The 144,179-nt window shown below is 41.6% G+C and overlaps 4 protein-coding genes across 6 annotated transcripts; 2 read left to right on the plus strand and 2 right to left on the minus strand.

Moving 5' to 3' along the window:
• Positions 1-1,419: 1,419 nt before the first annotated feature.
• On the plus strand, positions 1,420-2,046 carry LOC120105107. The gene has a single exon (XM_039117242.1). The coding sequence runs from the start codon at positions 1,420-1,422 to the stop codon at positions 2,044-2,046; it is 627 nt and encodes a 208-aa protein (XP_038973170.1).
• A 21,396-nt stretch (positions 2,047-23,442) lies between these two features.
• LOC103697039 (probable magnesium transporter NIPA2) lies at positions 23,443-43,893 on the minus strand. 2 transcript variants are annotated; one of them, XM_039117257.1, is made up of 7 exons: positions 43,469-43,893; positions 43,153-43,209; positions 25,475-25,565; positions 25,237-25,397; positions 24,837-24,964; positions 24,623-24,760; positions 23,443-23,609 (listed from the first exon to the last, which is right to left on the minus strand). In XM_039117257.1, exons 1-7 carry the CDS (start codon positions 43,701-43,703, stop codon positions 23,505-23,507), a joined length of 915 nt encoding a protein of 304 aa, XP_038973185.1. In that variant the 5' UTR covers positions 43,704-43,893; the 3' UTR covers positions 23,443-23,504. The 2 variants fall into 2 exon arrangements, with proteins under 2 accessions (XP_038973185.1, XP_038973184.1); XM_039117256.1 differs by having other exon boundaries at positions 23,447-23,609; positions 25,475-25,517.
• Positions 43,894-63,461: 19,568 nt separating this feature from the next.
• LOC103697761 (nuclear transport factor 2-like) lies at positions 63,462-80,880 on the plus strand. 2 transcript variants are annotated; one of them, XM_039117258.1, is made up of 10 exons: positions 63,462-63,822; positions 63,928-64,065; positions 64,190-64,472; positions 64,580-64,824; positions 66,030-66,207; positions 66,290-66,411; positions 66,508-66,573; positions 79,116-79,182; positions 79,548-79,807; positions 80,566-80,880. In XM_039117258.1, exons 1-9 carry the CDS (start codon positions 63,766-63,768, stop codon positions 79,799-79,801), a joined length of 1,410 nt encoding a protein of 469 aa, XP_038973186.1. In that variant the 5' UTR covers positions 63,462-63,765; the 3' UTR covers positions 79,802-79,807; positions 80,566-80,880. The 2 variants fall into 2 exon arrangements, with proteins under 2 accessions (XP_038973186.1, XP_008777906.2); XM_008779684.3 differs by lacking the exon at positions 80,566-80,880 and having other exon boundaries at positions 79,548-80,243.
• A 23,875-nt stretch (positions 80,881-104,755) lies between these two features.
• LOC103707152 (ER lumen protein-retaining receptor erd-2.2) lies at positions 104,756-115,454 on the minus strand. The gene is made up of 6 exons (XM_008791535.3): positions 115,152-115,454; positions 112,324-112,523; positions 110,752-110,892; positions 110,585-110,665; positions 105,166-105,293; positions 104,756-105,055 (listed from the first exon to the last, which is right to left on the minus strand). Exons 1-6 carry the CDS (start codon positions 115,381-115,383, stop codon positions 105,010-105,012), a joined length of 828 nt encoding a protein of 275 aa, XP_008789757.1. The 5' UTR covers positions 115,384-115,454; the 3' UTR covers positions 104,756-105,009.
• Between the last annotated feature and the right edge of the window lie 28,725 nt (positions 115,455-144,179).

Below are 144,179 nucleotides of genomic sequence, written 5' to 3' on the forward strand. Positions count from 1 at the left end.
CCCTAATTTACATATTGGTGTGGTGTCATATTCTATGCATGCATATGGCAGTAGGGAGTTGTTGTGGTTCGCCTGGGGCGTAAGACCTACCTCCCGATAGCTATATATCAATGTTTCAGCATATTGACACCTGATTTGTATATTCCAGCATTATGATCTGTCGAGCATATTCATGGGTAGCATATATGATTACTTGATTATTCCATATGTGCTCCAGATGAGTTGATTGTGATTGTGGTGATATTGATGATTTACTCCATATTCTCTATATTGAGTTCATGTTCATCTTGTTATTGATCTTGAGATTTCATCTCGAGCCATGATTATATTCTGTCTCATGTGCATAGTACTCTCTACTCCACTCACTGAGTATTGATATACTCACTCTCCAGTTTGGTGTTTTTGATTGCAGGGCAGGTATTGTATAGAGAGGAGCAGGATTAGTGGTTGTCTGCTAGCTGTGCCGCTCCATAGTATAGTATAATGTAGATAGAGGTTTATACCTTTTGGTGTATTATAAACCTTCTGTTGTATATAGTGTATAGTTACAGTCATAGATCCTGTTGTGGATATGGGTTTAACCATGGATGGAATGGGAACCAGATTTTTATACAGATGAGTTATATGCCTGTGATAATGTATTGATATATATTGTCCAGGTTCATTATGTGACAGATTATGTGATTGCTGCTCTGACAAGTAGTGTTGTTGTATGTAATGAGATAATCCTGATAGGTCACCATTGGAAAGGTGATCATTTTGTGCATGCATCATGCCAAAATTTTTCAGAATTTATGGATGATTGATAGGTAGTAGGGTTCTACGTGGTGGCTGGTGGCCTTATGCCTACCCGCACCCTAGGACCGTCGCGGCGGCCCGCCGGGAACGAAGCGGGGGTCGTGACAGAGGTGGTATCAGAGCAAAGGTTAAGAAGAGTCTTGTCAGAGCAATAGGGTGAGTCAGGATTAAGTATAGGATTATACTATAGAGCATAGGATTTTTCTGTATGTTATTTTATGAGTCATTTACAATTCAGTAAAATATATTTGGGGATGAGATTTTAGAGTTCTTTTTGGCTCTACTTGAGACAAAATTTTATATCATTCAGTTTACAATCAAGATTTGTATTTTGATAGAAAGTCAATTAATCAATTCGGAGGATATTGATCAGAGTTGTGCAGCGAAAGTATAGTGGATCGAGTCAATTTAAATTGGTCAAAAATATTGACTGTGATGGGAGACTAGATTTTTCAATAATGAAGATTTGTGTTAATAAGAGAAGGTGAATATTGTAGATTCTCGAATTAATTATGATATGACTATGTGACCTCTCTGATGGTTTTTGCTATTTGGCTATGTTAAGAGATAATTTATGTAAACTCATCATAAATTCTTGACTGCTAGGTAGCCATAAGCAACATGGAGGATGAAAGAGAAATAAGGGCACCTTCCCCGGACCCTGATAGCCAATCAATTTCACAAACTACTCCATGCTCCATAGCAACCCAAGCAGATTTGGCAGGAGTGTACCAGTTAATAGCACAACTGCTTGAGCAACAGCAGCAGATGCAGTTGGCTGCCCAACCTGTACAGCCGATGGAATCCTATTACGAGAGGTTCCGTAGGCTGAATCCACCGATGTTTGATGGTGGATTCAATCCCATGATAGCTGAGACCTGGATCCGGGAAATGGAGAAGATGTATGAGTTACTCCAATTTTCCGAGGAGGTAAAAGTCAAATTAGCTACCTCTATGCTAAGGGGAAGTGCTGATTATTGGTGGACTGCTATGAAGACAGCATATGAGGTCGACGGAATGACCTGGAAAGATTTTAAGAGGATATTTTATACTAAGTACTTTTCGAACTCAGTCAGGCAAATAAAACAGAATGAGTTTTTATCACTGTCTCAGTCCGAATATATGACTGTCCTGGATTATGCCAATAGGTTCGAGGAGCTGAGTCGATTTTGCCCCCAGTTCATGGAGGACGATATGAGTAGAGCCAACCGGTTCGAACAAGGGCTTAGATACAGAATCAGGTCCTGAACATCTTTATAGATAATTTCCAGTTATAAGGATATTTTGGATAGAGCTTTGAAAGTGGAGGCTGAATTAAAAAGATCCGATAAAGAAAGGGCTGACCTGATGAGATATAGACCCGCTAGAAGTCAGAGTGGCAGGCCATGGGATTTCGGAGACACCCCAATTCAAAAGAAGCCCAGGGCCCGCACTTACTCTAGCAGATTCCATAGTGGGCCCTATATGAGGAGAGCGAGGGCATGTTATAGTTGTGGGCGGACTGGACACCTGGCACATGATTGCCTGTACAAGAGGAGGAATGAGCCCAGACCTCCTGTACTTGGTGACCAGAGGCCAAGAAGCAATGCTCGAGTTTTGCACTGACCTACCAAGATGCTAGTGCCAATGATCGGGTGGTAACAGGTATATTACCAGTCAGTTTGATTGATCCCTCTATTTTGTTCGATTCTGGCACTATGCATTCCTTTATTACAGTTAGTTTTTCTAGATAATTACACTGCATACTTGAGAAACTAGAAGAACAATTGTATGTTCCTACACCCCTATAGAAAACAGTAATTATTGACATTAGTGCAAGAATTGCATAATTCAAATAGGGGTAGGAGAGTTAGTGACAAATCTTATATAATTTGACATACAAGATTTTGACATCATTTTGAAAATAGGCCGGATGTCTCAGTACCACACTCATATTGATTGCTACAGTAAAAGAGTGATATTCTAGATATCTGAAGAACCAGGGTTCTTCTTTCAAAGCGATGCATCTGTGTAATGTAATTCATCATTACATTTAATTTCTGCCCTTAAAGTTAGGAAGGCATTAAGAAAGGAGTGTAAGACTTATTTAGTCTGTGCAATGGATACTTGAAGGGAGACCAAATTGGAGGATATTCCAGTAGTGAATGAATATCTTGATGTTTTTCCGGAAGATCTTCTTGGTTTGCCACCAAAGAGAGATTGAATTTGTAATTAATTTGACTCCCAATACCACACCAACTTTCAAAAACCCCCTATAGAATGGCTCCAGTTGAAATGAAATAATTAAAGGAGCAGTTGCAAGATCTGCTTGATAAAGGCTTCATTCGACTTAGTGTGTCACTTTGGGGGAGCTCTAGTATTGTTTATAAAGATGGAAGTTTGAGGTTATGTATTGGTTATCGAGGATTGACAAGGTAACAATAAAGAATAAATACCTTCTGGTCCGGATTGATGAATCTTGTAAGATGTATACGAATCATAAAAGTCTAAAATATCTTTTTACCTAAAAGGAACTCAATATGAGATAGAGAAGATGATTGGAATTGATAAAAATTATGCCTTGTCTATATACTACTCCTCGGAAAAAGCTAATGTTGAGGTAGATACACCGAGCTGAAAAGTTTCTGGTAGCATTGCTACTCTACTCACATCCGGAAAAAAGCTAATGTTGTGGTAGATGCAGTGATCAGAAAAGGTGTTAGTGATACAGGAAAGGTTGAGGACAATGTTTAGTAGGCAGAAGAGTACGCAGATGTCAGGAGGAGAGATGTGCAGTTTAGCACGGGGGATCATGTGTTCCTAAAAATCTCTTCTATGAAAGGGGTAATGAGGTTTGGAAAAAGAGGCAAGCTTAGTCCCCGATACATTGGCCCCTTTGAGATATTAGATAAAGTTGGCACTGTATCTTACAGATTAACATTGCCTCCAAACCTCAGCCATGTGCAACCAGTATTCCATGTATCTATGCTCCGGAAGTATGTGCCGGATCCATCCCATGTGCTACTAGTGCAGGAAGTTACAGTAGAGGAAAACCTTTCTTATGAAGAGTTTCCTGTAGCTATTCTTGATACTCAGATCAGGAAGCTGCGAAATAAGAAAATATGTATGGTGAAGGTACAAGGCACCGGCACAATGTTGAAGAATGCACTTGGGAGTCGGAGCAAAGCATGAAGAGCAAATACCCTCACCTCTTTGAGTAATCAGGTAAATTACTCTTTTAAATTCGAGGACGAATTTTATATAAGGGGGGGAGGATGTAATAACCCTAAAAAAAATATATATAAAAAGGGATAGAATAGTCCTTTAAAATTGATATAAGGGGTAAAATTGGAAGGAATCAAAACATAATGGCATAGTTGTAGATGTGTTGAAGTGGCAAGGGTAAAATTGGAAGGAGAAAAGTTAATGGCATAACAGTAGATATGTTGAAGTGTTAGGGGCAAAATGGGAATTTAATAATATTAAACAAAAGGTGAATAGTGTTTTGATGTGACTTAATTAGGGAGGGTTTGCTGTGGCTTTTGGATGGAAACCGAGAGAGAGTCACAGAGAGGGGGAGTCTCAGGCGTGAAACAAAGAGAAAGAAAAAAAAAAGAGAAGGAGAAGAAGAAAAAGAAAAAAGAAGAAGGAAGAGGGATTCGAGGTAGAAGGAAGCTCCGGTTGCACTGCGAGCTGAAGGAAAAAACGTAGGTCTCCTTCCCCTCTACGCAACGACCCAAGTTTCACAAGAAGAAAAAGGTAAATACCCATCCCTACCTGGTATTCTAAAGAATTTATGCTATAGAAAGGGTAGATGACAGTTGTAAAGGGTGTTAAAAGGGGAACAATCGGATTTCGACAAATTTTTCCGGCACTACGGAAAAATCGTGTCAAAGTCTCAACTTCGGCGAATTATTTCGGAGGTCAAACGGCCTCCGATAGTGATGCATGTTACCTTTTTGGAATCCCCTATGAGTGTAGAACATTGGGTATAAATTTCATAAAAATTGGAGTTCGAAAAGTGGATCAAAATCGGGATGAAGTGACCCACTGTCGGTCTGGGTTACTGTTCATCCGAGATAAAAAAGATGAAAAAGTGGTGTTGGGTCGACTCAAAGTAAGCCGGAGTCGACTCAGGGCTGAGTGGGGTCGACCCAAGTTTGGTAGGATCGACTCTCTCAGAAAATCCCAGAGAATGGAGATTTTCGGCTCTGTGCTGGGGGTCGACTCAGGGTAAGCTGGGGTCGATCCAAGCGGGGGTCGACTCTCAAAGTTGGGGTCAATCCAAGATTTAGTAAAATTTTGGATTAAAAGGGATTCGATCCTTTCGCACACCTTGACCCTATAGCATTGGTCCCAGGGTGTGTGTGGGATACTCTTGCATCATGATTCATGTAAATTGAGGATTAATTTAATAAGAATAAAGGGAAAAAGGAAAGGATTTAGAAAAAGGGGGAGTTGAATCAATTAAAGTTTTCTATATTTATGATTGGCACGTAAATTATGGTCCTTGATACAGACTAAATGTATTGTAAATGCATGTATCAGTTGGGCAAGAAGCTAGGGAACAAGAGGAGGAAGTCCCCTACTGCCTACCATAAAGTTCTAGAGGCGTATCAGGGTTGTGCCAGATTGACAGATGAGTGGGAGTCATGTACTTTGCACCATGAGCATCCTTATTCATTTTCATGAATGTCGCCAAGTGTGAATTGATTCTACTTGAGCATATTGATTGATATTGTAGTAGATTCTTCTATAATCTTGATTCTCCATGCTTGATTATTTTGTACATGCATTTGAGGGAACATTGAGAGGAATTACAAGGGGTAGATGAGTAGTTAAATTGGTTCCAAATTGTGAAATGACTTCTTTTGTAAATTGATTTCAGTTCCTCTATTTTAAAGACTTGTGAGTCGTAGCTTTGATTATACTCCTTTATGAGTAATTAAATTGGATCTGAATTGTGAAATGACTTCTTTTGTAAATTGATTTCATTTCCTCTTTTTCAAAGACTTGTGAGTGGTAGCCTTGATTATACTCCTTTATGAGTAGTTAAATTGGATCCGAATTGTGAAATGACTTCTTTTGTAAATTGATTTCATTTCCTCTATTTCAAAGACTTGTAGAGCCCTTCTCATGGTATATTGAGTTGCATTGTACTCCCGTGATTCCTCACTCCCAACCCTGATGTCAGTTATGATTGGGTCGTAGCCGAGTGAGTGGTAGTCTTGATTATGCTCCTTTTTAGTAGAGTATTGGGAAGGTGCATTATGGCATTTATGCATGGCTTGGCAGTATCTACAGGATACCTATAGTCGATGGGGTTGAACATCGGCCTGTGTGCACATAGTAGCCTTCTGGGTGGGCGGAGCCCAGTCCCTTCCTAGGGGGGACACGGCCCTAGGCATAGGATCGGCCGGTCCTACGACTTATATTCTGCTTGCCGCCGGGCATAGTAAGACCCCGCGAGGTGCAGTACGGCTTTCCGCGGATATAGAATTCCCGCGAGGTGCCGTTTAGTATATAGATGTGAGATGTTTCTATATATTTCTGTTCTGGATACTGGCCAGCATTTACATGATCAGTGTGGTGTCTTATCCTGCATATGCATGTGACAGTAGGCAGTTGTTGTGGTTCGCCTGGGGCGTAAGACCCACCTCCCGATAGCTGTCTAGTGATGACTTTGCATATGGACACCCTAATTTACATATTGGTGTGGTGTCATATTCTATGCATGCATATGGCAGTAGGGAGTTGTTGTGGTTCGCTTGGGGCGTAAGACCTACCTCCCGATAGCTATATATCAATGTTTCAGCATATTGACACCTGATTTGTATATTCCAGCATTATGATCTGTCGAGCATATTCATGGGTAGCATATATGATTACTTGATTATTCCATATGTGCTCCAGATGAGTTGATTGTGATTGTGGTGGTATTGATGATTTACTCCATATTCTCTATATTGAGTTCATGTTCATCTTGTTATTGATCTTGAGATTTCATATCGAGCCATGATTATATTCTGTCTCATGTGCATAGTACTCTCTACTCCACTCACTGAGTATTGATATATTCACTCCCCAGTTTGGTATTTTTGATTGCAGGGCAGGTATTGTATAGAGAGGAGCAGGATTAGTGGCTGCCTGCTAGCTGTGCCGCTCCATAGTATAGTATAATGTAGATAGAGGTTTATACCTTTTGGTGTATTATAAACCTTCTGTTATATATAGTGTATAGTTACAGTCATAGATCCTGTTATGGATATGGATTTAACCATGGATGGAATAGGAACCAGATTTTTATACAGATGAGTTATATGCCTGTGATGATGTATTGATATATATTGTCCAGGTTCATTATATGACAGATTATATGATTGCTGCTCTGACAGGTAGTGTTGTTGTATGTAATGAGATAATCCTGACAGGTTACCATTGGAAAGGTGATCATTTTGTGCATGCATCATGCCAAAAATTTTCAGAATTTATGGATGATTGATAGGTAGTAGGGTTCTTGTTGCCCAAGGTGACAAGCCAAGAGGGGGGGTGAATTGGTTTCTCTTAATTTTAACTATCTTACTTATGTTAATTGATGAGTTAGTGGAATTAAAACAAATCACAATACAAACAACAAGAAGTATAGTGGTTCGGTGCTCTCCTAAGCACCTACGTCCACTTCCCAAGTGACCCCTTGGGAATTCACTATAATCCCGCGGATTACAGTTGGATTGTTTTCCGGGCTCACAATCCAAAAACCTTTACACTTTGGTTTTCCGGGTTCACCAAAAACCTATGTTGGTTTTACGGGCTCACCAACGAACCTATGTTGGTTTTCCGGGCTCATCAACGAACCTTTACAATTGGTTTTACGGGTTCACCAATCAACCTATACCGTTGGTTTTGCGGGCTTACCAACTAACCTTTACAATGAGTTTAATAAACAAAGTAAGAAGATTTAAGCTCTTAGATGAGCAAATATAACAATATAATTTACAAAGAAGAGTTTAGAGAATAGTTATCGCTTGATGTGACTTTTCTCTTCTTTGTCAAGGATGCTTCACTCTTCAAGGGTGGATGGAGCTCTTAATGACTCTTGGAATCTGCTCAACCACTTTCTTTTGACTCTTGAATAAAGCACTTGGATGAAGAAGATTAGGGCACTTTGTCTTTCTTGTGTACTCTTTGATATTTTGCAAAAGAATGTTCTCTCTGATGAATAGTGCCACTTTAAATAATTTCCTTCATCCATTGGACAAGCCCCAATAGTTAGAATTCAAAAACTAGCCGTTACTCACTGTTGGAAGGATAAAAAGTACTTCTGCAGAACTAGCCGTTATGCTTCTGCCCGTGCTTGGGTCGACTCAACCTTTCCTTGGGTCGACCCAACTTTCACTTGGGTCGACTCAACCTTTCCTTGGGTCGACCCTCTCAGAACCACAGAAACTTGTAATTCAGCCTTCCTTCACTTGGGTCGGCTCAACATTTCTTTGGGTCGACTTAAGGTTCAGTTGGGTCGACTCAACTTTCACTTGGGTCGACCCTCTCAGGGTTTCCAGAGAACCTATTCTGTCAATGTATTCTGTCACTGCCTTTGGGTCGACCCTCTCAGTGTTTGGGTCGACTCAAGCTTGGGTCGACTCAACTTCCTCTTGGGTCGACCCTCTCAGTGTTTCCAGAGAACTGTTTTCTTGAGGCTTGAGAGGCTTGAGGTTTGGGTCGACTCATGCTTTCCTTGGGTCGACCCAACTACTGTTCATCCGTGCCATTTTTGCAGAAGTGTGCCAGATGTTTTCTTTATGAGCCGGGGTCGACCCAATCAACCTTGGGGTCGACTCAATCCACACTTTGCTGCAACTCAAGATTAGATTCATCCATATAAACAATGAAATGCATCTTTATCTTATTATACGAATATAATGAGAGTAACAGACTTATAAATGAAGTATCGAATTAACTTGTAACATACTATTGATTATTGCTTGTTAATCATCAAAATAACACTATCATCCTCAATCTCCCCCTTTTTGATGATTACAAAATATAGAGTATGAGCCTATTGATACTTATCTTAAAATCAATTTTAAAAGGGCTCAAGTTGCTGAATTTCAGCTTTTCAAATATGAGAGTGAAGTCTCCCCCTATTTCATCCAAATATTTCCAATTTGACTTTTTGAATTGCTCCCCCTTTCATTTATATTTCATTAAAGATGAAACTTCAAAAATTTGAGATAAAGCATGAGTTTCAGATTATGTATCGAGGTGTGAAAGGTATGTGCCAAATTCTGAAATTCTATGTGCCAAATTCTGAAATTCAATAGAAATTTTAGATTTGATCATTTTCATTGTTACAAATTGCTCCCCCTTAAATGTATATGCTTTCCTATTATAATTTTCAACTTGTTTGACAACTTATTTCTCTTTCTTACACAACTTATTTGTCTTTCCTTACTTCTCCCCCTTTTTGTTATCATCAAATAGGTGCATGGGAATATACACAATAATTAACAAACATTTAAACTTCATTGATCAAAATAGGAACATTTTAGTACAATTAATGCCAAAAACAAAAACAAATACAATGTTCCTCAATCAAAGTTTAAAATACATGATCAACACAAAATACATATGAGAACTAGATACATATCCTAGGCTCTAAACAGAAATACTAATATCAGCCTAGGGAGTATCTAATGGCTGTGATCTAGTCCTCATCCTCCTAGTATAAGTGGCGAGGGGAGGTCGAGCCTGATGAGACTGAGTCTGGCGTGGAGCACGGTGAGCTGGATGACTCTGTGCCGAAATCTCTAACTCAGCTGCCTGTGGCACAGATGGTCCATGAGTCTCTCTCTCTCGCCGTAGAGCTCCTATCTGCTCTCTCAGATCACTGATCTCAGCAGACATGATATCTAGTCTGCTCGTCAGCCCATTAGTGATAGTCCTCGCCTGAGCTGACATAAGCTCAGTCATCCTACTCCAGAACTCATCTGTGTCTCCCGCAGGAACAGATGACGATGGTCCAGCCTCTGAAGGTGCAGTAGGATGATCCATATGCTCCTCATCCTCAGGGATAGGGTCTCCAATATCTGGTGCATCACCCTCTGGTGCATCACCCTGAATCCCTGCTCCAGCACGAACCCACTGCCCGTTCACTTTCTCATAGCCCATGCGAATAAGTGATCGTGCAGTGTATGTATCAGTAAAAAGCAGATGCCTGGAGATCTCCCCCTCGACAGATATGTCGTGCTGTCGAAAGATCAAGGTGAGTATCATACCATAAGGCAGGGATACTCTGGAGTTGCAGATCACCTTCCTCATCTGCCTCAGTATCATAGCCGGGAGATTCAGGGGAATACCCTGAATAATATGCTCCATCACAACTAGATCTCGCTCTGAAATGAGATCAAATCTCCCGCTCTTCGGAAATAAAATCCTATCAATGATGTTGTGCAACAACCTCATCTCTGCAGAAAGAGAGCTCGCTATAACCTGCTCCGAGAAGTCGAAGTCTTCATTCTCAAGAATTAACTGCAGGGCTCTCAACTTGTTTTCTGGCTTTTCTGGAGTTGCTCCTTCGCAGGGGAGATGAAGCAACTCACTCAAACTCTCTTCGGAAACTCGAACCCTAACTCCTCGAACTTCCGATATGAGCCCTCCCATCCCAGTTTTGAGGAAGGCATAGAACTCCCGGACTAGTCCCGGGTATATCACCACATCTAGGGAGCAGAGATACTCCCATCCTTGCCTTCGGATCCATTCCTCCAAACGGAATCCTTCTTGATCCAAGAACTCGGAATGGATCCTTCTCCCCGTTGTAACCGGTCTCCCCGCAAACTTTGCAAGTTGTACTGAAGGGGAGGGAGGAGGAGGTGGCTCTACACGTGTCTCACCTTGTGGAGACACTGTAGATGGCTCCGTAGCTTCTCTTTCCGCACGTTGGATCCGTGAGACTCTCCCGGATCGCTTGGCTACGGCTCTTTTGGGTCCCATTTCTCCAAGATTGTGAAGTAATCTACTATTTGGAGATGATTGGAGGAGATTGGAGAGTGGGGAATAGGATTTTCGGAAGAGGACAAAGTGTAAACAGTGCCCTAGATAGCTCACGGGTCCCCCTTTTAACAGTGGGGTCCCGACGTTGGGTCGACTCAAGAATTTTCTTGGGTCGACTCAACGTTGGGTCGACTCTATTTTGGGTTGGGTCGACCCAAGTTCAGAAATTTTTCCTTTCTCTTCCTTTTCGCTTCTAAAAATTTTTTTTTTGCTTCCAATCCTTACAAATTCTTTCTGGGACAATGATACATGAGCAAGGAATCTATAGATGACAAGTTTGACTCATGTTTCATGGGTTTTTTAGAAATGGAAGGAATGTATCATGAGACTGCTTGCTCCCTTTTATATCTCTTCAATAAAAGGATCATATATGCCTAATTCCCTCCTTAGCGTGCAGAATCTATCTTCACTCAAGGGTTTTGTGAATATGTCAGCTAATTGTTTTTCAGTGCATATATGCTCAATACATATGTTTCCATTCTGCACATGATCCCTAATAAAATGATATCTTATTTCTATGTGTTTGGCTTTAGAATGCTAAACCGGATTTTTAGTGAGGTTGATGGCACTAGTATTATCACACTTAATAGGAATGTTATCTAGCTTAACTCCATAGTCCTCTAGTTGTTGCTTAAGCCATAGTACTTGAGCACAACAACTGCCAGCAACTATATATTCAGCTTCAGCTGTTGACAGTGCCACTGAATTCTGCTTTTTGCTAAACCATGATACTAAGTTGTTTCCTAAAAATTGACATGTTCCACTAGTGCTCTTCCTATCTAATTTGCATCCAGCAAAATCAGCATCTGAGTATGCAAGCAAATCTAGACAGGAGTATCTTGAGTACCATAATCCTATGTTCGTAGTTCCTCTTAAATACCTAAGGATTCTTTTAACAGCACTTAAATATGACTTCTTAGGATCTGATTGGTATCTAGCACATATTCCTACACTAAACACGATGTCTGGTCTACTAGCAGTAAGGTAGAGCAAGGATCCAATTAGTCCTCTATAAAGCTTAATATCAATACTCTTTTCTTTCTCATCTTTGTCTAGCTTACTAATAGGATTCATTGGAGTGCCTACTCCCTTATGATTTTCATTCCCAAACTTCTTTAGTATTTCCTTTGTATACTTAGTTTGATGAATGAAGATACCTTCTTTAGTTTGTTTGATTTGTAATCCTAGAAAGAAACTTAGTTCTCCCATCAAACTCATTTCGAATTCTCCGTGCATTAAATCAGCAAATTCTTTGCAAAGAGTATCATTTGTGGCACCAAAGATTATGTCATCTACATATATTTGTACCACTAGTAGATTTTCGTTCTTTCTTTTGAGAAACAGTGTTTTATCTACATTGCCTCTACTAAAGTCATTATTTAGTAGAAATTTACTTAATCGATCATACCAAGCCCTAGGTGCTTGCTTCAATCCATATAATGCCTTATGTAGTCTAAACACATGATTTGGCAATTCATGATTCTCAAAACCAGGAGGTTGCTCTACATATACTTCTTCCTCTATAAAACCGTTTAAGAATGCACTTTTTACATCCATTTGATACAATTTGAAATCCATGAAACATGCAAAAGCTAGAAGTAATCTAATAGCCTCTAATCTAGCTACAGGAGCAAATGTTTCATCAAAATCTATCCCTTCTTCTTGATTGTATCCCTTAGCTACAAGTCTAGCTTTATTTCTTATAACTAACCCATTTTCATCTAATTTATTTCTAAAGATCCATTTTGTTCCAATTACAGAGTTATGCTTTAGTCTTTCAGTTAATGTCCATACATTACTTCTTTTGAATTGATTTAATTCTTCTTGCATGGCATTTATCCAATTGGTATCTTTTTCAGCTTCTTCATAAGTCTTAGGTTCTAACTGTGAAACAAAAGCAAGATAATCATTTAAATTTCTAAGAGATGATCGAGTTTTTACCCCTTGAGATGGATCACCAATGATTAAGTCTTTAGGGTGCCCATATGCATACCTCCATTCCTTTGGCAAGTTTTGAGATTGTGGTGGCACGCAATCATCTCCCTTATCTTGAATTGGCACGTCATCAATATTCAACTTTTCAAAGTTAATAATTCCTGTATCATCATCAAAAATATTTTCTTTCCTAGCAGACTCACTATCAGACTCATCAAATATGATATTAACTGACTCTTCGACTACAAGAGTTCTTTTATTGAATACTCTGTATGCCCTGCTAGATGTGGAGTATCCTAAGAAGATACCTTCATCTGACTTGGCATCAAATTTACTTAAATCCTCCTTGCCATTGTTTAAAATGAAACATCTACATCCAAATACTCTAAGATATTTAGCAGTTGGTTTCTTATTCTTCCAAAGTTCATAAGGAGTTTTCTTGGTTATTGGTCGTATTAGAACCCGATTTAGAATATGGCAAGCAGTGCTTATAGCTTCAGCCCAAAAGTACTTTGAAAGATTTGACTCGCACAACATCGTGCGTGCCATTTCTGCCAATGTCCTGTTTTTCCTTTCAACAATCCCATTTTGTTGAGGCATTCTAGGTGCTGAAAATTGATGTCCGATACCGTTTTTATTACAAAATTCTTCAAAGTGTTGATTTTCAAATTCAGTTCCATGATCACTTCGAATTGCTACTAAGGTGAGCTTCTTTTCATTTATGATATAATTATAGTATTTCAAGAATTCTGAAAATGCTTCATTCTTATGTGCCAAAAAAGAAACCCATGTATATCTTGAAAAGTCATCTACAATAACTAGTCCATACTTCTTCCCTCCTAGACTCGCAGTTCTAGTAGGTCCAAATAGATCCATGTGTATGAGTTCAAAAGGCCTAGTTGTTGACACTATATTCTTTGATTTGAAAGATGATTTAGTTTGTTTTCCTAATGAGCATGGTCCACAGATTTTGTCCTTTTCAAAAATCAATTTTGCCACATCTTTTATTAATTTCTTCTTGACTAGTTTTGATATTAATTCCATACTAGCATGTCCTAGTCTACGATGCCAAAGCCAACTTGTTTCATTTTTCTTTTCTTCATTAGTAATTAAACATAATCCATTTTTCTTGCCTAAATCATGAAGATCTACCATGTAAATATTTCTTTGCCTTTGTCCTACTAGTACAATGATTATCTTTAAGATTTGTGATTATGCATACTGATGCTTCAAATGTGACTTTAAACCCTTTATCACAAAATTGACTTATGCTAAGTAGGTTATGTTTCAAATCCTTAACTAATAAGACATTTTCTATTAAAGTAGATGGAGTAATGAAAATTTTACCTTTTCCAATGATATACCCTTTTTCATTGTCTCCATAGGTTACTACTCTACCCTTCTTAGATTCCAAGGTGACAAATTGATCTACGTCACCGGTCATGTGTCTTGAACAGCCGCTATCTAGATACCATCGTTTTTCCACTTTATTAGCTGCAAGACACCCCTATAATAAAGATCAAGAAAGAGCTTTAGGTACCCAAACTATGTTGGGTCCTTTAGGGTTAGTACTTGATGTTCCTTTTGGAACCCAAACTTTCTTTAATTTAAGCTTATGATTATTACTCAATTTGTTTTGACTGGACTTTCTATAGTTACATTCATATGCTTTATGTCCTAATTTATTGCAGCAATGACAAGTAATATTTTCATTTTTAGCTTTTACAAAAATGTTCTTTAAGTATTTTTGTTTCCTATTTGTTTTATATCCTAATCCAGCCTTATTATATACAGCTTTTTGACTATCAAGAATCATATTTAATTTGGTAGAACTAAGTGTAAACTTATCTACTAAGGATTTATATTTTTCAGCATCTTCTTTTAACTTGACATTTTCAGCAATTAGATTCTTGGTTTCATTTGTGAGTTTCCTACTTAATGTTTCATAGTTATGAGATAGTTTTAACTTATCTTTGATAAGAGATTGATTTTCTTCTTTTAGAACTTTATTTTTATTGATTAGTTTTTTATGTTCTTCCATGAGTTCTAAAAATGCATCATGTAATTCATCAATAGTAAAATCACATTCAAGTTCAGATTCTACCTCATCGTCATTGGCCATATGACATATTTGGGCCGTCTCTTGATGATCTTCCTCTTCCGAACTTGACTCCTCACTTTCACTCCATTCAGCCATGAAGTTCTTCTTTTTCAGTTTTCTTGCCATCCACTTTAATTCCGGACAATCTATCTTATAATACCCGGGCTTGTTACACTCATAACAAATAGGTGATTCTTTTTCCTTTTCTTTGTCCTTACCCTTTTCTTTGCTTGAGCTACCTTTGAAGAAGGATTTCTTTTTATGAAATCTATTCTTACCTCTCATAAATTTTCTGAATTTTCTTCCAAGCATAGTCATTCCTTCTTCATCAAATTCATCATCATCATCTGAATCTTCCGACTCAGTTTGTTGTTTTGGAGTGGTTGACTCTAGGGCAATAGTCTTTCTTCTCTTGACCTCATCTTCTGAATTTTGCCTCATGGTCAACTCATGGGTCATGAGTGATCCTAGAAGTTCCTCTAATTGCAGTATATTGAGATCCTTAGCTTCCTGAATTGCAGTTACTTTGGCCTTCCAAACTCTTGGTAGAGACCTGAGAATTTTTCGCACCAATTCAGAGTTAGTATAAGACTTTCCTAAACTCTTTAGCCCATTTATAATTTCAGTAAAACGAGTAAACATATCAGTTATGGACTCAGTGGATTTCATTTTAAACAATTCATACTTATGTACTAATATGTTTATTTTTGACTCCTTAACTTGATTAGTCCCTTCATAGTCTAGTAATGATATACCACAATTCATAGTCTAAAGCTTGAATGAATATCCTCATCCTAGCTTTCCAGTATGTGTAATTTGTGCCATTAAATAGAGGAGGTCTATTTGTGGATTGCCCCTCACTCATAGAACATCCCACTTGGGTTGTCATGATCTTTAACTCTTGATTGTGAGATCAATAAGTACTATTGGAGCACCTTGCTCTGATACCACTTGTTGCCCAAGGTGACAAGCCAAGAGGGGGGGGTGAATTGGTTTCTCTTAATTTTAACTATCTTACTTATGTTAATTGATGAGTTAGTGGAATTAAAACAAATCACAATACAAACAACAAGAAGTATAGTGGTTCGGTGCTCTCCTAAGCACCTACGTCCACTCCCCAAGCGACCCCTTGGGAATTCACTATAATCCCGCGGATTACAGTTGGATTGTTTTCCGGGCTCACAATCCAAAAACCTTTACACTTTGGTTTTCCGGGTTCACCAAAAACCTATGTTGGTTTTACGGGCTCACCAACGAACCTATGTTGGTTTTCCGGGCTCACCAACGAACCTTTACAATTGATTTTACGGGTTCACCAATCAACCTATACCGTTGGTTTTGCGGGCTTACCAACTAACCTTTACAATGAGTTTAATAAACAAAGTAAGAAGATTTAAGCTCCTAGATGAGCAAATATAACAATATAATTTACAAAGAAGAGTTTAGAGAATAGTTATCGCTTGATGTGACTTCTCTCTTCTTTGTCAAGGATGCTTCACTCTTCAAGGGTGGATAGAGCTCTTAATGACTCTTGGAATCTGCTCAACCACTTTCTTTTGACTCTTGAATGAAGCACTTGGATGAAGAAGATTAGGGCACTTTGTCTTTCTTGTGTACTCTTTGATATTTTGCAAAAGGATATTCTCTCTGATGAATAGTGCCACTTTAAATAGTTTTTTTCATCCATTGGACAAGCCCCAATGGTTAGAATTCAAAAACTAGCCGTTACTCACTGTTGGAAGGACAAAAAGTACTTCTGCAGAACTAGCCGTTATGCTTCTGCCCGTGCTTGGGTCGACTCAACCTTTCCTTGGGTCGACCCAACTTTCACTTGGGTCGACTCAACCTTTCCTTGGGTCGACCCTCTCAGAACCACAGAAACTTGTAATTCAGCCTTTCTTCACTTGGGTCGACTCAACATTTCTTTGGGTCGACTCAAGGTTCAGTTGGGTCGACTCAACTTTCACTTGGGTCGACCCTCTCAGGGTTTCCAGAGAACCTATTCTGTCAATGTATTCTGTCACTGCCTTTGGGTCGACCCTCTCAGTGTTTAGGTTGACTCAAGCTTGGGTCGACTCAACTTCCTCTTGGGTCGACCCTCTCAGTATTTCCAGAGAACTGTTTTTTTGAGGCTTGAGGTTTGGGTCGACTCATGCTTTCCTTGGGTCGACCCAACTACTGTTCATCCGTGCCATTTTTGCAGAAGTGTGCCAGATGCTTTCTTTATGTGCCGGGGTCGACCCAATCAACCTTGGGGTCGACTCAATCCACACTTTGCTGCAACTCAAGGTTAGATTCATCCATATAAACAATGAAATACATCTTTATCTTATTATACGAATATAATGAGAGTAACAGACTTATAAATGAAGTATCGAATTAACTTGTAACATACTCTTGATTATTGCTTGTTAATCATCAAAATAACACTATCATCCTCAGTTCTACGTGGTGGCTGGCGGCCTTATGCCTACCCGCACCCTAGGACCGTCGCGGCGGCCCGTCGGGAACGAAGCGGGGGTCGTGACATTTGTGTTCTTCCCTGCTCCTTAAGTAGATTAGTCTATCGTCAATGAAGACTATCACGAACTGATCCAAATGTTGCCTAAAGACTCTGTTCATTAAGTCCATAAACGCAGCCGGAGCATTGGTCAGTCCAAAAGGTATAACTAGAAATTCATAATGCCCGTACCTAGTTCGAAATGCAGTTTTTGGCACATCATCAGCTTTGATCTTCAACTGATGGTAACCGGACCGCAAATCTATCTTGGAGAAGACTTAGGCACCTTACAGCTGATCAAACATGTCATCGATCCGGGGCAGAGAATATTTATTCTTTATTATTATCTTATTCAATTTTCGGTAATCGATAAATAGCCGCATACTTCCATCTTTCTTTTTCACAAACAAGACAGGAGCTCCCCATGGAGACACACTGGGCTGAATAAACTTTTTGTCCAGGAGTTCTTGTAATTGTATCTTCAATTCCCTTAGCTCAGCAGGAGCCATCCAATAAGGAGCCTTGGAGATAGGTCCCACTCCTGGTGCGAGATCGATAGTGAATTCGATCTCTCGATCAGGGGGTAATCCCAGTAATTCATCTGGGTATTTCCTGACTACTGGAATATCTTCCAGTTTGATCTCTTCTCGGGTATCCATTACATAGGCCAGATAAGTTGTACACCCCTTTCTTAGCGCCTTTCGAGCTTTCAAAGCGAAAATAAAATGCAGTGTTGAATTACCTTGAAGTGATGTGTCGCTCTGAAAGAACTCTTGTTCTCCAGGCATCCGGAATACCACTCTTTTATTGTAACAATCAATATGGGCGTAGTACTGAGACATCCACTCCATTTCCAAAATGATGTTGAAGTCTTGCATGTCAAGCTGCAAAAGATTGTCTCTAATTCTCTTTTTCCTATCTGAATTATGCAGTTTTTGTATTTAGTGTCTATAAATTCTGTTTTCTGAAAGGGTGTAGCAACATGTCATGGTTCTTCTAATTTATCATATGTGCAGTGTAATTGTCTGGAAAAACTAACTGACACGAAAGAATGCGTAAAACCAGAATCGAACTAAACAGAGGCATGAACCGAGTTGACTGGTAATATACTTGTCACCACTTGATCGCTAGCACTGGCGTCTTGACGAGTCAGTGCAAAAACTCGAGAGTTACTCCGCGGTCTCTAGTCCTCTGGTGCAGAAGGTCTGGGCTCATTCCTTTTCCGGCTCGGGCAGTTGTGCGCAATATGTCCCGTCTGCCCGCAGGTAAACCAGGCCCCAATTTTCTTCAAGCAGGTCCCACTATGGTGTTTGCCACAGCTGGGGCAACCTCGATTTTGTCTCTTCTTAATCGTAGGCCTCTTGATGCCTCCGGGCCCACTGCTCTGCCCTCCAGTCGACCTGGTCCTCTTCAAGTCATTTCTTTCTCTGTCAGACTTTATCAAGTCAGCCTCAACCTTTAAAGCTCGGTCCAACACATCTCTGTAGCTAGTGAATAGGTGGGAGGATATCCGGGACCTAATCCCGTATCTCAATCCTTGCTCAAACCGTTTTACTTTGCTTTTTTCATCCTCCATGAACTGGGGACAAAATCGTTCCAGCTCATTAGATCTATTAGCATACTCCAGAATAGACATATGATCGGACTGGATCAGCGCCAAAAATTCATTTTGCTTCATCTGGCTGACTGAGTCCGGGAAGTACTGAGTATGGAATAACCTTTTAATGTCCCTCTAGGTTATTTCATTGACGGCATAGGCCGTCTCCAAGGCCGTTCACCAAAATTCGGCATTCCCTTTTAGCATAGGGATAGCCAGTTTGACTATTACTTCATCCGAAAAATGGAGTGCTCGGAACATTTTCTCCATTTTCCTAATCCATGCTTCTGCTACCATGGGATCGGGTCCACCATCAAACATTGGTGGGTTCAGTCTATGAAATCTCTCATAGTAGGAATCTGCCAGTTGTATAACAGCCAACTGCATCTGCTACTATTGTTGGAGCAGTTGTGCCATCAACTGATATACCCCGGCCAGGTCTGCATGGCCTGCTACAGAATATGGAGAATCCTGGAAAACCGACTGATAGCTAGGCTCTGGGAGGGTGCTCTCCTATCATCATCCATAACTCTTAACGGTCACCTAGCAATCAAAAAATTTAGAGTAAGATTACAATAAACTAACATATTATGACAATCTCTATAAGTTATAACATTCTTAACTACCCATTATCCCATATTTTTACGATTATTTTCTTGTTAAACCTAGGGCTCTGATACCAAAAGATGTCACGCCCCGAACCCGGATCCGTGACACGGCCGTGTTATTGCCGACTACCGCCCACAATAGCATGAAGCCTCATACATGGGTAATAGGTAGCCAAAACAGTCAAATTTTCATATATTAAAATATTTTTGGTACAACTTGCTGGTTGTTACAAAATACAGAGCTTCTATATAGTACATGTACACAAAAGTATATATGTTTCACCCCAAAAAGAAAGAAGCCCTGTTACAAAAGAACAGTGTCTCTGACTGCTATCATTGGTGGTAATCTGAGAGAAAATATAAATGAACGGGTATGAGTTATACGGTTCAGTAAGTAATCCTGCATAATCTTATTGGATCAACTATAATGCTAAACATATTTAACGGGGTTTGAGAAGCTGACATGTACACTACCTAACAATTCATCACGATAAAACATTTATACTGAGAAAATAAATTAGTATTTTATGTCATCAAGAATTTTCATAAAAATATATATTGTAAAAACCGCACCCCCGGCATGTCGTGGTTCATACTCTCGGATGCTACTGCGAAATCGTTATCGGCCACTGGCGGGTCCAGCTCAGTTATTATCGGCCATTGGCGGGGTCGGCTCATCATTCTCAGCCACTAGCAAGGCCAGCTCAGTTGCATTCGATTAGTAGCATCTAAGAGCCCATTAATAGTACCTCTTGCAAGTAGTACCTCTTGGATGCTACGGCGAATTCATTAATGGTCACTGGCAGGGCCAGCTCAGTTTTTTATCAGCCACTGGCGGGGCCGGCTCAGTCATTCTCGGCCACTGGCAAGGCCGGCTCAGTTGCATTCAACCCGTAGTATCAAGAGCCCATAGTACCTCTTGCAAGCAGTACACATAGCTAAATGCAATTACTATATCAACTTGCTTGCATGATACTTTAAAATCAGCATAAACCTGATGCATGCATAACCATAAATTATGAGGTCAATTACTTACTTTTCATGATATGCCATACATGAAGTATGTATATGGATAATACTTAGAAAATCTTAATAACCATGATGCTCACATGATCCATATTAAGATTAAAGAACAGGCTACTTGCATGCATGATCCAACAAGATGAGGACAAATAACTTATACTTGATAATTCATGTAAGAAGACATAAACATAGCATGATCCATAAAAGATTAAGGCAAGTTACTTACAGTTACAGTAATTCTTAAGTCCAGGTGACAGATCCTTAATCACCCAAAACCACATCATAAGGATCACATTATTCTCTATTTATTTATTATACAATTTAGTTTATCTTACTATGGACTTGCTTGAATCCCATCCAAAGATCTTAGCCCAATCCAATTTACCCAATTTGAAGCCTTTGGGGTTCAATTAAAACCAAATTGAGTCTACATGGGTTAATTGGCTTTTAATGAAAGGATTGGGCCTGATTTATGATTGAATCCAGCCTTTTCTAGCCAATTTGGCCTTTTGATTTGGCCAATAGACTTAGTCTCAAGTTTAATTGGGCTTAAATTTTGGTTTAGGATCAATGTGGCTCATTTGGGCCTGAGTTTGGATCAGCCCAAGATCAATTTGGCCTTCTGTCAGTTGAATTGGACTTGAACTGGGCCTGATTTAAAATTAATTGGGTATGTTGGGACCAGTATAACATAAATGGGGCTCGGACCCAGCTCAATTGGGCTTAATTGAGTTTTGATTTAACCCAATTTGCTCAATTGGGTCCGTTCAAACTCGGCTCAGTTTAGTTAGGTTCAGAGTCAACGTCATTTGGGCTTGAATTTAGCCTATTTTATTCAATTGGGCTCAGGTTCAGGTCTTATTGGGTTTACCAAACCTATTTTCTTTTATTTGGGCCTACGGGTTTCGGATCCGAATCCGGATCCGACCCGTTAGGCCAACCCGCTTAAGGGGTCTTTCTCGGATCTTTTTTTTTTTAATAATGTTGCCACCACCTCTTCACCGAAGAAGAGGTGGGGGCTCAACTGGGGCTGGCGGCCCTGTGGCCGCGTTTGGTGCCAACTCGGCCAGACCTGGCGGCCCGTGGTCGCCCCCTGTGCCCTAGGACAGCCGCAGCTGAGGCTGCGGTGCCCTATTCATCGACAGGCTGAGTCCGGTTGGGCTCGGCCCGGATGAACACCGAGCCTGGGCCTAGGCCGGACTTGGGTCATTCTCAGGCCAGTCGACCCACGGCCTGTGAGTCTGGTCTGTGGTGGAATCCGGCGGCCTTTCCCCTGTGCAAGGGTCTTCTCCTCTCTGTTTCACTGTTGAAACAGGGGGGAGAAGTACTCCACAGAGAAATGCCCACCCCTCATACTTCATTTAAACCCTATCTACTTAAGTAAAACATATCTTACCTTGCTTCGGTTGGTTGCATCCGAGTAGTATCACCTTCACGAAATCCCTCCATCCTCTCCTAGGGCTTTAGATCTCCTTTAGCCTCCAGCTCGAGGGGTCCAGCTTCTCTGGTGCAGTACTCCAAAGGGCTAGAGATTAAGAAGGTATAGCAAATCTTAGGTTAAGAAGCTGAGGGTTTATATAATGCTGCTTAAGAAATGACCCCTTGGAGAGGTGGCATCCTCTCCTCCCCCCTTGCTCTGGGAGCCTCCAGCTGCCCCCCTTTCTCAGGCCACCTAAGTTCCTCTATTAACCGAGGATGAGAGGTGGCGAGCTCCTAATTTGCTTGGTTAAGGGCCAACAGCTGGCCTTCTCTCTACTGGCTAGCTGGGGCCCTATCATTTCTGCCCTCAGGCGTGAGGTGGCAGCCCTCCATGGGCTGCCATCCATGGGTCCAATACGACTCACTAATACCTGGCCCAAATACCCTTAAACTGGGCCTCAAAAGTATTGGGCCCAGTTAGTATTGGGCCCGGACATTACAGTTTCGATCCTAAAGGAGTTGGAACCGAACAGTTCCTTGCCCGTACTGATGCGAACCGGTGCGGTTCCCACCGGTACAAGCCCATTACCGCTACGAACCACACCGATTCGCATCGGTACTCGCAGGGAAGAAGAGGAAAGAAGAGGAAAGAAGCGGAAGAAAGAAAACGAAGAAGAAGAGAAGAGGAGAAGACTACCTATCGAAGGGGGAAAGAAGACCTCTCTTGCGGGAATTTTTGCCTACCGGGTCTCTTTCTTCCTCCCGAGCACCTCGCAGGAAAGAAGACTACCTCGCGGGGAAGAAGACCTCCCTTGCTCGCGGGAGAAGGGGGAAAGAGAAGAGAAAAGAGGAGGAGAGAGGGGAAGAAAAGAGCGGCTCGGAAAGAAGAAGAGAAGAAGAGAAGAAGAGAAGAAGAGAAAAAAAAAGAGAGAGGTCAGGGCAGCGTGCCCGTGCGTGGGGGCGTGGGCGCGAGTGGGGAAACATGTCCCTGACTCGCGCTCGCGCGCGTTCCATGCGGTGCAAACCACGCATCCACGCGGCTCGCTGCACGGGGCAACCCACGTGGGTTTTTAATTCCACAGAGTTGGCATAACGCAGACTCGTGCGCGTCTGCGCTTTTTTTTCTGAACCGGTTCGGTACTGGTTCCAACCGGTACCAGTCTCCACCAGTACGTCGGTTCAGTCAATACCGCGTACCTTGGATTTGATAAATATCCTTCTTCATATATTTGCTAACATAGACTAGATTGAGTAAGTTTAATGACTGCAACTTATGAGTAAGTTTGAAAAGCTGATATAAGATGATATACTCTTCTTTTCTTTGAGGTAAAAGGTAGCAGCAACCATCAACATTAAGATAAGATACTCTTAAATCCAACTTTTTCTAACAAAGCTCTCATGCTCTAATATAGATAACTAAAAGGAATTAGCACTAGAAAATATGAAAGGAACTAACACTTATATTGAGATAAAAACTAAATTTAAAATTTCAATCTAGCATATCACCTTGAACATGATCATGCTAGCAAAGATAGTGAAAGTAGTGAACATCACATAATAGACAGGAGAAACCACAGCAGTATTAAATGTGTCCAATGCCTGCACAATAGAAAGAAGCAATGTTATTATCAATTAATAACTTCAGAGAAAAATAACAATACATTATGACTTCATGCTTCGTATAATTCATATCATCACAAAGCACTAAGAAATCCTCTTATAGGATACAATAGATCCACACATGATCAGATAATGGCCCAGGTTTCTACATGGCACCTTGTGGGACTCACGGAACACACTATGCATCTCTCTTCTATAAAGTCTGTTAATCCTGTGCATGTGCTATGACATTCATGTGTGTACATTCTCTTTTGGAGCACAAAAGATCTCCAGTTACCTATAGGGTTTACACTTATCCTGCTTATGAAGATGACATGGTATTGTCTAAGGCAACAGCACTTTTAAAGTTTGTACATTACAGAGCTCTAATTTGGTATCTTGTAATGGAACCCAATCATCTTTCTCCATCATCACCTTAAAATTTCATAAAAAGGGAACCATTTTGCCTCTTCTCTTTATCTTGTAATGGAACCCAATCATCTTTCTCCATCATCACCTTAAAATTTCATAAAAAGGGAACCATTTTGCCTCTTCTCTAAGTAGCACATAAATGTCGAGTTTCTAAGAAGAACAGAAGTGGCAGGGTGTTGTGATGACCTTCTCTCAGACTTTTATGCATTAAGCACAAGAAGAGAGACTTGTATGCACTGAAAAAATGCAGATACTGGAAAATTGTTGCACAATGCATCCTGTAATAGAGCGCAATATAACCCACACAAATCAAAAAGTATGGAATAGAAACTAGCTGATTGTCAAAGCAACCAGGACAAGACATTGTTGGCATCATTCTCTGCCATATTACAAGAAATTCACAAGGTGTTTTAATCTCTGAAGCCTTGTAGTATTAAGTTAATTCGCTTTAGTTACAGGAATGGCCAAGTAATGTTCAGAACCTCAATAAGAATTAAAACTATTAGATTTTAAATAATCAATCTCAACCTTATATGCCTCATTATACTCATTAAACAGAATTTCGTACATATTATAATTACCTTGTTTAGGTAGTTCAACTGCAAGAGACAACATATAACTACAACAGCAGCAAAAAGCCAAGTCTGAGCATAGATAAATCGATTTGTTCCCTTAAATGTTAGCTTTATGGCAATGGCCAATGCTTTCACACTCATTACCTGTCAAAATGAACATTTGGGATTAAGAGAGCATGAAGTTTGCCTAGATTATATTCAGAAAGCTTTTTTAACATACCGTAAGAGAACCCATCAGCGAGCAAATTCCAATATATACAACCAAATGTGTATTGCCATAATGTGGAGCTAACTGGATGATCAAGAAAATAACCAAGAAAATGATCACGCAGCTGTAGGCAATGAAACCTGTAGATCAAAGATTATTAGTTGAAAACTTGAAATGACTAGAAAGACTCTTGAGTCTTGATGTTAATCACAAAATGCAACTGTATCAAGGAGATGTTTTAACTGACCATGTTTCTCCTTAAAAAAGAAAAGATATTTTAAGTTCAGTTCCTCAAAAGGGAGTTGATACCAATGTCGTCATAAAACCAAATTAATATGGATGATTCCTTGGGGGGGGGGGGGGGCGATCAAATAATTGTAACAATTTTTGTTTGTTTTTGTTGTCAATTAACCTGGTTCAGTAGCAAGGCTCCAAACTTCCTTCACTGATTCAATATCTTTCTCTTTCGGGGCATGCAATACAATAGTTGTCGAACCCACAACACAAAGAATGCAGCCGAGGATACCAAAAATGTGCAATTTTTCATCCAAAACAAAATGTGCTAGCACTGCGCTGCATGAAAGAGAGATTTAGTAATAAAATGTCATGTAATTCTCTGATTTAATTTCTGAGTGCCTCCAGTACCAGACCTGACAATAATGCTCAGAGCTCCCAAAGGAGTCACAAGTATTGCTGGAGCAAATGCATAAGCAGAAAAATTAGCTACCTCACCCCCAATCACTACAAAATAAAAGAGACAGTTAATAAAAGTAAAACTTTCAGCTAGGGAGAATGTTATGAAAGTAAGGAGTTCAAGAAGAACAAATGTTGAATGTCCAAGGTTCATTTAAGTGTTAGACACCATAAGAAAATTAACGCAAAGTAGCAATCATCATATTTCTCCACATTTTAAGTTTCTTCCGCTGACAACCTTCTCTAATCAGCCAGCACTGCAGTTGGATTTAATTGAAATACAGAAATTCTTAATGACTGATACTTTTATGATTAAAGTTTCTAAGAAATGGTAAATCACCATCATCTGTATATTTTTGGGGCAACTGCACATGAAATCTGTAAGCCGAATTAGGAAACTTGTTGGCAAAATCACCTACAACATGTGATGTGTAACTTCTTAGCAAATTGGTTGTTTGTGCTAACCCAATTGTTTAGTATTTCACAGACTAGCACTGGAGCATGTGATGCACCTCAGTGGAAGCATGGATGGCTGTGAGTTCTCATGTCATTAGAAACATTTTGATTATTCACATAACTTAAAAAATGCACTATATTAAAGGTGGTGCATTTTTCTTGCATCTCTACCTCATATTAAGAACTTAACTGATTAGTCTGTACTTACATATGGAGGTAGTGAGAGGTGGTAAAAGCAAAGGAATGTGCTATGTTTGGTCTCCAGTCATTAATTCTTTTTATCACAGGCAATACTAAATGCCTCGTGCGAACAGATTCAAGGTTTTTGGATTATCTACAGTGATTCTACCTTTTAAAAGGATGCACACCAAGTAACACATAAATACACTACACAAAAGGGTCAATGCTACAGAATAAGATTCGCCGTCTTAGTACTGGACCTCGTACCGGTGCCACACTAGCACAGTGTCAGTACACTATGGTATGAAGTTTTTTTGGCGTATCGAGTCTGTATAGCGTACCTTGCTACAGAATCTATATATGCAAAGTATAGAAATTGAAAGATGGTCAAAGAGATGAAACTTTGATATTGCCAAATTGACATATGAAGATATAGAAGCAAGGATATTAAAATATTAATGGGATTTAAGGTTGCAAAAGTCCAAAGTTCAATTTGCTAATAATTCTGCTTCAACCTCAAATTTCACTCTAGCCAAACTTGAGATTTGAGAGTTTGTAATCTCTAATGGAATTGACAAGGGGATTGAAGTTGAAATGAAGAAGAAGGAACTATACAGTCTCAAAAATTAAAGGAGTTACTGGAGGGTCGATTGATTTCAAAGATTGCAATTTGGCATTGCTTGTGTTAGCTATAAGAGATTAAATGCAAGAATGGTTAATATTAAGGACAAGGTAAAGGAGAAATGCAAAGGGGATTTGTTAATGCCTGAATAGAAGAAGGGGAAAATACAGCAACAGATATAAGAGGATTAGGCAGCAAAGCACCACTTTAATCTTTCATGTAGTCACATCAAGGACTAGAGGAGTTCTACTTTGATAGCTTGGAGTCACACCATGTAAGAAGAGGAGATCAAAAATTTTATTCTAAGAAGAAAAACTGGCCCTTATGTAAGCAGGGTTTAATAAAACACTAAGAACAAAACGTGAAAAGGGAAAGAACTTCCTCCTAAGGAGACAATGAAGGACTATTATTATGGCCCCAAGCAAGACAATATCATGAATGGATGCAGCCTAGTGGCCTAGTCGGTCCCCACTAGGCACCTGGGATCCCCATCACTAAGGCGCCTAACACTTTTGGAGGCCCTTAAAAAATTGCTGCTTGGATATGGCACCTAGCATATGCCTAGGCACTTAAGGGCAAATTAGTGGCCAAGAAGCTACTCTGATCTTAGCTGAGTAGATAAAGGCAGCTCGGTAATTTCAATTTATACAATTTAAATTATGATAAATTGTTTCCCTCCTTTTCAACTATTTTACTTCTCCCAAGAACACATTTTAAATAGAAAACATAAGATAAGTGTTAAAATAGAGGATGGTAGTTACATATCAATTACCATGTAAAAAATACAAACTTTTTTTTAAGTAAATACAATCTATAAATAATATACTAGATGGAGAGGCAAGTCTAAACACCGAACTAGCATGAGTTCATGACCATCCATCACATATTTCTCGCCTCTTAAACCAATCACTTGTACCCAATATTGTTAAGATCAGAATCGAGTCATAAATTGTAGAGTTGGCTAGATCGGATTGGATTGTGGATCATAAATTGTAAATATTTTCCTATTTCCTTCAAAATTTTCAAGTCTATGAGAACTATAAAAATTGACATATGATTCAAATATAGTAGATGAATGATGAAACTAGTTTTCACCAATAAAGCTCATATGTTGCATGTCTAATGAAACAAACATTGTTTCAGACTTTCCGGTAATTCAAGACATCTATACACTACCTTTCAGTTCAATTATCATTTTACTTATAATTTCTTAAGAAATAAACAAGAATAAGATTTTAATTTATGAATGTAAAAGTTACAAAAACTTGCCTCTCTTTAACTCCATAAACTCTAATGACAAACTTGCTAGCTTATGAGTCAAGACTTATCAGGAATGAGTAATTTAAAAAGCAATATAGTCAAATAAATATTAGGAAATGGAATAACACCTGATTTAATATCTAACTATCATAATCAAGTCAAATCTTATGATCCAAGGGATTGTGTAATTCATAATACGGATCTAGATCATATTTTTTCCTAATTGAACCTAATCCAAAGATACAATTCATATCATTTAGGGTCATTTTGATTCTGATCATACGATCCAGATTGTGAATTATAATATTTTAACAACATTACAATAATGCCTGTACCTACTGAACATCAAATACTCTTTGCATTGTTGAATGTCTGACGGATGACATGTTATAGGCACCCCATCACAGAATAATCATAAAATCTGAATGGACACATATTATTGTCCCTTGATATTAATTGTTAAAACTTCCTCTTGTGTTGTGACTGTTGTTTAATAACTTCAGAATCTATATGAAAAATTATAATTGTTTCTACTGAAATAATTACCTATAGTATTGCTTGGCTGCCTAGGCATTCTCTTTTTGTGGAGGGGGGAGGGTGCACTACCCAAAATTGCCTAGGCAGTTGATAATTGATGTAGCCTGATGTAGAATAGGACTATCAAAAATTGATTTAACTTGCAAACAAAATGTTACAACTGATTCTCTCTCTTAACTAGAGATGGCAACAAAAGAGAATAATTGGGAGGTGAAAAGGTGAAGAAAATAGAGTAGAAGAAATATCAAAATAGAGATCACTGAAGAGTGTTCTTGGCACCCCATCACTCTCTAAAACTTCTCTTGGAACAAGATTGTAGTGTGGGTCGTTCTCAGCCTTTTATAGTTCAGGTAGTTGTATTGTTGTTTTCATCATGTCTGTTCCTGCAATCTTGGCCTTTCTTTGGCTCCAAGTGATAGTGACTGTCCATGATTTCCCCCCATCAGATTTCTTGGGTGATCCCCATAGCCCAAAGCAGTATGTCAAGCGGTGGACCAATCTATGCTCAAGGAAGCATGAGGAATGTGACTTGATCAGCTCATTGCAATGCTATAGATGGGTTCTTGGAAGTTGGAATTGGCATCATGGTTTTGTGGAAAACAATGAACATTGCAGATCTTCTTCTCTGGCACCAGTGCTCCGCGATAAGACCACTAGAAGGAAGATGTCAATTAATGTGGAGTGATTGATTAAAACCCTATTTGATTTTGATGAGCTCAAAGCATTAGAGTATATATGTTGTTTACTAATGAATTCAATTGAGTTTCAGTGAAAATTTTGTCTAAGTGTCTCAAGACTTGGTTCATAATATTTTGGATAAGTTAAGAAGTCAGTTTGAACCAAAGTCTGAGACTCGAGTCGACTCCAGAGTATTACGAGTCGACTCCAAGCGTATCAGGATCACTGGCACGGGCTCGAGTCGACTCCTGACCATTACGAGTCGACTCCAACTGAGAACAGACAGACAAACAGAAAGCATCAACTCAAAATCTGTCAGCGAGTCGACTCCTGAAGTGCGCGAGTCGACTCCGATGTTTACCGAGTCGACTCCGGAGAAGTATGAGTCGACTCCAAGGAGTCACAGGCAGAAAAGTCAGAGAGCGGTTTTCGACCCTGAGATTCGAGTCGACTCCTGTGGAACGCGAGTCGACTCCGATGGTTGGCAGGTCGACTCCAAAGGTAGTGAGAGTCGACTCTCAGAGGAACACAAGGAAAAAGTCAGAGAGCAGTTTTCGGACTCTGAGATTCGAGTCGACTCCCGCATTGCACGAGTCGACTCCGAGACACCGCGACCCCAAAGAAGACAGAAGACCAATTTGCTGTCTCTGAGATTCGAGTCGACTCCAAGGCAGCGCTTCACCAAAAACACAGAAGACTAAGTTTCGGAAACTGAGAGCCGAGTCGACTCCGGAACAGTTCGAGTCGACTCCAAGACTGGACGAGCCAAAAGACAGTAGATCGAGAGTTCGGGCTCTGAGCGCCGAGTCGACTCCCAGGATTGTCGAGTCGACTCGAGTGGACCAAGTTCAAAAATAGATCCACGGACTTCATGGGATGAGCCGACTCCGAAAATGCCAAGTCAGCTCCAGAAGTTGGCGAGTCGACTCCAGGTCAAGTCGAGTCGACTCCCAGTCGAAAAGGCGACTTTAATTCAAATCCGGAACAGTTGCCGAGTCGACTCCAGAAAAGCATGAGTCGACTCCCGCTACAGCCGAGTCGACTCCTGATCGCGCGAGTCGACTCCAACCCACCAACGGACATATTGTCAGGCTGTGCAGAGTGTGCAGAACAGCAAAAAAGGTCTCTAACGGCTAGTTTCCGTGGGGGATGGCTTAAATAGCCACAGAGGACTGTAGCAAGGTAGAGAATAACTATTCCACTCAAAGTAATCAAGCTTTCACTCTCTGCAACCTGATTTTCAACGGAAAAGAGGGAAGAGCAACATTAACTGCATCCACCTACTTCTTCCCAACATTGAAAGAGATCTCCTCCTGTATTCAAGTCGATCAGACATTCAAGAGGAGACCTGAAGTTCAAGAAGCCCTACTCTACTCCAACTCTAACGTGTTTGAGGGCTTCTAACTTCTCTTTTGTTTATATTGTTATTTATCTGCTTTTGAGAAGCTCTGTTTTTCTGTTACTCCTTTTTACTTCCATCTTGTCTTTGCTTGGTTCAATCGGGGGATTGAATCAAGGGTATTGAGGTTGGTTGGTGAGCCGAGTGTAAAACCAACGTGTAAAGGTTCGATTGTGATCCCGGGAAAACAATCGGGTTGGTTCTAGTCGATGAGCCTGGAAAAACCGACCGAGTTCGTTGTGAGCTCGTAAAACAACAAGTTTGGTTGTGAGCTTGAAAAACAACCGGCTGTAATCCAAGGGGTTATAGTGAATTCCCAAGTGAGACTTGGGGAGTGGACGTAGGAGCAAGGGTTAGCTCCGAACCACTATAAAACATTGTGTTTGTGATTGTTTGTCTCTCTCTATCTCTCGCATTTCATTCACCGCACATAGAAACTAATTAATCATCTCGCAAAAGCATTAATTAGTTATCCACAAAAGTTTTAATAGCCAAATTATTTTAAAACCCAATTCACCCCCCCTCTTGGGTTGTCTATCTGGGCAACAAGTGGTATCAGAGCCTAAACTCTTCTACCCTAAGAGTCAAAGATCAAAATGACAACCCCATTTGGATCTTCCCACATTGAGGGTCAGTCCACCCAAAGACCCCCATTCTTTAATGGATCTGACTACTCATATTGGAAGGCTAGGATGAGAATATTCATCCAAGCCCAAGACTATGAGATGTGGACCATTGTAGCAAATGGGCCATACATCCCATCCATTTATGTAGAGGGGGTCACTGTACCCAAACTCGAAAAGGATTGGGATGAACACGACATGAGAAAGGCACAACTCAATTCTAAAGCAATGAATGTGCTTTACTGTGCACTAGATAGGAATGAATTCAATAGAGTCTCTACTTGCAATTCTGCAAAAGAGATTTGGGATAGACTTGAAGTGACCCATGAGGGCACGAATCAAGTCAAAGAATCCAAAATAAATATATTGGTTCATAAGTATGAACTATTTAAAATGGATTCTAATGAAACAATCACTTGCATGTTCACTAGATTCACTGACATTGTCAATGGCCTAAAAAGCCTTGGCAAAAACTATACTAACAGTGAGCTTGTCAGGAAGATTCTTCGATGTCTACCAAGGTCATGGAAAGCCAAGGTGACGGCAATCCAAGAAGCTAAGGACTTGAACAAGCTTCCACTTGAAGAGCTCCTTGGATCCCTAATGACTCACGAGCTAACCATGAAGCAACACAGCGAAGAAGAGTCCTCACATAAGAAAAAGGTAATAGCTCTTAAATCCACATCATCTAACAAAGATTTGTCCTGCAGTAGCAGCAGTGAAGAAGAAGATCATGAGGGAGATGATGATGAGGCTCTTCTTGTGCGCAAGTTCAGAAAATTCATCAACCACAAGAAGTCCTATCATCAAAGGAGAGGCCCCTCAAATTTCTATCGCAAGGATAAAGGTAAGGAAAGGGAAAATGAGGGGATTGGATGCTATGAGTGCAAGAAGCCGGGACACATCAGAGTTGAGTGTCCCTTACTTAAGAAGGGCAGCAAGTACAAGAAGAAGAAAGCCCTTGTCACCACCTTATCGGACTCCGACGCATCATCTTCATCATCGGATGAGGAACAAGAAGAAAAGGCCAATTTCTGCTTCATGGCCAAAGAAAATGAGGTAACATCCGAAACGCATCTAGATTTTACTTTTGATGAACTTTATGATGCATTTAATGAACTAATGATTGAATATAAGGCTATAAACATTAAGAATAAAGAGCTAAAACTAGCTAATCAAACTTACATACATAAATATGATAAACTAGTTAAGGATAAGGACTGTATCACCAAAGAAAATCTAGAACTTAAGACAAGCAACCAACTCTTAATTAAAAAAACTAACACCTTAAGTAAAGATAATGAAAAACTAACTAAGAAAATTTCAGAACTTAAAAATAATAAACAAATCTTAAACGAAAATCTCATAAAAGACTTGAATACTCTAAAAACAGAAAAACAAACTCTAACTAAAGAACTTGGAAAATACAAACCTTTGGTTGAGAAATTTACTTATAGTTCTGAAAAATTAAATATGATACTTAATAGTCAACGTGCAGTATTCAATAGAGCAGGTTTAGGATATAAACCTAAAAATAAGCAAAAACTTTTTAGTAACTTCTTTGTTAAAGCAGGAGAAAGTAAAACTAAGAAAATAACCTGTTTTTGTTGTGAAAAATTAGGACATAAGGCAAATGTGTGTAATTATAGAAAAGGAAAAACAAAAGGAAAAATTAAAAGGGTATGGGTTCCAAAAGGAACCAACATGACTAACCATGAAGGACCCAAGAAAACTTGGGTACCTAAGATTACATGATTTGCTTGTGTAGGAGTGTCTTGCAGCCAAGGTCAACAAAAATTGCTGGTACTTGGATAGTGGCTGCTCAAGACACATGACGGGTGACAAGGATCAATTCTTCACCCTTGAAGCTAAGAAGGGAGGTGCTGTGACTTTTGGAGACAATAACCAAGGTCACATCATTGGTATAGGTAAAGTTCAAATTACCCCTTCTACTTTTATTGATAATGTTCGATATGTTGATGGTCTTAAGCATAATTTATTAAGCATTAGTCAATTATGTGATAGAGGCTATAATGTTATGTTTAAACCATCACTATGCATCATAACAAACCCAAATGATAATAGTTTAGTTTTTAAAGGAATAAGACGTGGGAATGTGTATGTTGTAGATCTTGAGGATCTTGCCAAACACAACCCATGCTTAGTTGTTAATGAAACTAAGGACAATGATGCTAGTTGGTTATGGCACCGTAAGTTAGGTCATGTAAGCATGGACACAATATCTAAACTAGTTAAAAGAGATTCTGTGATAGGTTTGCCAAAACTAAGATTTGAAAAGAATAAAATATGTGAAGCTTGTCAATATGGCAAACAATCTAGGAACTCCTTTAAATCCATAAAATGTGTCTCTACCTCTAGACCTCTAGAATTATTACACATGGACCTATTCGGACCAACTAGAACAACAAGCCTAGGTGGAAATAAATATGGTCTAGTCATTGTAGATGATTATTCTAGATACACTTGGGTTATGTTCTTAGCACATAAAGATCAAGCTTTTTCAGTATTTAAAAAGTTTCATAAGGAAGTAACCAATGCTAGAGATACTACAGTAATAGCTATTAGAAGTGACCATGGTACCGAATTTGAAAATCATTTATTTGATGAGTTTTGTAGTAAAAAGAGAATAACTCACAATTTTTCTGCACCTAGGACACCACAACAAAATGGAGTTGTGGAGAGGAAAAATAGAACTCTAGAGGAAATGGCTAGAACTATGTTATGTGAAAGTAACCTCCCTAAGTACTTTTGGGGAGAAGCCATTAATACTTCTTGTCATATATTAAATAGAGTTTTATTGAGACCCATTATAAAGAAAACACCTTATGAACTTTGGAAAAACAGAAAACCAAAGGTAAACTACTTTCATGTTTTTGGATGTAGGTGTTTTGTTCATAATAATGGGAAAGATAATCTAGGAAAATTTGACTCAAAATCTGATGAGGCTATATTCTTGGGGTACTCTACAACTAGCAAAGCCTATAGAGTCTTTAATAAAAGAACCCTAGTTATAGAAGAATCTATACATGTTGTATTTGATGATTCTAGTGACATCTCTTCTAGCAAGAGAGTTAATTTTGATGATGATGCTGAAATTCTTGAAGAAAAGATAGATGAGATGACATTACAAGATGATAATCAAAAATTAATTGAAGGTGCATCATCAAGCCAAGAGGCTATTGTGGATCATGGACTAACTAAAGCTTGGAGGTATGCTCACGGGCATCCTAAGGAATTAATTCTAGATGATCCATCTCAACCTATTAGGACTAGGGCATCCCTTAGGAACGTAAATAATCATCTAGCCTTTGTTTCTCATTTTGAGCCCAAACACATAGAAGAAGCTGAAAAAGATGTAAATTGGATAAATGCAATGCAAGAAGAATTAAACCAATTTACTAGAAACAAAGTATGGAATCTAGTTGAAAGACCTACTGAATATTCAATTATAGGTACCAAATGGATTTATAAAAATAAACTTGATGAAAATGGTACTGTAATAAGGAATAAGGCTAGATTAGTAGCCAAGGGTTATAATCAAGAAGAAGGTATAGATTTTGATGAAACCTTTGCTCCGGTAGCTAGACTTGAAGCAATTAGACTTTTACTAGCTTTTGCATGCTCTAAGGACTTTAAGTTATTTCAAATGGATGTAAAAAGTGCATTTTTAAATGGGTATATTAATGAGGAGGTATATGTAGAACAACCTCCTGGTTTTGAAAATCATCAATGCCCTAATCATGTTTATAAATTGAACAAAGCACTTTATGGTTTAAAACAAGCACCTAGAGCATGGTATGAGAGGCTTAGCAAATTCCTATTAGAACATGAGTTCTCTAGGGGTAATGTAGATACTACATTGTTTCTAAAGAAGAAAAACAAAGATATGTTGTTAGTACAGATTTATGTTGATGATATTATTTTCGGTGCTACTAACAATCGTCTCTGCGAAGAATTTGCTAACTTGATGCAGAGTGAATTTGAGATGAGCATGATGGGAGAGCTGAATTACTTCCTTGACTTCAAATCAAACAATCTGAAGGAGGCATCTTCATCAATCAAGCCAAATACATCAAGGAGATGCTCAAGAAGTTTGATATGGAGGGAAACAAATCAATCAGCACCCCCATGAGCTCATCATGCAAATTAGACCAAGATGAATCAGGTAAATCTGTAGATCAGAAACTATATAGAGGTATGATAGGATCTTTATTGTATCTTACTGCAAGTAGACCTGATATCATGTTTAGTGTTTGCATGTGTGCTAGATATCAGGCTAATCCTAAGGAATCACATCTAATTGCAGTAAAGAGAATCTTTAAATACCTAATAGGAACAAAGAATATAGGGTTATGGTATTCTAAAGAATCTAGCCTGAACTTAATAGGATATACAGATTCAGACTTTGCTGGATGTAAACTTGATAGAAAAAGCACCAGCGGGTCATGTCAATTCCTAGGAGAAAACTTAATATCATGGTTTAGCAAGAAACAAAACTCGGTTGCATTATCTACTGCTGAAGCTGAATATGTTGCAGCCGGAAGTTGTTGTGCTCAAATCTTATGGATCAAACAACAATTAGAAGATTATGGCATTAAACAAGATAAAATACCCATTAATTGTGATAATACAAGTGCCATTAATCTAACTAAAAATCCAATTCAGCATTCAAGAACTAAACATATTGAGATAAGACATCACTTCATAAGAGATCATGTACTGAATGGTGATGTGACACTCCAATTTGTTTGTACTGATGATCAATTAGCTGACATTTTTACAAAACCCCTAAGTGAAGAGAGATTTAGTGTGCTTAGGAGGGGATTAGGAGTGATTGATCCATCCTAGTGGTAGTTTCCACTAGATTCATTGATTTTGATGATTAGATTGTGGTTAAAATAGAGTTTCTTTTCAATGATCATCAAATCAGATCATAATTTAGTGATTTTCCCTCATTCGGCACGAACATAGCATAATTTTTAGGTGCGTGCCAAAGTTCGAGACGACTCGAGTAAGTTTCAGAGTCGGCTCGTAAGGGGGAGTCGACTCGCGCTTAGTCGGTAGTCGACTCGAGGTCGATGGCAGCAGAGGTGGAGTCGACTCGCATACAGTCGGGAGTCGACTCGCGCATAAGGAGAGTCGGGGTCAATAGGCGCATAAGGAGAGTCGACTCGCGCATACTTTGGAGTCGACTCGAGGTCGAGTCGACTCGCGACTCAGAGGAGTCGACTCGCAGTCGGGATCCGACTTTTTAACCCTAGCTCCATCATTTTCAAAACATTTCTATTCTCCGCCGCCACTGTTCACAAGCCCTAGAGCCGACTCCTAGGTCGTCCCCGGTCGTCCCCAAGCTTTTTTCGTCGACTTTTCACCGTCCATTAGGGCTTTTCCTCCCATTCTAGGTCACTATGCCTCGTAAAGCCGTCGTCCGGAAGAGGCCCCAACCCGAGGCCGGTCCCGAGAGGCGCTCCAAGGCTCGGCACGATCCCGCGAGGTCACAACCTCCGGCTCGTTCCCCGTCGAGGGCGGTTCCCGCGAGGCCGTGCGCCGGAAAGGCGGTCTCCACCGGGAGATACGTCGATTTCGACTATCTCTCCCGGAAGGGCTTCACCATAGGTGAGAGATTGCGTGTCCAGGGCTTAGAGTATTTTCTTGCATTAGATCTCCCCACTTACCCTGGATTAGTTAGAGAGTTTTACGGTACCGTCCATCGGGGAGATGGGGGTATCGAGGGCACGGTAGCCGGTGTCCCTCTGTTCGTTACGGAGGATCTTATTGCCCACATCCTCCACCTTCCACAAGTAGGGGTGGCTCCCACACACCCCGAGGACAGGACTGAGGCCCTTACGGCCATACTAGGATATCCTCCTCAGTCCCCTTTAGACGAGGTATCCGCTAGCTCACTTCCTGTTGAGGTGCGGATCCTCCTGAGTATTTTGTCTAGGTCCATTTTTCCGAAGACTGGCCGCTTCGATTTTGTGTCTGAGAGGGACCTCGCCCTTATGTTTTATATTCTTCAGGACACCCCAATCAACTTCTCCAAACTCATTTATAGATATCTGTGTGAGCCCCTAGATAGACCTAGGCTCACCCTCCCCTACGGTATGATGTTCACTCTGTTGTTTAGGGAGTACGAGATTTCCATTCCTAAGGGGGAACCCTCTAAGGCGTTGCGATGGACTGATCGCATGCGTCCGGGGACCCTACACAGGATGGGGTTTCGGAAGGTAGAGGGAACATGGGTTAGGAAGTTATCCACCTCCACACATACCTCCCGACACTCTCCTAGCCCTGAGCCAGATTCTGACTATCCTGACTTTCCCTCCACTTCTGCTCCTACCACCTCAGCCGGACCTTCCTCCTCAGCTCCACCACCTATGGAGGTCCGGATCGCTCCTGAGCAGCTCCTGGAGTTGCGGCAGGAGATTGTTAGAGACCTGCGAGATGAGCTACTTCGGGAGCTCCGAGGTTCAGTGCCAGCTCCCACTCCTGCACCCACATCTTCTGAGTTGGTCCCTTCCTTGACAGCCGTGACTGACATGACGGCCCATGCACGGAAAGAGATCTACAACGTGAGGAGTTTGATTCAGGCTCAGTTCTCCAGTATGAGTGAGGTCACGGGCATCACTCGGAAGATGCGCGATGACATCCGGAAGGACATGAGCACCACTACCCAGGGGGCCGAGCGCTTGTCGAATGTGCTCATCGACATGAGCACCACTACCCAGTGAGATTCGAGTCGACTCCCGCATTGCACGAGTCGACTCCGAGACACCGCGACCCCAAAGAAGACAGAAGACCAATTTGCTGTCTCTGAGATTCGAGTCGACTCCCAGACAGCTCGAGTCGACTCCAAGGCAGCGCTTCACCAAAAACACAGAAGACTAAGTTTCGGAAACTGAGAGCCGAGTCGACTCCGGAACAGTTCGAGTCGACTCCAAGACTGGACGAGCCAAAAGACAGTAGATCGAGAGTTCGGGCTCTGAGCGCCGAGTCGACTCCCAGGATTGTCGAGTCGACTCGAGTGGACCAAGTTCAAAAATAGATCCACGGACTTCATGGGATGAGCCGACTACGAAAATGCCAAGTCAGCTCCAGAAGTTGGCGAGTCGACTCCGGGTCAAGTCGAGTCGACTCCCAGTCGAAGAGGCGACTTTAATTCAAATCCGGAACAGTTGCCGAGTCGACTCCAGAAAAGCATGAGTCGACTCCCGCTACAGCCGAGTCGACTCCTGATCGCGCGAGTCGACTCCAACCCACCAACGGACATATTGTCAGGCTGTGCAGAGTGTGCAGAACGGCAGAAAAAGGTCTCTAACGGCTAGTTTCCGTGGGGGATGGCTTAAATAGCCACAGAGGACTGTAGCAAGGTAGAGAACAACTATTCCACTCAAAGTAATCAAGCTTTCACTCTCTGCAACCTGGTTTTCAACGGAAAAGAGGGAAGAGCAACATTAACTGCATCCACCTACTTCTTCCCAACATTGAAAGAGATCTCCTCCTGCATTCAAGTCGATCAGACATTCAAGAGGAGACCCGAAGTTCAAGAAGCCCTACTCTACTCCAACTCTAACGTGTTTGAGGGCTTCTAACTTCTCTTTTGTTTATATTGTTATTTATCTGCTTTTGAGAAGCTCTGTTTTTCTGTTACTCCTTTTTACTTCCATCTTGTCTTTGCTTGGTTCAATCGGGGGATTGAATCAAGGGTATTGAGGTTGGTTGGTGAGCCGAGTGTAAAACCAACGTGTAAGGGTTCGATTGTGATCCCGGAAAAACAATCGGGTTGGTTCTAGTCGGTGAGCCTGGAAAAACCGACCGAGTTCGTTGTGAGCTCGTAAAACAACAAGTTTGGTTATGAGCTTGGAAAACAACCGGCTGTAATCCAAGGGGTTATAGTGAATTCCCAAGTGAGACTTGGGGAGTGGACGTAGGAGCAAGGGTTAGCTCCGAACCACTATAAAACATTGTGTTTGTGATTGTTTGTCTCTCTCTATCTCTCGCATTTCATTCACCGCACATAGAAACTAATTAATCATCTCGCAAAAGCATTAATTAGTTATCCACAAAAGTTTTAATAGCCAAATTATTTTAAAACCCAATTCACCCCCCCTCTTGGGTTGTCTATCTGGGCAACAATTAATGTGCAAGATATCGATTTCTCACTCTCACAAGTTTTTCTAAGGTGGATCTCTTCTTTGCCCCAGTAAGGTTCGTTATCTCAGTAATGAACCCCATATACCAGCCATCCTGGTACAATATTAATATGTTGGTACGGTAGCTGGTTTGGCGTACTTACACTCGGTATACCGTCGTACCATATGCTGATTCGTTACCGGTTATGATATGCCCGATATGCACTGGTACCGACCAGTATAGCGTACCATATAGTGATCGTTGGAGAGCTTGAAACAGAAGGAATGCTCTAGAGTGCAAGACATTGACATCTCGGATCACGAGTGCTTCATTTCATATTTTCTATTTGTAATTGGATTACTACATGCATTGTTCTAGGATAAGCCTAAGTCTCTAATGTTCTGTATGCCATTATGACCTACGTGGGGGTCTTTGGGGGTTTTTTGGCCTTCCTATACCAACAACTTGGCTTAATGAAACTAAGATGATAAGGAAGGCCAATGCTGTCATTTTCATGTGTCAAAAAAAAGTAAGAGAAAAATATAAGAATAGAGATTAGGAAGAAAAAAACCAGTAGAGAAGAAAAGATTGAGAAATTTGATGTGCAATAGAGAATAGGACTTCGAATCTACCAATAATCATCATTTCTTGTTGCCATAGAACCATAATACTTAAACAACCAAACCCTAACCAAGAACCTTAATTTTAATTCTCCAAAATGACCATAGTAGTAGTAAGCTGCTTACATTGCTTGGAGTAAGAAAGCACGGGACATGTGGATCCATATGGACACCTCAGAGAAGGTGGGGATTGGTCCATGTGTCCCCTTTTTTCTCTCTCTTTTTTTCTTTGTGGTTGGATCAATAAGTGCTATATTATTTTGACCTGAGGATGTGGTGGTGCCTTACATGGGCACATGATACATTGTTCTAAGCCCTCAATCTAGAGATTAGATGACTTAATATATACCATACAAATAAAAGAGACTCCAAATTTCCAAAATAGAAAAATAAAAACCCTAAAACAAAGGGACTAAAAATTGAAAATAAATCTGCATATCTGCAATCAAACATGCTAAAAATCTGCTAACATTGGTCGCTTTTATTGGGCATCAGATCATCTCAAGCTTAGCCTCTGTATTAAATCCATTTCAACCAGGATAGGTCTCCAAAATCTATTACCTTCCCTCAACATCATCCTTTGTGTGAGCCCTTACCACTTTGCCTTTTTATTGGTGTTGCTTTAGAATTTGACGGATGGATGATCGCTTGCTTATTGTTCAACAGGATGAAAAGTCTCCTCCTCTCCCAGTATTGTCTTATTTCTATACAAATTTTAATCGAGATAAGGCCACTCACAAATCTGCCACAAAAACCTAACCTCAATCTTCTACGAGTTCCTGGAACCTTCACCATGTTTCGCTTCATAGTACTATCTCTATGAGTCTAAATTCAGCACCAGATTCTCCATATCCCAAAGCCTAAGAATTTCCTACAGTTTAGGTATGCGGCCAGAATAAATAAATTAAAATCAGATGAGATCAACTTAAGTCTCTCCTGCTCCATTTAAACTGCAAGCACATGGCTGAATCAGATGGAGAATAGGAGTTATGTTAAGTCTAACCAATTAACCTCCTTGAAGAGCCACAACTGGTGAAATTTCCTGGAGCAGGATTTGGGAAGGACCCAAACCTTGTAAAAATCAAATTCTAGCAGAAAATACAAAAAGTTTTTGATTTGACTTTTCTAAGCTCTAGTTATGATTTTTTATTTTGGAAGGGTAAAACCCCAATTGTGAAATTAGCTGTCTAAATTAATTTTACACCAGTTGCTAGATGTGATATATAAGGCAGCTTAAAGTATATATTTATAAGCCTTGATATCAAGTCAATCTTTAACCAAACCGAAGTCCATGGAATTGATGCTCTGAAAAAGGCCCAAGTTTTGCATAATGGGCATTATGGGTTATTGAAGAAACCATCTGAAACTTTAAGAATAATGTCCTTCACGCTTTGAGGTATTTCATCCTTGTTTTCTTAAATAATAGTTTGCTTTAAAGAGAACATTCTTGTCATCCATATCTAACCTTAAAACTTCAGGAGACGATGAACTCTATGCTAAATGTCCATTGTATCCTTCAGATAATAGGGTGGGGTGGCCATGGTTCCTAAAGGTGAGAAGCATGTTGAACCAGTCCAAGATGGTATGTTCGTGGTAAAGGTTCTATAAGGTTGCCCTATGGAAAACTGAAAGCAGCTACAAGAAAACTAGTACACCTCTTATAGTCTCTTTAGGAAGGTGATGGCTACTTAACAATCACTTGTAGTACCTCAGTCTTCCTAATGTATCAAAAGATATCCATGATTAAATGTGGCATCTCACAAGTTAGAAATGGAGCAGTCTTGTGGGATGCTCAACTGGTGGCCTTCACTCATAAGGTTCTACCTAGAAAGAATACAGAGTCATGAATATGCTGAAGATGATTGCAATACAGCATATGATCAGCAGTGACAATTCATAAACTTATGTACGGTATTGAAATTTCAATATCTATTCAGGCCACAAAAGTTCCATACTTATATACTATTAAAGATACAAAGTTTAGAAGAGAACTTCAGTTTGTGTCATCTCCTATAACACAGCTTGAACTCAAACTAGAAGCGGCTAGCACCATTTAGCAAATCTGGAAGGAACTGTACAGGCACCATACATTCAATGATGAATTGTTGGGATGCAAAGGCAAAATTCATCCTTGAAAAATCAAATCATTAGCTTGCAAGTTCAATTTTGTCTAGCGGCCGAAGGAGGAAAAAAATCATTTTCTGATGATCCTCGATAAAAGAGTAAATCAAGCATTTAAATAGTCACAACGATTAAATTGCCTTAGGTCTATTCATCATCCAAACAATTTGGCACCCAAAATAAATTTATCCCAGAGGCACTAGTCTTGTGGACTCAAGTTCCACTAAGAAATGACTAGTGGTGAATTTCACATATCCTGTAAGAACATTATCTGAATTCCTAATATTTAGAAGAAACTAGGTTTTCGCACATCCCAATATCCTTTGGATAATGAAGAATAGAAATTTTGTACAGCTTGACTATCAAAAAAAAAATTCTGAAGTAATCTCTCTTTGAGAGAGCAAAAGTATCCATCGCATCAAAGGGTATGAACTATCTTAAAAGAGATACTACATCTGAAAGCAACCAATCTAAGTTATTCAGCCATATATCATCCACATAATCACCTCCAGGAACAATAACAAGGAAAGTGAACTCAAAACCATCATGCGGGTTGAGACTTAAAAAAACAAAACAAAAAAAAAAACACTAAAGACTCTTTTGTGTGACCATAATTATGAGGGCGGGCCTTGGCACAAATGTAAAGTTGCTACCTGCGTGTCATAGGTTTGAAATCTGGAAACAAATTTTTTGCTGTGTACATCTAACACTCCCCGGACCGAGTAGTGGAGGGATTCTTGTGCACGAGGACGCCCTTTTTATTTGTATAACAATAATTATATTTTGATCTCAAATTCTCACTTAGGAATGTAGGAATTTAGTTTGCAGAATCTCTTCCATAACTAATACACATAACAAAAACAACTTCACACCAAATGCACACAACAGAACAAGAAAGAAAAAGAGGATTCATAACACAACCATCTTATATTACCAAGCACCAACAAGTGTAGTGGAGAAAAATCAAGTCCAACAAAATACTTACTGGTAATCATTCCGAACCACCACAAAGGTTCATGCAGGTATGAGTGACCTCCAGATCCTGAAAAAGGAAATAACAACATAATGCAGCACAGAACAACCAAACAGAAACCTGAATCCCATCCTTCAAGCTCATAGAAACAGATCAAAAACATAAGATACTTCATAAAAATCAGATTTTTAATCTTCAGATGGTTTTACATCTCATGTCCATGCACCATAAATACAAGTTTTCATACAAATCATGACTAAATCAACAACATAAAGATGGTAAAAAGCAAAGAAACCTAAAATAAACGGCCAGAATATGAGACGGAAACCTGCTCTGACTCCAGTAACGCCGGCCTTCTTCAACCCTTGCTTCTTAAAAATAAAGCTCGAGCCAATAAAAACACTCGATGAGAGGGCCAACACCAAGCCCCGGATGTTATCGGATGACATCACCATGGTCGAAATCCAAGCTAAATACCCGAAACCCAATCCCAAGACACCAAACCCCAAAAAGAACACCAAAACTACAAAGCATCCAACCAAAACTAGCAACGCATAACTCATCTCAGTTTATTTCCACATTAAACGCCATTAAACCTCAGATTGCTCGGATTCAGAGCATTCGCAGATGCCTTCGAGAAGGTTGGAGTCGCGCGAGGGGTCGGCGGAGGGCGGCGGAGGCGACCGGAGGCGGGCTGAGGACATCGGAGCTCGGAGTCGAGGAGGAGAAGCGGACGAGGAGGATGCAACAGCATTTCGGTTACACGGGGGGCCGAATCCCGGGCATATACGGTTTAAGACGGCGGGCTCGGAGTCCCTCGGACCCCACCCTCCGTACTAAGTAAACAAAACTATTGTTATGGAGCCCAATTCAAGTACCAAACAGAGACCATGTCATATGGCAAGAAATAATTGGTTGAACTCGGATCTACAGTTACGCAAACGAATCACCTCGTGATACGTGGAATTAGTTGTTGCTATTATAGTTGGGTTCCAAATATTTCGTTTTAGTAGACGACAGCTGAGTCCCTTCCCACACCGAGAACTTCTGTCCGTTGGTTCTAAGTTTGAACGATCTGATTAGACTATACAGTGGTTTCCCGTGTATGGACTCGGATGGGGGAGGAGGGGATGGTTCTGGTGAGACCTAGGAATTGATTTGGTTACCAGGGACGAGATTTAGTAGAAGAACGAGAGAGAGAGAGAGAGAGAGAGATGGTGGATCGTTGGAGAAGGTGTTTAAGTCCCATTTGAAAAAGCTGCGGGCACAAAAAGCTTTTGAAGGTAGAGCTTTTTGAAATAGAGTTTTTATAAAAAGTTGTTTGTTGTTTGGTAACTATATTTATAAAGTGTTGTGCCATTTTAATATGTATTTGGTAAATAAACTAATAAAGTATTTTTTTTGGGTACAACGGCACCTTACCCTACTCTAGTGTAGGACCTGCCAACAGAATCAGAGACTAGAATCTAACTCAGAAACAAAGGAGGGGCCCTCCGGTGCGGCCAAAGTATCTCTCCAGAATGCTACACAGCGTAAGATGCTGTCACGACCCCCGCCCCGCTTCCGGCGGGCCGCCGCGACGGTCCTAGGGTGCGGGTAGCATAAGGCCACCAGCCACCACGTAGAACCCTACTACCTATCAATCATCAATAAATTCTGAAAAATTTTGGCATAATGCATGCACAAAATGATCACCTTTCCTATGGTGACCTGTCAGGATTATCTCAATACATACAACAACACTACCTGTCAGAGCAGCAATCACATAATCTGTCACATAATGAACCTGGATAATATATATCAATACATCATCACAGGCATATAACTCATCTGTATAAAAATCTGGTTCTCATTCCATCCATGGTCAAACCTATATCCACAACAGGATCTATGACTGTAACTATACACTACATACAACAAAAGGTTTATAATACACCAAAAGGTATAAACCTCTATCTACAGTATACTATGGAGCGGCACAGCTAGCAGACAACCACTAATCTTGCTCCTCTCTATACAATACCTGCCCTGCAATCCAAAACACTAAACTGGGAAGTGAGTATATGAATACTCAGTGAGTGGAGTAGAGAGTACTGTGCATATGAGACAGAATATAATCATGGCTCGAGATGAAATCTCAAGATCAATAACAAGATAAACATGAACTCAACATAGAGAATATGGAGTAAATCATCAATATCACCACAATCACAATCAACTCATCTAGAGCACATATGGAATAATCAAGTAATCATATATGCTACTCATGAATATGCTCGACAGATCATAATGCTGGAACATACAAATCGGGTGTCAATATGCTGAAACATTGATAAATAGCTATCGGAAGGTGGGTCTTACGCCCCAGGCAAACCATAATAACTCCCTACAATCACATGTATATGCAGAATAAGACACCACACTGATCATGTAAATACTGGCCAGTATCCAGAACAGCAATTCATAGAAAACCGTGAGACTCATCTCACATCTGAATACTAAATGGCACTTCGCGGGAATTCTACATCCGCGGAAAGCCATACTGCACCTCGCGGGGTCTTACTATGCCCGGCGGCAAGCAGAATATAAGTCGTAGGATTGGCCGATCCTACGCCTAGAGCCATGTCCCCCCTAGGAAGGGACTGGTCTCCACCCACCCAGAAGGCTACTATGTGCACACAGGCCGATGTCTAACCCCATCGACTATAGGTGTCCTGTAGATACTGCCAAGCCATGCATAATGCCATAATGCACCCTCCCAATACTCTACTAAAAAGTAACATAATCAAGACTACCGCTCACTCGACTCCGACCCAATCATAAACTAACATCAGGGTTGGGAGTGAGAGGTCAAGGGAGTGCAATGCAACTCAATATACCACAAAAAAGGGCTCTACAAGTCTTTGAAATAGAGGAAATGAAATCAATTTAAGAAGTCATTTCACAACTCGAAACCAATTTAACTACTCATAAAGGAGCATAATCAAGACAACCACTCACAAGTCTTTGAAATAGAGGAAATAAAATCAATTTACAAAAAAAGTCATTTCATAATTTGGAACCAATTTAATTACTCATCTACCCCTCGTAATTCTTCTCAATGTTCCCTCAAATGCATGTACAGAATAATCAAGCATGGAGAATAAAACATAGAGAAATCTACCACAATAATTAATCAATAAATTCAGGTAGAATCAAGTCACACTTGGCAACATTCATGAAAATGAATAAGGAATGTGCTCATGGTGCAAAGTACAAACTCCCGCTCACCTGTGAATCCGGCACAGCCCTGATACACCTCCAAAAATCTACAGTAGGCAGTAGGGGACTTCCTCCTCTTGTTTCCTAGCTTCTTGCCCAACTGATACATGCATTTACAATACATTTAGTCTTGTATCAAGTGCCATAATCTGCGTGCCAATCATAATATAGGAAACTTTAATTGATTCAACTCCCCACCTTTTCTAAATCCTTTTCTTTTTCTCTTTTTCCTATCAATAAATCTTTCCCTTATATGTATTATGATGCAAAAGCATCACATACACACACCTTAGGCCACTGCTATAGGGTCAAGGTGCGAGAAAGAGTCAAAATCCTTCTTCACTAAAAATTTCACTAAAGCGTGAGTTGACCCCAACCTCATGAGTCGACCCCGACCATAGAGCCGCAAAACTTCATTTTCTGGACTCTCAGAGAGAGTCGACCCCCAACCTCGTGAGTCGACCCCTCTGAGGCATGAGTCGACCCTCTGAGGCGTGAGTCGACCCCAATCTACCCCGAGTCGACTCCAGTTGACCTCGAGTCGATTCCGGCGCGTTTTGAGGTGACTCCCACCATTTTCTCACTTTTTTTCATCTCGGGTGAACAGTAACCCGGACCGACAGCGGGTTACTTTATCCCGATTTTGATCTACTTTCCAAACTCCAAATTTTATGAAATTTTTACCTAACATTCTACACTTATAGGGGTTTCCAGAGAGATAAATACATCACCATCGGAGGACGATTAACCCTCAAAATAATTCACCGAAGTTGGGACTTCGACACAGTTTTTTCGCAATGCCGAAAAAACTTGTCGAAATCCAATTCTTCCTCTTTTAACCACCTCTACAATCCTTATCCGACCCCTCTAGACTACATCTACCCTTTGTATAGCCTAATTTCATCAAAAGACTAGGTAGGGATGGGTATTTACCTTTTTCTCTTCGGAAAATCGAGGTCTTTGCGTAAAGGGAAAGGAGATATACGCTTTTCCCTTCAGTTGGCAGCGCAACCGAGGCTCCCTTCCCTTCTTCTTTCTTCTTCTTCTTCTTCCTCCTCTTCTTTTTCTTTCTTTTCTTCTTCTTCTTTTCCTTCTCCCGGTCACCGCCTGAGACTCCCTTTCCTCCTCTGTTTCATCCCACGGACACAGCACCAACCCATGAATTAAGTCACATCAAGCACTATTCATCCTTTGTTTAATATTATTAAATTTTCATTTTGCCCATAACATTTCAACATATCTACTGTTATGCCATTAACTTTTGATTCCTTCCAATTTTACCCTTACCACTTCAACGCATCTACAACTATGCCATTATCTTTTGATTTCTTCCAATTTTACCCCTCATATCAATTTTAAAAGACTATTCTATCCTTTTTATATATATAAAATTTTTTTGGGTTATTACATCCTCCCCCCTTATATAAAATTCGTCCTCGAATTTAAAAGAGTAAATTACATGATTACTCAAAGAGGTGAGGGCATTTGCTCTTTATACTTTGCTCCGACTATCAAGTGCATTCTTCAACATTGTGCCGGTGCCATTGGATCTTCACCATACGTATTTCCTTATTACTTAGCTTCCTGATCCGAGTATCAAAGATAGCTAGAGGAAGCTCTTCATAAGAAAGGTCTCCCTCTACTGTAACTTCCTACACTGGTAGCACATGGGATGGATCCGGCACATACTTCCGGAGCATAGATACATGAAATACTGAATGCACATGGCGAGGTTTGGAGACAGTGCTAATCTGTAAGATACATTGCCAACCTTGTCTAGTATCTCAAAGGGGCCAATGTATCGGAAACTAAGCTTGCCCCTCTTTCTAAACCTCATTACTCCTTTCATAGGAGAGATCTTTAAGAAAACATGATCCCCCATGCCAAACTGCATATCTCTCCTTCTGACATCTGCGTAGCTCTTCTGCCTACTAAACACTGTCCTCAACCTTTCCTGTATCACTAACACCTTTTCTGATCAGTGCATCTACCACAACATTAGCTTTTCTCGGATATGAGTAGAGCAGCAATACTACCAGAAGTTTTTCAACTCGGTGTATCTACCTCAACATTAGCTTTTTTCGGGGAGTAGTGTATAGACAAGGCATAATTTTTATCAATTCCAATCATCTTCCCTATCTCATATTGAGTTCCTTCTGGGACATGAGTGTGGTACTGAGACATCCAACCTATTCCCAAAATGATGCCAAAGTCTTGCATGTCAAGTTATATAAGATTTGTCGCTAACTCTCCTACCCCTATTTGAAATATGCAATTCTTGCACTAATGTCAACAATTACTATTTTCTATAGGGGTGTAGAAACATACAATAGTTCTTATGCAGTGTAATTATCTAGAAAAACTAACTGAAATAAAGGAATGCATAGTGCCAGAATCGAACAAAATAGAGGGATCAATCAAGCTGACTGGTAATATACCTATTACCACCCGGTCATTGGCACTAGCACCTTGGTGGGTCAGTGCAAAACTCGAGCATTGCTTCTTGGCCTCTGGTCACCAAGTACAGGAGGTCTGGGCTCATTCCTCCTCTTGTACGGGCAATCACGTGCTAGGTGTCCAGTCCGCCCACAACTATAACATGCCCTCGCTCTCCTCATATAGGGCCCACTATGGAATCTGCTAGAGTAAGTGCGGGCCCTAGGCTTTTTTTGAATTGAAATGCCCTTGAAATCCCATAGCCTGCCACTCTGACTTCTAGCTGATCTATATCTCATCAGGTCAGCTCTTTCTTTATCAGATCTTTTTAATTCAGCCTCCACTTTCAAAGCTCTGTCCAAAATATCCTTATAGCTGGAAATTACCTGTAAAGATGTTCGGGACCTGATCCTATATCTAAGCCCTTGTTCAAACCGGTTGGCTCTACTCATATCGTCCTCCATGAACTGGGGGCAAAATCGACTCAGCTCCTCGAACCTATTGGCATAATACAGGACAGTCATATGTTCGGACTGAGACAGCGATAAAAACTCATTCTGTTTTATTTATCTGACTGAGTCCGACAAATACTTAGCATAAAATACCCTCTTAAAATCTTTCCAAGTCATTCCGTCGACCTCATATGCTGTCTTCATAGCAGTCCACCAATAATCAGCACTCCCCCTTACCATAGAGGTAGCTAATTTGACTTTTACCTTCTCGGGAAATTGGAGTAACTCATACATCTTCTCCATTTTCCGGATCCAGGTCTCAGCTGTCATGGGATTGAATCCACCATCAAACATTGGTGGATTCAGCCTACGGAACCTCTCGTAATAGGAATCCATCGGTTGTACAGGTTGGGCAGCCAACTGCATCTGCTGCTGTTGCTCAAGCAGTTGTGCCATTAACTGGTACACTCCTGCTAGGTCTGCCTGGGTTGCTATGGAGTGTGGAGTAGTTTGTGAAATTGATTGGCTATTAGAGTCCGGGGAAGGTGCCCTTGTTTCTCTTTCATCCTCCATATTGTTTACGGCTACCTAGCAGTCAAGAATTTATAATGAGTTTACATAAATTATCTCTTAACATAGCAAAAATAGCAAAAACTATCAGAGAGATCGCATAGTCATATCATAATTAATCTGAGAATCTACAATATTCACCTTCTCTTATTAACACAAACCTTCATTATTGAAAAATCTAGTCTCCCATCACAGTCAATATTTTTGACCAATTTAAATTGACTCGATCCACTATACTTTCGGTGCACAACTCTGATCAATATTCTCCGAATTTATTAATTGACTTTCTATCAAAATACAAATCTTGATTGTAAACTGAATGATATAAAATTTTATCTCAAGTAGAGCCAAAAAAAACAACTCTTAAGTCTCATCGCCAAATATATCTTACTGAATTGTAAATGACTCATAAAATAACATAAAAAACCCTATGCTCCATAGTATAATCCTATACTTAATCCTGACTCATCCTATTGCTCTGACAGGACTCTTCTTAACCTTTGCTCTGATACCACTTCTGTCATGACCCTCGCCCCGCTTCCGGCGGGCCGCCGCGACGGTCCTAGGGTGCGGGTAGGCATAAGGCCACCAGCCACCACGTAGAATCCTACTACCTATCAATCATCAATAAATTCTGAAAAATTTTGGCATGATGCATGCACAAAATGATCATCTTTCCGATGGTGACCTGTCAGGATTATCTCAATACATACAACAACACTACCTGTCAGAGCAGCAATCACATAATCTGTCACATAATAAACCTGAATAATATATATCAATACATCATCACAGGCATATAACTCATCAGTATAAAAATCTAGTTCCCATTCCATCCATGGTCAAACCCATATCCACAACAGGATCTATGACTGTAACTATACACTACATACAACAGAAGGTTTATAATACACCAAAAGGTATAAACCTCTATCTACAGTATATTATGGAGCGGCACAGCTAGCAGGCAACCACTAATCCTGCTTCTCTCTATACAATACCTGCCTTGCAATCAAAAACACCAAACTGGAGAGTGAGTATATGAATACTCAGTGAGTGGAGTAGAGAGTACTATGCATATGAGACAGAATATAATCATGGCTCGAGATGAAATCTCAAGTTCAATAACAAGATGAACATGAACTCAACATAGAGAATATGGAGTAAATCATCAATATCACAACAATCACAATCAACTCATCTGGAGCACATATGGAATAATCAAGTAATCATATATGCTACTCATGAATATACTCGACAGATCATAATGCTGGAACATACAAATCGGGTGTCAATATGCTGAAACATTGATAAATAGCTATCGGAAGGTGAGTCTTACGCCCCAGACGAACCACAACAACTTTCTACAATCACATGCATCTGCAGAATAAGACATCACACTGATCATGTAAATGCTGGCCAGTATCCAGAACAGAAATCCATAAAAAATCGTGAGACTCTTCTCACATCTGAATACTAAATGGCATCTCGCGGAAATTCTACATCCGCGAAAAGCCATACTGCACCTCGCGGGGTCTTACTATGCCCGACGGCAAGCAGAATATAAATCGTAGGACTGACCGATCCTACGCCTAGGGCCGTGTCCTCCCAGGAAGGGACTGGGCTCCGCCCACCCAGAAGGCTACTATGTATACACAGACCGATGTCTAATCCCATCGACTATAGGTGTCCTGTAGATACTATCAAGCCATGCATAATGCCATAATGCACCCTCCCAATACTCTACTAAAAAGGAGCATAATCAAGACTACCACTCACTCGACTCCGACCCAATCATAAACTAACATCAGGGTTGGGAATGAGAGGTCAAGGGAGTACAATGCAACTTAATATACCACAAAAAAGGGCTCTACAAGTCTTTGAAATAGAGAAAATGAAATCAATTTACAAAAGAAGTCATTTCACAACTCGGAACCAATTTAACTACTCATAAAGGAGTATAATCAAAACTACCACTCACAAGTCTTTGAAATAGAGGAAATGAAATCAATTTACAAAAGAAGTCATTTCATAATTTGGAACCAATTTAATTACTCATCTATCCCTCGTAATTCCTCTCAATATTCCCTCAAATGCATGTACAGAATAATCAAGCATGGAGAACAAAACATAGAGAAATCTACCACAACAATTAATCAATAAGTTCAGGTGGAATCAAGTCACACTTGGCAACATTCATGAAAATGACTAAGGAATGTGCTCATGGTGCAAAGTATAAACTCCCACTCACCTGTCAATCCAGCACAGCCCTGATACACCTCCAAAAATCTACAGTAGGCAGTAAAGGACTTCCTCCTCTTATTCCCTAGCTTCTTGCCCAACTGATATATGCATTTACAATATATTTAGTCTTGTATCAAGGGCCATAATTTGCGTGCCAATCATAATATAGAAAACTTTAATTGATTCAACTCCCCCCTTTTCTAAATTCTTTTTTTTCTCTTTTTTCTATCAATAAATCTTTCCCTTATATGTATTATGATGCAAAAGCATCACACACATACCTTAGGCTACTGCTATAGGGTCAAGATGCGAGAAAGAGTCAAAATCCTTCTTCATTAAAAATTTCACTGAGGCGTGAGTCGACCCCAACCTCATGAGTCGATCCTGACAACAGAGCCGCAAAACTTCATTTTCTGGACTCTCAGAGAGTGTCGACCCCCAACCTCGTGAGTCGACCCCTCTGAGGCATGAGTCAACCTCAATCTGCCCGGAGTCGACTCCAGTTGACCTCGAGTCGACTCCGGCGCGTTTTGAGGCGACTCCCACCATTTTCTCACTTTTTTTCATCTTGGGTGAACAATAACCCGGACTGACAGTGGGTTACTTCATCCCGGTTTTGTTCCACTTTCCAAACTCCAAATTTTATGAAATTTTTACCTAACATTCTACACTTATAGAGGTTTCCAGAGAGATAACATGCATTACCATCAGAGACCGATTGACCCCCAAAATAATTCACCGAAGTTGAAACTTCGACACAGTTTTTCCGCAGTGCCGGAAAAACTTGTCGAAATCTAATTCTTCCTCTTTTAACTACCTCTACAACCCTTATCCGATCCCACTAGACTACATCTACCCTTTGTATAGCCTAATTTCATCAAAAGACTAGGTAGGGATGGGTATATATCTTTTTTTCTTCGAAAAATCGAGATTTTTGCGTAGAGGGAAAGGAGATCTACTCTTTTTCCTTCAGTTGGCAGCGCAACCGGAGCTCCCTTCCTTTCTTCTTTCTTCTTCTTCTTCTTCTTCTTCCTCCTCTTCTTTTCCTTTCTTTTCTTCTTCTTCTTTTCCTTCTCTCTGTCACCGCCTGAGACTCCCTTTCCTCCTCTGTTTCATCCCACGGACACAGCACCAACCCATGAATTAAGTCACATCAAGCATTATTCACCCTTTGTTTAATATTATTAAATTTCAATTTTGCCCCTAACACTTCAATATATCTACTATTATGCCATTAATTTTTAACTCCTTCCAATTTTATCCTTACCACTTCAACGCATCTACAACTATGCCATTATATTTTGATTCTTTCCAATTTTACCCCTTATATCAATTTTAAAGGACTATTCTATCCTTTTTTTATATAAAAATTTTTGGGATTATTACAGATGCAACTTAGTCTGCAGTCCTGTTCACTTCTCGGTACACGTGCACTACCTGAAAGGCATTGCAATCTCTCAGCATCAATCTGATGTCGCACAATAGGGGACTGCTATCCCCCCTTCATTCCTTCTTCTGTATCCAATCGATCATTGTGGCCGAGTTACCTCTAAGATAATGTGCTCGACCCCTAACCTCCATCTCGCACAGGAGACCCCTCCAATGCTGCCCTGAGCTCCATCCCTGTAGCTGAGAGCCCATCGATCCGTCGCCCATCAGTAGCAATCAGCTATGAGTCGTGGCCTCTAATCACAAAACCTACACCGCTCCCACCATCAACTCTTGGGCCGCTACCATCGAAATTCACCTTTAGATAGCCGGGGGGTGGGGAATCCCAAGAGATAAGAAGAAACCTTAGCATTGCAAAGTACTTTTGGTATGACAAAATAACCATAAAAAACATTGCATAGTATTATACAATAGAGCATAATAAAATATAATATATATTAATACACAAATATATAATATAGTGTAATATTATTGTAATGTAGTATATTATTATAATATAGTAATATAATATTGTATACTATATCATAATAATTTATTATAATATTAAATTATTTAACAAAATATATCAATATATTATGATATAATGTAATATAGTATTATATTTATAGTATAATACAATAATAAAGATATAAAATATTATAATTATTTGCATAAATTAATTTTTCATAATATAAAATTTTTTTTAGCTAGGTAATAAATTTGGTTAAACAATTATTAAAGAGATATTTTGTGTAATTGTTATATTTTATCATGAGTATTTTGGTAAAAAAAAAAAAGCTCCCCGACTGGGCCTAAAAGTGCTATTTTTAGCTTTCTGAAAAAACTAAAACAACTTTTCTAAATTTTTACCAAACACTCCTATTTCATCTAAAAGTTTTTTTAGAGAGTCAGAAAGTACTTTTTGGCCCTCCAAAAACTCTTCCAAACGAGCCTAAGTTTGTGCTGCTGTTAAGGAAATTTGAGACGGCCACGATGTTGGCGTTTGGAATCAAGAAGGGAGATTTTCTTGGATGGTTAGGTCTAAATTTGCAGTTCAGATGCTACCACTTGGTTCTGAGTTTGGTATCCAAGATTGAATCTAATCTATTGAAGCCACGCGCATACTTGAGCTTATGTGTATGGGCTGCTCGTATGCTGTTTTCATATGGCAATCTTAAGTTGGCATCGGAAGAGGGAATCACACAAGTTTCTTGTGAGTGTTTAGAGGCTCGTGAAAACGAGTAACAATACTTTTGGAGATAATGAAGAATAGTAGCTTGGCTTGTGCCGACTTAAACTTTGTCATAATTCCATGAAGATAAGAATATAGAGTCAAATATGCATTACTGCAATTACATTCAAGGGTCATCCAAGATGATGTTTATAACTGGATTTCTCATTTTCTTTTTTTAATGATAAGAGTGAGTGGGAGAAAAACACCTTCTCCACACATGTAACAATATTGCTAATGACATCCAGAAATTTTGAAAATTTTATTTTAAATATTTAATTCACTGATGCATTGGTCAACCAATAGAATATGTTGGAAATTATATATGGTGCCATTTTATGAATCCACAAATTAAATTGCATGAAATTTAGATTATTCTTTCAATGTCATGCACCCATGGTAAGCTATAGTTATTACCCTTCTATCTCTTCTCTATATCTATGCCTCTCTCTTATTTCTCTAATCCACTACTATATCAGCCTTTCTACAAAGTTATAGTGATATTTTAAAAATAGGATGCTGATATTTCCAAAACAATAATTATAGACTGGACATTATGATTTTTATATCAAATAGATTATTTAAATCTAAAAAGAGTTTTCATAGTAAACAAGCTAAAAAGGCACTAGATAGTCTAAATCTAATGATAAAAATGTCATGTCTTTGCTCCCAACCATCATCTTTCAATAGAGCTCCATCACCATCGATCATATTCGTTTTGTCTCCATTGACAAGATCATCATGCTTGCATACTAAAAAAACCCTAATGCAATGCAGCCCTAGCTGTAGAAGATTTCTACAACCTTTATTCTTAGGCACATAAATATCATTCACGCGACATACGTTACGCAAAAAGCATGCAAGAGCTTAATGAACTACAATCCAAATAACTACACGATGCTTTTGCCCATTTGTCTCCAGCTCTATCACCAAGCTAGGTCACATAATATAATTTTTTATAAAAAATTAAAACATAAAAAGAGAAAAAATGATGATGTGATAAAAGACCTAATCAATCTCTTTGTTCCACTTTCTTCTCAAGATCCAATGCATTTTCCACAAGCACATATTATCCCAAAAATTTTAGGAAATGACTCTCAAATCGCTACCATTCACTTTTACTTTCTTTCCCGAGCCATGAATTTTGATGCAATCTATAGCCTAAGGAGCTCCTCAAAATCTACTAATTACGATTTAGTTTGCATCTAATCTATCTCTAGCTTAAGTAAGTTAACTACTATGTTTGTTTTCGAAGTATCTCAAATCCTTTAATTAAACTATAGCCAATGAAAATATGCTGAAACTACTCTTGGGCTGAGAAGAAGAAAAAGTTATTTTCCTAGGACTTAGATGCACTGTCAAGCCAAGATTATTTTTCAATTACAATTATAGAATCTTAACATGAAAAACATAAAATAATTGAAAATAAAGCTATCCATTAGCCTGGCACCCAAATACTAGTAGGATGGTATATTTTATTTATGCATAAATTACAAAAGCCTTCCTAAGATTAGGGATAAATTAAATTTACACCTAATAGTATGAAAAACCTAAGCTTACGACCCTGAAGTTTATTTTTATTCAATACTTTAACCCATAATTTAAAAAACATTAGTCCAATAGTAAATTATGGGACCCAAGTGCCACATCATACAATTTTTTAAAATGACACAAAAACTCTCCTAAGGTTTATGTATATTACATTTATACCTTATATTTTGTAAATCTACAGTTACACCTAGTTAAATTGACAGCGTTAGCGAAACCATTTATCTATTATAAAAAGTTAAAATTATTCCTATAAGAAAATAAGAATTTTCTTTTACTTTTTCAACTCTTTGATCTCTTCGAAGATTTTTATCTTTATGAGTCTTCTCCTCTTTGAGATTGAATGGCTAAGGTTTCATTTTTGCTTTGCCACCCCACCATGAGCATCCTTTCCCAACGAGCGACTGACGATAAACTTTCTATTTGGCATCTAATGATGAGCATTCTTAATTTTCGACTAGCATTCGGCAACAAGCATCCTTTCTAACAAGATTTTGTTATCGCTTCCCCACCCACCATATCATAAAGATCAGGGATGCGGATGTATCATTTGCTGATTCTGAGTTCTACTTGTCCAATACTGTAGATAAGATTTCTTAACATTATCATTGTGGATGAAGATTTCTATGTCTATATATAGAATTATGATAGCTCTGGCGGCCTATCATCAAAAGAATTCAAATTAGTATATGTGTGATAACTCTTCTTTTTGATAGGTATTTCAGTTGTGATTCCATGACTTGGCTTCAATCATAAGCAGGTTAGCTCAAGCGATAAAACTCTTGATACTAGTTCTCTGCAACAAAAAATTTTAGAGGCATCCACTTGTCTAAGAGATCTAAATTACTTTTTTCTTGGCATATAGTTCTTTTCTGATAATTCATCAAGATCAAGCTTCAGACCTATAGCGCCTTATGGCCATTCTCCACCTTAGGTGGATGTTATATTAATTAAGACTTGTCTAGGGGATCTAAATTACTTTTTTCTTGACACATAGCTCTTTTCTGATAATTCATCAAGATCAAGCTCCAGACCCATAGCGTCTTATGGTTATTCTCCACCTTGGGCGGATGTTATATTAATTAAGGCTAGTTTAGTTATTTTCTAATTTTTTTCTCATGTGATATTTAGGTCCCATTTAAATTAACAATTTCTCATGGGATAACTAGTAACTTGTTGCAATTATCAATTTAAAGATTCAAAAGGCTAGGATCTAAATGTTAACAAATAAACTAGAAGGGGGATAACTAGTTACTTGTTGCTTCACTACCAGAAGAACCTTGATGTTGCTAAGGATTCTATCATCTAGTCGTGTTACCATTCTCTAGATCTATCAGGGGAGCATAGAATACACTACATAGATAGAGAGCACCAGAGTGTATCCAATAAAATAAGCTTTATTAATTTTTCAATGACCAAAATTGAATATAAAGGAGGGTATTTATAGGCTCTAGGTCTATTACAAAGTTAGGGACATTTGGGTACCCTTAGAGTTTGGAGAAACAAGAGAAACAACTTGTAAGCTAACTAAACTTGGCTATCTTACTGCTCTCTGTTTTCTAGAAGATATTAGCTCCCAATGCTAGTTATAGTGCCATTGGATATTCTAATAGCGAATAAAGCTACCTTGGCTTCTTAGGACTTGAAGACCATCCCAAATAAGGATTGAAACCTTCATATGGTAAGAGGCTATTATCAGAAGCTTTTTGATGGTGGCTAGTGCACTATTTATTGAATTCTGACATTGCACTATCCATTGTCAATAGATTCTTAGGTCTTGATAATTTATTTTTGGGCCTAGCTTGCTCTTAGCCTACATCATCTGGAGATCAATCAGAATAGAAATACTACTTCTATCTCCAATGATCCGTTGGAAAGAAGCGGAGATAGCCCTTCCATCTTTAGGGACCAGCCCTAAAAGTAGTATATATATTTTTTTGTCAAACTATGTTTTATCATACTTTTATACTTTTCACACATCAACATGATGAGACGTATTCATGAACCTAGGCATTAATCCTCTGAGAAATCATAATGAAAATACATATAGTTAAATCTTGTTGACTTCAGTAAAATCTTTCCATTCAAATAATATTCTTATACAACCCTTGGTACTTTACTAATGATCAAATGACTAAAACAAAAGAATTAGATTCTCACCAATAATCTAGTGTACCAATAGCAAATCTTCCTCAAACCAGTTAAGATGGGAGGAAAATAGGATAAATGAGTAAGAGAATCTCATTATAAGAATAGTTTAGGTATGGAGTCCAAGCCACCAAGAGAATAAAAGCGAGGACTATAAGAGTGAGAGACAACAATAAAAAGCTATAAGATCTCACCTTCTCTATTCAATTTAGAGTTGTATTCCATTAAACTTCTACCAGCAAAATACCCCCACTTCAAGAGAAAAAATAAAAATATACAAATAAAATAATTGGAATAATAATTAGAGTGAGGGTTTATGAAAAAAAGTCCCAATGCTAAATTAAGAGTATTTGATGCTTACCATACATAATCTGATAGCTCATTATTATAGTAATAAAGGAAGGGGAAAGGTCCAACACAACATTTTTGTATGATAATCAATAATCAAGCAAGAGAAAGAAATATGAAAAATAATATTTTTTTAACTCTTTAATAGGATATTAAGAATAATGGCATGACCATTGAAAATGACTTGGTTTTTTTTTCTCTGATTTTTGTTTGATATTTTTTTTTTGATGAATTCTAGTGAGGGGATGGCTTACTTTTTCCTATCTTGTTAATATTATACAAGCAAAATACACTTATTGTGTGGGAGGAGACTTTTTTTTTTTTAACAAAAGTACAAGTTGTTTATAGAAAGAAAGAGATTTCAATACTTGATATATGAAAAAGAAATTACCGTCAAATTAAAATAAAAAATTGCTTCCCCTCTACTAAGGACTTGTTCTTGGAAGAAGTAGGTTTAAACTTTGGTGGTGATACATTATCAATAAATTTTTTAACAAAAATAAAGTAAAAGAATAAAATTTAAATAATAGCAATATAAGTGTTATCTTGTGGTTTCGGTAGTCAAAGTAATTATTGTGAGGGTTAGATTAGAGTTCTGCATTTTGTTAATTTTAGTTAATAATATTACATCCGAATGAGATTGTATATAAGGTTGGACTAAATAGGATTATATATAGATAGATTTTATATTCAGGTTCAATTTATATGTTGTTAATCAAATTGCCATATGGTTATTTTAAATTAAGTTTTTCTATTCTATTTATTTTGTTAGGCTTGGTAGAATCTAATCCAAAACAATTTCAAATTGATTCTTTATGGAGAAGAAAGTTGCCTTTATGTAGGAGGGGAGATGATTTTTCTTCTATATTATTATATTTTTCTTTGAATTTATGATATTATCAAGGTAACTAAGTTAAAGGAAGGACATGGGTTTGAATCATATAAATGCTATTTTCTTTCTCCTATGTCCTTTTTATTTTCTCTAAAAATTAGGACAAGGTATTTATCTTCCTTGTCCATTTAAGCAGTATGGAAAAGAGATACATAGAAGAGAGAAGATAGGTAAAAGCATAACAAAAATTAAATGTTTGGACTTTGTATTGGGCCAAAATCTACTTGATCCAAAATGAAATTTTTTTTAGGTCATTAAATGAATCCCAACCCAACTCCTTTACTTCAAATAAATAAATAAATATTAAATAATCCTACTCAATCTTACCATACATTATAACTTAAAAAATATTTAAAACCAAGTTGAGCATATATGGTTCAATCAAGAATGACATCTTTCAAATTGAAAAAAAGAATTACATATAGATAATAGGAGTGCATAATGGAGGTAGCCTTTCCCCACATTACTCTAAATCCTAATAAACTTTGGCACAGATGCGATTTAAACTTGTCTCTTGTACAACTACCAAAAGACTAGAAACTTGATATTAACACCTTCGATATAACTTGGAAGTTAAAAGGTCGAAACCATGCTTTTGGTAGTTCCATTTTAATAATTGGCACTAACAAAATAACTTTTATTGGAATGAGATTTGTTGGGCAGAGAGTTCTATAATGGCAACCTAAATTGAATTTGACTCCAGCTATATTGAATATACCTCGATTTTCACCAAATAATCTGAGCCCATTACTTGTTATGGTAGAAACAATGGCAACTATCTTCTTAACTTTTTAACAGGATCTTTTTGGAATAAAATAATGCTTACACCTTTTTTCATGAAATTAGAACTAAATATGAGAGTACCGAAATAACGATACTGCATGATTATTTTTGCTACCTAAATTGAATAATTATTTTCTATATGAACATAAGTATTTAAATTTCAAAACTAATTTTCTAATTAGATAAATAAGGAAGATATCAAATTATGACTATTATTCCTGCTGCATAACAATGACTATTTAATAAAATATACTTAGATATTGCACAATATGTCTATTCTACTTTATAACTAGTTTTGAGAGTGGAGTCCATTCATGAAGCTTTGCATCCTTGCACTGCCATATAATGTGCATTTTGCAAATACCATACTCCAATTTGCAGTAATGTAGCAAGGTATCTCCAAAATTATTATAATGGACAAATCATAGCTTAAAAATGAGTTAGTACTTACTAGTCCAAATCTTATTTAGATTCAACATATGCACAACTAGACTTTACTTGTGGGTCAACATCCATGGCCTGAGATGAGCCCTTTGACCCTAACTTCTTTATTTTGCAAGGCTCATTCCTAATGGATCCAATCTAATACATCAAATCCAATTCTTACAAATCTTACCAGCTTAATCCACTAATAATTGTCAGCTTAGTTGGTTGGCATCTCTTTCCTTAAACACTTGCTCTAGAATGAGATCAGATAATCAAACCTTGGACATTATTAAAAAAATGAAAGAACAAAATTCAACCTAATGTAAATTCTTCTAACCTAAATCGAACTCTGCCTTCATGATCTAAGTTGGATCAGAACTCTAATATCTATTTTAATTTATTTAAAAATTGGATTAGAAAATCTGGCCCATACTTAATTATAGCTAAAGTACTGCCAGTACAAACCCACCTCAAAATTCAGATAGGATGGATCCAAGTTTGGTTGGATTTTTGTGTCTGATCAATTTACCCCTGGCTTTAGTCTTGTCAATCCAAACTAATTTGCTAACAGAATGGGTCCAAATCAATATAACGTTTCTCTAAAGGCGTCAAAGGGATCATCATTTTTATCTATTAATAAAAAAGAACTTTAGTAAAAGAGTAAGTATTCCAACTCCCTAATATCCAAAGGCGGAAAAGTCCACACCGACGTGGATCATCCAAGGCCAAATGCCTAAAGATACTCCTTTCCACTTTCTTCCTTGTTTCAGGTACAATGATTAGATTCATCCAAAGGGCTTATGGTTTCCTCCCGTATTGGTGACTCTCCATTCTCTCGCAGCTGATCGGTTGGCCACGAGGCATCCCGCCACCCACTCCGTGCAATAACAGCGAGATCCAACGGCTCCCATTCCCCTGATTGGTAGCCTGATTGCCAATAATTGTAAATAAGTGCACCCACAACCTGTAACGAGCCCGGAACGCAACCTAGAACTAAGGGCTCGTTTGGTTCGCGGGAAAAGAAGGGGGGAAAGTGTGGTCAACGGGAAAGTAATGAGATGCCTCTTGTTTGGTTGGAGTTTTCAAAGGAGAGAGAAGGGAAAGTTATATTCCCATGTGAATGTGATTCCCACGTTTCATGGAAAAGTCTTTCCCATGAGAAACATGGGAAAGTTACTTTCCCATGAGGCGGGAATCACTCCATTTTTACTTTTTCCCAAAAAATCCCTTCAGCATTAAAGAAGCATTAAAGAGGCATTAAAAACCTAATTTTTATTAAGGGCATAATAGAAATTATATATAACTTTCCTAGGAAAGTGGATGGCCAACCAAACATAAGCACCTTGGAAATTTGTCACTTTCCCATGGTCAACCAAACATGCCAAAAGTACTTTCTTAGGCATCCTCTTCCTAAGAATTTGTTTCCCAGGAATCATATTCCTAGGAAGGAAAATGCTTCCCGCAAACCAAACGAGCCCTAAGTGGGATCGGTTTCCTTCAATCATATCCATCGGTTCCCACTTGGATTCCACCTCTCTCTCTCTCTCTCTCTCCCATCTAAGGCTGCAAATGAGTGGTGTTGACCGGTAACCTGATTCGACCCAACCTAGTTAGACCCGACCTAACCGGTTTTGGAGGATCTGTAAGGCTGGGTAGGGTCTAAAATTGGACCTGCTTTATTTTTCGGGGTCAGATCTTGATTTATTGAATCTTGACCCGACTCGAATCCGACTCGATCTATTTTTTTTTTTTTGTCAATTTTGAATCGTTTACCAAACGACTTGATCTGACACGATCCGTACTCGAATTATCCATTTAGGTCTGCAGGGCGTGGCCATAGCCTGCCGGAGAAATCACTCTGAGGTATGTTCACTGCTTTATTAAGCTTTCAGCTCAAGCTTAGCAAGAGCCATAAGTCCATTTGCTTTCTCTTTTGAATCTCGATCATCCGAGTCCTGATTTTTTCCTAAGGGCTGCGGCTAATCTCGATCACTCTGAGACATGTTCACTGCTTTTTCTTTTGAATCTCGATCATCCGAGTCCTGATTTTTTCCTAAGGGCTGCGGCTAAGGTACATTTGGAAAAAACCCTTCTTTCTCGGATGGATCTTCTCCTTTATGCTCCTACAAAATTTTAGAGCGATTCCGCGAGTCTCTTCGCATGCATCTCCTCACACGCATCTCAAGACACGTGTGCTCCCGTTCGGCGAGTCAACGGACCACGCCCTCTCCGTGATTCCACTCCGGCTGATGGAATCGCACGTGCGCCGTCATCACAGCCTTTAGCGGACGGCAAATCGACAGCTCGCACACAAATTTCTCCGCAGCCGTCGTCACGGAATAGTTTGTGCGCACGTGCGATGCGGAGAGCCGCATTCGTACGCGTTCGCCGCTTTTCTCCCAAAGCCGAGGGAATGTGGCGATAAAAAATGCAAGCCGGTCTCGAGGGGCGGTTGCGTAACTTCCTTACTTCTTCTAGATTTTTTTTTTCAAAAAATAAAACAATAAAAGGCAGCGATTTTTTTTAAAAAGGCAAGAAAAAAACCCAGAGAATTATATAAAAGAAGAAGAGAAGGCGAGGGCCCTCACCGCCGCCCCCTCGTCTCCCGCATCTCCGGTCCTTTCCTTCCAGATCCGAAACTCCAAACCCTAGCAGAGCTCGAAGGAGGACCCAAAGGAAGAACACGAATCTTAACCCCAATCTACCTTTGATCGACCTCCGAAGGGTAAACTCAATCGATTCATCGCCTTCTCCTCGAAGCTCCTTAGCTGTGATCCGCGTCGATCACAGTGATCCGACTCGATTGGATAGCGTTCGGAGGTGTTCTGTGATCGGTGTTGAGAGTTTTGTTCTCCGACATGGCCGCCCAGCAGACGACCGCCGCCGCCGCCGGATCTTCCCCCTCGGCCCAAGTGGTAATGGGAAGTTGTTTTGGATTTTGTGTCTGGTTTTTCTATTTTGTGGTTTTTAGAATTTGGAGAAATATCGGATCTTTTTGACTGATTTGGATGTTGGATTAGGTCGGGAACGCTTTTGTTCAGCAGTATTACCATATCCTTCACCAGACGCCGGCACTGGTGCACCGGTTCTACCAGGAGAGCAGCAAGCTCGGACGGCCCGAGGACCATGGCACCATGATTTCCGTCACCTCCATGCAAGTAAGCAGCACCAAACTTTTTTTTTTTTTGGAAATTTCAGATAAAAGTGGAATCTTGATACTGAAAAATTCTGTCTTGATGGCAAATTCTTTGCTTTCCATCGATTTATTTGCATTGGCAATAGGCGATCAACGAGAAGATACTGTCTATGGACTTCCACGGAGCGGAGATCAAGACGGTTGATGCCCAAGATTCGCTCAACGGCGGGGTGCTCGTCCTTGTGACGGGTTATGTCACTGGGAAGGACAATGTTAGGAGGGACTTCACCCAGTCTTTCTTCCTGGCTCCCCAGGACAAAGGCTTCTTCGTTCTGAATGACATATTCAGGTATGTCGGAGAGGCCGAGCACCAACAGGGAAGCCAGGGTTTGGCGAATGGCGCTGGTGCCCCTCTTTCACCGGAGCAAGGTATGTTTGAACAGTAAATCTTGATTCATTTGATTTTTATAACCTTTTCATAAACATATATGGGAAATGTAGTTGGATTTATTGGTTTCTTATACTGTCACTTTCAGATTCCCCTCCACAACAGGAGCAACATGTTCCGGAGCATAACGTGCCACCACCAGAAGAGGAGGAGGAAGCCAATGAGGAGGAAGTGTCCAACCCTTTGGACAATGGGGAGGGTTCAGTTGTGGAGGAGGAGGCCCCGGTGGGTGAGGTGGTTGATGAGGCCCCAAACAGTTCTCAGGCAGTGGTGGTTGATGCAGCTTCGGCTACTATCCAAGAAGAGGCACCGAAAAAATCATATGCTTCAATTGTAGGTGTTTAGTTCGAAAAATATTCAACTTCTCTCCATTCTTAAGGACTCTTCAGAAATCATCCCGAGTCATTAAAGTTAAAGCTGACAGGTATAATATAAACTGTTAAATGGACATTAACACAATAAATACATATTGATGAGTCATTCTGACGGGGCATTGGTCCTTAACTAACATTTATGTATTCCAGCTTTCTAAATTGTAGGTCTCTGATCATGATCCCATGCACTAATCTTATTCAGAAAGATAAGTTCCATTTAGTTACTATGCTATATGTATTTGTTTTTCAAAATGCAACTCTGTGCTTGTCGCCATCTTACCAAATGAAGTTCAATCATTTCCCATGAGGAAATAAGTTTATCTCCATTTAGAAGTCTCAATAATATATAGTGGCAACAATTTAGAAGTTTATCTGTATGGAGACAGGACTAAGCACTGCTATAGACATTTGAACTAGAAGCAGTCTTTTAACATGTAAAGACAGGGTTATATTTACTGCAGCCAGGCTGGTGGGGGACATAGCCCCGGTTTGTTTCTCTATGGCTCTGTTTTATTGTAGAATAGGTTATGGTGGAGTAAATGGGTTAATTTACTCCTAATCCACTTTAATCTGGAAGAAACTACCCTGCTCTACATGGTGAAATTGTTTGCTCAGGATTAGGTGGAAAGTGTAGCACCGCCAACTTTCTCAATTGCACCGTACCCTTGGGATAAATTGGTTTTAATCTACTGTTTGGCAGGTTAAAGTGTAATAAATGGAGTGACGACCCTTTGTTCCATTTAACCCTCCTTTAACCTGCAACCAAACACATGATTGTAGATAAACCATGTGAATACCAAATTTTCTCCAGCATTTCCTATAGAAATATATTCACTGGGAATGCATGCAGCTTCTTTCCACTTGGAGTAATTTAAGCTGGAGCTATTATTTATTTATGTGGTTTTATATAGCATTTACATATTACAAGAAGAACTTGGGATACAAATGAGTGTTGTTATGGCATATGGATAATGAGTTCAGAATGCACCTTCTGTTTGACGTGTATTGTTCTTTTTAGTCTGTAAGTTGTTCATAGTTATGTGAGCATAGACCTGTCTCATAATATAATTTAGTCAACTTACTATATGGCTTAGGCATGTGCATTTCAATCTGTTTGATAATGGCTTAAAGAATTGATCTTCTTATATGTTGTAATATATGTAGGTGAAAGTCATGAAAGATAGTGCTGCTGCATTCTCAGCTCCAACATCTGCTTCTGCAAGGCCAGCACCTGCTAAACCAGAACGTCAGGCAGCCCCTGCTCCTATGCCAGCTACAGCACCTGATACTCCTGCTGTCAGTTCTAGTGCAGGTGAAGGCAGCGGTGTACAAGAGGCAGAAGGTAATAATGGTCCCATATCAACTTCAAACACACTCTTTTCGATACCATACCACAACTATCTTTTCCCTGCCCCTTTTTTCAGCTGATGGCCATTCAATATATGTAAAAAGTTTGCCGTTGAGTGCTACACCCGAGCAGCTTGAAGAGGAGTTCAAGAGGTTTGGTCATATTAAACCTGGCGGCATACAAGTTAGAAGCCATAAGGTTCATTTGTCTTTTACTTTTCTGTTTACTTGCATTTAAATGCTTTCCAATCTGCATGTTTTATAATCTAAGAACTTTTCTTCATATGGAATGTAGCTTCAAGGGTTCTGTTTTGGTTTTGTGGAGTTTGAGGAGGCTAGTGCAGTCCAAAGCGCAATAGCGGTAAATCTCCATATGTCATCAATGATCTACATGTAAATTTGCATACTAGAAAATAAATGATTGACTATTGGTGTATCTAATATATCTTGTCATTCCCTTAATTGTCATTTTTATTATTTTTCTTGCATGAATAAAGATTCAAGAGTTACTCTACTTCCTTTTTCATTCTTTCTTTATGTGCTTGGAGCTTTGGTGGTCCTTTATGGATTTTAGTAAATTGACATTTTGCATCTTTGGAGGTGCATTTCTAGTACTTTGGACAATGTGCTATTGCTTTTTCATGGCTGCAATGCTGTTTGCAGCCCTTTAACCAAATTCTGTTTTTATGTTCTTCTCTTGTATGGTTCGCTAGTTTAGACTGCTAACATGATATTATAGCCCTTCATTGTGTCTTTGCAATTCGGAAGTATTCTGTCTGCAGGATTTTTCCTAAGTTGTATGTCTCTTTGTTGTTTGTTGCATATATTGTCAGCACTTTTCTCTTTTATGCTTGTTGGACTAATCTCTCTTTATTTTTAGGTCTCCAAGTTTGTATAAGTATCATAGCATGGATGGTATACTTTATCATGAATTTGGCTTGCGTTACTACTTAGTTGATTCATCTTGTAGTGAGGCTAAACTCTTCTACAATCAAGTAAATCTAGCCCTTGTAAAACAGAATATTAAGCATTGGTTTTTGCAAAGACTACTTTATATTGTACCATATATGGTGGTTTTGGCCATTGGTAACTTGCAAGATGATCCCAAATGCATTTTATATGCTTTTCTTTGCTATAGAATTTGAGCAAGTGGACCGCTGTTTGATTAAGAGCTGTTGTCCATCAATCTGATTGCTTCCAGTGGTAGTCATATTGGCATGGATTGTGGAAGGAAGAAATCCTTGTGTTGTATATATGGAAGGATATGGTCAGTGCAAAGAATGCTGAACCAGGCCGAACCGGGCGGTTCGGCCCATACTGAGCCGACCCGATGGAAAATCGGGTCGGTTTGGCCTTTAGATTTGACCGCTTTTAGATTTGGTTCCGGCCAGTTCTGGGCCGGAACCAATTTCAAATTGGCTGGAATCGGTCCCAAACTGATCGGAACCGGTCAGAAAAGGTCCGAATCAGATCTTACCGGTGTGAACCGGCCGGTTTCGTTCGAAGTTGGTGCAAACCGGCCAGTTCGCACTGAGTTGACCCGGTTTTGAACCGGGCCCTTCCTTTTTTCCTTTGTGTGGTGTTAAAATGTTGTTGGAAAGGCCTCTTCCTTGTCGGTATGTATGTTGTACTTTAAATATATGTAATTGATTGTATTATTTTATAATTTTTACCTTACTATTTGATTTGAGGATATATCATATTGCTCCCTGTAGCATGCAGCAGTGAGATAATCATTTTATGATTTGTATCATTTTAAAATAGTAAGATGCATCATTTAGGTTATACCAAAATTATAAAAATATAAAAAAATATAAAAAATATAAAAGCATTAAATTAGACTTAAAATCATTGAAAAAGTTCAAAAAGACCGATATCTCATTCTTTTAATTTGAAATATTCCAACAAAAAAAAATTGGGTGTGCCCGTATGAAACCGGCACGTCCTATCGTACCATGTGTCTGTAGGTACTGTACCATCCCGTTTGCCGACCGGTACGGGTCTCGATACTAGTTCGGCGGACCTTGGGTCAGTGTCTACATTGAATAATGCTAGCTATATTGGATTCTTTTAATTCTCTCATGAAAGAGTGCTCATAATTTCTGCAGTCGAGCTATGTTTGGCCCATATAAATTGTTATTATTTATTTTTTAACAAAAACAAAAACAATGAAAAAACAAAAACATAAGTATTAGCAAACAATGAAAGTGAGATTCCATGATAAAATGACACCAATAAGATGACACCTCATGTAAAAGATTTGGCACAAGCTACATGTTTTGGATATCAAAGAGTTTATAACATATAAAGCAGCTTGTGGTTGTTGCATGAAAATCCACAAAAAGGGAAAACTGAAGATATTAAAGGTTAAAGTATTGATTCGTATTGGTACTTTGACTAGATAAATGATGTGCAACAACTTCGTTGATACAATACACAGCCTTCAGTTTTTTGAGTTACAATGAGCATTAGATATTGACAGGCATTTTCCTGCTCATGCTCATGTTAGATTGTATTCTATGATTTATGATGGTCTGGTACAACAGGTTGCTAGTTATTTGTAAGGATTGGAAAACTTTTCATTAGATCCACACATACACTTACAACAAAAGATCGACTAGACTAAAGGAAGAATAAAACCTTAATGTGGCAACCAATTAGGGTGCCTTTGGATGTACCATGAGAATCATAATATCTTTTGATACTTTAGGTTTTTGAAATCATTATGATTTTAGGCAACATAGTCTTGATGGTTAAATGGAATTTCACAAAAGTTCCCTCAGAACATGAAATTATAAATTTATATTTTCAGTAGAATATTGTAAGTAAATGATTTTGAGTTTTCTGATGTCTTATAACTTTTAATATTCTGGCCGAAATCATTCTTCAATTTTGACTCTAAAATATGTTCTAAGCCATTCTTTTGAATCCAATCCATTGCCCTTTTCACTCATCCTCATCACCCCCCTCCCCCCCACCAAAAAAAAAAAAACTTCTAAATGAAATAAAAAGGGAAAAATCAGAGGAAAAATACTCAATTCTTTTCCATTTTAGTGTAGCAATGAGACAGAGGCCTTAACAGGGATGTAAAAGTGAGCCAAATCAGTTTGTGGCCAATTTGGAGATCAACAGTCTCCAACATTTGCGATCAACCTCATCATCCTCCTAGCCTAGTATAGAACATGTGAGCACCTTGTAAAACACATTGTGGCTTTATCCACCATCAATAATTGCTTTATGGAGGGTCAATATGCTTCTTCTTTTTTCCATTATCATTCTTCTGTTCCTTTGGTGGAGCTCAAACATTGAGTTTTGTGGACAGATGGTGGAGGCACAAGTTTAAAATGTTTCTAGTGGGAACAGATTTCTTCTTACTTGGTTACATCAACTCCGCCAATTCCTTTTGACTTTCGACTTCTTATTGAATTATAAGTGGTGCACAAATTGTTGATTTCTACTAGGTATAAGTTTGTGGTTTATGTTGGATGATCATGATTGTCAAAGCATGATCTACAGGTTATGAGGACTTTTCAACAGGAATTTATTGACGCATTCATATATAGCATAGTTAATGGTATGATAAGTATGCTGATTTTTGGAGGACTTGATTGCGCCATTGATACCGGGTGTCATGGGTTGGAAACACGAAAATAACTTCTTTGCATGTAGGGATAACACTGTGTACATTTGACCCCTTGAGACACCATGGTGGCAGGAGTCTCATGCATGAGGATGCCCTTTTTGATGATAGGCAAGAAATCTATAAAGCATGACTTGTTGTTAATAGGGAGTTTAAGCCTTGTATATCCCATTCAATATATTAGATTTTTGTTTTGCAACTTTTATCATATTCGAGTTGGCCGTGGGTGTAAAATCCTCTTTTTTCTTCCATATATGCCTGCATGCATATGTGCATATATGCATTTTCTTCGATATACGTGCATGCATGCATGGCATGCTTAAAGAATATGTACACACATGCATGCATGCCATGCTTAATATGCAAACATACATGCGTGCATGCATGCATAAGTATATCCATAAATGCACAAAAAATAGATGTATGCTTACATAGATACTTGCATATATTGAGACAGAATTTGTGTATATGCATTTGTTGATTATAGATGATAATCAGGTCGCCCTTCAATTCAGGCCATGGAGGTAATGAGCATAGGAGCGTGAAGTTTTGTTAGAGGAAGTTCTAGAACCTGGACCTTTTTTGCCCGCCAAATCTTATTTACATGTTATTCTATAACTGAGACTTCTGGTTTGCAACCTACTAATTTGCACATGTGTACTCAACCTCAAGCATGTAATGATGCCACTTCTTTCTTGCTTAAATTGTCATATTTTAAGCAATTTCTCTTGATTTTCATGTGGGGGTCCCTATGAAGGTTCACTATCTTATGAGAATTGGGGTTAAACCTCAAGATGGAACCTATTATTAGCATGTAGCTATCCTCTGCCCTCTAAATTTTCTGGTTTACCATGTTTTGTTTGGTCCCTCTTGGGCTATTCTTATCATTTCTTACAAGTGATATATTCGTTTCATTGGAACCACCATTCTTTGGCTATTAGATTGTTCACAATGCCTTTCTTCACTTGCATCATTCAACTTCTTTAGATATTTGGTCTTCTAACACCTCCCCCCACCACCGCGCGCCACCACACCACCCCCCACCCACTCCCCCCCAGCCCCGCCCCGCACCCACCCAAGAAAGCATTAAATCCCTGCAAGGAACTTTGCTAACTAAGGTTTTAGTTTTCTCAACTTACATATGAAGCTTGTTAGAGGTTTTGGATTTAGGATTTTCATCTTCAACCTTAAACTTGATTACATCTTAGTGAATATCTATCATATATTTGAACAGTTTTTTGTCACTCAGAATGAGTTATGTCCTTCAATGCTTTTCTATATAGACTTAGTGTGGTAAATTAGTCTTGGCTTAAGGCTCATGAGACCTGTTCTTTACCTTCATTTGGCTATTGCTGTTCTTTACTCAATCTCTATACCATCTGTGAGCTACAATTACCTTTTGTCACAATTTTGGGCATCCAAAGGTGGCTTGCATTCTCCATTGTGCTCCTTGGGTTTGCTTACTTCTTCGTCTTGTTTGGTGATCATTGTTGCTTGTTTGTAGTTCACAACGCCTTCTTAGGCATGATGTGATCTCAAAGAGAAGGAATTTCTTCCTTCAATCTCCTCAAGTTGAATCTCACACCAAAGAAAATAACAAAGAATGAAACAAATTTTGTGAAAAATTAAAAGCAAGTATGTCGCTCTCTTTACTTTTTGAAAACATTGATGTACAAAAGTATGGTTCAAAGCCTCTATATGTACTAGTGATGTTCGATTCTACTAGTTTGAGTTAAATTACTCTTCCAGTTGAGAGGTCAAATTTTTCCAAAATAGAAAAAAATACAACATTTTCCAAAAATGGCTATAAAAATTGGACACCAACTCCTATCTCAACTTTGCCCTATGGTGCATTGCTAGATTGTTCATTGATTAGGAGATCTTCCCCGGTTAATGTTTACCATTGTAAGTCGAGTTTGATTTAAAATTTCAAACTCCAAATAGCTTGGAATCAAGGTTGTTTCAAGCCCAACTAGTCTATTGGTAGGTTGCCATGTCATAGATGCCATTCAATTTCAAAAGAGAAAAAAGAAAATACTAAAAACAGAAACTGTATGTGAAAGTTGTGCCTGTCAAAAGATTTGCTGTAGGAATTGATCCTAGATGTGGAAGATGTTGCTCCTAAACCCTGTCCAGAGTTACACAAAGTGGCCTGGTTAGTCCACAGTGGGTTTTGTGAATGGCTTGCATCAAGTCATTTGTAGAATTACCAATGCCGCCTCACAAATTGTGGGCATATTTTGCTTGCACCTCATATATAATTTTATTGTTATTTGACTTAGCTAGCCAATAGCTAATGCCACCTGACTTATTAAGCTTATGCTTTTGCTTTCAGCTTCCATAATTAGCCTCTTAAGTGTGCAATATCGATCTTGGATCAAGGATCCTGCCATGTGCTGCTTTGTTTATCACTTGTTCAATGCCATCTTGATGCAATTGTTACCATTTTTAGCTCACTTGCAAATTTATCCCGTTACGCTTCATTGCTTCGACTAATCAGCTGTATCAAAGCGTTATTGTGCTCCTAATTCTTTCTTAGTGGTCAATCTTCATATGCCTTCTTAGCTCTTATGAGTTCATGCATAAGCCATCTCTAGTTAAGTGCTACCTCCATGGCATCCTTTCTTCCTAGTTAGTTGTTTTTTTGTTGAATATAGACCTTGTAAAAATCTGTATTTTACATATTTTGGTTCATTTCATTATTGTAAAATATATATAAATAGGGGAAGGGGAATCTTCTTCCATCCTCCCCTCCCACTTTTGGTATGCCTTTGTCTCTCCCCCATGCTTCTCTCTCTCTTAATTTCTCTCCTCTCCCTCTCCCCCCGGCATGCATTAGATAATAGAACTTGTAATGGTTCAGTCCTCTCAGTTATGTTATATTATTTTAGATACCGACCATTATAATTGTTTTGATCTCTCTTTGCTATATTATGTTATACTAGATTATGACATGGATAGCACACGTTTTTTTTAATAAGATTGTAAATGCTAGAGGAAGGTTTTGATCTTTTGACCCTATACTTTAAAAAGAATAAAATAAAATAACAAATGTCAGAGGAAGAGCTTAAACCTTCGAACTTATGGTTAATAACCACGTGCATTGAACAACACGGAGTGAAGCTACAAAATGAACTTTGGCTGGGACGTAAGGAATGTGATTGGGAAACAAAAAGGGAAGCGCAGATGGCTAGGCACGCCTCACACGGAATATTAGAGGACATTGCATTTATTAGAATAAATATAATATTGGGCTAACCTATAATTGTTATTATACCAAGTTATTTTGTATTACAAGGCCATAAATCATATCTGATATTTGATATCTGTACTATTCCTTTTATTAAAATATTTTTTTCCAAAATTCAGTTTTTCAAATTTTATCTTTTAAAAAAGTTTGTACCATCTGAATTTATTTTTTAAAGAGGAAATAATTTCTAAGAATATTTATAGAGGTTTCAGCCCTTTGTTATATCACAAGTAATATTGGGATTAGTGTTCGCCGAACCGGTATCGAGTCATACCGGTCGGTGACCAGTATCATATAGTACCGGTACATACATTCTGCATTATGATATATTTGAACTGGGGAGAGAAAGGAGGGGGAGGGGGGGAGAGATGTCGAGGCCTTCGAACACACTTGAGAGAGAGAGAGACTGAGGCTGAGGCGTCTGACAACAGCTTTGTGAGGGGATATAGACTGAGGAGGGAGAGGGAAAGAGAGTGCTTCGAGAGCTTTAAGCCATTGATGGAGAGCTTCGAGAGCTCCAGATCTGACGACGAGGATCGAGAGAGAAGGGGGGAGAGACTCACCTGGACGAAACATCATTGTTATCATCGTTATACGCCATTGATGGGGACTGAGGGCTTCAAACAGGCTCAATGGGGACCAAGGGCTTCGAATAGGCTTGATGAGGACTAAGGGCTTCGAACAAGTCCTTTTATAAATTCCATTTTGACCGGTTGAACTATGCTGGTAATTGACCGGTCTGAATCGATGCGCCTTCAATCGGCCAGTTTGACAGTTCAACCTACCCTGATTGGGATTAAGGGAAACAATTGTTATATCATATTTTGATTTTATAACGGTTTCAGATGATATAAATTATTTGGTATTTTCATTGTTCTTTTAATAAAACATTATTTTTCAAAACTCTCCCTCCAAAAAGGTTTTTACTATCTGAAAAATTATATTTTGTTCAGCAGTGATTCTAGATAATAATGCTATCATTTTTATTTTTTTTATTTTCCATTATAATGCTATTCTAGTGGCCATTAGAGTACTTATTAGTTTAACATTTAATAGAAATATATTTGACATGTGCCTTGAAATGATTATTAATGGTTTTGTGAGGGATCTATTATAATAGAATAACACCACCATGAAAATCTTGTTTGATACCAAAAGGTGAAGGTAAGATTTGAATATTGGCATTATTTTGTTATCACGATTGCAATCAAGGTCCGTAAAACCGGTATTATGAATCACGTTAGTATGATACCAATTTAGTACGGTATAATCTCTAAGGTACAATATGCACCCTATACCGAGACAACGTCCCAATACTTTTTCTCACTCCTAGTCATGGTACTGCTTGAAACCGGCTACTACGGGTCAACACAGGGTGGTTCCACTTTGTTCAGACTGTTTTGGCTCAAATATCATTAGTGCTGCTTCCTTCGTAGGTTAGGTTAAGTTACCCGTTTAATGAAATGATTAGGTTTGGGTCTAGATTTTTGACCCGTTTGATAAATATGTCGGATTCAGGTTGATAGATTTTTAATCTGTTTTTGTATCTGACCTGACCTGCTTGCCACCCTTGACTGCAGGCCTCAGTTGCAGAGCGTTATTTGTCTCATCTTATGTTAATTGAATCATTTCACTAAAATGATGTCTATTTCAATGATTGTTCTAATGTTGCTATCAAGGATTGCTGTGCTGATACTGGAGCCCGTAGTGGTTGGCTGGCGGTATGGTTCGTTATGCTCACTTGTTGTTCTGTGTCGGGCCCTTATTGCTATGGGAGAGGAGGAAGAGGGAGGGATAGGAAGAGGAAGGGAGGGAGAAGGCCGGCAAAGTGCGGCCCCGACACGGCAAAGACGGTGGGGGAGAGGAAGAACATGATGGAGGAAAAGAGAGAAGGGGGAGGGAGAGAGATGGAGGCTGGCGGAGGACTTCGGAGTGTGGCGGAAGCCTCTGGAGTGTTGCGGAGGGCCATTGCTTTGCGCCCCTCTGGCGGCCTCCGTCGGCCGTCTGCCACCCTCCATCTCTCCCTTTCCCTCCCTCCTCTCTTTTCCTCTCTTTCCTTCTCCCTTTCTCTCCTTCGTTGGTTTCTCATTTTGAATGTTGGAACTGTTCCGGGCCACCGCCAGTATGGTTCGGTATGCTCCGAATCTAGCAGTTTGGGATGGTTCCACGTTCCTTGGTCACTATAATGAAAATAAGGATCCTCCACCAATATCCTCTCTCCTTTCTGCTTAGCCCTCCTTTCCCCTAAGGAGGGTTGAAACTTATCAGATTGATGACTTCTTGGTTCCATCATTAATGGTCAGGAGGTTTTTGTTCGTCTATAGAGTCCTTTGTGTCCCTCCCCTCCATTCTCTTCTTAGACTTCCGTGACTCTCAGTGTAATCATGTTAAGTGAGCTTGAGCTAAGCTCGATGTGCCTTTTAAGCTTAAGAGTTTGTTTCAATCTTGCTTAGAGTGACACAAGTGAAGTAGCTTGACTTGGCCATGTTCAATTCTGATGGAGCTCTAGTTGGCCTAGCTCAGTCATTCTATGGATAAATGGGTGAAGGGGCACCAATATTTGGTAAGGGAAATTGGTTTTAACCCTCAGGAGAGTTTCTTGGGTTTATTACAATAGGTAAAAATCCCTTTCAAGGATTTAGATGATCTCATTGAGGAAGGAAAGGGTTATTTTATTGAAATGAAATGGGAGCTTAATTTGGTTTGAAACATTTGTGGGGATCAAATTTTATGGTTGGCCATCAAGCCATGGGCAACTAGAGCCTTGTTTGTCCTTAAGAACTAAGTGTGTGCATTAGATTTCTGATGGAAAAATCATCCACCTAATTTCTTGAAAAATAAGAGAACTAGATGGTTTGCTAATTATTTGATCATCATTTGAGATAGGAACAGGAATCTATACCTTTTAGATGCTTCCTTCTAGTCTGTTCCACCTTTGGGTGGATTGTAGGATCAAGAGTCCATATACATGTATACTCTTTCAGCAAGTATGGATGCTTTTCTCCTAATAAGGAAAGAAAATAGAGTGTCATGGGTTAGAGTGACTGTAATACCTTCTGGATGGGTTATTACTATGTCAATTCGAGAACCTGTTTCATGAAACAACTAATTTTCTTCTTCTTAACTGGAGCATTTTTGCATGCAAGATGGGAATGCACCTATCAGTTGGCTGCATTTTGTTTTTTTAGACTTTCATTGTGTTTCCATATTTAAACAAATTTGTGTGATATTTGATTTCAAATAAAATCTCATACGTAAAATAGAATCTGGTTGCAAGATTGCTTCACCAGCAATACCCTAAATATAATACATCAGAATATCTCATATGAATATGCAATTACTAGATTAACTTTTGTAATTTCACAACTCCTGAATGTGGATGTTACTTGAAATTATATTCTGTCTTAATGAGTCCATAGTGTCTATAATGAAGTTCAAGAGCAAGTTTTGCTCATGGGTTGAAGTGCTGGATGGCACAATAAATAGAATATAGACAAACTCTAGTGCCTTAATGCCTGCCACACTAGCACAGTATTGGTTGGATGCTAGTGCTTGGCATGCTGATGTTACTTGAAATTGTATTCTGTCTTAATGAGTCCATAGTGTCTATAACGAAGTTCAAGAGCAAGTTTTGCTCATGGATTGAAGTGATGGATGGCATGATAAATAGAACATAGTACAAACTCTAGTGCGTTAATGCCTACGATAGTAGCACAATACTGGTTGGATGCTAGAGCTTGGCATGCTGAGGTGCAGTGTGTGCCAAACACTGCATGGCATGTCATGGCACAATATTTAGTATGCTAGGGCCAAGCTGGCATGACACTGGTACACGATAGTCTTTTGGATGAATCCACATCTCGTGATGCAATTTCTTGTGTTGAACTGAATAATTGTTTGTAGCTCCAAGAAGATGTTATGGGCCAACTGTTATAGAACCTTACTCGTTCTCCCCTCAGTTATCATGGTGGAGGTCCTGTGGATGTTTGGGCTGTTAAGACCATGATGAAGTTGCTAATACAAGTAGTATTCAAGAGAGAAAAGAAAACACATCTGTTACTTTCAAGATTATCTCTTTAATTGCTAATAGTACCTTCCTAACCAATTCATTGGCATTGTTCTTTTAGCACTTGTTCACAAATCCATATATTGGGCGATTCTAGAATCAGTAAAAATGGCTCTATCTATGGTGATTCTTTGTATAGTTTGATATTGAATGAGGCTATTCAATGACGATTATAAGTAGCCTAGAAAAACAAGCATGTAAAGCCTGCATGCTTTAAGAATAAATGATAAACGCAATGTGACTTAGGTTGTTATGTTGATTAAAGTTGCCTACCTAAGGGGGGTGGAAGATGGAGCCTTGTAACTTAAATTTGAAATAAGAAAATAGAGAAACCATCAACCATGCAAAACACAAAAGAAAAGTTTTAGCAAAGATAGGTGGGAAAACATGTGCGCATCAGGAGGTGTACAATTAGTCAAAAAAAAGGGCATTCTAATGCACTAGGCTCCTGCCAGGGTCACATGTATGCAGCCTTACCCTCATGTTTAGAGAGGCTGTTTTTGTATTTCAAATCCCACTCAAGTTACAATGCAGCAAGCTTAGTGTTGTGCCAAGGCAGATCTCAGGTGTATAATTAGTCATATGAGCCAAAAAGCCCAAGCATGCGTACAGTTTTGTATTTAAGCTGTTATACACGTGTACTCCATCTATTTTCTTTTTTATTTAAATACAGCAGAATTAAACAGAACCAAACATGAGCAGGTCTACTTAAACAGTTTATTTCCTTTCTGAAAGATTGGTTTATTTGATGATTGGTGATCTGAATTATGATTAGACTTGATCAATCCTATGATTTCACAAAAAGAATATAATACTAGTCATTAAAATTCAAACTAAAAGCACTTTGTTGTATCTTTGGGTTATATTTCATATGAGTAAATCATGAATTCCTGGGACATGATAGGCCATCAGTTGCTTACTCAGGGTGCCATGGAAAATATCTGAAAGACATTTCCAGATCCCATCTAGTCTATTAAACTGTGCCTGTGATGTCAGCTTAACCAGGACAAGGCAAATGCAATTTCTTGCTTCTTGTTGTTTCGTTAAAGATTAGCTGGTTGTCATACCTTAACCTTCTAATTGGCTAACAATCATAATTTTTTCATGATCTTTGGGTTTTTTTTTAAGTTGGTAATATCCGGCTAAGTACTAATATTTTCCTTTCTAAGATGACATTCAATTTTACAAGAAGGGATGTCAAGGATTAGAAACTGTCTGTTTAGTTTAAATATACGGTTTCTGAATGCTTTCTTGTCCTTTGGTTCCCTTTGGTGGGCAGAAATTTATTCCCAGCAGCTCACTTGAGACCACCCAAGTAATTGCTATGCAGCGAGCGGCATAGTTCTATCACTCATCTTTGTCTTACAGCACACTTGAGTTTAAAAGGTTGTGTTATTTCTAAAGATATATTTAGTAAACTGTTCAATGGTTTCTGCATTTCTGTGCAAGTTTATGTGGTGAAACTTGTGCATGATTTACTGGGACTGTAGTTCAGATTGGTAAACTTATGAAGTTTATGTTTGCACTATGTCTCTTTTCCAATGCCACAGGTTCTTTTTTTTCGGGTTTTCTTTAGTTAATTGTATCTATGTATCCATTTCCGTTCTGGCTTGACATTGCAATGAAATATGTCCTTTACATGTACCGTAAGCTGATATAGATAATTTAACATATCGAAAGATAGCTCCAACTTTAGTATATAAAAATTTTGTATTCAAGTCCTATTTATGTTGACGGCGTAGAAAGTTCAAAAGAAATTTCAATTTTAAAGTTGCCGTTCGAGATTTCCTGCTTCTTACCCATGTTTATATCAGATTTTGGTGCGCATGTTCTTGTGCCATTTTCTGTAAGTCTTAGTATTATATGAATCTGCCAATGGCATTGGGGGGATTCAGCAAGTTCCATTCTTTGCATATAACATATGATGAGTTCATTACACTATTTCAGGCTTCGCCCATAATGATAGGTAGTCGCCAAGTTTTTGTGGAGGAAAAGAGGACCAATGGTTCACGAGGTAAGTGTGGGATAAACTCTTTATTTCAGTTCTTTACACATGAATTTATGAACTTGTACAATGCTAGTTATTATTCTCCTAAATAATGTGACTATTAATACGGCAGTAAGTATCTTGTGCAAAGACCTAGTTTTGACTATGTTTATTTTATTAAAATACAAATATAAAATCTCAAAATGCTGCAACAGTTGTAATATGGGGACAGACTGAATGGTAGGTTTCTCAAACCCAGGTTGGGGAACTCATTTTAGAACTGTTACAGAGATTGTACATGGCCAGACATTTTGATTTTTACAATTCAACAAATGTTTTCCTGGCTTTTCTTCTGGGTCACAATTACCAAAATTAAGATTTGTTCTCTGCAGTTAATAACAGAGGAAGGTTTGGACCTGGCAGAGGGGTTGGATTCCGGAATGATGGAATGAGGGGGCGTGGCAGCTATGGTGGTGGGAGGGGTTATGGTAGGGGGGATTTCAGTAACAGACCTGATTTTGGAGGCAGAGGTGGCAGTAGAGGTCGTGGAGGTGATGTTGGATATCAAAGGGTTGATTACATGGGATCAAATGGTGGCCGTGGAAGCCGTCCTGGATCATCAGCTGTCGGTTCAACCAAACATTGAATAAAGGTGCTGCTCACTTTTGGATTTTCAGTTTCAAGGTTGTCATCCATCTGCTCCTAAAATTGTTTGGGTTGGATATGTCTGGCACCTTGTTTTTCTACTGTTTCCACATGAGAATATGAGAAGCTTTTCTATAGATTGTGAGGTATCTCTCGTTTTCTTTCCCTCCCCACTATTTTTGGCAGCTGCGAGAAAGCTTGGTACCATTGGTTGATTTGTAGAATATGGATGTTATTCGAACATAGATTTAATAAGTAGCTGACTTTTCTGTTTCAATTTAGGACCTTTAGTATTTTGTTCTTCTGACCATTGTTTGAGCTTTATGGTATCATTTTCCCTTTCCATGTTGGGTTCCTGAACGACTGATTGATTTGTATTGGGATTTTGGTGAAGTGATAAGCTAGTAGATAATAACGATGTCCTCTAAATTGTTCAAACGTCATTATGTCGTGCAAACCATTTATTTTCCTTGAAGTTTTATGTGTGCATATGAATGCTTGGGATATGACTCTGGAAAACTAAAATCTTGAAATGATTGTTGTTGCAAGTCAAAAGGAAATAAATCTCGGTTCTTTCTGGTAGCTAAAATCTTCAGCAAGCCCTTTAGCTGCACGTATTGGTTTATCTTTAGCTATTTCCTTGTTTTGGCATGTGCTAGACATGTGGTTATGGTCTCAATCCCATCAATAGATTTTATGAAATACAATATGCATTTTAGTTAAAACCATTTATTCTTTTCTCTTAGGTGTTCGGTTTGCCTGCAGGTTACAGAACAACCATTTGGATGTGAGTACTGTTGCAGCTAATTGCAATTTGATTGGAGTTTGAGTCAATGATGGTTGATCATTTTTAACTTCTCCAAGAGTTTTTTGACTGAATTAGGAGGATGCTATTCCACCCAATTTTTAACTCCCCTAAGTTGAAATGGAACATGAAAGTTTGGTTTCATTCAGCTCCTTATAGAAGATTGATGTATTTCCAGACAAGATTTAGATCCAGAACATCTATATTAGCTTTGGATGCAACTGAACATGAATCTTTGTATTCCCATATAAAAGAAATTAGATCTTGAATATCTATATTATCTCTTCTGTATTGGTATTATATGTTGTTAAGTACAAGATTAGCAATATAATAACAATCATCTTGAATTTGAAGTACTATGGTACTATATAATAACAATTAAGTATAATTAACATTATTATCAACAATGTTATGTTGTTTACCTTCTAATGCATTAGCAAGGTGGCAACTTAACTGCCATTTTTCAAATATGAGCATTAATATGTCCTATTATAACATTTATGAAATTATATTAAGATTTACTAGATCATTATTTACCATAAATGATAACATTATGATGCAATATGCATAGCACATCAACATTATATGATAATAAATATATTATAATTTTAAAATTTTAATATCATAATTGTTATAAAATAAATAATATAATATAATTTAGTACGTTGATATATGGCAATTTAATATATACTAATTGTAATAACATAATAATATCATTATTACAGAAAAGGTACTATGAAATGCATATATATATATATATATATATATATATATATATATATATATATATATATATATATATATATATATATATTTGACTATATAATTGTAGCCAACTGCAATTTGATTTAAGTTTGATTCGCATAGTTTTCTTACCACAGTAACACCATTCTCATCTTCATGCACATCCCGGCAATATTTCTATATAATAATATATTGTTATGTAGTATAATAACACTATATTATAATATAATTTAATAGATTGATCATGCATTTATTATATAATAAATTATATTCATGTAATTATACTATGACATGTACATGCAACTATAGCAATAATACATGATTTAGGATGTAATACATAATATATAATATTATTGTTATTATAATTTTATTCATCGTATATTCATTTTGTAATAAATTACATAATATAATATATAAATAATGCTACTATAGCAATACCATATGGTTTAGGATATAATATACTGATATAGCACAATATTTTGTCATGTTAACGATATAATACATAACATATAATTATTGCATATATTCTAATTATGTAATAAATTATACAATATACATTTTATCATGCTAACTTGTTATTGGCGTTATATATTATATAAATGTGTAACTATAGTCATAGTATATTAATATAACATTATATTAAAAAATTTTATTATAGTGATTGTAATGTATTATATCATATCATATTATGTTTTATTTAAAATTTCTAGCTCTTCTAAGTGGAGGCAAAGTGGTCCTTTTATTGAATTTACAAGTTCTTAATGAATCGACAAAAAAAAAAAGGTTCAAAAAAATTATTTGGGATACTGTAAGTAGGAGTGTTTTCCTTATTGGTGGAATTGATTTTATTATGATGCTGCAGGGCATGTATCTTGGTGAGATTTTTAATAATTTAAATTACCATGTTTGGATTAGATTACTGGATCCTTTTTATATTTATCAAAGAGTATTGGGTGCATTAATTTAAAGTTAGAATTTAGGTTTTGAGTCAACCGAGGATCATTTGCCATTGTTGTTGAAGCCACCGACAAAATAATTTGAAGTAGAGAAAATGGTTTGAGAGGCTTACATGAGTTTAACAAATCAGTAAGAAGACTTCTGGAGGGTTTGCCTAAAGATTCTAAGAATTATGGTGAAGGAAGCTCCGAGGAAGATAACTGAGTTGATTCTACTCATAGGGGAGTTGATTTGAGACCTAACTCATTGTATGAGCTTGAAGTTAATCCTTATAAAAGATAATTTTATTAGAAATTTTTTAATTGAATTGTTAAGGAAACCCAGGGTTAACTTGGTTTCAATTGGATCTAGAATGTTTGGGCCTTAGAAAGGTGGTGAGGCTAATGCAGTGAGTTCAAATATGGCAGTTGGCTCTATGGTTAATCATAATGGTTATGCTCGAGGCAAAGTAAAGACAAGAAAACTCAAAAGTTCTGCTTCGATTCTACTCTAGATTGAAAATTTTGGGTCTTCTCTATTTTGTACAAATAGTATGTTAGTTAATAGTCATTTAGTAAACCATAGAATTTTAGTGGGTTGAGTCATTTTAAAGTTGGGCCAGTTATTAGTTTTCACTTGGAGGATGCTATGGTGGATGGCTGGATTTAGCTTTTCTGGAAAATAAGTTTTTATTGATGAAGGGAAGGAGAAGGTTAATTCTTAGACTATCTGGATGTGGTAGTGTTGTTCTCATCGATGGATTCTCCTATTGTAGGTGGTGTTATGGAAAATTTTTGGACATCTCAAATCAAGGGCCAGCAAGCTGTTGGTTTTTTGGTTGATCTTGTGTTTGGAATGTTTTGGCATAGGTCTCTTTTTTCTAACTTTGAAGTTCCTGCACCGTCAACAAATATCATTTTCTATTTGTTTGAAAGAGTTTGAGGTTATTTAATGTTAAAGAGTCAAGTAATTAAATTATGGAGGATGCTAAGTAGATAAGCAGGTTATAGCTCCAGAAGAGTGTCCCATAGTCATGCGCTCTTCTGCTTCTGCTAGTATCACGCCCCCGCCTGTGCGGGGCACGTAAGGCACCCAATGCCCACGTAGGAGCCACATGAGAGGAGAACATGGAGCTCTCTTGCCATATATTGTCCGGTTCCGGGGCCCCCGCGCGCGCGTCGCTTAGACCCCTTCCCGATTTCGTTTTCCATCCAAAACGCGTATGCAGGATTTGGAGACATCCGCCTCATATGCCCATGCTTTGAAATGAGTCTAGCCGATGTGGGATCTTTCATTCACCCATTCTCGGACTAAAGCCGTCCTCGGCTCTGATACCAAATGTCACGCCTCCGCCTGCGCGGGGCACGTAAGGCACCCAGTGCCCACGTGGGGGCCACATGAGAGGGGAACACAGGGCTCTCCTGCCAGATATTGTCCAGTTCCGGAGCCCGCACGAGCCGCTTAGACCCCTCTCCAGTTTTGTTTTCTACCCAAATGCGTGTGCAGGATTTGGAGACACCCGCCTCATATGCCCATGCTTTGAAACTAGTCTAGCCGATGTGGGATCTTTCAGCTAGATAGAGATCAATTATGATTTTTTGTAGATAAATTAAAGAAAGAGCAATTGATGTAATTAGCAAAGAAATGTGGTTATATATGGGTTAGAATGCTGGTGTTTTTAACAAAAGACAAAGACTATCCAATTTGGCTTGTGGACAAGAAGGAGCAAGTCATATAGAGATATCCTGCCAAAAAGGAGGCTATTTGGGATCTCGAGAATGAGATGAGGGTTAACTATCCTTAATTTTTTGATGGCTCAATTTAGTTAATTTTGAGGATGAAATTATTTTTAGGACGGGAATGTGAGACCTGGGCCACTTGGCCCAGCGCCACCTTCGAAATGGACCAATTGAATAGGACCTCCTATTTGAGTTGGAGAAGGAGACAAACTTGGTCTCCTTCTCAACTTTGTGGAGAAAAGGAAACCCTAACCTCTGGCTCTATTAAAGCACCCTCTATGCTTTTCATGATGCGTCATCACCTATACATCTCTCTCTCTTCCTTTTCTCTTTTATTGTTTTTACTCGTCGATCTCGCGGTGTCGTTCTTGATTTTTCCTCGTCTCTCTCGGTGTCCTTCGTTCTTCCTCGTCTCTCTTTATAATTATCAGATCTATTCCTACCCGTATTAGTATTCCCACTCTAAGTAAAAAGTTTAATAAATATAGTGTTATATATATATTTGGAAAATCCTGGTTTGGATTGGATTTTTTGTGGATTCGTGGAGCAGCCAATTTAGGTTGGGCCCCTATCAGCCATAGTCTGCCTTGCCATTTTATGCGGGAGATGTTAACTTTGAAGGCTTTAAATCGTTGAAACAAGAATAATATAAATTGCAATACATCTGAGTCTGAAATTTCACATTTTGGTTTTCGAGTAATGGCTATTATTTAAGAACTCGATTTATTCTCTCTAAATAAGCAACCAACAAATGCCAAGGAAGCTGATTTAGATTCCTTGTTCATCCGTTATTGATCCTTAGTTGTTCATCTGTTATTGATTGTGGCATTCATCTCAGCAACAGCTGTTGGTTTAGTTTTAGCAAAGACATGAGATCAAAATGCTGGTTATGGAGATTAAGATGAAAATAGTTACATCTTGGGACTGCATCCCTATTGCAGTTGCCATATACTTTATCATGCTCAAAATATACAAAAATCAGATGGATATGTGCAAACTTTGGGTTCTGATTTCTGTCTGGCCGCTATGTGCATGCAGTTGCATGTTCATCCCATAATTGAAATGACATTGGTCAATATGATCAAAAACTGTATGCCATGGTTCACTTTACATACATTTATACTATTGGAGTAGGGTTGCAAGAAGGGAGGGAGGGAGAGAGAGAGAGAGAGAGAGAGAGTTTTGAAACATCAAAAGCTGGAAGAAAGTAAAAATTCACTCATCCCATTGATGTTGAAGGAACTATGACAATCTTCTTCAATGGCTGGGAGACATCAGTGCAGCCTGCATGGCTTAGAAACTCCAAAGGTGTGAAGATGCTCCCATGGCAGAGACATACAATGTTGATTCCATCATGGGTGTAACTCCGAAGTAACCCGAGGATGGTCTTAGCATCAGGGCCATCGCCCTTTACAGCAACATATGGCAGCTTATATCCGCATTCTTTATCTTGAGTATTGCCTTCTTTTATTGCTATCTGGTTGGAAGTAGCCCCTATGTGAAAAAAATCACTCTCCCCTACAATAGGAGCAATTAGAGAAATTTTTTTGGACAATTTAGGAGTTCAATTTGGTTCAATAATAGGTCCTGATTTGTAGAGGAGCTTGAATGGGGCAGAATCTAGATAGAATTAAGAAAATCTATAACATTTTATGAAGAGAGGGATAGAATCCAGAAATCTAGACATGAGGAAGAGATTTAGATTTGGACATTACATACAAAAGTAATGTTTATATTCAAGAGCACACAAAGAACATAAACTTTAAATATGTAGTCCAAATGAAACAAAATTTCATGATTAACTTTAGTGCCTGCTAGGTGTTGCTCTTATTTTCTTTTCTGCTTTTTTTTTTTTTTTTCTGTTTTCAGAAAACCAAGAAAAAAAAAAAGTGAGACAGAGTGACATGTATGATGATTTTTTTTATAGAATTTTTTCGTAAAATCTTTAGAGTTTTCAGTAGCAAGATTTATTGCTTGCAAAAAAGGAACAAATGAAATAAAAATAAGAAATAGCAGAAGTGTTGTGCAGATGCTAATCTTGAACATATGCATCAATTTCAGTGTGGTATTTTAATAATTTGTAGAGAAACAAAAACATAAAAACAACAATGGCGACATACTTTTTTTTTGTGTGTGTGAGAGAGAAGGAAATAGGAAGAAACCTAATTAACAGCCACAACTTGCTGATGCATGTTTCAATTATGAAATATGGGATTTTAAACACATCTAAAAATATGCAGTTAAGAATCAACTGACCCACAAAAACATGCAGGCAGATCAAGATCTTGAACATTCAGAAAAACCTACAGAAATATTAGAACTAGGAGACATACAATGAAGAGTGAACGAGCTCAGAGAATATGACAAATTAAAACATCCAGATTCAAGATATAAGGGGGAAAAAAAAAGTTGGAAAGAAACATGTGTACCTTGTAGTACCCCTTGAAGCGTGTATTTGAAAGGGGTCTCTCTAGTTGAATCTGTCCATGACTGAACCCCTTCGATGTTCGATACCACGCCATAGGTGATTGAAGGCACAACAGCAGAAGGTAGCAAAGAAGCTGCATTTCTCAAAGGCTGCACCTGGTTCAGATATGGTGTTGGCATCAATGGAGTAGATATGGTATTAGACTGGGGTTCCAATGCCACTTGTTCAGTTGATATGCCGATTTTAGGGGACGAGAGCTTGCTCAAGTTCCCATCACTCCCCTTGAGGAGGAGCCTTCTCTGCTGCTTCTCCTTCATCTTTCTCTTCGCCTCCTTGCGGCGCAGTGCACAGATCTCTCTCTCTTGCAGTAGGTCAGGTGGAACTTCGCCATCAATGTCGACGGAAGCATTTGGATTTTTGGAGTTTCTGGTGACAGTCAACCCAAGGCTGAGCTCTGTATTCTGCTCTTCTTCGAGATCCTTAGAAAGTTTCACTTGACCCGAGCTGGCCGCCATTTTTTTCTAACATACTTCCATACTTTTCTTCATTAGAGGAGAATGTGGAGACTAGAAGGGCAAAGGCTACTTTTTATAACCGCAATGTAGGCTCACTAAAACAGAATCCTCTACCGTTTGCACCGTAAAATACCATGCAATATTGGATAGTGGCTATCAACAGCAATATATTATGTATGATTCATAAAGCTATTTCGTTTAATAGATGTCCATCTGATCATCATATTACACTACACAAAGCTGTAGTTTAAACTGTGCACTACAAAGGATTTTTTTTTTTTTGTTTTGTTTTTTTTACCAACCTCGAACCACTTGAAAGTCTGAACTTGAAATAGCTGACATGAAGTGACACCCATACTTTTCAGACCATTCTTGTGGGCCAATAGTACGTGCTCATCTTGTTAGGACTTACAGGAATCAGCTAAAAATATGACCTTCGAGGAGCACCACACCATGCTCGATATTTGTAGCAAGACCAGCGGCGTCACCAGGTGAGACGTTCGAACAAATTTTAGACGCATACTCTTACTTTTTCATTCACTTAAATGTTATACCAATCTGCATGTCGTCATGCAGGTTGGCGAGGATAACTGAGCTATAAAGACCTCCCACTTGTTCTGCACGTACCACTCCAACAGCATGCGATCTCGCCACGTGTGTGTTCGTATAACTGTGGCCCACTTTTTGTGGGTGTTTTTCTTCAGGGCTGTGGGGTCCATGCGGTAGTAAAATCCTCATGCAATAAATATTCTCACAGCTAGGGATTAAGATAAGTACAGAGGGATCTGAAGCAAAACGGATGATAAAATTTGAGTTTGATGGTAAGAGGCGATAAATACATCAGATTTATTTGAGTTTGAAACGCGCGGACGTTGATTAAATTTATGAAAGACACGCATAATCTGCAACTTGTATCGAACATTTCTTGATAGAAAGAGGGCCCAGTAGTGGAGCTACTACGCGGGTGGGCCCTCCCTCCTATTTTTTACCAAAATAAATGATGAAATATTCAGAAAACACCATGTGAGACAATGTGCTCTTGTAGAAAGAGAATGGAAACAAAGGAGGAGAGTTTGGTTGGTAGGTTTGTCTCCTGCAGGAAGATAATGAGCCCACATGTCAAGCACAGGAAGGAAGACGGAGGAAGTGGTTGTAATGGCCAGTCTCTCATTTGTAGCTAGAAAATTCATTACGATTTACCTTTAGTTTAGGAATGTTGAATATTAAATAAAAATTAAATAAACATAAATATATTTTAGTGGGAGATTTTTGGGCAAGAGAACAGCATATGAAACTTTTCTTAATAAACAAGATTCTTATTTAAAAGCTTGAAAAAACTAAGAAAAAAGTTATGGTAACCATATATATCTAATTGGAAGCTATTGTATAACTTTCTAGTAGTTTCTTGTCCTTTTCGCTAGTTGTTCAAATGAAAGCTACTAGTGCAACTTAGCTGCTCAACCAAACTAAACCTTGATCTCAAACTACTTGTGGTTAGTTATATGAATTCTTTATCTATCTTCGTCCTCTTCCTTCCACATGTACCAAATTACTCCTTCATATAGATGCATCTCTTAGCCTACATTCCACATATCCAAACCATCTAAATTGTCTTTCTCTTAATTTATCCTTAATTTGTGCTATCTATATCTTTTTAGGTATGACTTCATTTCTCATTTTATATTTTCTTGTATTATCATATATCCTTCTTGACATTCTTATTTCAGCCACATTCATTCACATGTTATTTTTTAACCATCCAACATGTTATATCATAAACTATAACCGGTCGTATGACCATTCTATAAAAATTTTCCTTCAATTTAGCAGTATTCTATGATTACATAATATATTAGTTTCATTTTTCCATTTTAACCATCCTACTATAACCCTATAGATAACTGTTGCCCAAAGAGACAACCCAAGAGGGGGGTGAATTGGATTTGGATTAATTATTGACAAATTAAAAACTATGATAAGTAAATAATTAAATCTAATGCAAGCAGGTTAATTAAGCTACTTGATGAGGAGATTGGAAGAGACAAATAGCCAATGCAAACACAAGAAAATTTTATAGTGGTTCGGAGCCAACCCTTGCTCCTACGTCCACTCCCTAAGCTTCACTTGGGAGTTCACTATAATCCCTTGGATTACAGCCGGTTGTTTTACAAGTTCACAACCCAACTTGTTGTTTTCGCGAGATCACAACGAACTCGGACGGTTTTCACAGGCTCACCGATTAGAACCACCCGATTGTTTTTCCGGAATCACAATCAAATCCTTACACCGTTGGTTTTATCTTTGGCTCACCAACAAACCTTACAACCCTTGATTCAATCTCCTGATTGAATCAAGTAAGAAAAAAAGTTTGGAAAAAGATACAAGGAAAGCTTCTTAAAAAGCAAATATGAATCAATATGAATAGAGTAAAGTTAGAAGCCCTCAAACAGATTTCAGAAGAGGAAGAATAGACTTCTCGAACTTTGAGTCTATTCTTTGAGTGCACTGAAGATTTGATGTCAGAAGAGGAGCCTTGAATGCGAAGGAAAAACTTCTAGAAATGAATTGAATGCGTTTCTTCGTTCTTTTGCTTGTCTTTTCTCTCAATGGACTCTTGGTAGATGGAAATGCCTTAATGCACAGATGGAGTAACTCTCTTTTTTTCTACTACTGTTTACTCTGGCTATTTAAACAGTCCCTTTTGAAAAATAGCCGTTTGACACTGATTTGGGGCCGTTCTGTACAGTCTGCACATCCTGACAATGTATCCGTTGGGGTCGGAGTCGACTCGCTCGATCTGGAGTCGACTCGGCTGTTGTGAGAGTCGACTCATGCTTCACTAGAGACGACTCGCCCATTGTTCAGAATTTGAATTAAAGTGATGTCCCGTCCTGGAGTCGACTCGGTCCAATCCTGGAGTCGACTCGCCAAGATCTGGAGATGACTCGGTATTTTGGAGATGACTCGGTATTTTGGAGACGGTTCGTTCTCAAGATTCCAGAGATCTATTTTTCTGCATTTTTCTCTCGACTCGACTCGGATCCTCTTGGAGTCGACTCGGCTCTCAGAGCCCGAAAAACTGATCCTCTGTCTGTTGATCTGAGCTGCCTCGGAGTCGACTCGCACTTTGTTGGGGTCGACTCGGCTGACTTGGGGTCGACTATGGAATTCTCGGAGTCGACTCGTTCACAGGATAACTGAGTTTGGTTTTCTGCCTTTCAGTCCGCTTTCCTCTGAGAATCGACTCTGGCATGATTAGGAGTCGACTCGCCAAACGTTGGAGTCGACTCGCATCCTTCTGGAATCGACTCGGTAACAGGGTCTAGAAAATACCTCTCTGTCTTTCTATTTGTTACTCCTTGGAGTCGACTCGGATCTGTAGAGAGTCGACTCGTCAAGCATCGGAGTCGACTCGGAACCTTCTCGAGTCGACTCGGTAACAGGGTCTAAAAACCATCGTTCTGTCTTTCTTCTGTTACCCTCTGGAGTCGACTCGGAACCGTCGGGAGTCAACTCGGCAAGCATCGGAGTCGACTCGGTGACAGGATCTGAAATTCATCTTTCTGTCCTTCTGTCTGTTTTTAGTCGGAGTCGACTCGTAGTGTATCGGAGTCGACTCGAGCTTGTGCCAGAATCTCTGAAACACTTAGAGTCGACTCGCAATCTTCCGGAGTTGACTCGAGCTTCAGACTTTGGCTCAATTGAGTTCAACACTTAGCCAAATTACTTTGAACCAAGGCTCGATGATGCCGAACCAGATCCGGGAAGGATGACTGCGGTGATGATGTTGTACTTATGGTGAGATGAAAGAGGAAACGAAGGAGGAGAAGAGAAGGAGAAAGAAGAAGAGAAGAAGGAGAAGGGAGGAGGAGGAAAGGAGGGAAAACGTGGGAAAAGAAAAGTCTTAATTCTTCATTAACCCTAATCAACAAAAAAGTTTCCTATAAATAGGGCCCAATAAGAACAATTAAAATAAAACCCCCTTACACAAAATAATTTCCAATAAACCCAAACTACACAAATAAAGTCCAACAATAATAAAATTGCAAACAAACCCAGAAATAAAAGAAAATAAAATGCAAATAAAGTTGGGAAGACTAAACGGCAGGGTGGTCAGCTCTGATGTCCCCATCAACTCCTTCCGAGTGGGAGAAGCTCGACCCCGTCGAGTGCAGGTCTGGTCAGCTGTCGTACTGCTCCGGAAGGTCAAGGTCAAGGCGTTGCAACTCGGCTCGCGAAATTCACGTCACATCCGATTCGGGTCGGTCTTTCCACCGAACAAGGTAACGTTGGTAGCTTCCTCTCATGGTAGATATAATCTGCTCATCTAATATATGTTCTATGTGTTCTCTGCGTGCATGAAACTTTGGAGGTGGAGGCTCAATAGCAGATGATGGGTCAAGGTGATCAACAGAGGCGGGTGTATCAACAAAAGGATCAGAAGGAATGAATGTGGACCATTTGTATGGGACTAAATCTTCAATATTAAATGTCGCACTAATCCCATAGGCTTCAGGAAGATCTACAATATAAGCATTCGAACTGATTTTCTTTAGGACTTTGAGCGGTCCCGCACTACGGGATTGCAACTTTTTGAACGTTCCCGAAGAAAGTCGTTCGGGTCTAATTCTCACCATGACAGAATCTTCTACATTCAACTCTTTCTAACGTCTGTGCAAATCAGCAAGGAATTTATATTTTAAGTTATTAGAGTGAATATGTTTGCTGATTTTCTGATGCAATTAATGCAGGTGTGATGCAAATGATTGTGCAGACTCAGAGACTCTATGTTGATGAGACATGAGAATCAAGTCTATGGGCTGCCTAGGTTTATATCTATTCACCACTTCGAAGGAACTCATGCCTAAGGACTTATTGACCGAACTATTATATGCAAACTCGACGGTCGGTAACACTAAATCCCAAGTCCTAGCATAGGCCAACGAAAATTGTAATTTAGTGCCAATCATGTGCCTAAGAATTTTTCTAAAGGAGTTCACGAATCTAACATCTCTATCATATGTAATAGATTTTGGAAGGTCAGGAGGTCTAACGACTTCATTGAAATAAAGTTTGGCAAATCTAAAAGCGTTAGAAGTCCTAGGAAATAGAAGAAAGGGAGCCATATTTGAAAAATGGTCCACAACCATAAATATGGAATCGTGCTTGATATAGGTACTAGGAAGTCCTAACACGAAGTCCATACTGACATCTTGCCATGGGATCGTGGCACTAGACATAAAATCTAAGAGGTCGTCCAGCCTAGGAATGGAAAAATGATACTTAACCGTGAATTTATCATGGCATGGCTATCAATGCACATCCTCCAAGAGTCATCTTTCTAGAGAGTGAGGAGTGCAGGTACAACACAGGGGCTCAAACTCTCACGAATATACCCTCGGGTGTGGAGTTCGTCAACTTGACGTTGCAGTTCAGTGTGCTCGTTTGGGTTGAGCCTATGATGGGGAAGATTTGGCAAGGATGCTCCGAGAACGAGGTCAGTCGCGTGCTGGATGTCACGCATTGGAAGAAGTGTATCTGGAAGATCCTTAGGAAAAACAGAGTGAAACTCCTCCAACAGGGGAACTACTGCTGGTGGGTGCTCAAGGTTCGACTCCATACTGATGGCTCTAGTCACAAGGGCAAACACAGATGATTGGCTTTCGATATCTTTCATTACCTCTTTCGAAGTAATGATGTGAAATGGTTCATCTTTTCGTAGAGTGGCACTCTTCTTTTCAGGGGCAGACTCTCTAGGAGGCAATGAGTTCAGTATAATTTTCTGACCCTGGAACATAAAGCTACACGAATTCGAACGCCCATGAAGTGTGACGTCCATATCGTATAGCTAAGGCCTCCCTAGGATGACTTGACCTACATCCATCGGAATGCAGTCGCACCAGATTTCGTCTTTATAGGATAGGAATTGAATCGGGACGAGGCATCTTTCCAACACCGAAAGAGATGTCTTATCTACCCAAGCTACTTTATATGGATTGGGATGAGGGGTAGATTTCAGGCCGAAGCGGAAGACAACTCCGGAAGCAATGGTATTAATACAACTTCCGTTATCAAATAGGATTTTGCATGTTTTATCATTGATCTTAATGAGTGTGTAAAATAGGGAGGTCCTACGCCAATCTTGTTCGGTCTTAGTCTGAGTTAGAGTGCACCTAACCATATGAAGCCTAGGGTTTGGGTTATTTGGATCAGTGGGCTCCTTTTGGGGTTCAGCCTGGAGAAACTCTAATCCGGTCTGTTCGTCTCCAAAGTCTTCTACAAAATTCTCAATGTTTGGCTCATAGACTTCTTCAACACATTCATTCGCTTGAGTCCCGACTTCTAGTTCAGTCATGAGATAGGTCTTGGCATTACACTGGGATGCTATATGGCCAAATTTTTGGCACCTAAAACATTGGGTTTGGCTTCTAGAAGGAGGATTGGGACCTAGTATGCCCTTTTCTTTATCATTTGAATGGTTCTGGACAGGTATCGGGGATGTCCTAATCAGTGCTTGGCTAAGGCCGGGCTGATTAGAAGGATTGGGAAACTGCCTGGGTTGTGGGAGGTAGTTTTGATTAGGTCGGGCTCCTGGGGCCATGGGTCGAGGGTCGGTACGCCTCACTACAGGGGCTTGTAAGAAACTATCTACATCTTGAGCCAACTGGTATGCTTGGCCAAGAGTAGTAATCTCTCGGAGGATTAGTTCTTTCTGGGTCTCCTCGCGGAGTCCTGCCCGAAACCTAGAGAGAGTAACAGTCTTCTCTTCGATTACACCGCACCTCATATGAAACTCCTCAAATCGTGCAATGTAATCAGCAACGGTTGATGTCCCTTGAGTTAGTTTCTGCCACCTATCCATAAGGCGTTGTCGGTAAGAGAATAGCAGATACTTCTCATTCAGCTTTTCCTTCATATCCTCCCAGGTAGTGATGCGAAGAAGCCTTTGGGTCTCATGCATATGTTCAACATTATGCCAATACCAGTAAGCTTGCCCAATAAGCTTCATTTTAGCGAATCGTACTTTTCTATCGTCAGTCATTTCGTACCACTCAAAATAGTTATTCATGGCTGCTCTCCAATCAAGGTACACACTCGGCTCTAATTGACCAGCAAATATGAGGGCATCTACTCGTACGGTACGAAGTAGTCGCTCATCAAGATCGCGCTGGTGATCAGGAGGAGGTTGGTTCCTAGGGGGATGGGGAAAAGCTACAGGTGGTGTGGTCAAACCAAGCTCGGGATAAGCTGCAATTGGGGTTGACGGTTCAGGAGTCCTAGGGTGTTGCACTAAAGCACGGATCTCTCGTTTGAATTCGTCTTGATCAGCTCGTAATGCAGCTAATTGTCCCAAAATATCTTGTAGAACTCTGGGGTCCATGGTGGGTAAAGGGGTCTGAGAGTCAGTGAGGAGGTACTCTCTACCACTACGGGTTGGCATGCAGGGACTACTCTAGTTGGTGATATGATATGCAGTGCTACTAATGAACCCTAACTTACCAAATGCAATGCAAGACAACCTATTAATGCAATCTACTATGAATTCGGAAATCAGCAAATTTTTACAAAGATAACTTAAAATTAAATATTACTAATTTGTACTTTGGTTATTTCAGAGTTAAAGTAGAAAATTAATCACTATGAGAAATTAGGTTGCAAGCACGTATTACAGTCGTTCTAATCCTAAAGTAATCTAATCGACGGATGTTGAGAATTATCCTGTTGCTAAATTGTGCTAATTTAATATTTAGATTTAAATGGTAGGTAGGATGGGTGTGGTAGTAAATGTTCTAGGTTTTGCAGTTTGACAAGAAAGTAAGTTTTCAAAATAGGACCGTCATGCAAGAGAACTAGAACATAATTAGATAACAAACCCAAAAGAAAGAACAACCTGTTACCTGTGGTGGATACAGTCAACCGGAAGCGTCCATTGTAGAGTCTCGAGTACGAAGTTGGCGCCGAGCGAAGCTAGCTAGTGCTGTGGTCTTGGATCTGCAGCATAAGGGGCTCCTGGGCTTTTGGAATGGACTGAAAAATGGCTGAATCGGGCCTGAGACAGGACCTGCAGCTGCTTGGGCCTGGGCCGCGCTCAAATGATAGCCGGCCTGGGTCAATACAGGAGCAAGAGCGGCTGGGGTGGGCGACGCGCTGCTTCCGTGGGTGGTACCTGCGGGCCCGTGGTTTGTGTGGGATGAACCGGGAGGAAAGAAAAAAAAATGGCTGCAGTGGGAAGGATGGGGGGCCAAGGGGAAAATCAGAGTGGGAGAGAAGTGTGAGACGTCGGGGAATGGCGGCCGAAGTCGGGGAGGTAGATGGAGGAGGTTGTTGCAGCGGCGACGGTGGCGTAGTGGCGGCGAAGGGAGGGCGGAGCGCGAGGGCGGAAGCTTCGGCAGTGTTGATGGCGAAGGCCAAAGCTGGTGGCCGCAGTCAAGGAGGCGCTGCGGTCGGCCGGAGTGGCGGAGCAGAGGAAGCGGCAGGCGGATGGCGGCGGAGCTGCTGCGACGGCGGAGGCGGAGCTGCTGCGACGGCGGAGGCGGAGCTCGAGGGAAGAAGTAGGAGGGGTTGGGCGGCGCGGTGGAGGCAGACACCGAAGAAAGAAGGGGATGGTGGCTTCGGCCGGTGGAGCGGAAGCGGCGAAGGGTGGGCGGCGCGCGGCAGAGCTCGGTGGCGGCACGGGTGGAGCGGCGCTCAAGGGCGGCAGCACGGCGTGCGGCCGGAGAAGACGAACAGAGGTAGGGTTTTTTTTTCTTTTTTTTTTTCTTTTTCTTTTTCTTTTCTTTTTTTTCTTTTTTTTAAACTCAGACCCGTTAGGATTCGGGTTAACGGGTTTGACCCGATCCGATACCCTTTACGGACCCGTCATGTGCGGGTCACGTGAAACTTTTTTTTTTTTTGAAGCGGAACCGGGCTAACGGGTAGAGATGGGCATTAGGCCAGGCCGCCCATGGCCCGACACGAAGCGGGCCCCGCTTGCTACAGTAATGGGCCGTGCCTAGCACGGCCCATAAAAGGGGGCCGGGCTGGGTTAAGAATTTCTGGCCCGCGGGCCGAGCCCGGCACGGCCCATAAGGGCCTGGGCTGGCATGATTCGTGGGCCAAGCACAGCACGGCACGATTCGTGGGCCAAGCACGACACGGCCCGCGAGCCAGCCCGGAACGGCCCATAAGGGCCTAAACCGGGCCAGGCGTGGCTCGTCCCTCTTAAAATAAATGAAAATAATTTTTTTTAATAAATTAATAAATATTGGGAACTAAGAATTTATTAATATAAAGCCACCTTAATGGTGGGGGGTTTGGCATAGACCCCTACCAGTTTATTAATTTAAATCAAAATGGTACATGAATGGAGGTTTGGACCTTGGTCTAATCTCCAGAATACAATAAGAAAGGAGAAAAAATAGAGATGACTCACTTTAACAATTAAAAAAAATGTACAATTGTAAAAAATTAAGAAATAAAAATAAATGATCAAAATCTTACTAATCATCAGTATTCACTATTCAGTAGTGTTTGTGTTAGAACCCGCCCATGCCGCAGAAAAATTTCAAAAAATTCAGATGGCAGCGGAAGAGGCATGCGCGGGATCAACCGTTCATTGCATGAACGTTGTTCAAAAAAACGTTCGTAGTTAGATAAGGATTAAAACTTTTAGAACCTTTAGAAGATCAGATCTTCACCTTGTGCGGGTAGATGATCACCGCAAACTGGAGTTCGTGGTTTTAGGATGAAGGTTCGCTTGAAGCTGCACAAGCGTCCGGCCTCTACGGGTATCCACACGAAGCAGAGGACCGATCAAAGCTTTCTTGTCTTCCCGGGGTGCCAGCTCCCTTGCAAAGACTACTTTAGGTGGCTGATGTCTTTCCTTTGAATCAACCCTTGATTGTACTTGGGAGGAGGAAGGGAGATGGAACATCCAAGGAAGAAGATCACCAAGCTTTGCAGCCTTTATCTTTTCCCTGCGTTGGAAGAAGGAAGGGAGGAGGAAGGGAGCCGTCAAGCTTCTTCTTTTCTTCCTCTTTGCATGCGGCTTGAAGACCAAGGGAGGAGAGGGGGCGATAGCTGAAAATAAGAGGGCTTCACATACATTAGGGTGCCAGCCCTTGCTCCCCTTTTAAAGCCATCTAGGGCTCCTACAATTTAGGAGCCCTAGACTAACTTCCTAAGAGGGGGCGCCGGACCCCTCTCTTCATGCCACACCAAGAAAAGGAGAGGGGCTCATGCCCCTCCTATTTGGTTAACCTAATCTTCCTCCAAGGAGGATTAGGTGTCCCTCTCATGGTTTAGTCCTAATCTAATTAGGCTTGAATCAATTTGGTTCAATCTATACTAGTCCTAATCCAATTAGAACTTGAATGAACCATGACTCAATTGAACTCTTCAATCCTAACCCAATTAGGAGTCATGTTGATTCATTAGATTAATAATTAATTAGGACTTAAGAAACCCTAATCCAATTAGGACTTATTTAATTTTAGTCCTAATCCAATTAGGACTCTAATTTGAATCCGAAGTCCTAATCCGATTAGGACTCTAGGAATCCTACTCCAAGTAGGAATCCAATTTTAATTCAAAACTCCTAATCTAATTAGGATTGTAGGAATCCTACTCCAAGTAGGAATTCCAGTCCTACTCCAATTAGGATTCCCAGTCCTAATCCAATTAGGACTCTAGGAATCCTACTCGAAGTAGGATTTGTGTTTAAGTCCAATTAATTAATTCTATTGTTCCTTCTTCAACTGAATATCAATTGAATTGATTACTTGTGATTCCTAATCACGATTCAACCATCGGATCGGTCAATACTTCTAGTGTGTGTGATCTCATAGGTTCTATTCTGATTGGTAGTGAGATATATTGTGATCTCTATCACAATATCATTGAAAACTCCTTTCAATGGGTCGGAACGATTTCAACTCTACTCATTAGGGTTTATCGATCATCGAGATAATCTCTGTGAGTCCCACCATCCACCAGTGACACCTAACAACATGTAGTGGCTACCCAGCAGAATGGAATGATGAACCTCTAGGTGCAGTTATCGTGTGATACAGTCCTACTATCGTGGATCCCTACAGGACGGAGGTCATGGACAACTAGTTAAACCCCATCGCCTGTCATATGTCAAGATTTATTCGACTTAAGCTCGAGAGTGGAAAACTCTTTTTCCACTTTACAATCTGCCCCGGCCGAGGTCTTACGAACTCAGTCTTATAAATCATATAGGATCTCTCCTTATCTATCAAGGTCGATAGATTCCTTATAGGTGCATACCCTACTCCTACAGTGAATCTACTGTAGCCAATCTACACTGCATGGACCCATATGGCTAGAGACCATGTATGTGTGCAGTCAAACTACAATAACCTCACTGTGAGTAGCCGAAGCATCGCAGGTCAAAGGACCAGTCACACTACTGCAACATCAAGCAAGTCACCGACGAGTGGATAGATATCCAAGTGACTTTTTATATTGGTCACGCTCAGTACCCTTGTTCTCTAACAAGCACCTGCACTATTACTTTAGTGTCTCCACACCGTGGACTCGAGTCTCGTCCATCTATAGGAAAAGTAATGTGTGCACTGATCTCATCGGATCGATCACCGTCCTCGTGATGATCCATCGATCAGGAGCGTTTAGAAATTAATCACTAATGATACATGGCTCAAATTCTCAACTCTTGAGAATATGCATCATCATCTTATTAATTCCTTGGACGATTCATAGACATAATAACAATATGAATGAAAAAGATGCCTTTCATTTATTTAATAATAATAAAGTCAAGTACAAATTATGTCCCAGAATTAATAATGTGTCAGCCAAAATTGGCTTCTAGGGCATATATCTAACAGTTTGTATCATCATCATCAGAGGATGTTGTATCATGTCCACCTTTATCTTGAAGTCTCGCCTCAGCATCCAACCAATCTTTGAAGCAGAGAAGCAACTCAACCGTTTCGCCAGTCATCCTACTTCTCTTTTCGTCAAGAACACGCCGACCTGCACTAAAAGCAGATTTCGATGCTACTGTGGACATCGGCACAGCTAAAATATCGCGTGCAATTGCAGACATAACAGAATATTGATTTTTAACACTTTCACCAAGATAATATATGTAGACTCTCTATTTGATTTTCATCATATGCAGACTGTAGATGATTTCGTAAACGGGCTCGGTACTTACCCGCTAGGGCTTTCTTCAACCTCCCTATGGTTACGGGAGGGCGTGCCGATAATCGTGGTGGTGGCTGTTGGCGGATGGAGGGCGCGGCAGCGGCTGCGAGCTTGCGGCGACCGACGGCGACCGACCGCGGGGCTCCACGGCGGCGGTCCCCTCTGCGGATACGACGCAGGCGGCCAATCTCAGGCTTCCGCGGGCGGCAATAGGGTGTGATGAGAGCACAAAAGTGCGATCTAAGTACCATTTAACTTAACTTAATGCTAGCAAAATAATGATAAATAATAGGTGTTAACATTTGCACGATTAAATATTATCCTTAGCACTTATTGTAATTTTTATCATTATTTTAGATAAATTCAACTAAAAAGAATGCATCTTCCCAACTGCAGAATAGAGTACATGACCCTTATTCAGCGAGCCCGAGCGTACAAGCCCCAATCCGGCCGCATCCACGCATCCCGGCTCCCGTGCACAATCTCAGGTGTCCATTTGAAGGAGCTCGCGCTTCAACGTCCAAATCCCATATTCCATCTCCCGTGATCAACCCAATCCCGCGTCCACGGTCCAAGCCAATCCCAGCTCAGCTCACGGCTCATCGCTTCCAACCGAATCCAAACGTTTTTTTTTTTTTTAACTTTCTCAAAACAGGGCTCAACCTCCAGCGTCCCATGATGGATCCATCTTCATCCCGTCCGTTTCCTTCCGCGCCCAATCCTCTCCGCGAATCAAGCCAGCCTTCGTTCCCAGCAAATCTTCAGCCTCCGGATCAGCTTATACCCGGATTCACGTCCGAGGAGCAGCATCTCAAGCGTCCGTGAAGCCCCCGCGATCACCTCTGCATCCATGATCTGCTCTTCCTCCGTTCCAGCAGCATCCGCCCGCGACCAAGCCTCCCACGATCACGCCATCATCTTCAGCCTCTCTCCCGTCGATCTCGCGGCGTCTTCTCAGCAATCCTAGCAGTCCTCCACCTCTTCCGTGATTTCAGCCCGCGATCAGCCTCCTGCGAGTGATCCATGGCGTCCGTCCGAGCTTCTCCCCAGCGATGCAACCATTTCCATCTCCAGCATCCCGATCAACGCCCCTTCTTCCGCCCGTTTCACACGCCTCCCAGCATTCGAAGATCCTGCCGCAGCTCTCATCCATTTGAATCTCCCAGACCTCAGCCTCCCTTGCACGATCCTCGGCGTCCGTTCTCAACGCCGGATCCGCCCGCAATCTCCTCCACGCGCGATCAGGGGAATCCTAGCCTATATGAGGAGGCCTCTGATCCGAAAGGGGGAGCTCCGAGGGGAGGAAGAAGGAGGGGAGCCATCGAAGAAGAAGAACAGGGGGGTGTCGGGCTGCGGGCCTCTTGGTTTCAAACGAAAAAAAAAAAGAAAGGAAACAGGGTATGCCCTGTTTCCGAAAATAAAAAAAAGAGAGAAATAGAAAAAAAATATGAGGAGGCTTATCTCTTTGATGGAGGGCTGATATCCTAGGTGATGGGTGAAGGGAGATCATTTGGTGTACCAAATTCATGATGTAAATTCTAATCCTTTGCTTTATACGATTTATCTTTTGATTATGCCATGATTCTTATATGTTGAAAATTCTTTTATAATTTATGCTTATTGATACATGTCTTCCTCGATTATTTGACTCATCGTTGACGTTATAAGGCACGTTGAATGCTTAACAAAAGAATTCATGTTATCAAGAACATACACCATAATTAAATTTTCTGCTTATAATTCTTAAAGAAAACAAAAGAATCATAGAATTTATCGCAAAAATTTGATATTATCAAAGGAGATTCTGGATCCCTGCACCATCTTAATATATCCTAACTTCGATTCTTTATTTATTGATTTATTTTCTATTTGCAAAACATCATCTTAATCCACAAATTTATTGTATTAATTAAATCTGAAATTACGCTAATAATCCATATTTCGTTCCCTGAGGAATCGACCTCGGACTCCCGAGTTATACTGCTTGTGCGATTCTCCTGCACTTGGGAGAGCAATTTTTCGAAAGCACCAGGGTGCCCGATGGTGGCGGAGCGCTCGGGGCGCGCGGCGACACTTCGGAGGGGGCGGCGCTCGGCTTGGCGGTGGCGTGATGCAGCGGCGGTGGAGCGTGAGAGTGGTGGTTGCGGGCTTGGCGGCCGGCGGGACGGGGCCGACGAACAGGGGTCTTCCCCTCTTTTTTTTTCTGATGAGAACCGAGAGGGAGGGAGGGACCTTCTCTCTCTTTTTTTTTTTGTGTGTGTGTGTGTGTGTTATTCTGGTGAGCACCGAGGGGAAGAGACAGAGATGATGTCTCGGGTGGGATTTTGGTGGAGTGAATTAATAGGGCTAGTGGACCGTAGGAGGTTGAGGGAGAAAATGCTCGATCGTGTCTTTGGCAACGGGGGCAAAGCCAGGGCTCTAATACTAAGTTGATGCCGAACCAGATCCGGGAAGGATGACTGCGGTGATGATGTTGTACTTATGGTGAGATGAAAGAGGAAACGAAGGAGGAGAAGAGAAGGATAAAGAAGAAGAGAAGAAGGAGAAGGGAGGAGGAAAGGAGGGAAAACGTGGGAAAAGAAAAGTCTTAATTCTTCATTAACCCTAATCAACATAAAAGTTTCCTATAAATAGGGCCCAATAAGAACAATTAAAATAAACCCCCTTACACAAAATAATTCTCAATAAACCCAAACTACACAAATAAAGTCCAACAATAATAAAATTGCAAACAAACCCAGAAATAAAAGAAAATAAAATGCAAATAAAGTTGGGGAGACTAAACGGCAGAGTGGTCAGCTCTGATGTCCCCATCACTCGACGCACTTAAACATAAATTCACATATATTCGCCTGAAACACTAGATTGAATTCATTAGTACAACATGAAATATACTCAAATGCTTTGAGTTCATCAAAATCAAATAGGGGTATAATCAATTACTCTACAATAACATCCTCTTCAATCTCCTCTTTCTTATTAACAATCAACCTAAATACCAAAAGTGATTATTTTTAGAAATTTAATGATTCTCAATTCGCTCTATCTCTATCTCTATTTCTAGTTTTACTTAAACTGTATTTTATGTATTTCATCTTAGTCCTACTTAATTTAAAATCCTTAAATTCTAATGCACTCTTCCATATTCCAACTTACAATTAGTTCCAATCTTAGCTCCATCCACTAAAATTATATCATGCAAATAGCATACACCAAAAAATATCCTCCTGGATTTACCCAGTAAGCTAATTTATAACTTGTGTAAAAAGTTAAATACTTAGAGGACATCTTTGATACAAATATATTGTCATAGGAAACTCATTATTAATCAATAATTCTCGTACTATTATTCGCTCTATCACACATGTCCTTAATTACATTAATAAACTAAGAGAGACTTCTTTCTTTTTTAACACCTACCATAAGAAAAATGGGAAGCTTTTTGAGTTTAATAAGATTTTAAAGATGACATCTTTGATATAAATATATTGCCATAGAAAACTCATTAGTAATCAATAATTCTCATACTAGTATCCACTCTATTACACATGTCCTTAATTACATTAATATAATTGACAGAGACTCCTTTCTTATTAAACAAATTATAGCCAATCAAATTACTCCCAGGTAGTCGGGAAGCTTTTTGAGTTCTTGAGCCCTGTATATACCAAAGATCTTCCTAGCACACAATCGATGTGGACTAAAGACATGCATCCATGAGCTCACATATACTCCCCCATGTCAACCCTGTCATTCTCACCAGGTTAAGAATCCAAATTTTATGAAATCCAATCATAAATGTGGTGATCGATCCTTGGTTAGCTCCAAATGAGCCTTTGCTATAATGTTCCATATTCCACATGGATTGTAGACCCAGTGTGCTCCCCAACTTCAGATTTATCATCTACTTCTTTGCATCACATAGGTATTTTGCTATAATGATTATTTCAATCATTTGCAAAGTTTGCTTCACCAAATAATCAACAATAAATTCATAACAAGGAACAAAAACAACTTTGGCAACCACCATTCCTTGTAGACCCACAACTGCTAAAAATGGACTATATGGAATATGGTTCATCCTCAATAGATCTGCAAGGCAATATTCTGATAGATTAGGCTCTGCCAATAACACTTTTTCTTCCAAGTGGAGCCGCTAGCGAATTCACGTAATTAACAAAATCCAATTATTAGAGAACCCATACAGAAGAAGGATACACTGAAAAATGTTGTGTTCTTGTTTCTTTTTTTGGGACAAAAAATGAACAGAGAATAGGGCTACAATGTTTTCTGCCTTCTCAAACCCTTCTTTCTCTGCTCTTAAAGCTAATAAATCTTGCACTGAATAAAATGAATAGACTAGGAAATGGAACTCCAAGTAAATTAATAAATAAATCCATGGCATACAACTTCTCGTAAAACCTACTTAATTTCTATCTTAATCCCTCGAGCAAGCTTCCACTCTTCTTCTAACTCAAGAATATAAGCTTATTCTCTAATCTCTCTATGACAATCAAGAAAAACAACATCCAGGTAATTCACAAAATGATTTAAAAATTTGGATAGGATTTTGAGATTAGATTAGCTTTGGCTAATCTGAGTTAGCCATCAGTTTGCACAGTTGGTGCAAAACTAAGGAAATCTACTTTAATTATGATGGTATCAGTTCCCTGTCCAAGGCGCTACGGTCCTCTTACCAGGGCCGGCCCGAGCGATAGGTGACCGAGACGGTCCCCTAAGTCCTCGAGCCAATGGAAGGCCTCCGGGAGGTGTGACCAAAACAAAAGCAAAGGCCTTATGTAAAAACGGAAACGGGAGCTGGCTACGAGTCTTCCCCCTTGATGGAAGGGAGATGAAGAGTTTCCTGGCCTGCAGAGGGGTAATTTGGGAAATTAGGGACAGTAGTTTTGTTTTGGGTGGAGAGAGAGGGAGAGGGAGAGGGAGAGGGGAGGGATTTGGTTGGCTTGATACACGCCTGAAGCCACTCTTATCTTTCATCCCTTCTCTTTTTTGGTTTTGGTCTTGGTTTTCCTTCCCTCACATTACTCCTGATCCAGCTGGGCCACCAGCAAGAAAGATGGGGGGATTGGAGATGGACTTCTTGGAGGGTGGAGATTCTTTTAATTTTCTCCTCTCGGTTTCTTCTCCCCTCTTGGGTGGTAGAGAGAGAAAAGGAGGGAGGGGGTTGAATGGCTACTATGCTGTGATGTTGCAGTGCACTCACTTGAAGGGGAGATGGTGGGATGGGACTTTTATTAATTAGATGGAGTGAATTTCCCATAATGCCCCTACTTTCTCTTATAGAGAGGATCCTTTTGGACAAATTCTTTTCTTTACCTTAGACCATGAAGTGCCACGGGATGACCTTTTCTTATCCTGCCCTTGCTTGACATGGTACCCAGTATTGCCAAGAATTATCTCAATTATTTAATCAATTTCATGGCCCTTCTTTTAGAGCAATTACATTTCTATGCTTCCATTCAAAAATTATATTAGACTGGAAAAGCTTCTTGTTAGATTCATATATCTTTGTTGAAATAGTGTACTTGATAGCCATCTATTTTCATATTATTTTTTAAGTATTTTATATTTATTAAAAAAATTATTATTAAAAAAAAAGAGGCCTCATTCATTGGATTCGCCTTAGGCCCGCAAATGTATCGGACCGCCCCTGCCTCTTACAATGTTACAAGGGCAAAACACATACTAATTATACCACATATAGTACTCTAAAACATTTTGTAAATTAAATGCAAGGATTCAATCAGAGTGTGATTTAAAGATAAATGATGCTAATGGCAATAAACAAAAAAACTGCCTGTGCAGACTAATTGTCAGGCATCATATAAGCTAGTTTGTGGCTTCAGGTTATACAGCTGAAGGCAACCTTGGCAGCAGTTGGCCAAACATGGAGCTGCAAAACAATAGAAGGCATCATTAGTTAACCCATGATGCAAGTTCTTAAAAAAAGCAATGATGGCTTGCAATGTGTTACAAAAGCCTGATAGGTCACAGAGAACACACCTTTTGACATAGTAGTAACAGAAGTCAGCCAGGATGAATGTTTGAACAATTTCTGAGAGGAGGAGCGCAGAAATCCAAAGGAAGCCAGTTCCCATATAGGCTAGAAAGTATCCACGAGTCTCGATTAACTGCACAATGAACAACAGTTTGTTTTAATAAACAGGCCTATTTTCACTTTATTGTATTGCTTACATTAAATTACCAATTGCAAAATAGAATACAAATATTTTTGGCATATGGGATGATGCAACTATGATTAAGAGGATCGAATGAGACGAAGAAATATCGATTTGGCTGCAATCCTATAAGCAGATTCAACTTATGGGATGAAATTCAGGCCATGGAAATATTTCCATTTATGTAAACCAATAAACAAACTCCCATTTTTGGTAAATCTGCTCTCTCTCTCTCTCTCTCTCTCTCTCTCTCTCTCTCTTCTCTGTGTGTGTGTGTGTGTGTGTGTGTGTGTGTGTTTAGAGAACTAGGACAGGTGGAAGCCTGGCTGAAAAAAGGGCAAGGGCAGGATTGAACACAAGCCTATTTTATCCACACGGGATTTCATCAACTCAACCAATTGGCACCTTCTGCTGCTCTTGTTAGTATTTCTCTGATACATGTTACAAAGAAAGATAGAACTGAGTGGTCTACAAATCTGACAAGGGAATCAACTTCAGGGGGCTCAATGCTATAGCAAGCTTCAGTAACTGCCCTCATTCTATGTATTACAAGCACACAGGGAGCACAGATAAAAGGTACTTGGATTTATTATGGCACAGCCATGGAAGCATTAGAAGATAATTAATTGTCAAGGACATAATAACTAAGTTGATGCAGAAATAACCAAAGCAATTTTGTATTCATGTTAGTATTCAGCCCCCAGAGTGATGAAACTAGATCCATAGGTTGACTGTGAAAGCAAGACTACTGTTGGTGATGGAACAAAAGTAGTTACAGTGGAGAACACAGACCTACTCAACACGAAAGAAAAGGGAAAATAATTTAGAAACTCAAAGAATCTCACGCTAAAGAATCACTCAGCTGTTGAGGACATCTTTGCTTCTTCTAAATTGACACCACAGAGTTTGCTTAGTCTCAGGACCAAGATGAGAGCTCTGCACCAGCTGAGCGATTTTTTGACCAAGTTTTCTGGGTTACACTAGCAGTACTCAGAAAGAAACATATTGGACATTGTCTCAATCCTCAGACCAAAATCCAATAATAGCCCATGATTAAAGCACATAGATCTTAGAAAATACTTATTAAATTATAATAGGAAAACTTTCCCAGATAAAACAAAGGGGAAAAATCAAAGGATATGATTTTGCAGGATTTTCTAAGTTTGTGCAATTAGAGGTAAGTTTTTGTCACTTGGCCCACAGCTTGCAACCAAGATCAAGCAATTAGCTGTGGATTAAAGTCTCATAAGTTTGCTTGGCCAGAGCTTATGAATACCTAGCCCAAATTACATCAACGTCAGGATCAAGTGAAAATGTCTAATAAAACAGTCTTAATAAGGCCCAAATTCTTTAGCAGTCAAACAAAAGGGGAGTATCGAATATAGCCAGAACCAAAATATTTGGTTGCTTTCAGATGGATAGGGGACATTAATGTTTCTTGAGTTAGGAAAACCAACTCCAACAATTACGCGTGAGCCCAGAACTAGTAGGGCTCAATACATGGTGAGATTCATTACATATCTTTTAGGTCATTTCCATTCATCTTTATCGAGAAAAATGCATTCTCTAAAAAAAGGCTTTAATTGACACTATGATTTAGCTTTGTTTAGGATTAGGTTGTAATTAATGATCTAAGATTAGGCTTCAGTTACTGGTCTAGGATTTGGCTATACTTAACGGTTTGGGATTGGGCTTTAGTTAGCAGTTTGAACTGTGCTTGGACTAGTTTTAAGATGCCTCCCACCCCTCTCAAACTCACATACACCCCTCTCTCTCTTTTTATCATGTTCACCCCCTTTCTTTGTTCTCTCAGGCGCCAACTCTTGATAGCACTTGCACCCACACAAGTTCAGCCCTCATCACAATAAACATATTTTCAAACTTAATCCCTTTCAATTGTGAACAGCATATTTTTGGGTAGAAATCCAAAACCCCAAGAGGCAAGAGATTTAAATTTGGTGTGACAGAAAATAAATAATTAGGTTCTTTTCTAGAAACTAAAACTGTATTAACATATTTTTCAAATAACTTTCTGCATATGTTATTTATTCTAAAAGTTTCTGCATAGTATAATATCTGTAAAATTACTTTTCAGAGAACTAAATCTGTTTTAATTTATGCAAACTAATTTTCTAGTTAATTATTACATTCCATATATCATATTTTTTTGATTTTAAATATTTCTGTCAATATAAAAACTCTGCACATTAATTTCTGTGAACTAATTTACAGCCAATTGAATTTCTGGTTATTAGATTTCTGTATACTATAATTCTGTAACTTATTCCATGAAATAACAATTCTGCAAATAAACTTATGTGCAAGAAGTTACAGCAAATTAAATTCCTAATTATTATATTTCTGCATGCTATATTTCAATAAAATAAATTTCTACTTGTTAGATTTGTCCATGCATTATTTCAGCTATCAAAAGTTCTGACAATTTTCCAAAAGTTCAGCATACAAGACCACATGGTTAGAATTTAAAGATCATCCAGCCCACTATGCCTTTGTTAATGTTGAAAATGTTATAACAGAGGTGTGATGAGTTGGGCTCTGTTTTTTTTTACTTTTAAATTTTAGGGTATTAACAAATATAGAGAACATTAGTTTGGGGGTTTTATTATTATAATTAGACAATTAGGGGACCTAGTTGGTTTATGTGCTTAGAACAATAGCAATGCAAGTTTTGGGGCTAAGTGTAACTTACTTGAATGCATAACCTTCTCCGAGATTCCTAGGACTTACAAGAAATTATTAGGGTATTTGTATAAATTTGGAAACTTAAGTTATAAAAATCATCTTGGTCATATTTTTGATCTCTATACTGCAATATGGTTATTAGGTCTTTTAGGGCACCGGTTGACCATTTGGGCATTTATTTAGACTGTGTTGCAAGGTAGGTAACCAACCTTTAGCCTTTCTAATGTTTTTAACTCATTATTCTCTTGAAATATAGTTATGTTAAATAACTTCGTAAAATATTTTGAAATTTACAATTATTAAATATGAAAACCTCTTTTGGATCATTTACACTGCCTGACCATCATGATGCTTATATATAAACCTCTTTGGGTTATTTCCAAAATTCATAGTTTTACTTTATGTAATTATTTTGTTAAAATATTTGTCTTATTTGGTCCAACTAGTTAAGATTATTGGTTACTTTCTGGGTGTAGAGCTCACTCTTATATCCTTTTATTTTAGATAGTACAGGGGCAGATACATTGCAGTGTAAAACATAAGATAAATAATTGTGTATTTGAAGAACAAATAATCTATTTCCATTCAAATAGCTTGGATAAAATTTATTTTGTGCAACTTTGATTGATAAAAAATAACTACATAATTCATGACACCAAGTGAATGTAAGAGAATACACAATATTTGCCTGATTAGATATTTAATTCAATAAGAAATCTTATGCATGATTAGATATGTGTCTGCGAGTTCATAAAGCACACCTTCATATAAATAATTATCTTTTATTAATTATGTTCATATTTGATAGTTCCGTACAAACAACATATACATAGTAGGTTATTTGACACAGAAAAAGATACTAATTATGATAAAGTGATGATATAATTTAATTACACCACTATTGGTAAGAAAATATAAAAAATTAAATTAAAGAGAATTATTAGATGCATGCATAACATGGCTCTTCATTTCCTTATAAGTACTTGTATCTATTCCAAACTTTCGTACTAAGCTCATGAAACTTCGTGAAGTGTGGTTGATCTGACCCAGTTATAACCATTCCCAACCTCAAAACTCACCATTATTATATTATCAAAAGAATATAATATTATATTACTGGTCTAGGAGATCATGAATCGCAATAGTTCATAATAGCTTGAATGCACATTACTTATTCCATCTTTTAGTACTAGTGAAAGGTAAGTGAGGTCATTAAATAGTCTATATCACTATTAAATTAATGATCATCGACCAAGAAAAATAAATGTAGGAAAACCAAAATAAAGTTTATGTTGTCAAATTCGTTGAAAATTTTTATGTCAGACCCATCTATTTGATGTCACTATTTTTGGAATATGTGGTAGGTCTAAAATAATAGCCATTGTAATGGTTCAGGAGCCCTTTCAAATTGTTATAGCACAATAACCAAATTTTAGTAACTATATAATTTTGCTATGACTTCATTATAGCGGCCATTATATCAAAATGAAAGTACAGTCATTGATTCACATTTTTACTATGTATTCCATCATAAAGAAATATTTTCACTTTTATATAAATAAAATGATATTCCCAACTAAAATATCTTATATTTATAGCAGCTTAGTTAATTTTTCATTTTGAAATTGATGGTATAATTAAGTAACATAGTTATGTATTATTACTAACCATTATTTTCTAGTATAACATTTACATATATTTTTCTTAATATTATATAACATATATTTCTCTTGAAAATCTGCCATTGCGAGGACCTCGAACCCTAGACCTTCAGTTAACCAACTACATCATGACACCCACATGATAACAATCTTTAAAAAATTACAGCTCCCCATCCTAGCCAGACCAAAATGGGTGCTAGGATGAGAAGTAGGATGAGGAATCAATAAAAGAATTTTCCCTTCCCGTTTTTAGTGTAGATAATAGAGTTTGAAGATTATGAGCAGGCATGACTGATTAATTGGGGGAATTGTTCTGATCTTAAGTTCATAGCTATTATCTCGATCTCGATTATGTGTTTTAGATCATATTTCTGGAGATATATGGCATTGGCTTAGTTTTTTAATTACATTACTATTTGGAGATTTTTTAGGCTGAACTAAGTTAGCACCACAGCATGTTATACTGGAATTGATACCTGGATTATTCTTGTGGAAGACTGATTTACGGGTTGGAGACTCGAATGCATATGGGGTTAAGCTCTTCTGGTCTTTCGCAGTTACCATAATTTACAGATGAATAGTTAATATTAAACATTAGATCTTTCTTTTAGTTAAGAAGAAAGCACCTAGAAAACAATTGAAAAATAATGGAGACAAGCCATGCAGCATAACTCAGTCTAGACTTTGATTCTAAGGAAAAAACCTACAGAATATTTATGAACTCGAAAGGAGCAGCAAACTCCCAAACTGAAAAAAAATATGAAAACAAAAGTGATATAATCTACACTACATACTTGAAATATTTAAGTGTGGCTGGTTGTTTCTTATGGATTTCATATTAAATTGAGAGCTACAAATTGAAAGTTGAAAGCAAGTCACCCGAATTATCCAATGTGCACAGCCCAAGAATCTTGAAACTCCCAAAGCAAATACATAATGAGCTGTGAAGGGTTCAATCATCTGCAAAGTTGAATATCAAAAAATATTAAAAGTGATTGGGTAAAAAGTATAGATATCCAGAAAAGACCTAGTGTGACCTCTTGCACCTTAGCATTTTGCATTAGTCTGAGTTGAGGAAGCACTGATACAGATTCCAGATACACACAAAAGGCCCAAAAAATTCTATTGAATTGGAATAAGTCGACCAAGGGATGGATGAGAATTGCTAGCACAGCACAAGGAACCACCTGCAGAAAATATATTACTCATGTAGAAGTGAAAAAGTTGATATTCACTCTGTTTTCTAAAGTACTTAAGTTTCTCACTTTAAACTTCTAATGAGAAACCTGAATACAAGGGAGCTTTAAGGAGAGAAAATTCAATAATATGCAATCTTGCATGCTTTATAACACGACATATAATTGGGATTCAAAAGTAACACCACCAGAGCTAGCACAATCACCGTCAACTAAGATCACTTTATACCACCATTCAATCACAATCAAGATATTAAACTAAAGAACTGCAGAAATATTTAACATGATGTAACTTCGCATCTTTGTGAAAGAATTTATGCACCAGGGGCAGAAAATGTGTCATATACCACCTGATAACATTAGTTTATACTGTATATGGAAATTATAATGATGCGTTTATTATGATAAACAATTGTTTTAGAAAGTAAGCATATAGTATATGAATATATTTTAACATGCCATGTAAATCGGTGAATTGATATAAAATACAATAAACATATAGAAGTATGAGCAGAAATTAATACTCCATTAACCCAAACTACAATTGCAAATTTTAAATCCAAAACATAGTGTCCCCTATTAAATGTGTCCAGGCTTGGATCCAGATCCAGTTCCAAATTTAGGCTTTAGATCCCAACCTGAAAACCCAAAAGACCAACCACCATGAGACGATAATGAGTCCTATCTTGACAATGATGCTAATTAGAAATGCAGCAACTACTCATCAGTTTAAGTTGTGCTTGTTCGAAAATTAGTATTGCTGCCGAAGTATTTATCTGTTATGTGAGCACTCCCTCATCAAGATATTTCAAAGGGGCCCTCATATATCTAAGCATACTGAAATTAACGCATGGATCCAATGGACAGTATTAAATTGTCAAAAAGACATTCTACATTGTTTCTCTGAAGTATATCTCAATGGTGTACCGATGATGAGAGGTTATATAGCATGTTAAAAACATTCTAACTATTTTGACCAGCACTATTTCATTTGTCTTATAAGCTTCCAAGTAGAGCAACAGGAATCAACCCAGAAGAGCCAAAGCAACATCCAGAAACTACCCAAAACCCATTTATTAATAAACCCACCACGATGTATGGATTTAATTTTGGAAATCAGATTTGAATCTGGGTTTAAATCCTAAGAATGTTGTCCAAAATTGGGCATGGATATAGCATGATCTGACCTGAATCTGACCCATCACCTCCCCTATTTAGCTATTTAAGAGTTAGGTATTAAGCTTGAAAAAAAATCATGAGAATGCTATATATGAGAAGAAATTAATCACAATGTAGTACAGTAAAAGAAGATCTAGAAAAATCAAGGTCTAAAAAGTTAAAGCAGATAGGGATTAAACAGATAGAATTATCAAATCCCATTCTGGAAAACATATAAGTATTGATGGCAGTGCAGTTTATTACCAAGTAATATCTTGGCATACTGTCTAATTCTTTAATGTAGCTTGACTTCAGTCTGAATCGTATCATATATATAACCCAAAGAGTTGGGACAAGTGTTGCAAAATCAAGAACTGTATGAATGTTCATTGTAATCATGAAACTGCAATACAGCCGTACAGCTAGGAATGTTGCAGTTAACTCTTGCGATTTCAACGAAAGACCTAAGGACAAGAAAACAGAGTGTCAAAACATGGATTATTTGAATAATAAAAACAATGGCATCATAAGAAGAATCTAAAAAAAAAGAAAAATGAAAAACCACTTTCATTCTTTCAACTGACAATTTGCAGGTATAATATACGATGTAAAAATAACAGGTCATCTTTCTTTGCCTGATTCTTATAGAGTTCAGCGATTTCCTACAAAATCAAGAAAGGTCTGTCAATGGCCCATTCTCTCGAGTTCAAATTGCTACACATGTCAGCAGATTTAATATGTGAATCAGGAATATTTGCCACAATATATTATATCCGAAACGCTACCTTAAGTCGACATGACTGCTAAATTGTTAGTATACTCCTGAAAGAAACAGAGGTTGTCATTAACATTTTTTTTAATTTCATGACAACAAAATCACCCTTTGGAATCTGCACCATTCCAGCTTTGTGTATACAGTTCTTGGTATCTAAACCACTCAAGATTACACTACTCAAAAAGATATACGATGAACCACTAATAGGGGTCTAGCAATCCCATCGCATATCCTCCTTCCAAAAAATAATCAGAACACCATCACCATCCAAGTGTTTTTTCATCAAATGAACTTGCTTGTGAAGCACAATTCTTAGTGGAGAAGGTTCTATGCAATAATAATTAAACTCTTATAACCAGCTGTCAACCTGACATCAAACATCTAGAAAATGGGTAAAGGAAAATCCAGGCAAGAGAAGGTTATGCAATAAAACAACAAAATCTCATAGAGAAAGATAAGATTACAATTCAAAAGATACACATTTCTAGTTTTCTACTGAAAATTGCCCATTCAAAAAATTCTTCATTCCTGTATTTCTCAAATTGTCGAGAGCTCAAGTCTTAAATCACTCTAAAGATATAGATATACAGGGAGACTTGCTCACCAAATTGTTTATTTTGACTAGAAAAGTGCTAGATGCCTAGCCCTAGAGAGAACCTTGCTGCCTGGATGCTTATCAAGATCGAGGTGCTTTCCCCTTCATTCAAAAATTATGACCAAAAAAAGATTGTTACTTGCTCCATCTCCAAAATCTAATACCTATTCAAACCCCATAATAATCTTATTATTTAAGTGACCAAATATGTTAGCTGACTCTCTTATCATTAAGTTTTTTTCTAAGCCTAGGTATTAAATCTTCTTCCCATTGGTAAAGAAAACTTAATTGGATGCATAAACTTTCTTATCCAAAGAAATTTCTGCAATTCTCAAAGTTATGACTTCCGTGGTCTGCTGATTCCACCAAAAATGTAAACCAAAACCTTGTTGTAATACCATTACCCATCTACAAGCCGATGCCCATTCATGAAAGTTAGATGGCTTTTATCACTAGCGTACATGGTAATATAAGAGCATTAGGTCCAATATGAAGGATTAGGATGACTCTTTCATGGCATCTACTTGAATTGCTCTCCTTAAATTATTATCCCTGTTCACCCTTCTCCACAGCCATTTGTCTGACAAATTTAAAATTCTTATTAAGAAATCCAAGTTCCCGAAAAGGTTTGTAGGTTATGCCCCGTCTCATCAATTTATGGTTCCATCTCATCAATTAAGAATAAATAATTGTTTCATTGGAGAGCAGCTTTTAGTAAGACCAAATTACAATGCTTGTGCCCAAGGTTCATGACTTTACCATCCAACCAGCTATGCGCGTTTTTACTCTCAAACAGAATCTAATCCCCAATATTGAGTCTGGTAGGTTTGAGATGCTAAGCAAATAGCTTATGGAAGTAGGTTTCCTCTGCTGCTGGTGAGAATAAAAGTTTCCACCAGCCACATCTATAGTCCAGTGTTGTAATTCCAAATATGGGCAATAGGCAACTTTCTTGAAGAATAAACACTTAATTACAGAACCACTCTTTTTTCCTAAAGTTCAATACAGAACCAAATCAGTAGTTCTTTAGTTGAAAATAACATCTTCCGATGATAGCATGAAATTATTATCAAATTGAACAACAATCAGGATATTGCAATTAGCATAAGCATTCAGGCCTTCAATCTATCCAATTGACTTATTTAATCGTATATTTTAATTCAATATCAAAGGAACAATAACGGAAAAAAAGAACAAAAAATAAAAAAAGAAGGCAGAGAGAGAGAGTCTCAATATCCAAGTCGCCTACAACTATGTATATACCAAAAGAATTATCAACTCGAAAAGACCCATACCCTTGAAGACCAAATTCAACACAATCCTAGGATTTTCAAAAAAAACAATAAAGAAAAAACAATTCCAATATGAAAAAAAAAACCCATCTTCACATAATCAAACGTAGGATCACAATCTACAATTAGTACAATGGCAAAATCAGCCTAAATTCTAACTTTTGGAAATAGAGAACCGACTTGGAACACAATCCTAAGCTTTGCCAAAAAGCCCAAATTCAAACAAAAAACTTTCATTTTCACATAGACCAAAAGCCGGATCACTATCTACAGCTAGTACAATGTCAAAATCAGGCTAAAAAATGTTACCATTTGATCAAACACATCGGCATATGCTTTAGAATTCGCAAAGCAGATACATTACATACTGCTAAATTCTATAGCAACAATTAAAAAAAAGGAAGTGAGAGAGAGCAAAGAAGGGGAAAACCAGAGCAGGTCTTTTTGGTGGTGAGCTTGTAGATGAGGACCAGGATGCCGGCGGCGTGGACGGCCTCGGCGGCGATGAAGAAATGGTTGTAGTCATTGACGAGGTTTTTCAAGGCCACCAGGGCCAGGATGGCCGCCACCGCCCCGAGAAACACCTTCACCCTCACTGACTGCCGCCGGACCCATCCGAACAGCACGTTCACCGGCCCTCTCGTCCCCCTCCGCCTCCCCATCTCCTCACCAAAAACCCAGAGAGAGAGAGAGAGAGAGAGAGAGTAAAGAACAAAAGATGGAAAAAAAATTCGAGGGAGAGAAGCTAATGCACGCCGTGGTTTTATAGACCCCCACCGGAAAACTAAGTAAGCCACGATTCATTGTCCAAAAAAAAAAAAAAAAAAAAAAAAAAAAAAAAAAAAAAAAAGGATTTTGTTTCAAGGTCAATATTTATTACCAAGATTGTATGTATCCTCCACCGGCATGCAAGGATTGAAATTAAAGCATTTATTATTATGTTGTGATGGATTCAACCAAAACTGCTGTAGATCGCTACAATGATTATAACGGTTAGTAGTTACCAAAAAAAAATTTAGAACAGTCATTATTTACATGAAAACATTCTATTTTTTATAATTTTTTAAATAGAAATGAAGGAAGCAAGATGCTTCCCCCCAGCTTTTTATTAATAAATAGTGTAGATATTATTTTTACATAAAATTATCAGTATTGTAATAGCCGTTGTAACTATCTTATAATCGAAAATAATAGATAATTCAAAGTAAGGCTATTTGTTTTTTTTTTTCATTTTTTGACCCTGCTTTCCTTTTTTGGGATGGGAATGTCGCATTAGGATGTTGAAACTTGGGTTGGACTTTTCCGGTAATGCTTTTTTTCTTCTTATATTCTCTCATTTCAATCTTTTTAGATAAGATAGTGACAATTCTATCATGAAGGAAAGATAATTAGAAAATAATAGTGTTACGGGGGAACTTAGCCACCATGCCCCACGTGACCGGCACGCGCGCCCAGGAAGACTACGGCAGTCCCTTGATCCAGCAATCCGACCCCGAGTCGGACATCTTCGGCTCCGCAGCCCGACCCCGAGTCGGCTGCCCCTTGATCCAGCAATCCGACCCCGAGTCGGACATCTTCGCCTCCGCAGCCCGACCCCGAGTCGGCAGCCCCTTGATCCAGCAATCCGACCCCGAGTCGGACATCTTCGGCTCCGCAGCCCGACCCCGAGTCGGCTGCCCCTTGATCCAGCAATCCGACCCCGAGTCGGACATCTTCGTCTCCGCAGCCCGACCCCGAGTCGGACATCTCTCGACAACGACAGGCTATTCCCCAGAGGCACGCCGCAGCCTCCTGCTCCACTACTCCCTGCAACGGTTGTATCTGGCGCTGCTCCACGATCCCCTGTAACAGCCGTACAAGGCGGAGCTCCACTACGCCCTGTCACGGCCGTACCCAGCGCTGCCCCACGACGCCCTGTAACGGCCGTGTCAGTGGCAGCCCCATCGTGCCCCACGATGACGAACCCCCCTGAAAGACCCCCCAGCCTGGTATATATGCGGCTGGGGGGAGAAGGGGGGTAAGCAAGAACTTCCAGAGCATTCTCCTACTTGCTACTATTATCTCTCCTTCTCCTCCAATCTCCTCTGACTTGATCGTCGGAGGGCCCCCACTACCCCAGTGGTGGTGCGAGGCTTGCTTGCAGGTTTTCCGGTGGAAGGTGGAGCGCAATCAACACCAACCAAGGCAACTCAGACGGAATCCCGTTCACACCGCTGTGCCAATCGTTCTCGGTTTGGACCACCAGCAACAGTTGGCGCTAGAGGAAGGGCCCGAATCTCAGAGCGATCGTAATGGCACGGCGAGGTGGTCGTGGAGCTTTCAATGCCTCCGGTCGCGGGGCCTCTCGCGCCTCCGGCCGGGAGGCCGCTGCGTCTCCAACACATTCTCAGCAACACTCCACCGTTCCACCCCCCATTCAGATGGTCGAAGCCGCTCAGTTCGACCAGTTAGCCCAGCAGGTTCGCACCCTCGCGGAGGCAGTGCAGAACCTGCAGGGTGTGATGTCTCGGGCGCCGCAGCGGGCCCAGGAGCCGCTGCTCCCTGAGCGCTCACCTGTCCTCCTCAACCCGCGCTCCTTCCTCTCCCATGGGGAGGAGCGCCGGCGCGAGGAAGATTCTCGAGCACGGTCCATTCTGCCGGGACCTTCCCATCGGAGCTGCGCGGGGTACGAGAGGCGGGCCCGGGCGCGTTCCCAGACCCCCCAGTCCTCAAGGAACCCGCGCTCCAGTCGGTCCCCCTCTCGGTGCACCTTGTCTCCCACCCATCGGTCGCGCTCCCTGGACCGGCGGGTGGACGATCTCCACCGACAACTCCAGGTCCTGAAGGGCCACTCCAAAGATCCCTTCGCCGACTTGGAGATCTCCTCCCAGCCGGCGCTTGCCTCGAGGATCCTGCGGACCCCGAATCCGCCGGGGTTTAAAATGCCGGCGATCGAGCCCTATGACGGGGCGGCGGACCCGCGGGATCACGTCGAGAGTTTCAGGACCCTTATGCTCCTCCACGGAGCATCAGATCCTCTCCTCTGCAAGGCCTTCCCGGCGACCCTCCGTGGCCCGGCAAGGGCGTGGTTCGCCGGCTTGGAGGCTAACTCAATCCAGTCCTTCGACCAGTTTACTCGCCTCTTCATCACCCATTTCGCCGTCAGTAGCCGGCGGCGACTGGTCTCCGACTCCCTCTTTGATGTCCGGCAAAACGAGGGAGAAAGCTTGCGGGATTATCTTACCAGCTTCAACAAGGCTACGCTGGAAGTCCGGAACCTGAGCCAGGAAGTGGCTCTTTCAGCCCTGAAGCGTGGCTTCCGGAAGGGCAGACTCACCTTCTCCCTGGACAAACGCCTGCCGCGGAGCTTCCTGGAGCTGTTGTCCCGGGCGAACCAGTATGCGGACGCCGAGGAGGCGGCCGCCCACCGGAGCAAGGAGGCCGCCGAGATCCCTCCAAAGCTCGGGAAGAAAAGGCGAAAAGAGGCACGCCAGAGGAGGAGCCCGACGCCTCAACGTCGGCGCAGAAGCCTGTCGCCGGCGAGGAACCACGGCGCCCTACGCCCTCGTTCTCCGCCCCGACGTTTCAACCGGTACACTCCTCTCCTGACTCCCCGGGCCCAGATCCTCATGGAAATCAAGGGGCGGGAGGACCTCCCGGTCCCGAAACAGATGAAGAAGATTCCTGGGAGGAGGCCCTCTCGGGCGTACTGTGAGTACCACCGGGACCACGGCCACGACACCGAAGACTGCTTCCAGCTTCGGGACGAGATCGAGGCTCTCATCCGCCGAGGGCGTCTCGGTCGATATGTGAACGACCGACGTCCCCCCGCAGACCCGCGTCCGGCCGATCCAGCCCCTCAGGAGCCTCGGAAGCAGAATCGACCTGTCGCGGGCGTGATCCACACTATCACTGGGGGCTGCCCCCGGCCCGAGAGGAACGCAGGGGGCTCGACTGAAGCGTCAGGGGCAGCCGTCGCAAAGAGGCAGAGGGTCGGTAATGTAATCACTTTTTGTGATGAAGATGTAAAGGGGGTTCAGACCCCCCACGATGACGCCATGGTGATCTCCCTCACTATGGCAAACTATGATGTAAGGCGTGTTCTTGTGGATAGTGGAAGCTCAGCTGATATTTTGTTTTACGAGGCCTTCCAAAAGATGAGCTTGTCCAGACAATTGTTGCACAAAACATCCACCCCCCTCATAGGATTCACTGGTGACGCTATCTCGGCCGAAGGTGTCATTGAGCTGCCTGTGACTGCGGGCGTTGCGCCCGCAGAAGCCACGGTGCGGCTCGGGTTCTTGGTCGTCCGTGTTCCCTCGGCCTACAACGCTATCCTCGGACGACCCGGACTGAACGCCCTTCGCGCGGTGGTCTCTACGTACCACTTGCTCATGCGGTTCCCCACGGCGGCCGGGATTGGAGAGGTCCGAGGTGACCAACCGACCGCAAGGCAATGTTTCCTAGCAACTCTCAAAGGAAAGAAGCCCGTAGAAGCCTTAAGCGTCGAGTCCCTCGACGCCAGAGACGAGGTGGCCTTGCGGCACGGGGAGCCGGCCGAGGGTGTGATCGAAGTTCCCCTCGAGGAAGGTCGCCCGGACAGGACGATCCGGGTCGGCGCCAATCTCGACCTGGGAGCTCGGGCCCGGTTGGTGGAATTCCTCCGAGCCAATGTCGATGTGTTTGCCTGGTCGGCGGCCGATGTACCTGGGATCGACCCGGAGGTCATTTCTCACGCCCTCAACGTCGACCCGACCCACCGACCGGTAAAACAGAAGAAGAGACACTGTGCCCCGGATCGGATCCGAGTGGTCGACCAGGAGGTAGACAAACTCTTGGAGGCAGGATTCATAAGGGAGGTCAGCTACCCCGAATGGCTGGCAAATGTCGTACTTATCCGGAAGGCGAGCGGAAAGTGGAGGATGTGCGTCGACTACACCGACCTGAACAAGGCATGCCCCAAGGATAGCTTTCCGCTTCCGCGGATAGACCAACTGGTCGACGCGACTTCCGGATATCAGCTGCTGTCTTTCATGGACGCCTTCTCCGGCTACAACCAGATAATGATGGCTCCACAGGACGAGGAGAAAACTGCCTTTATAACAGACCGAGGGCTGTACTGTTACAAGGTAATGCCCTTCGGTCTGAAGAATGCTGGCGCCACTTACCAGCGCCTCGTCAACAAAATCTTCAAAGAGCAAATCGGCCGGAACATGGAGGTGTACGTGGACGATATGCTGGTGAAGAGCCGCCATGCAGACCAGCACATCGCGGATCTGGAGGAGACTTTCGCCACCTTGCGGAAGTTTCACATGAAGCTGAACCCAGCGAAGTGCGCCTTTGGCGCTTCGGCCGGGAGGTTCCTCGGTTTCATTGTCAACCAGCGGGGGATCGAAGCCAACCCGAACAAAATCAAGGCCATCCAAGATATGTCCCCTCCGACCAAAGTGAAGGAGGTTCAGGAGCTCGCTGGGAGGGTCGCCGCGCTCGGACGATTTGTGGCAAAATCGGCCGAACGCTGCCAACCTTTCTTCAAGGTGTTGAAACGCCCGAAAGACTTCCTCTGGACGGCCGAATGTCAAGCAGCATTCGACCAGCTCAAGGAATACTTGGCGTCTCCTCCCCTGCTGTCCAAGCCGCAAGAAGGGGAGATGCTCTACCTCTATCTGGCGGTCTCCCCAACCGCAGTCAGTGCGGTACTGGTTCGGGAAGAGGCAAAGCTCCAGAAGCCTGTGTACTACATCAGCCGGGTCCTATGGGATGCCGAGACGCGGTATACGAAGGCTGAAAAGATCGCCTTCGCGCTGCTGACCGCGACCAGGAGGCTTCGCCCCTACTTCCAGGCCCATTCTGTCACCCTCTTGACCGATCAACCGCTGCGGCAGACCTCAGCAATCCTGAGAATGCGGGACGGCTGGTGAAGTGGGCAGTAGAACTTGGTGAGTTCGACATCCGCTACCAGCCCCGACCCGCCATCAAGGCCCAAGCGCTCGCGGATTTCCTCGCTGAGTGCACGGTGCAGGAGGCGGAACCTAGGTCGCCGGAAACACCCAGCCTCGACCTCCCGATTTGGACGCTTCACATCGATGGGTCGTCGAACCCCGAAGGTGGAGGGGCCGGGCTGGTCCTCACCAGCCCTGATGGAGTGATAGCCGAGTATGCCTTGAGGTTCGGATTTCCAGTGACCAACAACGAGGCGGAGTACGAGGCCCTAGTCACGGGACTCAAACTCACCAAGGAGCTCGGCATCCGGCGCCTGAAGGTCTTCACCGATTCCCAGCTGGTGGTCGGGCAGGTCCGTGGGGAGTTCGAAGCCCGGAACCCGACCATGCAGAATTACGTCCGGAAGGTGCAAGCACTCATTCCCGACCTCGGCAGTGTCGACATCCAGCAGGTCCCAAGAAGTGAAAATGCCAGGGCCGACAGGCTGTCCCGCTTAGTGAGCGCAGACGCGCACAACTTGTCGAGGGCGATCTACCTGGAGACCCTGGATGCCCCGAGCATCGGCGAGGCTGGAGCGGTGATGGCGATTGATCCGGAGCCGTCTTGGATGGACCCGCTTGTCGCCTACCTCGCCGAAGGGATCCTTCCTGAAGACGAAGATCAAGCTCGGCGACTTGTTATGAAGTCCGCCCACTACGTACTCTATGAAGGGAGGCTGTATCGGACCTCGTTCACCGCCCCCCTCTTAAAGTGCCTCCGCCCCTCGGAAGCGGCCTACGTCCTCGGCGAAGTCCACGAAGGCGTTTGCGGATCACACTTGGGGGCTAGGTCCTTGGCGCACAAGATCATGAGGCAAGGCTATTATTGGCCTACCTTGTTGGAGGACTCAAAGGATCATGTACGGAAATGCGACGCCTGCCAGCGCCACGCCAACGTCCAGAGAGTCCCTTCTGTCCCCTTGGCACCAATCACTGCACCCTGGCCCTTCGCCCAGTGGGGAATGGATATCCTCGGACCATTCCCCGTCGCTTCAGCTCAGCGGAAATTTTTGATTGTTGCAATCGACTACTTCACCAAGTTGGTGGAGGCAGAGCTGCTGGCCACTATCATGGAGGCGCAAGTCCGGAAGTTCGTGAAGAAGAACATCATTGTCCGATTTGGGGTACCTCGGGTCCTCATCTCGGATAATGGCCGACAGTTCGACAACAAGCATTTCCGTGACTTCTGCGAGGAGTTCGGGATCGAGCATCGGTTCACATCTGTGTCGCATCCCCAAACCAACGGCGAGGCCGAGGTCACAAATCGGACAATCCTCCAAGGAATCAAAGCGCGAATCGGTCGGACGGGGCAAGCTTGGGTCGAAGAACTCGAGAATGTCCTTTGGGCGTATCGGACCACGCATCGGACCCCTACCGGGGAGACGCCTTTCAGCCTAACCTATGGCACGGAAGCCGTTGTCCCCGTGGAGCTCGGACTCCCCTCACCTCGGGTGGCCGCGCACCGACCCGAGGCCAATTCGGAGCAACTCCAAGGGAACCTGGATCTCTTAGAAGAAGCGAGGGAAATGGCGCAGGTTCGGATGGCGATGTATCAGCGGAGGGTGGCCCGATATTACAACTCCAAGGTCCGACCGAAGCTTTTCAGAATCGGAGATCTGGTGCTAAGGCGAGCTAAAGCATCTCAACCTGCGGAAGGTGGGAAGCTAGCGCCAAATTGGGAAGGCCCGTATAGGGTTCGCTGGGTAAACCGACCTGGCTCCTACCAGTTGGAGGCCCTAGATGGTCGAGAAATTCCAAGGAGCTGGAATTCCGCTAACCTGCGGATGTATTACCAGTAGAACGACAATGCCAGAAAGACAGTTCAAAAATGTATAACACTTTTCATTTCAATAATTTCTGGTTACAACGGCGTGCTCGTGTGATTACAAGGAATTCCCAGAGGGGAATTAGGGTGTAAAGAAAGTAAAGAAGAGGTGGAGACTCCGAGGAGCTGGAGATCTGGGATCCCGAAACCTCCATCCGAAGCGGCTGCAATCCCACCGGAAGTGGGTGCCTCCAACCGGAGGCGCCATCGACGTCTCACGAAAAAGACGAAGAGCCAGCGCGGATGAAGAAGAAGCGGACGAAGGAGAAGTCCACACTGCTCCTACCCAGAGGCGCCATCCACGCCTCACGAAAAAGACGAGGAGCCGCCGCAGACGAAGCTCCCGCTGCCTCCAGGGGAACGCCACCTCCAAGGGATATTTCGGTCCTCCCCAGTGTTAGGGGAGAGAAGGAATACAAGGGAGAAGAGCATAAGGAGGCGCGGTCCCGGATCAAGCGCCTGGTGCGGAGCTCAATCGGGAGGCCGAACTTCAAGGAGGGGAGACGTGATCCCGGATGAAACGCCTAGAGCGGAGTTCCGCCGGGGAGAACCTCCTTGTTGATCCCAGATGAAACGGCTAGTTGGCGGAAGTCGCGAAGGGCGCGCCTCCCGTTCCTTCGGTAGGGGTCTCTCAACCATGCGCCGGAGAGGAGGCCCACGATCCATGGCAACCTGAACAGCTCCGGCTTGGCAGGCTCCATCGCACCTGCACCTATATTTATAGCCAAACTGCGGCCCCCCGGTCGTTCCGATGCGGGTGGCTCCAATAAATGCGGGCGCATTGAATCCGGAGCCGATCCGGCTCTCGAGGCGTATCTTCCCGCGATTTCCTAAGCGTTATTCTCCTTAATCGCATTCTTTGTGCAGGACACTCCGGGTGGCCTGTACCCCTAGGTCCACATATCTCCGCTCGCGCCCAGGCCGCATCCGCCTCGAAGAACGCGCGTATTGCGGCCGCTTAACTGACACTCCTCGCAAGCAGCAACTGGCGATCCGATTTCCCAGGTAACCCCTCAATTAGCATTTAATGCCCATCTGGTGTTCCCCAGGCGACGCTTGGAGAGGAGGAGAAACACGATCGCAGCTGGCCACGGAGAAATCCCGTCGGGCGGCAAGCGACAGGCGCACGACCAGCGAGCGGAATTTCCCGAGGCTCGGCCCTCGGATGCCAGGCTAACCCGATGATCATCCCGGGAGCAGACTAGCCTGAAGCCCCGACCGGTCGCCTCGGCTTGCGCCAGCCTTGGCCGACCAACGAGCGGAATTTTCCGAGGCTCGGCCCTCGGATGCCAGGCTAACCCGATGATCATCCCGGGAGCAGACTAGCCTGAAGCCCCGACCGGTCGCCTCGGCTTGCGCCAGCCTTGGCCGACCAACGAGCGGAATTTCCCGAGGCTCGGCCCTCGGATGCCAGGCTAACCCGATGATCATCCCGGGAGCAGACTAGCCTGAAGCCCCGACCGGTCGCCTCGGCTTGCGCCAGCCTTGGCCGACCAACGAGCGGAATTTTCCGAGGCTCGGCCCTCGGATGCCAGGCTAACCCGATGATCATCCCGGGAGCAGACTAGCCTGAAGCCCCGACCGGTCGCCTCGGCTTGCGCCAGCCTTGGCCGACCAACGAGCGGAATTTTCCGAGGCTCGGCCCTCGGATGCCAGGCTAACCCGATGATCATCCCGGGAGCAGACTAGCCTGAAGCCCCGACCGGTCGCCTCGGCTTGCGCCAGCCTTGGCCGACCAACGAGCGGAATTTTCCGAGGCTCGGCCCTCGGATGCCAGGCTAACCCGATGATCATCCCGGGAGCAGACTAGCCTGAAGCCCCGACCGGTCGCCTCGGCTTGCGCCAGCCTTGGCCGACCAACGAGCGGAATTTCCCGAGGCTCGGCCCTCGGATGCCAGGCTAACCCGATGATCATTCCGGGAGCAGACTAGCCTGAAGCCCCGACCGGTCGCCTCGGCTTGCGCCAGCCTTGGCCGACCAACGAGCGGAATTTCCTGAGGCCTGACAACCCTCAGATGCCAGGCTAACCCGATGATCATCCCGGGAGCAGACTAGCCTGAAGCCCCGACCGGTCGCCTCGGCTTGTGCCAGCCTTGGCCGACCAACGAGCGGAATCTCCCGAGGCTCGGCCCTCGGATGCCAGGCTAACCCGATGGTCATCCCGGGAGCAGACTAGCCTGAAGCCCCGACCGGTCGCCTCGGCTTGCGCCAGCCTTGGCCGACCAACGAGCGGAATCTCCCGAGGCTCGGCCCTCGGATGCCAAGCTAACCCGATGATCATCCCGGGAGCAGACTAGCCTGAAGCCCCGACCGGTCGCCTCGGCTTGCGCCAGCCTTGGCCGACCAACGAGCGAAATTTTCTGAGGCCTAACTCTCGGATGCCTGGCTTAGCGCCGGAAAAATTTCCTGAGGCCTAACCCTCGGATGCCTGGCTTAGCGCCGGAAGAAGTTCCTGAGGCCTAACCCTCGGATGCCTGGCTTAGCGCCGGAAGAAGTTCCTGAGGCCTAACTCTCGGATGCCTGGCTTAGCGCCGGAAGAAGTTCCTGAGGCCTAACCCTCGGATGCCTGGCTTAGCGCCGGAAGAAGTTCCTGAGGCCTAACCCTCGGATGCCTGGCCTAGCGCCGGAAGAAGTTCCTGAGGCCTAACCCTCGGATGCCTGGCTTAGCGCCGGAAGAAGTTCCTGAGGCCTAACCCTCAGATGCCTGGCCTAGCGCCAGAAAAATTTCCTGAGGCCTAACCCTCGGATGCCTGGCTTAGCGCCGGAAGAATTCCCTGAGGCCTAACCCTCAGATACCTGGCCTAGCGCCAGAAGAATTTCAAGAGTCGGGAGTCAGCGAGACGCTACCAAGAGTTAAAAAGAAGAAGGACGAAAGTGAAATGAAGAAACTCTATTTGCATTAACTTTCATTGTTTCAGGGCCGAGACCCATACAACTTGGCAAAACGCCAACACACAAAGAAAAGAACAAAAATACAGAAGGTCAGCTTGGAGGAACCCCCGGGTCGGGAACGCCGGGCACGTCCGCAGGGGGTAGGGAGACGGTTGGAGAAGCAGCAGGCAATGGCGCCGGAGGGGAGTCGAGAAGGGAGATCCCACTCAGGTCAATTTCGGGGTACTTAGCCGACACCCTTGCCAGGCCTTCCTCGAAGCCTAAGACAAAGGAGTCGGACCCCACGTCCGACATGTCACGGACGAACTCGTCAGACTGACGATAGGCCTGTACCGCCTCCGACATATCACGGGTGAACTCGGCGGACTGACGATAAGCCTGTACCGCCTGACGCCCGATCTCCGCACTCTTCTCGGCCAGCGCCGCCTCTGCCCGCTCCATAATCTGAGCCTTCGCCTCCAAGACCTTCGCCACAATCCGGTCATCCGCCTCGGAGGAGACCCTCAGCAGATCAGCCTGAGCCTCCTTGTGCTTCGCCTCGGCAGCAATGCGAGCAGCCTCAGCCTCCTCCAGGCGCGAATGAAGCTCCTGGTCGCTCGCGCGGAACTTCTCCAAGGCCGACTCCAATTCGCCCAGCTTGGCTTTAAGAGACCGGGTTCGGTTGCGGGCGTTGTCGGCTGACCGCTGGGCCTTCTCCCACCTCTCCCGGTAGTCGGCAGCCTTCCGGGACTGCTTCTCGGCCCGCTCCTCCGCCTTCTTGATCTCGCCCTCGAGACCCGAGGCAACCTTGAGTTGCTCCTGAGCCTCCAACAGTTGCTTCTCGAGGGTGACGAAGCCGAGTGCCCGCTCTTCGGCCACCTGGAGCCTCGTCTCGAGGTCCCTGGTCGTCCTTCCCGCCGCAGCCTGACCTCCCTCCTCTACTGCCTTCAGTTGGCTCTCGGCCCTCGCCAGAAGCCTCGCCTGTTCCTCGTAGCACTCCTCCAGGCGGATCATGTACTGGGCGAGCTAAGAGATAAGAAAAACGAGGGCGTCAGGCGGGGATCAACAGAGCCTATAAATGATGAAAGCGACCAAAAGAACACTCACCGACATGAGACAGACGCAGCTGGCAGCCCCAACGTCAGGGACCCTCATCTCCCGGACCTGCCTGCGGTCCTTCTCCAGCAGTACCGTCTCGATGAGGTTTCGGGCGCCGGCGAAAGTGAAGGCCGACCCCGACTTCTCCCCGGAGTCGGACGGTGGTTCTGCAGCCTTACCCTTACCCATCGCTTGGGAAAGAGTTATGCTGACCATGCTCGGGGCGGGGACCGCCCCTGGAATTGACAGGGTCCCGCTCGGCCGGGGCCTCGGCGCGTCCCTCCTCGTATCATCCGGAGCCGACCGAGTCGAAGGCTGGGCTGGGGACCGATCACGTCCGACCCGTCCATCTCGGGCGCGCCCGGGTGATGCCTCCGGAGAAACGGTAGTCTCGGCATCGGAGGGCTGATACAGCGTCAACTCCCGGTCCGCGCCCGCGGCGTCCCCCTGATCGGTGGGTCTGGACCCGTCTGTCGGCGTCGGAGTCGCCTGCCGGCGGGACTTCTTCGCCGGTGGGGCCCCGCTCGGAGGAGCTCGTTTCTTCCTCCGGACTGCTTCCAGTAGGGACGTCCTACCAACAGCCGTTGCCTTGTCCGATCGCATGACGTCGTCGATCTCTGCAAAAAGGACGAGGTGGTCGGAGGTTGAGAAACTGAAGGAAAGAACGAGACGAAAGAGGAGAAAAGAGCTAAAAAAGAAATGGTGGCGGGCTCACGGTCAGTGGGGACCGAGCTCAGACCAACGTTCACCAAGGTATCCTCGGAAATAAGGCAAGCCACCGGGGGGAGCCGGCCCTCGGCAACCAACCCCTTCAAGACGGCGACGCCATCGGATTCCTCCCTCGACAACCTCGATAGGCCAATCGGGGACTTCATCGGCGTCTCCCAGGTTGCCCTGATTCCCCAAGAGGGATCTACGTCAATGAAAAAGAAACGCTCCTTCCAGCCGTGAATGGAGGAAGGAGCCTCCTTGACGAGGCCGCACCCTCGCCGCGCCGCAAAGCACCACCACCCTTTGTCCTGGGGGTGGCCGCTCAGGCCGTAGCATTCCCAAAAGACATTCAGGGTGGCGGGAACCTCGTGCATGCGGCAGAGAACCTGGAAGGCCGTCAGGGCGCGCCATGAGTTCGGCACCAGTTGCGTCGGCACCACTCTTAAACCCCGAAGCACCTGCACAACTAAGTCCGAGGGGGAAAAGCGAAACCCGGCCTGAAGAATGCCCTCATTGATGGCGACCTTCCCTGGAGGAGGATGGGACATCCTCTCCTCAGGCCCCGGGAGCGTAACATTGCAGGCCTCGGGAAGGTGGTATCGAGCCACGAACCTATCTAGGTCTTCAGCGACCAGCTCCGACTTAATGCGGTCTGCTCTCACTTCGCCCATCCCTAATGGCCAGTGAATCTACGGTCAGGACGGGGTCAAGAAGGGGGAAAGGACCGGAACGACTGGAGTACCCTAATACAAAAGGAGAAAGTATGGAGAGCCTTAAATTGAAGAATGGGGCAACTCACCGGAAGAAAAGGAAGAACGGCTCCGAGAGCGTCAAAGGAGGAGCAAGCGAGCAGTCCGACGGCAATGACGGCAGCGCAAAGGAGAAACTCGGAGATGTCTGTAAAGAGAGAGGCGGACGGAGGAGGGCCCCCGGTTAAATAGGCGGAAAGGTGGGTGACGCCACGGTGAGGACACCTGGCTGCCGAAGGGTCGCTCGCGCCCCAAAGGCGAATCGACGCCATTAAGGAGGGATGTCCGCCGAAATCCTCAGACTGCCAGGTCAGCAACAACCGCCATACGCCATAAAGAAGGCGGGGAGCTCGAAGCGCGCGCGCCTCTCCGAGGGATGGCGGCAATCACGAAGCATCACTCCCTTCACCCGTTCCCCTTCTGGTTCCAGGCTCGGAAGTGGGGGGCTACTGTTACGGGGGAACTTAGCCACCATGCCCCACGTGACCGGCACGCGCGCCCAGGAAGACTACGGCAGTCCCTTGATCCAGCAATCCGACCCCGAGTCGGACATCTTCGGCTCCGCAGCCCGACCCCGAGTCGGTTGCCCCTTGATCCAGCAATCCGACCCCGAGTCGGACATCTTCGCCTCCGCAGCCCGACCCCGAGTCGGCAGCCCCTTGATCCAGCAATCCGACCTCGAGTCGGACATCTTCGGCTTCGCAGCCCGACCCCGAGTCGGCTGCCCCTTGATCCAGCAATCCGACCCCGAGTCGGACATCTTCGTCTCCGCAGCCCGACCCCGAGTCGGACATCTCTCGACAACGACAGGCTATTCCCCAGAGGCACGCCGCAGCCTCCTGCTCCACTACTCCCTGCAACGGTTGTATCTGGCGCTGCTCCACGATCCCCTGTAACAGCCGTACAAGGCGGAGCTCCACTACGCCCTGTCACGGCCGTACCCAGCGCTGCCCCACGACGCCCTGTAACGGCCGTGTCAGTGGCAGCTCCATCGTGCCCCACGATGACGAACCCCCCTGAAAGACCCCCCAGCCTGGTATATATGCGGCTGGGGGGAGAAGGGGGGTAAGCAAGAACTTCCAGAGCATTCTCCTACTTGCTACTATTATCTCTCCTTCTCCTCCAATCTCCTCTGACTTGATCGTCGGAGGGCCCCCACTACCCCAGTGGTGGTGCGAGGCTTGCTTGCAGGTTTCCCGGTGGAAGGTGGAGCGCAATCAACACCAACCAAGGCAACTCAGACGGAATCCCGTTCACACCGCTGTGCCAATCGTTCTCGGTTTGGACCACCAGCAACAAATAGCATAAATTTTTCCATTAGTATTTACTTGATAAAACATATTATTTTTAGCCACTACCATATTCCTTTAGAGAAAAATAATATAAATATTTAAATTTTGTAACAGACTATACTTATTTGAGTATATAAGTATAATGGATAATGTGATAGAGGTGGCCCAAACTGTTATAATGTCTTTTTAGTACATATTACAATACTTTGGTGTTATTTGGAGAGGAAAAGATGTTGGTAAAAGCTTTGGGACCCTGGAGCTCTTCCATCTTGTTGGATTCTTTCCAGTGGATTTTGTGGTCAGACCACCGGGTAGGACAAGTCATTCACGGACCAAACCGGTTCGAGGAACCCCGTGTGCGTACCGGAGTGGGGTTTCTGACGTTGGTCACCGTTATGGGGCGGTGAGGCAACCGAATGCGGTTCGAATTATAACGAGAAGGGGATTTCGTGGGAATAATGAATTTCGTAAAGATGAAGGGGAGGAAAGAACTTTTTTTTTTTAGAATTTTTCTACATGAATATTTTTCTAAATATTGAATTTTGCATGAATGTGTATTTAAAATTAATATTTACTTATATATTCTTCTAAAATATTTATTTTGTTATTCTAGTTTTTTTTTTTTTTTGTATATGTATCCATACTATCTAATGACGTTAAAAAATAAACGGTTTTAAATTAAAATGGCTAAAATATTCTTAACGGTAGATATGGAAATAGATCACGATTCCGATAGCAGAAAAGAAGATAGAAACAATAGTATAATTTTTAAAATTTTATTTATTTTTAATTAATATATATTTGATTTTTTTTAACACCGTTAGAATAATCGTTATATTAGGGATATTTATACAATAACAGAGTTTTATAAGGGTATACATAAAAATATCCTATTTTGAAAGGGTTCATGAAAAATCTGATATTTAGAAAGCTATCCATACAAAAAAAAAAAAAATTAAGAGGAGGATTCAGCCTTTATGATAGAGTGGATTTGGGTCGAGATTGTGAGGCGGAGGAGAGGCCGCTGCTTCACGACACTTGCAGAATGTTAGGAATGTGTCTCCTATCAAACTATGCATGTATACAGGGAGACAAACGGTGCTGCAGACTAGATTACCTCCTATGCAGCTTATCACTCGAGGGATTTCATTTGGACGAGCCATGAGTCATTACCTATGCCTTTATATAGTTTTCTACATTTTGATCCTACGTTTACATCCGTGTGAGCCGCATTGTGCCAAACAAGAAGGAGAAAACCCCTGCTTTTTTTTTGTTGCCCCCGAGTTGCAACGATGGATTTACGTGTGGGAAAGGTTGACACGTCGCATGATTCATGCTATCACCAATTGTCCCGCATGCAATCCAGGTAAAGGTCGCAATAAAGCTGTTATGAGCTGATGTGGTTTTTTTTTATCTTTTGGTAAGAAGCTGTGAAACCCTGAAAAAGGTTCATTTAGTTAGAGAACTGCAACGGCTAGTTAGAGAGAGAAGCTCCGAGGAGAGTGAAAGCTTTGAGGCCGTTCTCCAACGGCTAGTCCTCGCCGGCGGGTGCTTGGCGGGGTCGTCGCCGTCCGCGGCGAGGTTCCTCCGAGAGGGCAAGGCTATCCGCGAACCGGGGGAAGGAGCCCGGCTCGCAGGTGCTCGGCCACCGTTCACGGCCCGCGAGGGCAAGGCCGTTAGCCCCCGTCGCCATCCACGGCAGTGTCTCCGGGAAGGCTCTACCGGCGAACCGAGGATAGGAACTCGCCGGCCGGCGTCCCGTGTGATCCAACGTCCACCACGGTGCAGGGGAGATCCCACGGCTGGTGAAGACCGGTCCTCGCTGGCGGGGTTTGGCGGGGTCGACGCCGTCTACGGCGGAGCTCCCGAGAAGGCAACGGCCACCGGCGAACGAGGGGAGGAGCTCCGTTCGTGGGTGATCGGGTGGAAGCTCCGGTGCCCCTCTTTCTCTGTTTTTCCTTTGCTGCTTATCTTCTAACATTTTGTGAAGCAGCGGATCACTTTCAAGACCCTTCCTTGTCGGCTGGGAGAGGTGGTCACCTGCTGTGGCTCTCCCGACACTGGCGGCAGCTCCATCACCATGGATCGGAAGGGGAAGCAGCCTGCGGAGAAAGTAATGGAGGGAACGGCGAGAGGCGATGGTAAGGCATACAAGCGTGGGGAGAGTTCTTGCACTTGGACGAGATCGGGGCCATGGGTGACTCAATGGCCCACTGCCCCGGAGGTGGAGCGGCTGAGCCACCGCTTCTTGGTAGTACTGATGCTATCGGAGGAACCGATCGCGGCAGCTTGTTAGGAATGGGAAGGGCTATCGGCGGTGGTCCGCAGCCTTGGTTGTCAGGTTTCGGCGGAATGGGCGGCCAAGGATGTGGCTGCCCGAGCCAAGCTGATGGAGGTGGTGGCTATCCCACTCGTGGATGACCACCTTGCCTTGAGGTTCCGGTTGATAGAGGACTAGGACCGGGCCCTCCGCGAGGGCCTGTGGGTGGTGGCAGGGCAGCTCCTTGTCATGGATCCATGGGTCCTAGACTTCGAGCCTGGGGAGGACGCCGTGAAAATGGCGGTGGTGTGGCTCCAACTGCCCGCTTGCTGCTGGAATATTGGTCGGCTTTGACCATCCTTCACATCGCAGCCCGGGCGGGCCAACCGATCGTAGTGGATGGGATAACCGAACAATGGCAGGCAATGGGGTTCTCCCGGGTGAAGGTGGCGGTCGACGCTACCGAACCCATGTTATCAGGGGTTCTGATCCAGGGGAAGACGAAGGTGAGATGGCAGCCCTTCATCTTCAAAAACACTCCCGCGGGAGAATCGGCCGCTGCGGCCGAGGAAGACAATTGGGCCTGAACCTGTGCCTGAGTCGTCTTCGACTCCGCCGCCATCTCTAGTGGCCTGCCCAACCTCGTCGGTGTCCCCGGTGGACACCGACGGTTGGCAAAAGTCGGCGAAGGTCGCGCGCCGCCGGTCACCGTCGGAGAATCCGCCGACCGGTGAGGTGAATGGGCTGAACCCGAAACCCTCCTTTAGATGCCCCCTAGTTGACTCGGCTGATGAGCCACTTGGGGGCTTGGTCAAGTTAGTGGACCTTGGGCCGAGCACTAGATTCGGGTTGGGCAGTAGCCCGACTCCCCTGCGGGCTGACCCAGGGCCCAATGGGGCGGGCGTGGCCCGTACCCAATCCAAGAGTGGTCCAGACAGCCTGGGCCACTCGCGGGCTTAGGCATGGGACCGGGCCATGAGGCCCAGTCAGGTAGGGTGGGCTTTGGCCCGCTACAGGGCCCAGGCACGGGGTCCCAGCTGGCCCGCGCGACCCTAACGCAGGGCTAGCGGGCCCGCCAGGGGCCGGCCGACCGCTTCGCGGTGGGCGGGGCCAGCGGGCCCGCCAGGGGCTGGCCGAGCATGCGGATCGGCTAGTGCCGCCCTGGGCGCAGCACGCGCCCCAGGTGCGCCGGGCCCGCGAGCCCATACCACGCTAGGGCCGTAGGCCCTGGACATGTAGGGTCAGCAGGCCCTGGCCGCGTAGGCCACGGTGGGCCCGCAAGACCAAGCCGAGCCGGGCCAGGGGGACCGGATGACTAGTGGGCCTCCCTACGGGCTAACACCGATCAGGCCTGCCGGGGCACCAGCGGGGCCTTTCCGGTATAGCCTACCGGCCAGGGGCTGGACTTGGGGCTGGGGACCTTCCTGCCCGTGGACCGGGACCTCCTAATGCCAAGCATGCTGTGTGAGCTAGGGTTGTGGGACGCACATGAGGGCCTAGGGAGGGGCCCAAATGGGGTCTTCCGGTTTGGCTCTCCGACCCCGATCGGGGGTGGGCAGCTGGGGGCTACCCCGGGTGGGAGCGAGGCAAGAGGCCACCCTATGACCCATTTGGAGGGAAGTCCGACTGAGCCACTAACGCCACAAGAGGGTGCGGCAGGGGTACAGCTGATCCGAGCACCCCGTGAGGGAGCCACGCACGCTCGAGGCAGTGGTGACTGTGCATGGGCAAAGCAACAGCCAGTAGGGCAAATGTGGACCACCCAACTGTCGTTTAATGGATTAAGGCAACAGTTATGCAAGTCGTCTCCGATGCATGTGATGAGGACGAGCAGTGGGGCAGCTTGGCCCATGAGCTTGAGGTAGATCTCGTGGCCCAGGGGGAGGATGATTCTGAGGCTGACTACGCGGACTGTGCTCTATGAAGATTCTTGCCTGAAATTACAGGGGGCGGCCAAACCGTCCTTCATGTCATCCTTCAAACGTTTAGTGCAGGTCATGTTAGAGTATGCCCTAGAAGCTAATGTGGCTGACGCATATTTGTAATCTGGGTCATAAAATTGTAATTTGACTCTTATTAATAAATCAGATTGGGCAATTTGTTTTTTCATTCATGTTTGTATGTGTCCATGAATCGTCCAAGAAATTAATAGATGATGACACATATTCTCAAGGAGTTGAGAATTTGAGGCATGTGTCATTAGGGATTAATTTCTAAATGTTTCCGATCGATGGATCCATCACGAGGGACGGTGATCGATCCGCTGAGATTAGTGCACAGATCAATTAGTTAGATAGACGAATCTCGAGTCCATAGTGTAGAGACACTGGAGTGATTGTGCGAGTACTTGTTAGAGAACAAGGTACTAAGCATGACCAAAGAAAGTAGTTACATGGATGTCTATCCACTCGTCAGTGACTACTTATGCTACAGTTGTATGACTGGTCCTTTGACCTGCGAAGCCTCAGCTATTCACTGTGAGGTTGCTGTAGTTTGACGAGCATGTGAACTTGGGCCCTAGCCATTCGGATCCTTGTTGTGTGGATTGGCTGCAATAGGTTTATTTTGGAATAGGGTTGCATCTAGATGGGATCTATCAATCTTGATAGATTAGGAGTGATCCTATGTGATTTATAAGACTGAGTTCGATAAATTTCTGGCTAGGTATTTTGGAAAAAGAGTTTTTCATATCTAGAAATTGAATAAATTAAATATATGACAGACGATGGAGTTTAATGAGATATCCATAATCTTTGTCACGTCGGGATCCATGATAGAGGGACTGTATCATACGCTAACTGCACCTAGAGATTTAGATATTCCATTCTGCTGGGTTGCCACCATATACTGCTAGGTGTCACTAGTGAATTGTGAAACTAGAAGGCATTCACTTGGTGATCAGTAAATCCTAAGAGTAGAACTGAAATTGTTTCAGTCCACTGAAAAGAGTTTCAGTGATATTGAGATTGAGATCTCAATATGTCTCACTACCAGTCAGAATAGAACCTATGGGGTCACACGTATAGAGAATTTAATTAGTCAGACTATCATAATTATGATTTAGAATCATAATTAAAGTCAATTATCAATATGATTGGTGATTGAATTAACCCACTAAGTATTAGTGAGTTAATGGAAGAAGAATTAAGTGGAATTGATTGCAATTGGATTACAATTGGACTGATTTAATGAGCCAAATCAAATTAGGTTTGACCCAAATTGATTTAAGTTCATGATTGGGCCAATTTGATTAAACCAGAGTTTGTGCGGATTTTAAAGTCCATATGTCGTTGTAGGACTTAAATCGTGTTCATACTATGCGGACTTTAAAGTCCACATGTCGTCGTAGGATGCATGCTCCCAATTAATTATCCTAATGTGATTAGAAGTTAGCCTAAGTCCTAATTTGATTAGAAATTAGGATTATCTAGGGAATTGATCAAGACCTAATGTGATTAGGACTTGATTATGGCACCATGAATGGGTTCAAGCCTAATTGGATTAGGCTCTAATCTCTAGATCCAATGATACATGTCATGCATTCATTTGAGGCGCCACCTAAGAGGATCCTAATCCTCTCATCATGGCACCATGGACACTTGGCAAAGATCCAAAAGTGGGAGGTTATGAAGAGTTTATCTCTTCATGTGATAAGCCTTGGAAAAACCCTAGACCTCCATCTATATAAAGGCATGCTTGGGGCGTGTGATAGGCAATTGATTGGCCCTTCATTCTCCACGCCTCCTCTCCCTCTCCTTCTCTTCTCACAGCAGCAACGAGAAGACCAATTTTCTTCCTCCTCCAAGGCGATGGAAAGAGAGAAGAAGAATCAAAGGAAGAGAGTCATACGCCAAGGAAAGCAGAGTCCTTTCTTCCCACGCCTTGAGCCCTACTTCTTCCTCCTTCTTTCTCCATGGCAGCAAGGGGAGTTCTCCAACCTCTTCTTCCATGATTGCAAATCTAGGAAGATCCACATGCAAAGCTACCTCCTTCTCTTCCTTAATTGCGAGCAAGGTTGAAGAAGAAAGCGTTCTTCTTTAAAAAGGTATGTTGCTGATTTTTTTTTCAATATTATGATAGTCATGAGAGATCTTTGTAAGGAGCTAGCACTCCAGTAAGACCTTATCTCAGATAATTAGATCCTCGTGTAGATACCTGTAGAGGCCGGACACATGTGCGGCTTAACCAGGAACCTAGAAAGATCATCAGGCTGTGGTGTTCTACACCTGTAGAATTTTTGAAGATGAGATCTTCAAATTTATAACTTCTAATTTTTATTTCAGTTTTATGAATCTTAATCAACCCTCCTCAGATCCTAATCTTTCCTCCCTAATGAGTTTAAAGATCTTCTGAATTTGGATCTAGAAAGATTTTTGAATTCTACGATCCGAGGCGCGTTCATATGATGAACGACGTCCCATTTGAATTCCGCTAGGAACGTCGCATCGAACGAGGCGTATCTCAACAGGTCAACTATCCGAAGATCTGTTTCCTTTGTGAGACTCGAGTATCTGGCGATGGGCTCAGCCGACTAAGGCAGTACCTAGAGAGGGACTGGAAAACCTATGCAGTCGATTTCCAAGGGCTGTCTACGAGCATTTTGGTCCTGTGGAGGCGAGGAGTGGCGACAATGGATGTCTTCCACAACTGCCCCCAATAGATAGTTATGATTGTTTCAGAACCTAACATTGACTCGTGGGTGTTGTGTGGTGTGTATGTTAGTACGGATTATAGGGTTAGAAGAGTCCTCTAGCATAAGATCACCAACCTGGCGACCCTGGGTATTTCGACAGTGGTAGTTGGTAATTTCAATTGTATCCAGAATGCAAGTAAAAAGAGGGGAGGGGTGGCCTTCACGGATAGAGTGGACAGGAGGGAGTTTCATAAGTTTGTGTCGCGAAACGTCCTAGTGGACCTAGGATTCTCAGGGCCACGGTTCACTTGGTGCAATAATCAAGTCGGTAGAGCTAGAGTTTGGAAGCGATTAGATAGGGCCTTTGTGACCCCGGATTGGATCCTCCGCTCTCCCACCTGCCGAGTCAATCATTTACCTTGGATCGCATCGGACCATTACCCTTTGCTGATCTCCACATCGTCGGGACCTAGTCATCATAGCCCCTTCTGCTTTGAGAAGGTTTGGCTATTATACCCTCAGTCTTGGGATACTGTCCGCAAGGCCTAGCGTATCCTGGTGCGAGGGGATGCCATGTAATGGGTCTCGCGTAAATTGGAGCTGACCAAGAGGCATCTCCGCCATTGGAACTGTGAGGTTGTGGACGACATCTTTTGGAGGTTGGAAGGGGTGGAGACCGCGATTGCTGAGTTGCAAAGGAAAGAAGACCAAAAGGGGGCGCTCCTAGAGGCTGATATGGTCGACCTTCGGGGACTTTTTGCGACTCACCACTCTCTACTATGGCAGCATGAGATCTTCTAGCATCAGAAGTCTCGGATCCAGTGGATAAGTGAGGGCGATCGCAACACTAGGTTCTTTCATCAGACGACGGTTATCAGATGGCAGCGGAGCATGATCCATTCCCTACAAGATAGGTCCGGCCATCGGGTGCAGGGTGAGCATGCCGTCAGATAGGTCTTGCTTGACTTCTTCCGTGCCCGATGGATGGAAGAAGGGGACTTCCCTGATGAAGGCCAACTTTGGAGGGTGAAAGTGGATAACTACCTCGGTCCAATTGGTGCCAGAACAAGGTGCAGGAGGCAGTCTGGGTTCTGGCAGAGGACAAGGCCCCTGGACTTGACGGTTTCTCCCCTTTTTTTCTTTCGAAAATACTGGGGTATTATTCGGGTGCTATGGTAGAGGCTGTTCAATGCTTCTTCACCCGGGCAGCGATGCTCGATAATTGGAAAGCCACCTTTATTATGCTCATACCGAAGCGTCAGGATGCGGCAGAGCCTTGTCACTTCAGGCTCATTAGTTTGTGCACAACCATGTACAAGGTTGTGGCAAGGATAATGGCAGATAGGATGAAACCCTTGTGGCCGAGCATCATTAGTCAAGCGCAAGGGGCTTTTGTGGTAGGTAGAAACATCTCCCACAATGTCATTTTGGCTCAGAAAATGATGTGGGATCTTCAGCGGGCATCGAAGCGACGAAGCTTGATGGCAGTCAAGCTAGACATGGAGAGAGCTTATGACAGGATCAGATGGAGTTTCCTATGGCGGGCGCTCAAGAGTTTTGGTTTCCATAGGATGTGGATTGGATGGGTCCTAGGGTGCATCTGGGGGCCTAAGGTCTCTATCTTGGTCAACAGCACATTGTCACCTTTCTTCAAGTCACCATGGGGCTTCGTTAGGGATGTCCCTTATCTCCATACTTATTCATTATTTGTACTGATATTTTGTCTCGTGCATTGCAGGATGTGTGTGTCAGTCGGGAGCTGGAAGCCTACATTCCAGCACTTGGGGCTGGACTTATTTTTCATTTACTTTTCGCGGACGACTGTCTCATTTTGGCCAGGGCGCAGACTTTTGATGCATGGGTCCTCTGCAGGGTGTTGGAGAATTACTGCGCGACGTCAGGGCAGAGAGTGAACTTTCTGAAGTCAATCATCTATTTCAGTCCTAGCACAGAGAGCAGAATCAGACAGAAGATCTAGAGGAAACTACAGATACCAGAGCAGGAGGGGACCTTGAGCTACCTGGGAGTCCCCATCTCAGGCCGAAGACTACGGATGGCGGAGTACTTAGGTTTGATGCAGCGTGTCCAAAGCAAACTGGAGGGATGGAGGGCGGCTTCTCTCTCCATGATGGGTAGATTGACATTGGTCAAATTAGTGTTGGGGTCCATGCTAGTATATCTCATGGCTAATACTGTAGTACGAAGACGATTATGTTGAGGATTGAGCGACTTCTTTGAAGCTTTTTATGGGGGTCCCGCAGCGGAGGTCATGGGGTGCACTTGGTAGCCTAGGAGCAGGTCTGCCTCCTCCCAGTGAGGGTGGTATGGGGATGCTGTCCCTTCTAGAGAGATGCGAGGCTTTCATTGCTCGGCACATAGTTCGGTTCATGTTAGAACTATATGGGCTCTGGAGTCAGATGATGGAGGCCAGATATGGTCGAGAGGGCTCAGAGAGAGTGGCATGGAGTGATCGCAGAGTTTTCTTCATGTGGCGGGAGATTGGAAGGTACTTGCTGTCCGTATCGGTGAACACTAGGTGGCTGATAGGCGATGGGCGGAGCATTGATGTGACTGGTGACCCGTGGTTGGATTTCCTTCCCCTAAGGAGTTGGCCTACCACGGTTGATGCTGAGGCAGCTAAAGGGTTGCGAGTGTACGACCTCCTAGCACCAGGTGGGGTAGAGTGGAATGAGATTAGGCTACGACAGTTGTCCAGGGTACACCTTGCTGAGAGAGTCGAGTCCCTTCCGGTACTGGGATGTGCGGGGCCAGACATTCGGGTTTGGGGCACCTCATGCAGGACTAGAGTCAGATTAGGGGACCTCACCCGAGTTATCCAACTGGAGCACGAGCTAGGGCCGGACTGCACTTGGATCTGGAGGATCGGGCTTCACTTGAGGGCAGCACTCTTCTTATGGAAGGTGATATGGGGCTGCTTTCCGACGAGAATAGTGCTGAGTAGCCATGGCTTGAGGATCCCCACTGAGTGCGGGACATGCAGTGCGGATGAGACAGTGGACCACGTGCTATTCCAGTATACATGGGCAAGGTTGACATGGTAATGGGCAGAGTTTCTGCAGGAAGCCTAGAGTCAAAGGCTGCAGTTCCTACAAGTGATTCGACAATGGCTGGGTAGTCCACCGACACATCAAGAGGCCATTAGAGCGACTTGCACAGCGCATCAGATTTGGCTGGTAAGAAACGCTCGTACATTTGGAGAGCGCATAATGTCACCGAGGTTTGTAGCAGAGATGCAGGCAGCGGAGATTAGTCCCACCCCTTCTTTAGATGGACCTTTGATAGCTCGGGATACCTAAAGTTCCCTCTCTACTCAGGCAGCTCTTCAGATGGTGTTTTTCACTTGGAAGCCTCCACCCCCAAGTTTTCTCAAGGTCAATTTCGATGGGTCGGTTCTGGATGGAGATACGCGGGGAGATACAGACTTTGTTATATGGGACCCGCACTCCAGGGTGGTGGCAGCGGGCGGCTGCTAGTTGTTCGACACGTCTAGTCCTAAGATGGAGCTGCGGGCTGTCTAGGCGGATCTTCGACATGCATGGCGAGTACTGCGGGCCAGTTTAGTTATCTTGGAGGGCGATTCAGCCACGGTGATCAAGTGAATTCAGGAGGGCCCGAGGGGCAAGAGTACGGACCACCCCTTGATCTGGGATATTGGGATGATGACTAGAGATGGGGTGGCTTTTCAAGCTAAGCATGTATTTAGAGAGGCCAACGGGGTGGTCGATTGGGTGGCTGCCTATACGGCTCACCACTCAGGGTACACCCAGTGGTCAGGAGAGGAAAGGCTGCCATTATTACTCCGTGAGCTTGTGTTCTTTGATTTTATTGGGTGTATTCGTACACGCACTGTATGATGAACCTGCCAAAGCAAAAAGAAAGAAAGAAAAAGTTGTAAATGTATTTAAACGTGCCCTATTTCTTGTCATGGATTATAATGCAGGAGCATCTACATATCTACTCAAATTATAAAAATATATTTTCAAAATTTCATAGTGAAACTTGTTTATTTTTTAGTTATAGATTTTTGATTAATAGTACTATTTTAAATTAAATTGACAAATAGTGGTGGAAATAGCCCTATAACTATTATGCAACATGTATTGGACCTACTCTGCTTCCAAAAAAGTGGTGAAACCAAGCAGCTATTAAATGATATTTAATTATTTAATATTTTTTGATTTATTAGTTAGAAAAGTTCGACCATTGAAGCTCCTTTAAGTTTAGTCTCATATTAGAAGATTAGTGGCCACTAGTTGGATATATAGGCCTTCCAGCTATTCATCACATAAATATGTATACACATACTTGGCTCAAGCAGTCATACCAGATATGAAGTGCCCCAAGAATTGCTGGCCATGCATGGGAAGGCCTATCTTTTTTCGTTTGTTTTGTATCAGATTTATTTTGAGTTTTAAATTAGGCTTTGCCTTAAGAGTTATTGGACTAGTCATTGGAGAGTCCTCTATGGCCATGCCACTATTTGGATGGCATTATGAGCCCATAATGGCTATAACCCCTTCTATCCACTTATTATGGCCTTTATAGGCCAAAAGACTAGCTATTGAAGCTGCTATTAGATTGGCCTGTTATAAGGGCTATGATCCAGTCACTCCACATTAATTATATATGGAAAGTCCCTTCTCCATCCAATAGCTATCCTGTGCATTTTTTTTTCTTGCCTGCAATTTTCATCACTTTATTGCTACTTTTTTCCATATTTTATATAATATCATAATTACTATTTCTAGGTAATCGATGAAGTTGACATGCCAAGCCTTTCAAATGCTTGTGTTGCTCCATGGAGGAGCTAGGTTGAACCAAGGATCGGTTATACTTTATGAGTATTAGAAGCGCTATTTATCTTACAAAAAAGGGCACTAAAACTATTACAACAATTCTTAGCCTACTTTTGATCCAGGTTCTCTTATACCTTTATTGGTTTAATCATATTAGACTTTACTTCAACAACATTAATATGAAGAATTGAATATACGTAGCAAGGCCTCAATAGTACATTTGGCAATCTACTGAGAGAAAAGAAAGGGTTTTATATATAATACCCCTATTTTTGCTGTCACGAAAACTTACTTACAAGCCAATTGCATTACCCATACATGTATGGATGGCTTACATGCCCCTGAAAAAAGACAAGTCCTTAAGCATTTAAAATTCTTCAAATTTTTTGTATGAGCTAGACATCAATTATAAAGAGAATTGAGCCAGAAATCCAATGCATTTTAAAAAACTCAATGATAAGTTTTGAATTACAAGTTATAGCAGATTTTCTGAACACCATGAAGACAAACTATTCTTGAGAGTAGAGCTCTGTTGTTCCATAATATGGATTGCAGTAATCTATTAGTAGAAGCTTTTTTGGAAACTCAGATAGAATCATATGGTCCTCAAAGTGATCGGATGACAAAAATCTACCATTGAATGTTTTTAAATCAAATTTTGATTTTTTTTTATGGCAAAAACTTGCTATTAGATCATTTGGACAAAAGAAACTTGCCAATTGATCCAAAAATTTGAACAATCTTATCTTAATCAACTTGAATAACTTTAAGTTGTTTTTAGATTGTTCAGATGGCAATTTCTTGCCTCTAAAATGTTATGATGCCAAATTCTTTCTATCAAATCCTCTTTTATGACAAAACTAGAGTAACCACTTATTTTCATCTTGACTTTGAATTTTTAATTTTTTGAATAGATTTCAAGCTTAGGATGCCTATTATAAATACCCTTCCTCTACTACTCAAGGCCTCACTTCTTCAACCAAAGATCTACATACTTGATCGCCAAATATTCATGGTTACACCTAAAGTCCTCGTGAGCTAAATAAGTGAGCTATGACTTGAAAAATGAGAAAAATGAGGTCGATCGTATTTGATCCTATCTACTTTCTTAGCTCAAGCCAAGAAGAATGGCTCGAATTTGAAAGTGGCAAGCATACGATCCGCTTCTTGCTCTAAAAATTTAGAAAGACTTGTTGGAAATCGCCGATTGGGTTGGTCCGACCAAGAAAGGCATGGGAGTGGAGAGGCGGAAGTGAAAGACTAGCTATCTATAAAGATCCCTCACTGCACACTTTCTATAGTTCTGTATCCAGGATCGGTTGCATGCTCGAGTTATGCTGACCAGCTAATCGTAAACTGACACATGGCATAGTAAGGGATCATCAAAGTTTTACTCAAATTTTTAGGTTGATCTAGATAAAGAAAGTCTAGAGATAGTTTTCTACTTGACTTAGGACTCAGAAGAGTCCAACCCAGTAGGACAAGAACTCATCATCTATAAAAAGGGACTTAGAATACTAGATATGAATCTCAAATTATTATATATAATGCTCTATTCTTATTTATGTTGTTCTCCAAAATCTTATCTAACTTAAGCATCGAAGGCCCCTTGGTCGGATTAGCTCTGATGACCCCTGCTGTTCTTCTTCTTTCCATATGTGCAGTTTGACCGACACTCTTCAAGCCTTCAAGATCATCAGACCGGATTTTGGTGGCTATACATTTCATTCAAGAAGTGTTATAATAGGCATAGGTAGGTGAGGAGACTGATTTTCTTTTCATTATTTTTGAACTTCTATTTTAGGTGATGGTACAGTTTGAACTCAATCTCTAGATAATCATCAAAAATTGTTTTTAGTAAGGTATATTGGCACCTTTAGGAGAGGTTGAATGTGAAACTTCATATATAGCATAAGAATAGTTAATTAACAACAAGCTCCACCATGTCATATTAGGATCATCCAATATTTGTCTCCACTAAAACCATCAACCCAAGTGATCCTCAAATTTAACAAGTAAATTCTTACAAATCTATCTTATATATTTTTAATATTCTCTATACTTCCTTTTTTTGAAGGTTCTTTTGCCCTAAACCCTTCTTTCTTCTAATCACTAGCTTTACTAGATCTTAGAATGGAAATAAATTTAAATGCATACATCTAAATTTGTTGATCTCAAGCCTCTTGACATTGTGGTGGTTCGAGCCCCATGATATGAGCATCTTTCTTTGTATGAATTAGAAAGACTAAGCCCCATCCTTTTTGTTTGAGAAGTAGTAAGTTCTAATAGATTTTGCTTATTATATTATTTTGAATTATTTATTCATAGGGAGCCAAAAAATAAGTGCAAGATTCAAAATTTGTGAAATAAAACTTTTGTCTTTTATTGAGACCTCAACACTATATAGAGAAATATAATAGATGCAATGTAATTTGATAATTTCTTTATAATCAGCCTTTTTTATGTAGAGTGAATGGTGATGATGACGCTAAAGAAAATAAAAATAAAAAGAAACCACTTGATGATAATCAATACCTCCTACAATCAGTATGGAAAGGAAAATGATAGTTACGAAGTCTTACTAGATACTTTAAGATTTGCTCTCACCAATGCCTCGAGGCCCTTGCTCGTTAATCAAGAAGAGCACCTCCTAAGACTAGAGATAATGTGTTACTTGCTTGGCCTTGATGGGGGTTCCATCAATATCTCTACAGAAGATGGTGGGCTATAGCTCCAAGAAAAGATTACAAACTTTGATATCTTGGCGTTATTTCTTTAGGAAAGGGGTACACTAAAAGTGAAAGGGAAAGAGTATCTTTAAGGATACCAAAGCTTATCAGAACCACTTCAAAACAGATCTTGCAAAAAGAAGGATTAGAATGAGAGAGTAGGAGATACTTTTATATATACCATTAGAAGATTGCTCGAGATGATGACTTTTGAGAATTTTAGGCATTATAGGCCTTTCCATCATTTTGCTCAAAAGAAAAAATGCTGTTAAGGAGAAATCCAAGAAGACTAGCAAAATTGTGGTGATATTTGCCTATCAAATCAAGGTTAAGAATAAGTACTTTTAGGAGTTAGAGTTTAGGTATTGTAGGCTATTCTCGATTGAATTAGCATGGAGAAGCCATCCGGAGTTGGTCATAAAAAAAACCTAGGTAACCTAAAAAGACTTGGATAAGGCTTGGTTAAGCTTTATGTTAGAGTTAGAGAAGGCCTGGAAAGCTCACTCCCAAACA

Source organism: Phoenix dactylifera, unplaced genomic scaffold, assembly GCF_009389715.1.
Source record: "Phoenix dactylifera cultivar Barhee BC4 unplaced genomic scaffold, palm_55x_up_171113_PBpolish2nd_filt_p 000194F, whole genome shotgun sequence".
Lineage (NCBI taxonomy): Eukaryota > Viridiplantae > Streptophyta > Magnoliopsida > Arecales > Arecaceae > Phoenix > Phoenix dactylifera.

Coding starts and splice junctions, on each gene's coding strand:
- LOC120105107 (XM_039117242.1), top strand. CDS start 1,420: ATGGAGGATGAAAGAGAAATAAGGGCACCTTCCCCGGACCCTGATAGC.
- LOC103697039 (XM_039117257.1), bottom strand. CDS start 43,703: ATGAGTTATGCGTTGCTAGTTTTGGTTGGATGCTTTGTAGTTTTGGTG. Junction 43,210..43,468: donor CGTTACTGGAGTCAGAGCAG/GTTTCCGTCTCA, acceptor TTCCTTTTTCAG/GATCTGGAGGTCACTCATAC. Junction 24,761..24,836: donor CGCTGATGGGTTCTCTTACG/GTATGTTAAAAA, acceptor TCATTTTGACAG/GTAATGAGTGTGAAAGCATT.
- LOC103697761 (XM_039117258.1), top strand. CDS start 63,766: ATGGCCGCCCAGCAGACGACCGCCGCCGCCGCCGGATCTTCCCCCTCG. Junction 64,066..64,189: donor TTTCCGTCACCTCCATGCAA/GTAAGCAGCACC, acceptor CATTGGCAATAG/GCGATCAACGAGAAGATACT. Junction 64,473..64,579: donor CCCTCTTTCACCGGAGCAAG/GTATGTTTGAAC, acceptor TGTCACTTTCAG/ATTCCCCTCCACAACAGGAG.
- LOC103707152 (XM_008791535.3), bottom strand. CDS start 115,383: ATGGGGAGGCGGAGGGGGACGAGAGGGCCGGTGAACGTGCTGTTCGGA. Junction 110,666..110,751: donor GACTAATGCAAAATGCTAAG/GTGCAAGAGGTC, acceptor TCAACTTTGCAG/ATGATTGAACCCTTCACAGC. Junction 105,056..105,165: donor TGTTACTACTATGTCAAAAG/GTGTGTTCTCTG, acceptor ATTGTTTTGCAG/CTCCATGTTTGGCCAACTGC.